General features: G+C 42.6%; 3 protein-coding genes, 1 long non-coding RNA gene and 1 other non-coding gene across 5 annotated transcripts; 3 read left to right on the top strand and 2 right to left on the bottom strand.

The window, feature by feature from the left end:
• Nucleotides 1-2,289: 2,289 nt before the first annotated feature.
• Nucleotides 2,290-4,063, top strand: LOC110508284 (uncharacterized). Its single transcript, XR_005040227.2, has 2 exons — nucleotides 2,290-2,379; nucleotides 2,623-4,063. It is a non-coding gene; the product is annotated as an uncharacterized LOC110508284 (transcript).
• Nucleotides 4,064-18,565: 14,502 nt separating this feature from the next.
• Nucleotides 18,566-21,902, top strand: LOC118944842 (uncharacterized). Its single transcript, XR_005040213.2, has 3 exons — nucleotides 18,566-18,613; nucleotides 19,762-19,853; nucleotides 20,590-21,902. It is a non-coding gene; the product is annotated as an uncharacterized LOC118944842 (long non-coding RNA).
• Nucleotides 21,903-36,710: 14,808 nt separating this feature from the next.
• On the bottom strand, nucleotides 36,711-45,721 carry LOC110508870 (T-cell acute lymphocytic leukemia protein 1). Its single transcript, XM_021589740.3, has 4 exons — nucleotides 45,619-45,721; nucleotides 43,559-44,095; nucleotides 42,773-42,861; nucleotides 36,711-38,874 (listed from the first exon to the last, which is right to left on the bottom strand). Exons 2-4 carry the CDS (start codon nucleotides 44,032-44,034, stop codon nucleotides 38,381-38,383), a joined length of 1,059 nt encoding a protein of 352 aa, XP_021445415.2. The 5' UTR covers nucleotides 44,035-44,095; nucleotides 45,619-45,721; the 3' UTR covers nucleotides 36,711-38,380.
• A 1,715-nt stretch (nucleotides 45,722-47,436) lies between these two features.
• Nucleotides 47,437-67,739, bottom strand: si:ch211-13f8.1 (uncharacterized). The gene is made up of 9 exons (XM_021589738.3): nucleotides 65,578-67,739; nucleotides 62,563-62,641; nucleotides 58,144-58,296; nucleotides 56,245-57,434; nucleotides 55,974-56,145; nucleotides 53,710-53,938; nucleotides 52,876-52,988; nucleotides 52,171-52,352; nucleotides 47,437-49,734 (listed from the first exon to the last, which is right to left on the bottom strand). The coding sequence occupies exons 1-9, from the start codon at nucleotides 66,779-66,781 to the stop codon at nucleotides 49,541-49,543; spliced, it is 3,516 nt and encodes a 1,171-aa protein (XP_021445413.3). The 5' UTR covers nucleotides 66,782-67,739; the 3' UTR covers nucleotides 47,437-49,540.
• Nucleotides 67,740-68,441: 702 nt separating this feature from the next.
• LOC110508868 (roquin-1) lies at nucleotides 68,442-96,701 on the top strand. Its single transcript, XM_021589737.3, has 20 exons — nucleotides 68,442-68,711; nucleotides 70,419-70,780; nucleotides 76,334-76,454; nucleotides 76,547-76,786; nucleotides 77,139-77,314; nucleotides 77,651-77,851; nucleotides 78,936-79,068; nucleotides 81,570-81,688; nucleotides 81,914-82,026; nucleotides 85,286-85,528; nucleotides 85,631-85,842; nucleotides 86,082-86,461; nucleotides 86,945-87,103; nucleotides 88,758-88,913; nucleotides 89,368-89,581; nucleotides 89,759-89,852; nucleotides 90,984-91,080; nucleotides 91,264-91,446; nucleotides 91,878-91,978; nucleotides 92,270-96,701. The coding sequence occupies exons 2-20, from the start codon at nucleotides 70,550-70,552 to the stop codon at nucleotides 92,427-92,429; spliced, it is 3,333 nt and encodes a 1,110-aa protein (XP_021445412.3). The 5' UTR covers nucleotides 68,442-68,711; nucleotides 70,419-70,549; the 3' UTR covers nucleotides 92,430-96,701.
• Nucleotides 96,702-107,617: the final 10,916 nt, after the last annotated feature.

Below are 107,617 nucleotides of genomic sequence, written 5' to 3'. Positions count from 1 at the left end.
AACATATCCCAATGCCCCAGGGCAGTGACCCAGAAATACCTTATTTACATAAGTATTCAGACCCTTTGCTATGAGACTCGAAATTGAGTTCATGTGCATCCTGTTTCCATTGATCATCTTTGAGATGTTTCTACAACTTCATTGGAGTCCACTTGTGGTAAATCCAATTGATTGGACATGATTTAGAAAGGCACACACCTGTCTATGTAAGGTCCCACAGTTGACAATGCATGTCACAGCAAAAACCAAGCTATGAGGTCGAAGGAATTGTTCGTAGAGCTCCGAGACAGGATTGTGTCAAGGCACAGATCTGGGGAAGGGTACAAAAACATTTCTGCAGCATTGACGGTCCCCGAGGACACAGTGTCCTCAATCATTCTTAAATGGAAGAAGTTTGGAACCACCAATACTCTTCCTAGAGCAATTTGGGGAGAAGGGCCTTTGTCAAAGAGGTGACCAAGAATCCAATGGTCACTCTGACAGACCTCCAGAGTTCCTCTGTGGAGACGGGAGAACCTTCCAGAAGGGCAACCATCTCTGCAGCACTCCACCAATCAGGCCTTTATGGTAGAGTGGCCAGATGGAAGCCACTCCTCAGTAAAAGGTACATGACAGCTTGCTTGGAGCTTGCCAAAAGGCACCTAAAAGACTCTCAGACCATGAGAAACAAGATTCTCTGGTCTGATGAAACCAAGATTTAAATACTTTGGCCTAAATGCCAAGCGTCACGCCTGGAGGACACCTGTCACCATCCATATGGTGATGCATGGTAGTGTGTAGCATCATGCAGTGGGGATGTTTTTCAGCAGCAGGGACTGGGAGACTAGTCAGGATCAAGGGAAAAATGATCAGAGCAAAGTACAGAGAGATCCTTGGTGAAAACCTGCTCCAGAGCGCTCAGGACCTCAGACTGGGATGAAGGTTCACCTTCCAACAGGAATACGACCCTAAGCACACAGCCAAGACAATGCAGGAGTGGTTTCAGGACAAGTCTCTCAATGTCCTTGAATGGCTCAGCCAGAGCCTGGATCTGCAGAGAAGAATGGGAGAAACTCCCCAAATACACGTGTGCCAAACTTGTACAGCAAGAAGACTTGAGGCTGTAATCGCTGCCAAAGGTGCTTCAACAAAGTAAAGGGTCAGAAAAGCTCATGGAAATGTGATATTTAAAAAACATATATTTTTTTATACATTTGCAAATAATTCTAAAAACCTGATTTTGCTTTGTCATTGTGGGGTATTGTGTGTAGATTGACGAGGAATAAAAACAATTTAAATCAATTTTAGAATAAGGCTGTAATGTAACAAAATGTGGAAAAAGTCAAGGGGTCTGAATACTTCATATATATGGTATATCTCTATGTGTAGGACCCTGTCATGAGGCACCTACACAGCCTCAGAGGGGTGTGTTGTGTACCTATTGAGGAGGTGGTGTTGGGTTCACTGACCAGGCCACAACGCAGCACACTAGGGGGCTCAATTGTTCAACTTCAAGCCACACCCAACCAGTGTCAAGATAGAAGGTGGACATCCTACCCATAATGCCCTCTGAGAGGAGTTGTAAAAGTCAGCAGTACTGGAGCTAGACAGCCCGTCGTGCCACTTTGTGGACAACGACTCCCACTGCTAGGGCGGTGAGACATGTATCTTGGCAGTATATCCATAATCTTTGGTTTCCTAAAGGTTGGTAGGATGTTGCATCAAGGTGCTCACTGGTCATGGAGGCTCGTTTGAGACATTCATCCCTCCCTCTGGGGTTGTGTTTTGGACCCTTCCACTTTGAGGTGCTGCCAGCGTGGTGTGGTCATTGTGACGCCTGAGCGTACAGGTCCTGCCTCCATCTCAGGTCCAGCCAGACACACCTGCTGGCCCAAGCCTCAGAATACCAAGAAGTGCCGTCGCGGAGGTGGCACTGGAGGAGGAGGAGGTGGTGGAGTGGGAGGAGGTGGTTCACTGCCATCCCGTCTGGGCTTCAGGCAGAACACCACCACAGAGTTCCAACCAGATGCCATGTTGTCCCCCGGGAAGGGCCACAGGGGAGAGGGGACCCCCAGGGCCGAGAGGAGAGAGGGGACTTCCAGGTAGACTAAATAATATACATTGTGTTTATTTCAGTATAGGTTGACTAAAAGTATACATAGTACTGTAGTGGCTTGTGACCATTACTGTAGGTTGTGTGTGGTGTGCTTGCAGTTATATTGTCTTCATGGTGTGTACTCCTAAATATCTCCTCATATCCCCATCCCTCATACCTTTGCTCTTCCCCTCCTTCCCCCTGTTTTCTTTCAGGTGTACCTGGAGTGACAGGGGATGTTGGACTCATGAGACCTCCTGGACTGGATGGAATGGCTGGAGCTACTGGACTGGAAGGAGATAAAGGTAAGCTTGTCAATTCTCATGTACAACTTTTAAAGGAGGTAATCTGGGTTTATACATTTACAGTCCGAAGTGTGAGCTGCTATGCTATCTGTTATCTCATTCCTGAATACGTCGTTATCTGGTGCTGTTTTTAATCAAATCGCAAATTTTGATCTAAAATAGAATATTCATGCTTGAGACTGATATCTATCCTCATATGTTGACATGTTTCAGATACCAATCCTTCTCTCTTTCTTATGATAGGTGAGAAAGGAGATCAAGGAAACATGGGTCTGCCTGGTGCTCCGGGGCAACTTGGGAGACAAGGATAGAAAGGTCTACTCCAGAAGCGAGAACGACAGCATCTTCACCGTCTTCCTGCTCTATGCCGAACCCAAGGCCTGACCTACGACTTCGTCTGTGAACCCGGCTTGACCTCTGCATGAGCTTTATCTGACAACTTATGCTGACTGGATCGCCTCCAAACTCTTTTCACTACTCTGATAAATCATCTCTTTCAATATAGCTACTGCTGCTAACTTTGTTCCTGCTTATTGCTATCAAAATAATCTGACCAAATGCTTGCTGTATTTTGATGGTAAAGGCTGTAACACTGTATCCAGTGGTTCCCAAACAGTGGAAAAACTTTTCAGTGTAAACTTAAATGACTAAAACCAAATATAATGTATGTATAAAAGATAATGGACCTATATTTTTTTCAATAATAGCCTATAATTTTTGAGAATTTACAATCAAGAAAATAGCGCTAGACAATCAGGCCCCCATTGATTTAGTTAAAATGCTTGAGCATAAGAACACCAGCCATGTCAACGTTTGGAAATTAGCTTAAAAACAGAAAACAAAATATCTCAGCTCCGTGGCAAAACGCATAGAATTGCAGGGAATTGACTTTAAAATTGCAAAATGTTCTTTCAGCTCCATGGCAGGATGTGTGGAATTGCAGGAGATTAGCTTTGAAACTGCTTCATTTTCTTATCTAGATGCCAAGATAATATTTGTTACTTATTCTTTGGTCTGTGTCTGTTTTTTCTTTTTTAACAGCTCGACCCTTATGTTGGGTCACGACTCAAAAGACACCTCAATCGGTGGGTCAGTTTGGGAACCCCTGCTTTATACAACGCTTACAGTTGCTATCAATGCAATAAAACACTGCTAATGCTTGAAGTTAAAATTGCTTGAATTCTGTGAGTTTAGGTCTGAACCTATCTAGACTTTACTACGACTGATTTTAGATTTGTCAACTGCCCAATCCCAGCTCTGCTTAGGGACAATCTCACCCATTACTACTTTAATGTGATCCTAAGAGTAAAAAGCTGTCATCATTGTTGTGCCATAGAAATATAGCTCCAAGGTCTGTGGGTGATGGTGAGTGATGTATGAATGCATTATTTTTTATAGCCTACTGATGTACTAGTCCACGGTCACCACCAAAATATATCTGAATGAAACGTGCATGTTATTTCCCCCACTAGAGGGCACTGGGACATCACAGTTTGAAGAGGAGGGCTGAATGAGGATTGTATTAATTCTACAGTCTCATGTAAAATTATTTTTTAAATACACTAAAATAATGTTGATATTCAAGCAAATGTAGAGGGGGAAAACACACACATGCTATAATTATTTATGTTACACCACCCACATACATTTAAATCAAAATAAAGCAGGTTTGTACTAGCACAATTCCCCCCTGGCGGTGACTGTCATGCTTCATCCCTGTGACCTGTGATGTTGCCTCCCACCACTCAAGCCATTGTTTGATGCTACCAAGACAAACAGCTTCAGCTCCATCCCTGACTTCCTGATTTACTGTTTTTGTTTCATTGTTTAATGACTTGTATGTGTTGTATACGTAATTCAGGATTTAGCTGCCATGTACCACGGCCTACATGTAAATGTATCAAAACTACTACAAAGTATGTGATATTGATAGAAAACTAAGAGGAGGCCTTCTACAGTTAGAAAATGTGAAGTCACAAAGCAGCACTGTGATGTCACTGGCCCTCTTTTAGAAGAGTAAATCTCCATGGAAACTACAAGTTCTACAACATTCTAGAATACCATAGCAATCACAGTGGCAGACAGAAACATTTGATTTCTATCAGTTCTCTACTGTGAGACCTTTGAGAAGTAACATAATGTTTTTATAAAGATTGTCTAATCTTCACTTCATATAGATAGATGGTAAGGACAGAAGGATGGGGAGAATCCTGCCCCTGAAGAGTCCCAAGAGGGGAGCAGGATCATGACAAGCATCCTATAAGAGACCACCATGAAGATGTCAGTGAATCACCATCTCCTCCAATAACATCTTGCCAAGACGATCAGCTGGACAACTAATATGACATCCAGTCAGTCAGCCTGCAACTTGTTCAAGTAGACTTCCAAAAAGGTGACATGTCAAGTCACCAACAAGGCATGCACGTTATGAATGATCCAAAGCAAGTTGAAATACAGAATGATCATTTTTTTTTTTTTTTTTTTTACCTTTATTTAACCAGGCAAGTCAGTTAAGAACAAATTCTTATTTTCAATGACGGCCTGGGAACAGTGGGTTAACTGCCTGTTCAGGGGCAGAACGACAGAAACCTTGTCAGCTCAGGGGTTTGAACTCGCAACCTTCCGGTTACTAATCCAACGCTCTAACCACTAGGCTACCCTGCCGCCTCATTAAGACATGCAACAAGACCAAAAGCAAGATTTAAGCCCTTCCCTTCCAATTATGATGGCTTTGTCACAGCATGGCTTAGAAGTCTGTAGACATCCTTCACTCCCTTACAGACACCATCCTCACGGGATGAACTAGAAGACTCAAGTGATTCCTCACCTCATACTCTGGTTCCCATCTTCAGGGATCACTATGTAGAACTAAGTGATTCATCCAGTGTCAACGACTCATCTTGGTCAGAGAGTAAGGGGGAATATAGCGGCTCATACTCTTCCACATCAGAAAGAGGGGAGCATGTCAGCTATTCTGCCCCACTGATGCCAAAGAGTGAGGATGGTACAATTGATTTGGCCCCACTTCTACAAAATAGCTAGGGTGGTGTTAGTGAAGACTCCACAACCAATTCTGCTTCCATAATGCCTAAGAGCAAAAGAGATCTCAGCAATTTGGACTTCTCGACATCTGAGAGTGAGGTGGACATGATCGAAGCTGCCACCCAAACAGTCAGCTGAGATGCTTTTCCACTGGCTTCTGATGGCTTAACCAGGGACCAAGATCCCCCCTGGAAGTGGTGTTGTTCACCCTCTCTTCTGGAGACCTTAGCCCCAGCCTGGAGGAGTCCCAGCCTGGCTGTGAGGCTGTGGAGGACAGTGGCGGTGTCTATCGCCTCTGTGGGAACACCAAGACCCTCAATCTGGATCCCAGTCTGTCTGTGGATGATGCCCCACCAGTGGCCCCAAACACTGCTGCTGACTCACCCCAGGATGGGACTGCTCTACCTGGGCAAGCAGGAAGCAGTAGTAGCCCCCGGCGTGGTGTAAGGGCAGGTAAACACACCATCAGATGCTGCCAAAGCTCTTCGAATTGCTTCAAGAGGAAGGCCGACATCCAGCAAGAGACAAAGCCAGAAGAGACCCTCTCAGAACTCTGAGCCGAGCACAGAGCAGGGAGGAGAAGCGAGCTCCGAGCAGGGGAACGGACAGAGCTCTGAGGAGACACTCTTCCCCAAAACAAGAGGAGGAAGTTGTCATCAGATGGAAAAAAGAAAAGGAGACAGTTATCAGGAGTGGCCAATGACCTTCCAAGACCTCCATGATGTCATCTCCTTGGAGTTGGATTGAGGGAGAGCAGGATATTATTAGATTAACTATTTAAAAAGGTATGGAAAAAAGCCAAACATCGATGTGTGGAATAAAAACTCAGCACCATGATTATTTTTTATTTTTAAGGGGTGGATCAGCATAATATTGTGTAAAGAATGTTGCTTCCATCAATGTAATTGTCTGCATCATTTCCAATCCCCCACATATTTTTGGGGTAAATATATATATATCCATATACATACACGCATACATACATATACACATAAATACATACACATACCTATATTGACATACATACCTTTTTTTTAGAATATACCTTTATTATTCCCTCCCAAACCCTACCAACCTTCCCTCAGTTGGAGTAAACCAACAAACACTTAGGCTTCTACCTTCAGTTTATATATCTTATACACATTTTACAGACACAATCTATTTTACAATAGTTACATTTGGTTTGTTTTTATTCCTTCCTCTATTTCTGATGTCCGTCCAGTTTGATTTCTATTTGTAACTGTGCTATTTCACAAAAGTTCTGAACCTATGATAATAGTGATAATAGTGTTGTGTTATCTCATTCAGAATAACTCGCCAACAGCCAATGAAAGTGCAGGGCGCCAAATACAAATCAACAGAAATCTCATAAATCAAATTTCTCAAACATACAAGTATTAGGCAAGTACAAGTATTTTAAAGATACAATTCTCGTTAATCCAGCCACAGTGTCTGATTCCAAAAATACTTTACAGCGAAAGCTCCACAAACAATTATGTTAGGTCACCACCAAGTTACAGAAAAACCCAGTCATTTTTCCAGCCAAAGAGAGGAGTCACAAAAAGCACAAATAGAGATAAAAATGAATCACTAACCTCTGATGATCTTCATCAGATGATACTCATAGGACTTCACATTACACAATACATGTATGTTATGTTCGATAAAGTGCATATTTATATCCAAAAATCTCATTTTACATTGGCGTGTTATGTTCAGTAGTTCCAAAACATGCGGTGATTTTGCAGCGAGCCATATCAATTCACAGAAATGCTCATTATAAATGTTGATGAAAATACAAGTATCATGCATGGAACTTTAGATACACTTCTCCTCAATGCAACCGCTTTGTCAGATTTAGAAAAAACCTTACGGAAAAAGCATACCATGCAATAATCTGAGTACGGAGCTCAGAGCCCAAACCAGCCAAAAGAAATATCCGCCATGATGCGCAGTCAACATTAGTCAGAAATAGCATTATAAAAATGCACTTTCCTTTGAGGATCTTCATCAGAATGCACTCCCAGGCATCCCAGTTCCACAATAAATGTTTGATTTGTTCAATAAAGTTCATCATTTATGTCCATATACCTGTTAGGGCGTTTGGTAAACAAATCGAAACGCGAGTGCAACTTCCAGCGGAAAGGTCGGACGAAAATTCCAAAAAGTTATATTACTGGTCATGGAAGCATATCAAACGATGTATAGAATTCATCTTTAGGATGTTTTTATCATAAATGTTCAATAATGTTCCAACCGGAGAATTCCATTGTCTGTAGAAAAGCAATGGAATGAGAACTAATTCTCTCATGACCGCACGTCACGAGCCGTGGCTCTCTGCCAGACACCTGACTCAATCCCCTCTCATTCAGACCCCCTTCATAGTAGAAGCATCAAACAACGTTCTAAAGAGTGTTGACATCTAGTGGAAGCCTTAGGAAGTGCAAGATGACCAATATCCCACTGTATCTTCAATAGGGGCTGAGTTGAAAAACTACAAACCTCAGATTTCCCACATCCTGTTTGGATTTTTTTCTCAGGTTTTTGCCTGCCATACGAGTTATGTTATACGCACAGACATCATTCAAACAGTTTTAGAAACTTCAGAGTGTTTTCTATCCAATAATACTAATAATATGCATATATTAGCTTCTGGGACTGAGTAGGAGGCAGTTTACTCTGGGCACGCTTTTCATCCAAAAGTGAAAATGCTGCCCCCTATCCCAATGAAGTTTTATTGTCAGTTAAGTGTTCTGAATATTTAAGGTGATGTATGATATTATTTTTTGTTACACTCTTTTACAATGGTGGACTCAAATGCATGTATATAAATGATACATTGGGACGATGGAGTATGGAGAGCGTTAACACATTGGCAAGACGTCTTGGCACCGGCAGTGATGGCTGCCTCGCTTCGCGTTCCTAGGAAACTATGCAGTATTTTGTTTTTTATGTGTTATTTCTTACATTGGTACCCCATGTAATCTTAGGTTTCATTACATACAGTCGGGAGGAACTACTGAATATAAGAGCAACGTCAACTCACCATCATTACGACCAGGAATACGAATTTCCAGAAGCGGATCCTGTGTTCTGCCTTCCACCCAGGACAATGGATCAGATCCCAGCCGGCGACCCAAAACAACGACGTTGTAAAAGGGGCAAACGAAGCGGTCTTCTGGTCAGGAGACGGGCACATCGCGCACCACTCCCTAGCATACTACTCGCCAATGTCCAGTCTCTTGACAACAAGGTAGATGAAATCCGAGCAAGGGTAGCATTCCAGAGAGACATCAGAGACTGTAACGTTCTTTGCTTCATGGAAACATGGCTCACTCGAGAGACTCTATCGGAGTTGGGGCAGCCAGCTGGTTTCTTCACGCATCGCGCTGACAGAAACAAGCATCTTTCTGGTAAGAAGAGGGACAAGGGGTTGATGCCTTATGATTAACGAGACGTGGTGTGATCATAAGTCCTTCTGTTCACCGGACTTAGAATTCCTCACAATCAAATGCCGACCGCATTATCTACCAAGGGAATTCTCTTCGATTATAATCACAGCCATATATATCCCCCCCCCCCAAGCAGACACATCGATGGCCATGAACAAACTTCATTTGACTCTATGTAAACTGGAAACCACACATCCTGAGGCTGCATTCATTGTAGCTGGGGATTTTAACAAGGCTAATCTGAAAACAAGACTCACAAAATTCTATCAGCATATCGATTGCGCAACCAGGGCTGGTAAAACTCTGGATCATTGTTATTCTAACTTCCGTGAAGCATATAAGGCCCACCCCCGCCCTCCTTTCGGAAAAGCTGACCACTGACTCCAATTTGTTGCTTCCAGCCTACAGACAGAGACTAAAACAAGAAGCTCCCGCGCTCAGGTCTGTTCAACGCTGGTCCGACCAATCTGATTCCACGCTTCAAGACTGCTTCGATCACGTGGATTGGGATATGTTCCACATTGCGTCAAACAACAACATTGACGAATACGCTGATTCGGTGAGCGAGTTCATTAGAAAGTGCATTGACAATGTTATACCCACAGCAACAATTAAAACATTCCCAAACCAGAAACCGTGGATTGATGGCAGTATTCGCCCGAAACTGAAAGCGCGAACCACTGCTTTTAACCAGGGCAAGGTGACCGGAAACATGACCGAATACAAACAGTGTAGCTATTCCCTCCGCAAGGCAATCAAACAAGCTAAGCGTCAGTATAGAGACAAAGTAGAGTCGCAATTCAACAGCTCAGACACAAGAGGTATGTGGCAGGGTCTAAAGTCAATCACGGATTACAAAAAGAAAACCAGCCCCGTCGCAGACCAGGATGTCTTGCTCCCAGACAGACTAAATAACTTTTTTGCTCGCTTTGAGGACAATACAGTGCCACTGACACGCCCGCTACCAAAACCTGCGGACTCTCCTTCACTGCAGCCGACGTGAGTAAAACATTTAAACGTGTTAACCCTCGCAAGGCTGCAGGCTCAGATGGCATCATCAGCCGCGTCCTCAGAGCATGCGCAGACCAGCTGGCTGGTGTGTTTACGGACATATTCAATCAATCCTTATCCCAGTCTGCTGTTCCCACATGCTTCAAGAGGGCCACCATTGTTCCTGTTCCCAAGAAAGCTAAGGTAACTGAGCTAAACACTTCCGTCATCATGAAGTGCTTAGAGAGACTAGTCAAGGACCATATCACCTCCACCCTACCTGACACCCTAGACCCACTCCAATTTGCTTACCGCCCCAATAGGTCCACAGACGATGCAATCCCAATCACACTGCACACTGCCCTAACCCATCGGGACAAGAGGAATACCTATGTGAGAATGCTGTTCATCAACTACAGCTCAGCATTTAACACCATAGTACCCTCCTAACTCGTCATCAAGCTCGAGACCCTGCATCTCGACCCCGCCCTGTGCAAATGTATACTGGGCCCCACAAGGGTGTGTTCTGAGCCCTCTCCTGTACTCCCTGTTCACCCACGACTGCGTGGCCATGCACACCTCCAACTCAATCATCAAGTTTGCGGACGACACCACAGTGGTAGGCTTGATTACCAACAACGACGAGACGGCCTACAGGGAGGAGGTGAGGGCCCTCGGAGTGTGGTGTCAGGAAAATAACCTCACACTCAACGTCAACAAAACAAAGGAGATGATTGTGGACTTCAGAAAACAGCAGAGGGAGCACCCCCCTATCCACATCGACGGGACAGTAGTGGAGAGGGTAGTAAGTTTTAAGTTCCTTGGCGTACACATCACGGACAAACTGAATTGGTCCACCCACACAGACAGCGTTGTGAAGAAGGCGCAGCAGCGCCTCTTCAACCTCAGGAGGCTGAAGAAATTTGGCTTGTCACCAAAAGCACTCACAAACTTCTACAGATGCACAATCGAGAGCATTCTGTCGGGCTGTATCACCGCCTGGTACGGCAACTGCTCCGCCCACAACCGTAAGGCTCTCCAGAGGGTAGTGAGGTCTGCACAACGCATCACCGGGGGCAAACTACTTACTTCCGTACTTCCGGCGCCGACAGAGATGGCCGCCTCGCTTCGCGTTCCTAGGAAACTATGCAGTTTTTTGTTTTTTTACGTGTTATTTCTTACATTAGTACCCCAGGTCATCTTAGGTTTCATTACATACAGTCGAAAAGAACTACTGAATATAAGATCAGCATCAACTCACCATCAGTACGACCAAGAATATGTTTTTCGCGACGCGGATCCTGTGTTCTGCCTTACAAACAGGACAACGGAGTGGATCCTATGCAGCGACCCAAAAAAACGACTCCGAAAGAGAGGGAAACGAGGCGGTCTTCTGGTCAGACTCCGGAGACGGGCACAGCGCGCACCACTCCCTAGCATTCTTCTTGCCAATGTCCAGTCTCTTGACAACAAGGTTGATGAAATCCGAGCAAGGGTAGCATTCCAGAGGGACATCAGAGACTGTAACGTCCTTTGCTTCACTGAAACATGGCTCACTGGAGAGACGCTATCCGAAGCGGTGCAGCCAACGGGTTTCTCCACACATCGCGCTGACAGAAACAAACATCTTTCTGGGAAGAAGAGGGGCGGGGGCGTATGCCTCATGGCCAACGTGACATGGTGTGATGAAAGAAACATACAGGAACTCAAATCCTTCTGTTCACCTGATTTAGAATTCCTCACAATCAAATGTAGACCGCATTATCTACCAAGAGAATTCTCTTCGATTATAATCACAGCCGTATATATCCCCCCCCAAGCAGACACATCGATGGCTCTGAACGAACTTTATTTAACTCTTTGCAAACTGGAAACAATTTATCCGGAGGCTGCATTCATTGTAGCTGGGGATTTTAACAAGGCTAATCTGAAAACAAGACTCCCCAAATTTTATCAGCATATCGATTGCGCAACCAGGGGAGGAAAGACCTTGGATCATTGTTACTCTAACTTCCGCGACGCATATAAGGCCCTGCCCCGCCCCCCTTTCGGAAAAGCTGACCACGACTCCATTTTGTTGATCCCTGCCTACAGACAGAAACTAAAACAAGAGGCTCCCACGCTGAGGTCTGTCCAACGCTGGTCCGACCAAGCTGACTCCACACTCCAAGACTGCTTCCATCACGTGGACTGGGAGATGTTTCGTATTGCGTCAGATAACAACATTGACGAATACGCAGATTCGGTGTGCGAGTTCATTAGAACTTGCGTTGAAGATGTCGTTCCCATAGCAACGATTAAAACATTCCCTAACCAGAAACCGTGGATTGATGGCAGCATTCGTGTGAAACTGAAAGCGCGAACCACTGCTTTTAATCAGGGCAAGGTGTCTGGTAACATGACCGAATACAAACAGTGCAGCTATTCCCTCCGCAAGGCTATCAAACAAGCTAAGCGCCAGTACAGAGACAAAGTAGAATCTCAATTCAACGGATCAGACACAAGAGGCATGTGGCAGGGTCTACAGTCAATCACGGACTACAGGAAGAAATCCAGCCCAGTCACGGACCAGGATGTCTTGCTCCCAGGCAGACTAAATAACTTTTTTGCCCGCTTTGAGGACAATACAGTGCCACTGACACGGCCTGCAACGAAAACATGCGGTCTCTCCTTCACTGCAGCCGAGGTGAGTAAGACATTTAAACGTGTTAACCCTCGCAAGGCTGCAGGCCCAGACGGCATCCCCAGCCGTGCCCTCAGAGCATGCGCAGACCAGCTGGCCGGTGTGTTTACGGACATATTCAATCAATCCCTATACCAGTCTGCTGTTCCCACATGCTTCAAGAGGGCCACCATTGTTCCTGTTCCCAAGAAAGCTAAGGTAACTGAGCTAAACGACTACCGCCCCGTAGCACTCACATCCGTCATCATGAAGTGCTTTGAGAGACTAGTCAAGGACCATATCACCTCCACCCTACCTGACACCCTAGACCCACTCCAATTTGCTTACCGCCCAAATAGGTCCACAGACGATGCAATCTCAACCACACTGCACACTGCCCTAACCCATCTGGACAAGAGGAATACCTATGTGAGAATGCTGTTCATCGACTACAGCTCGGCATTCAACACCATAGTACCCTCCAAGCTCGTCATCAAGCTCGAGACCCTGGGTCTCGACCCCGCCCTGTGCAACTGGGTACTGGACTTCCTGACGGGCCGCCCCCAGGTGGTGAGGGTAGGCAACAACATCTCCTCCCCGCTGATCCTCAACACTGGGGCCCCACAAGGGTGCGTTCTGAGCCCTCTCCTGTACTCCCTGTTCACCCACGACTGCGTGGCCACGCACGCCTCCAACTCAATCATCAAGTTTGCGGACGACACAACAGTGGTAGGCTTGATTACCAACAACGATGAGACGGCCTACAGGGAGGAGGTGAGGGCCCTCGGAGTGTGGTGTCAGGAAAATAACCTCACACTCAACGTCAACAAAACTAAGGAGATGATTGTGGACTTCAGGAAACAGCAGAGGGAACACCCCCCTATCCACATCGATGGAACAGTAGTGGAGAGGGTAGCAAGTTTTAAGTTCCTCGGCATACACATCACGGACAAACTGAATTGGTCCACTCACACAGACAGCATCGTGAAGAAGGCGCAGCAGCGCCTCTTCAACCTCAGGAGGCTGAAGAAATTCGGCTTGTCACCAAAAGCACTCACAAACTTCTACAGATGCACAATCGAGAGCATCCTGGCGGGCTGTATCACCGCCTGGTATGGCAACTGCACCGCCCTCAACCGTAAGGCTCTCCAGAGGGTAGTGAGGTCTGCACAACGCATCACCGGGGGCAAACTACCTGCCCTCCAGGACACCTACACCACCCGATGTCACAGGAAGGCCATAAAGATCATCAAGGACATCAACCACCCGAGCCACTGCCTGTTCACCCCGCTATCATCCAGAAGGCGAGGTCAGTACAGGTGCATCAAAGCTGGGACCGAGAGACTGAAAAACAGCTTCTATCTCAAGGCCATCAGACTGTTAAACAGCCACCACTAACACTGACACTGACTCAACTCCAGCCACTTTAATAATGGGAATTGATGGGAAAGGACGTAAATATATCACTAGCCACTTTAAACAATGCTACCTTATATAAATGTTACTTACCCTACATTATTCATCTCATATGCATACGTATATACTGTACTCTATATCATCGACGGTATCCTTATGTAATACATGTATCACTAGCCACTTTATACTATACTATGCCACTTTGTTTACATACTCATCTCATTTGTACATACTGTACTCGATACCATCTACTGTATCTTGCCTATGCTGCTCTGTACCATCACTCATTCATATATCCTTATGTACATATTCTTTATCCCCTTACACTGTGTACAAGACAGTAGTTTTGGAATTGTTAGTTAGATTACTTGTTATTACTGCATTGTCGGAACTAGAAGCACAAGCATTTCGCTACACTCGCACTAACATCTGCTAACCATGTGTATGTGACAAATAAAATTTGATTTGATTTGATTTGATTTGATTTGAAACTACCTGCCCTCCAGGACACCTACACCACCCGATGTCACAGGAAGGCCATAAAGATCATCAAGGACAACAACCACCCGAGCCACTGCCTGTTCACCCCGCTATCATCCAGAAGGCGAGGTCAGAACAGATGCATCAAAGCAGGGACCGAGAGACTGAAAAACAGCTTCTATCTCAAGGCCATCAGATTGTTAAACAGCCACCACCAACATTGAGTGGCTGCTGCCAACATACTGTCTCAACTCCAGCCACTTTAATAATGGAAATTGATGTAAAAATGTATCACTAGCCACTTTAAACAATGCCACTTAATATATTGTTTACATACCCTACGTTACTCATCTCATATGTATACGTATATACTGTACTCTATATCATCTACTGCATCTTTATGTAATACATGTATCACTAGCCCCTTTAAACTATGCCACTTTGTTTACATACCCTACATTACTCATCTCATATGTATATACTGTACTCAATACCATCTACTGCATCTTGCCTATGCCGTTCTGTACCATCACTCATTCATATATCTTTATGTACATATTCTTTATCCCTTTACACTTGTGTGTATAAGGTAGTAGTTGTGGAATTGTTAGGTTAGATTACTCGTTGGTTATTACTGCATTGTCGGAACTAGAAGCACAAGTATTTCGCTACACTTGCATTAACATCTGCTAACCATGTGTATGTGACAAATAAAATTGGATTCGATTTGATTTGCAGATGTATATAGAATGTCTACATTCTAAATTCTACAGTTCTACATCGTTTATACGTCGGCCAGACATCAACATTCTATTCTGATGTTTCTGTGACATCTTACCAATGTGCAAACTACATATTCCCTACACATTTTGATTTGTCGGCCGAAGGTGTGCGTTCTGACTGGGTAAGAGTTATCAGGGACTGTACTGCTCATCATTAACTTATCAACTCATTGCATCATCTTGTCTAGACCGTCAGATTTGGATTTGACAGAAAAGTCCAATTATGACTTGGAGTCACTTGTCCCGTCAAAATCATGACGTTATTTGCTCGTCAGAACGACTTCAATAAGGGAGAACATTGAGTGTGTCTGCTGGAGGTCTAGGTGCATATTCCTAAAGTGTCTCAGAGTAGGAGTGCTGATCTGGGATCAGTATTGCCTTTTAGATCATAATGAATATAACTCAGGTCACTCAGGGGGATGATGTGCCAGCACAGCCCAGCTGACACTCACCCTACCCTGGCACATACCAACCACCGCCCTGGACTCTGGACCACTATGTTCCAGTCAACCAGTCTGGTTCAAATCAAATTGCCTTTATTTACTTTATTTCCCTTTATTATCTTTGATAGCAGTGGCCAATCATGAAGCAAACATAAAGTCAGGACCTGTCAGGGACCAATCACAAACACACATGTACAGTCATGACAACTGGTAAACAGAGATGTTTCAGTCACTTCACCACTTTTTTCAGCAAAATCAGGACGCACTTCCAATATCCAGGTAATTTGTTATTTATTTTACTATATTGAATGCATGTTTGGCGGCAGGTAGCCTGTAACCGTAAGGTTGCATTATTGAATCCCAGAGCCGACAAGGTAACAACACAGCATTACATACATATTTTAAATTACACACCACAACATGGAATTAAAATGCATGTAAATACAAAGCAAGGATTTAGTTATACTATATTGTTGTCGATGCACATGTTGATGATTGAGCAGCAACTTCAGTGCTTGATGTATATCTGTGAAAATGGGAATATATCAAATATATTAAGTGCTTACTAATGTTTCATAGTTATTAATTTGTTGAAAAATTATTATTTTAAAGAATAGTTTTTGTTGTTGTGGTTATTGTAATAATTATCATAAGTAGCTGTAGCAATAGAACCAGCAGAGCAGAGTAAAGGTAGCTAATATAGAAAAGTTATAAACATACATATGTAACGCCCGGGGTGTAGCGGAGGAAGAAGTCAGGCACAGCAAGCAGAGAGTTATGGGTAGCGATACTTTTAATACACCACACCGGTGAAAACAACGCCAACCCAAACAAATGCCCCAAACACGGGGAACTAAACAGCACAGCAAAAACCACACACACGGACAACCTTGACTTACAGGCGTGTACAAATGTACACTGAAAACAATCCCGCACAACCAGCAGGCGGGCCGGCTGGTAAATAAAGCCCAACCAATTAACCTAACTAAACACAGGTGCAACTAATAAACAGACAAAAAGGAAAAAGGATCAGTGGCAGCTAGTAGGCCGGTGACGACGACCGCCGAGCGCCACCCGAACGGGAAGGGGAGCCACCTTCGGTAGGAGTCGTGACATGAGAGAATTATCACATTTCCCACTTAGAAAAAACAGGGTGAATCTATGATGTTTACACATACTTTTAACCCCAAACAATCAATGTGATGACGTTAAATAAACGTGGAAAACTTATTTGGATTTGCAAAAAGTCATCAACCTATGGACACAAATTTTAACTTGATTGATAATTGTTGTTGATTTCATGTTAAATTCATGGTTAGTTGACAACTCAACCAAATGCAAATCAAAACTAGACATTGAACTGAAGTCTGTGCCCAGTGGATAATCTCCTGTCAGTGACATTTAGTCTACTAACACAATGACAACATTACTCCTCTGGAGAACTGATCCTCGGTCACCCCATGGGTAATATTACACGTATTCCTCGACTGTAACAGTCCCTGACTGCAGTCTTTTCTCATTTAACAACACACAGTGAACAACACGCAGGATATACAGTGAATTCTGAAACTATTCAGACCCCTTCCCTTTTTCCACATTTTGATACTTTAAAGCCTTTTTCTAAAATTGATTAAATGAAGAAAAAAAAATCCTCATCAATCTACACACAATACCCCATATTGACAAAACTCGTTTTATATTGGAGTCCACCTGGGGTAAATTAAATTGTTTGGACATGACTTGGAAATACACACAGCTGTCTATATAAGATCCCACAGTTGACAGTGCATGTCAGAGCAAAAACCAAGACATAAGGTCAAAGGAATTGTCGGTAGAGCTCAGAGATAGGACCGTGTCGAGGCACAGATCTGGGGAAGGGTACCAAAAAATTCCTGCAGCATTGAAAGTCCTCAAGAACACAGTGGCCTCAATCATTCCTAAACGGACAGAAGGGAAGGACCTTGGTCATGGATGTGACCAAAAACCAAATGGTCACTCTGACAGAGCTCCAGAGTTCCTCTGTGCCTCGACACAATCCTGTCTCGGAGCTCTACGGACAATTCCTTCGACCTCATGGCTTGGTTTTTGCTCTGACATGCACTGTCAACTGTGGGACCTTATATATACAGGTATGTGCCTTTCCAAATCATGTCTAGTCAATTGACTTTACCACAGGTGGACTACAATCAAGTTGAAGAAACATCTCAAGGATGATCAATGGAAACAGAATGCATCTGAGCTCAATTTCCAGTCTCATAGCGAAGGATCCGAATTTGATGGGATATTGTGTGTAGATTAATGAGGTAAAAAAATAAAAATAAATCTGTTTTAGAACAGGGCTGTAACATAAGAAAATGTGGAAAAGGTCAAGGGGTCTGAGTACTTTCTGAATGCACTATAAATGCATAGTACTTATTTCATATAATGTTTTGATACATTGGTCGACTCCCATGCATTTGCAGCTCCAGTTAATTATGTCTTCAGTACTGCTAACTTGATTACCAACTATGGGGAAAAAAGGCCTTGATTCATATGAATGCAAACATTGGTGAAATTCTGAGACGATATATTAGCCACTAGAGTAATAGACATTCAAACAGCTAACATTGCAACTGGGATATTTCCTGGAGATTTGCGTCCCTATGCAATCAGAAATCATTCAATAGTGCTTGCAGCATTGAACAACCACAGAGAAAAAGTCACTTTCTTTTGGTTTCATTTCATAGAACACAGTAAATCTTTCTTTTTTTTGACATAGGAAATTGTGGCAACGTTTTTTTTTATACCAAAATCAGGGAAGTCCCAGTCAGGCCAATCATGAACACACACGTACAGTCAGGTTCTTTCAGAGACCAATCATGAACACAGGCCTACAGCCAGGAAACAGGTTTCTTGTTCAACATTCAAACAATTTTACATTCAAAGAGCACTAGCCCAAAGCTAGTCCTGTGATTTGACCACCTTCAGGTAAATTATTAATTTCATTATATCAAGACTGCATTTTATTACACTGCATAATATATATTTTCTTATTGCATTGTTTATATCACACTAACAACGTATGTGTGACATAGGCCTAAATATGGCTAATGGGGTGAAACTCGAAGCAGAACCCTTTTCTGACTCTGAGCAGGTGACAAAGATTAATTACAAACGCAAATGTTGCTCTGCAAGTGAGAACACCGAGTACATACCAAGTATATACCAGGTATACATGATGCAGATTATAAAGCATCAAGAGTGAAAAAACTGTTGTGCAGCAACTCACTGCTTTCCTGAATACAAATAATGTATACAAAATGCTCTAGTAATGCTCCATTAAGAGTAAAAAACAATGACTTCTCTGCACTGTCCTATCAGCGTAATGAACACAAGGGGAGACAGAGAGCTGGTTTCAAACGCAGGGCGCAGCAGGTGTTTATTGAAAAGGACCACAGGAGGAGGCAGATAGCTGGGTCCAGGGACAGGCAGAAGGTCATACACATGGGTCCAAAGGCAGGGAAAAGGCTAGTAACGTAATCCGGGAGATCAGGCAAAAAGGTAGATAACAGGAAAAAGTACAGGTAGGGAATAGGCAAAAAGGCGTCGTTAGTGAGGCAGGCAAAAATGATCATACATGGGAGGAGTAAATCAGAGGAAAGACAGAGCTCTGAAAGACGTATGTCACAAAACAAACAATATCTCACAGTGATGGGGGGCAAAGAACTGAACTAAATAGGGTGTGATAATGATATACAGTTGTGTGAACAGGTGATCAGAATTCAGGTGATTGGGATCTGGAGAGTGAGCTGCGTTCAGGGGATCTAGGGGTTTGAGAGTGTGAGCTGAAAAGTGGGCTGGAAAGTGAGCTGTGTTCAGGGGATCTACGTGTTTGAGTGTGTGAGTCGGAAGCAGACCTTACAATCAGATTCTGATATTTTGGAGACTCAAACGTTCGAATAGATAAAAAATTCCACCACGTTTTTGAGTGAAGCTGTGACATGTATACTAGAAAATATATATGCTTTAAGTATACTTTGGAGATACAACAAATCTAATAAAGTCTTCATGATGCCTTCATACTTTCATGCAGTCTTACATAGCTGGTTCAATCATTATTATTTCCCTTTCAACAGCATATCATGAGACCTACTCCTATCGGCAACATGTATTAAAACACAATGAAAACAATACATTTCTGGACGTGTGGTCCTCGGCCTCCCAATGGGTAAATATATACATGTTTCTCTACTTTAACTGTCAATGAACGCTGTCTGGTCTCTTTTGTCAGGAAGACTATCAATAATGTTATTAATTTTTCAAGGCTTCATTCTGTTGCAAACAGTGCATTCAGGCTGTAACACAAAAACATGTGGAAAAGTCAAGGGCTGTTTTCATACCCCATTACTTTTTCCCACATTTTGTTGTGTTACAGGCTGAATTTAAAATAGATTTGATTTTATGTCAAAGTGGAATTCAAATTGTTTTCAAATTAATACACAACGAAAAGGAGTTGCTTACTAAGACGACATTGAATGTTCCTCAGTGGCCTAGTTAGTTTTGACTTAAGTAGTCTTAAAAATCTATGGCAAGACTAGAAAATGCCTGTCGAGCAATGATCAACAACCAACTTGACAGCTTGTACAATCCAGTTGTGCAAAGCTTCACAAATCATTTGAGATTTACCCAGAAAGACTCACAGCGGTATTCGCTGACATGGGTGCTTCTACAAAGTATTAAGCTGTAACACAACAAAATGTGGAATAAGTCAAGGGGTATGAATGCTTTCTGAAGACACTATTGTCAAGATTGTTATGTCAATCCTTATCATTACCTTTATATTCATTATCGTTATCATCAGCAAATTCATCATTTATAAATACCAAATACCATGCAAATCTAATTATTGATTGCTTAAGAGAGTAAACATATTTTTGATCTGAGAACCTTTCTTCACATTGCAGGGCTGGGGCCAGGGCTAAAGCAGGGGCCAAGATAGTGGATGGAGAACACACGGACCCCCTGAGGACTTATGTGCCATCGCTGCCCTCCTGTTACCGCTGCTGGAGGCTCCCGGACGGATAACGCCAACCACTCCGCTTTCTCCCTCCCTCTGTCCCTATCTCTCTGTTTCTCTCTCTCTTTCTTTCATCATCCTGGAATTAAAGTGTGACTATGTTAATAACCTGTCAGGTCAGTTAAAAAAGATTGCTACTGGTGACACTGAAACCCAGTACTACCTGTGTCAGACTATTTGAGATATATATGGTTAAATTCAAAAAGATTTGTAATATTGATTTTGCGCGTGACTTAAAAATGTCCTTTGGAGTGGAACTTGAGGCAGAAGATTTTTCTGACTCTGGGCAGCCGACAATGATTCTGTTCAAACGCAAACGTCGGAGAAACATAACGGAGCCTTTACATTTTAGCTCTGCAACTGAGATCTTCATAAGTACAGAGGGTGCAGATCAGACATTGAGTGTGAAAAACAACATCATAGACTCTTCTCAGCGTTCCATCATATCAGATTCTGATATTTTAGACAGACGCAAACGTAGGAATAGCTTAGATATTCCACCAGATTTTGTAACATGCACACTGGAAAATATTCAGTATGTATACTTTGAAGTTTTATGTTTTATGTATACTTTGAAGCTACATAGTCACACTTTAAACCACATATATCTATTAAAGCCTTCATGACACCATCATAATGCCTTCATAATGTCCTACACTACATACATAGAAGCTTCACATATCATTTGTAAGCAAATGTCATGCTGGAAAAAGGAGGTGTGCAGATGCGGAAGCAGAGATGTGCCGACAGAAGCGAACTTTCGATGCATAATTCTGTTTAAACTAACCTAACGGACGGCGCAGAAGCTGCAAAATTAGGCTTTAGAGAGGTGGAAGGTTGCTGATTCAATCCACGGACAGGGTATAAAAACAGAACTGTGGGAACTGTTGGTCTATGATTCCAGGTACTCCCTCCTGCCGTTGTGCCCTTGAGCATGGGACTTAAACCCCAAAACTGCTCTCCATCCAGGGGTGCTGCTCTGTAGCTTATCAACTTAGCTTATCAATGATTTGTGCAGCGCCTATGAAATGTGATGAAGCAGATAATGAGGCTAAACTACTAACAATATTCAGTTAAGTAATGTACATTTAGAAGGTTATAATAGGGTCATACTCACATTGCTCCTATAACTATATTTAGCATTTCATTATCTTATATTCTGGCTTAGCTTTTTAATGCAATAAAAACTGTGACAAACTATTCAGTGATGCTTTATTTGTCCTAATGCAATCCTCATTTTAAACTATGTATTTCAACTATGGTCAAATTGTTCCCTCTTACCAAGTCAGAGCTTTGGAACAAAATGTCTTGCATCATCAGCCCAGCATTGTTAATGCTGTTTTTTTCATCCTCTTGAAAATGCACTCAGTAAATGTACTGGAATGGTCATGTCTTAAAGTAAGGTTGCCACTAAGGAACAAAGTTCAATGGGATTAACACCTAAACCTTAATGGGTGACTGACTGGAAAAACCACTGTCACTGGAGGATGAGAATGAGAGATGAATACTGTAAATTAGACCAGTGTTAACAATCTGCCTGTTTAAAAACATTCCAGAACATGTAAACAGTTCCATGATACAAGCGTGCTAATCAGAGGACAAGAGAGCATCTCATTACAAACAAAACAGAACATAGTACTTATTAATGCAGTCAATGAACACTTGATATTTATCGGTGTCAATTCTCTATGTTAAACAGCTGTAAGTATCTGAGAAAATCATTTGCGGTGCTTTCTCTGGCAATTGTTCAAAAGATTCAGCAATTGTACAATGGCAATGATGCATTATTACCAACTGGGCACAGATGTCCTTTCAATGTCTAGTTTTGATTTACATTTGGTTGAGTTGTCAACTAACAGTGAATTCAACGTGAAATCAACAACAAATGTCACCATGTCATTGGATTTAGAGTAAAAGTTGGGTGAAAAAAAAGACGAAATGCACTGATGTTGATGACTTTTACAAATCCAGTCAGTTTTCCACGTTGATTGAAAGTCATCACATGTCCCTGCATATTTATGTGGTAAAGTTCGACACTCAACACAAATACAGAAGTTAGACATGGGGATTTACAAGAAGTCACGTGATTTTCAGGAAATTTTAGGCAGAAAAGAGAAACTGATACGATGCCAAATAAATGGTAACTGGGACAGTTTTTACTTCACTGTGCTTGTTGAGACAAAGACTTTCACATGGTACCTACTTTTCCACTTAGGTATTATTTGACCCAGTTAGATTCCTCTCATTGTATTATTGGTTCATGTTGCATTTAGAATGAGAGCACACGATGACCCAAATGGGAGTAAACAAACCCCAAGCTCACTTTCCTAACCATTTGTATTTTGAGTAAATTATCTCTTCAAGGTGTTGTCTTTAATTAACTACACTGCACTCTGTTTCCTCTCAAGGTTTCTTCTCTTGCCAGTGTTGCCCGGTTTTTGAGGAGTATCTAAACTTAATTTGTGTAAAAATACAACATCAGCATAAAGACAGAGAGTGTGCAAGAAAAGATAGATGGGACTTTGTGACTTAAGTAACAAACCGGTTATATTAGTCATCACATCTACTCATCCATCTCATGTCAGGTTTAGACTCAACTGTTTCTGGCTACTGACCAACTGATTATGTTGATTTATATTTGTGCACCATCACTGCCTGTGCTGTTGACCTTTTCCACTTTCACTGTAGAAAAAAACACATACAGGAAATACTTGTTAGTGTGTGTGTGGCTCCCGTCCACAGTACACTTTTCCAAGGAGGTGTGTGGATGTTAGTGTGTGTGTGGCTCCCGTCCGCAGTACACTTTTCCAAGGAGGTGTGTGGATGTTAGTGTGTGTGTGGCACCCGTCCACAGTACACTTTTCCAAGGAGGTGTGTGGATGTTAGTGTGTGTGTGGCTCCCGTCCACAGTACACTTTTCCAAGGAGGTGTGTGGATGTTAGTGTGTGTGTGGCTCCCGTCCGCAGAACACTTTTCCAAGGAGGTGTGTGTGGATGTTAGTGTGTGTGTGGCTCCCGTTTCAAAGTTGAAACTCATTTACTGCATTTCTATACAATTAAAACATGTTAAAATTCTATTTGAAGAAGAGCAAAGACATGCAAAAATTACCCCAGCAGTTATCCCCTTGGTTGCTTTAGATTCATTAACCGCAGTCGATCTGCAAACACATAACCTATTAGCTATACAATTGTAATGTTATACCCCAGAAAGGGGTGAAATATCAGAAATGATTCACTCTGAGAAAATATTTGTGCTGACACGTCAGTGACTAAACCAAAACGGATGACATTTTTAGAACTGTATTGTTTGCATTGTAATGTATGCCGAGGCCTATAAGGAAGATAGGCCATGTGGAGATGTTCATTTTAAAACATATCTTATTTTTTAAAGTTCCTAACTTGTTTGATAAGATTAGTACAGATTTTCTCAGGGGACCACATGTGCCCCGGCCCCAAGTTTGGGAACCACTGTACTAAGCTCTCGCTTGCTTCCTCTCTATGTTTCCTCTGCTTCCTCCTGCATGCATTGCAGCTTGCCAGCCTCACCACTGAGCGCCACATCACTGTCTGTCTCAGTAGCCTACTCTCTGAAGCTAAGTTAACTTAGCAGCTTATTTTTTGCTCCTGCTGAGGTATGCAACGTTTAACGTTAGATTCTTACTTCATCCTTCTAGCTGGCAAAGCAGCCTAATACTAGCCAGAGGCAGAGCCCTTCAAAGTTACTGCAATAGAAGTTTCTGCCGGCAGCTATCCACTCACTGACTGACATATCTACACTGAACAAAACGCAACATTGGTCCCATGAGCTGTTTCATGAGCTGAAATAAAATAACCCAGAAATGTCCATTTGCACAAAAAGTGTATTTCTCTCAAATTTTGTGCACAAACTTGTTTACATCCATCTTAGTGAGCATTTCTCCATTGCCAAGATAATCCATCCACCTGACAGGTGTGGCATATGAAGAAGCTGATTAAACAGCATGGTCATTACACAGGTGCACCTTGTGCTGGGGACAATAAAAGGCCACTCTAAAATGTGCAGTTTCATCACACAACAAATTGTGAGGGAGCTTGGAATTGACATGCTGACTGTAGGAATGTCCACCAGAGTTGTTGCCAAAGAACTGAATGTTAATTTCTCTACCATAAGCCGCCTGCATCGTCGTTTTTAGAGAATTTGGCACTACGTACAACCGTTTGCTTATGTCAACGTTGTGAACAAAGTGCCCCATGGTGGCAGTGGGGTTATGGTTGGGCATGCATAAGCTACGGACAACCATCATAATTGCATTTTATCGACAGCAATTTGAATGCACAGAGTTACCATGACGAGATCCTGAGGCCCATTGTCGTGCCATTCATCGACGTGCATGACAGCGTGTTTACAGTTCCCGCCAACATCCAGCAACTTTGCATAGCCATTGAAGAGGAGTGGGACAACATTCCACAGGCCACAATCAACAGCCTGATCAATTCTATGCTAATCCATGAGGCAAATGGTGGTCACACCAGATACTGACTGGTTTTCTGATCCACGCCTCTACCTTTTTTTTAAGGTATCTGTGACCAACAGATGAATGTCTGTATTCCCAGTCATGTGAAATCCATAGATTAGGGCTTAATGAATTTATTACGTTTTCGTTATATGAACTGTAACTCTTAAATTGTTGCATGTTGCATATATATTTTTGTTCAATATATAAGCAACTATTTACCAGTTGCACTCATTCTCCAAGAGTCGTTTTTTGTTTGTTTGGAGGATATCTGTAGACACGGCAGGAGTCAAAGGGCGGTTTTAAAATGACCTTTTGTCTGACATCTCGCAAACACAATGTAAGCAGAGCCGAGCTGTGGTATTTCATTTTATGTCTCAGGCCCTCGTCTGTGCCACGAGAGGGCGGGGTTAGCCTTTTGAGAGAGTGGTGAATGTGCTACTAAAAAGGCAAATCATGTGGAGCAGGCGAACATAATGAACAAACCACTGTTCATGATTCCACTTGTTCGCGAATAGGCAGGTGCAAATAGAACAGTCTTATCTAAACTATAATCTTTATGAGCTATGATCAACGCTGGAAGCAAATTTTAGATGTTGACACGTAATTTATTTTCTTTCTTGTGTACAAAATATATTTTTTTAGTATTATTATTTTATTTCTAATTAGAAAAAAATGTCAGAGGCCCGGACCTCGGTGTACTCATATGTAGTTTCGGCCATGTGCAGAATGAAAGCCCACAAACACCCAAATGGATGTAAACAAACCACAATCTCGCTTTCTCGACCCTCTAGGTCATAGACTTCCTTCCAGTGGTTGGAACCAAAATTACTTTCCAATCGTTTATTTCTGAACAGAACCACAATTTTTTATTTCGGTTCCACTGTTCCAATCAACAAAATACACTTCTGAACCAGTTCGAACCCCAAGAAAGTATCGTTTTTCATTGTTCCTTTTTAAACCTGTGATAAACTGTTTTTTACGTTTAGCTCATTACATTACTTCACCAATCAGTGTGGATAGAGCAGGCAAGATAGTTGCTTTATATGCATGATGGACAGACAAGTGTAGCTTATGACAGAAATGTTGCTGGTAGGGAGAGAGAGAGAGAGGGTTGAGGAGCAGACTTGAAGTGCTGGGCATCTTGTTATGAAATAATTAACTGAATTAGGTCCAGAGAATTATACCTTGAAGGAGCAGCTTCTATTGAGGAACTTTGAATGTCCTTTAAGCTAGCAAGCTAACAAGCTTGTGTGAGCAGAGGACACCAGAATTAAAAACATGTCTTACCCTTTTGTAGTTAATAAATCCAACGTGAAACGTGATAACTAGGCCTATATTATCCTTAACTGGCATTGAAAAATGTTTGGATTCAACTGTTTCTGTCTGCTGACCACCTGAATATTTTGCCTCATATTTGTACACTTTCACTGTTCATGAGATATTACGTCCATTCTCAAGAGAAGCAAGTTTTATCAAAACTGTGTGTGTGAGAGAGAGAGAGAGAGAGAGTTGGTCATAATAAACCTGATCTGCTAAATTATTACCATAACTTCGATATAAAGTAGTGTACAAGACTGGCTTCCTGTTGACAGTCTTGAACTCATACATCCAATACAAACCATAAAAGGAGTGACATCGCCACCTGTGGGTAGAGAATGAGAAAAAGCGTCTGTCCACCATTTCTATTTGTGTGTGTGTGTGGTGTTTCTGAGTGCATAAATGCTTAATTTGGTTGGGGGGCCCCCCACCTCGCAGGAAAGTTAATTTCCTGCAATGTTACAGATTTTGTCATAGGGCGTAGAGAAAATGTTGCAGTTTTAAAGCAAGTTTCCTGCAATTCAATACATTTTGCCATGGAGCAGAAAGAAAAAATGTGCAGTTTTACAGAAGGTTTGCTGCAGTTCTACTCATTTTATCATGGGGTGTAGTGAAAATGTTACTGTTTTAAAGGCCCAGTGCATGCAAAAATGTGATTTTTCTGTGTTTTAGGTGGAATACTACTGTAAAATTGTGAAGTTTTCCCTTCCCTAGTCAGACCACTCTCAGACAGTCTTATCAAAATACTTGCTTGAGAAATTGCTCTTTGCTAAGAAAAAGCAATTTATTTATTATTATTTTTTATTTCTTTATGTAAATTTTTATTGAAAACAATCTCAGTAAGGTACTTACAGTTGAAGTCGGAAGTTTACATACACCTCAGCCAAATACATTTAAACTCTGTTTTTCACAATTCCTGACATTTAATCATAGTAAAAATTCCCTGTTTTAGGTCAGTTAGGATCACCATTTTATTTTAAGAATGTGAAATGTCAGAATTATAGTAGAGAGAATGATTTATTTCAGCTTTTATTTCTTTCATCACATTCCCAGTGGGTCAGAAGTTTACATACACTCAATTAGTATTTGGTAGCATTGCCTTTAAATTGTTTAACTTGGGTCTAACGTTTCAGGTAGCCTTCCACAAGCTTCCCAAAATAAGTTGGGTGAATTTTGGCCCATTCCTCCTGACAGAGCTGGTGTAACTGAGTCAGGTTTGTATCCCTCCTTGCTCGCACACGCTTTTTCAGTTCTGGCCACAAATTTTCTATGGGATTGAGGTCAGGGCTTTGTGATAGCCACTCCAATACCTTGACTTTGTTGTCCTTAAGCCATTTTGCCAGAACTTTGGAAGTATGCTTGGGGTCATTGTCCATTTGGAAGACCCATTTGCGACCAATCTTTAACTTCCTGACTGATGTCTTGAGATGTTGCTTCAATATATCCACATAATTTTCTTTCCTCATGATGCCATCTATATTGTGAAGTGCACCAGTCTCTCCTGCAGCAAAGCAACATGATGCTGCCACCCCCGTGCTTCACGGTTGGGATGGTGTTCTTCGGCTTGCAAGCCTCCCCATTTTTCCTCCAAACATAATGATGGTCATTATGGCCAAACAGTTCTATTGTTGTTTCATCAGACCAGAGGATATTTGGTACCAAAAAGTACCATCTTTGTCCCCATGTGCAGTTGCAAACCATAGTCTGTTTTTTTAATGGCAGTTTTGGAGCAATGGCGTCTTCCTTGCTGAGCGGCCTTTCAGGTTATGTCGATATAGGACTCGTTTTACTGTGGATACAGATAATTTTGTACCTGTTTCCTCCAACATCTTCACAAGGTCCTTTGCTGTTGTTCTGGGATTGATTTTAACTTTTCGCACCAAAGTGCATTCATCTCTAGGAGACAGAACGCATCTCCTTCCTGAGCGGTATAACGGCTGCGTGGTCCCACGGTGTTTATACTTGCGTACTATTGTTTGTACAGATGAACGTGGTACCTTCAGGCGTTTGAAACTTGCTCCCAAGGATGAACCAGACTTGTGGAGGTCTACAATTTGTTTTCTGAGGTCTTGGCTGATTTCTTTTGATTTACCCATGATGTCAAGCAAAGAGGCACTGAGTTTGAAGGTTGGCCTTGAAATACATCCACAGATACACCTCCAATTGACTCAAATGATGTTAAATAACCTATCAGAAGCTTCTAAAGCCATGACATCATTTTCTAGAATTTTCCAAGCTGTTTTAAGGTACAGTCAACTTAGTGTATGTAAACTTCTGACCACTGGAATTGTGATAAAGTGAATTAGAAGTGAAATAATCTGTCTGTAAACAATTGTTGGAAATATTACTTGTGTCATGCACAAAGTAGATGTTCTCCCTGACTTGCCCAAACTATAGGTTTTTAACAAGAAATTAGTGGAGTGGTTGACAAACTCCAACCTAAGTGTATATAAACCTCCGACTTCAACTGTAATTGTTACCCAGAAATTATAGTTAGATAAAAAGAGCTGCATTGGACCTCTAAAGCAAGTTTTCTGCAATTCTACTAATTATGCCATGGGGCAAAAAAATAAATAAAAGCTAATTTACAGCAATGACCTATTTTGCCTTGGGGTGGAGAGAAATGTTTACAGTTTTAAAGCTAATTTCCTGCAATTCTACACATGTTGTAATTACTTATGCCTTGTTAATATGATATCTGAGTGAGAATGACTAACAAAATCAATAGGGGACCTGGAGGTCAAACAGCAAAGAGTCTCCTCTCTCCTGTGTGACATGAAAAGCAATAAGTGATCGAGGAGAGTGTCAATTCGTTAGTAGGCGAACAAAGGAGTTTGCGCCCATCATCGATGACCTACTTTAACAGAGGATGCACAAGAGTATCCTGGCAGCGGTAAGTGTGTAAGTGTTTTAATATCTGCCACACCCGCTTTGAATCAGCTGTTGTTTTCTCAAAGGAGAAAGCATGCACACATTTAAAAAACATTACACTACTTATCCTTTCATCTATAAAATGTCTTGCACAAGTATTTTCATTTTTTCTTTAATCACTTTACACATTTATTTTGGGATCTACCCCCTTAAACGTAATACGCCTGAGTGGAAAAGGAGTCTCATTTCATATGAGTTAATTTCCCTCGTTTCCTCTCCTCATCTCCACTTCTGGATTATCTTTGACCTTTTTCAAAAGCAGGCGAGGAGAGGACGTTGGAGAGAGGCGATAGGAGTCGAGCAAATTCAACTGAGATTCTCCCCATGAACTCCCCATTACTCCATTATGTTACCTGCTTAGAGTTGGATGGAGTGAGAGAAGACCATTTTTTATGAGATGTACTACTGAAAAAGGCATGAAAAAAGTAAAGCATAATTCCACCAGACAAATTCAATATTGAACTTTAACAGCCTGTTATATTCAATAAAGTGGCCTTTAATATAGACCATATGGAGAATGTTCCTCGGTGCACCCTCTGTGACTTCTAGGAAGATTTGAATCGACTTGACCGCAAAATGTCTCCAAGATTTCCCATCATTGTGAAGCCCTAGTTATACTCTTGGTTTGTCAAAATAATTTCAGAAGATTGTTATTTATGTCATGTGATTAGTGATTCATTTATGTCTGTCCCTCATTTTAAGGTCAACCCTGTTACGTGAACTGAACTCTTGTTTTAATATGGTGAAAATATTCCTTTCAAAAAAAATAAAAAAAATAATCTAATATTCAAATCACAGTGTGAAAGCAGGTGAGCTGGTGGTACATTGGGCTGGATGTGTCAATGTGGAGTTCATACATGCATAATCTATGTGTATAAAGTAGTTGTTGTGGAATTGTTAGGTTAGATTACTCATTGGTTATTACAGCATTGTCGGAACTAGAAGCACAAGCATTTCGCTACACTCTCATTAACATCTGCTAACCATGTGTATATGACAAATAAAATTGTATTTTATTTTATTTGATCTATGAGCAGAGTTACTGTTTTACCTCAATTAGCCACGTAATCCCTAGTTTGAAAGCCACTGTTTTCTGCTAGCTCTGCTGTGGCATTTTCCCTACATTTCCCCCCACGTGGGCCAGCCCCCTAGCAATTTAAGTTCCAGCCAATGACATCCAGCTCCCCACCAACTAGCAAGAATAAAACAACGCAGAGAGAGAGAGAGCAATGACATGGTGCATATATCTGAACATATGTGACTTGCTCTCTCATAATCAGTCACATTGACCCCAAAACACATTTAGATTTGTATACACTGCTGGAAAGAGGAGATGCTTAGCTTCAAAACAATGTATAGCTAGTTTCAATGGAGGTCTGTCACCCTTATGAGCTGTTCAGAGAAAATCACCCCAGAAGTTTGTTGTTGGTTTTTAGCATGGCGCCAATTGCATTCTGCATGTCTCACTGTATGAGACAGTGTATAAGACTTGTTATTTGGCATCACTTGTAGCTGGCTTGCTACTCATTAACAGTTGACAAGATAATGTGCTAGCTAGCTGGTGTTTGTGCTTGTGCTAGCCAGCTAAACAGCTAGTTAGCTAGCTTGTCAGATGACTTGTCAAATTAACTTGAACTCCAATTACCATTTTACTCTTGTCAGTGTTGTTTTTAATCAACTCCCTTGTCATTTTACACTTTTCTGTCTTGTTTTAAATAAACAATCAACTACAGAAGAGTACATTTCGCTTTCAGTTGACCTCCTTTGAGTTATAAGGGTGTAAAGCCTTATTTGAATATTTCTTAATGTGTCACATTATCGTGGTTTACAATGTGAAATCAATTCCCTGTTGGAAGCCTATTTGCAGGAAGATATACAGCACTTTTACATCACTCACACCTTCCATTAAGAATACTTGTCAGAGTAGGGAAGAAAATACAGTACATGAAGACTACCTACACCATGTAAACTGGAACAACTATCTCACCTACGGTTGCTATAAATCCAACCACTTACAGATTGGATTAGTTTTTTTTTTAAATAGACCTTCCCTTTTGTCCTCAGAACAGCCTCAATTCGTCGGGGCATGGACTCTACAAGGTGTCGAAAGTGTTCCACAGGGATGCTGGCCCATGTTGACTCCAACGCTTCACACAGTTTTGTCAAGTTGGCAGTATGTCCTTTGGGGTGGTGGGCCTTTTTTGATACACACAGGAAACTGTTTGGCATGAAAAACCCAGCAGCCTTGCAGTTTTTGACACAAACCGGTGCCCCTGGCCTAGCACCTACTATCATACCCTGTTCAAAGGCAGGTAGTCTAGCAGTTAAGAGCATTGGGTCAGTAACCGTGAAAGGTTGCTGGTTTGAATCCCTGAGCTGCCTAGGTAAAAAAAACATGTTGATATTCCTTTGAGCAAGGCACTTAACCCTAATTGCTCTGGATAAGAGCATCTGCTAAAATGCACTTAAATATTTTGTGTTGCCCATTAACCTTCTGAATGGCACACACTCACAATCCATTTCTCAAGGCTTACAAATCCTTCTTTAACCTGTCTCCTCCCCATCTACACTGATTGAAGTGGATTTAATAAGTGACATCAATAAGGGAACATAGCTTTCACCTGGATTCACTTGGTCAGTCTGTGTCATGGAAAGAGCATAATGTTTTATAGACTCAGTGTATACACATACACATATTCCTCTTCTGTAACGGTCACTGAATGGTGTCTTGTCTCATTTAGCATTCAGCAGGATATACTGTAATCCTGGATAAATAAGTGTTGTGTTGGGATGTGTTGTGACATGAATATCATTAATGCAATGACTGTTATCTTAGCAACTTAGTTAACTATGTTGAATTGATTATGTGATTAAATGAATCGTGTAACAATTAACTCGGTAACTTGGGGCACCACAGGAAAACTTATTGAACAAGTAACTAACTCCCGAATTAAACTCTTATAAGATGTACAGTATTTTACCTCATATCAGTCTCATTCTGAATGTCGTAATATTCTATAAATCTGCACGAACCCCAGTCTACATGATGACAGCGATACACAAATTGGCTAAATGATTTATTTACGAACTAACTAAATAATCACACAGAATGACATAAGCACACACAGGATATATTAGACGCTTATTTGTTTGAAACCTATCACTCGTTTGTGTCACACTGCTTTTCTTTATCTTGGCCAGGTCGCAGTTGTAAATGAGAACTTGTTCTCAACTAGCCTACCTGGTTAAAAAAAGGTGAAAGAAATAAAATCAAAAACTAGATGGTTTCATTTCAAAGAGACAAACAATTACATTTAGTTGCAAGACGAGATACCTCCGCCTCACTCGCAGAGAAAAAAGTAGCAATGCAAGTTTTTCACAGTCAAATTTTAACAAAATAACTGTACAAGTTCTACATTTGTGACATCAATATTTAAAAAAAGATATACTGTATAATAAAAAAAATTGCAATTCGGTAAAATGAGATCTGGGCTCTGGTCAAATGTAGCGCACTGTATAGGGAATATGGTGCCATTTGGGATGATGCCTAACTCTAACCTAACACTATAGCATGACGCTAGATTGATGACGTGATGAATTGATATTTTAAACAAGATGCAAACTTTCCATTTTAACTAAATAATGGATATAGCATTTTCGCACCAAACCAATTGTAAAATCTCAAATCTATGAATTAATCATCTGAGGACAGTAATATTTTACACACACATTTCTTTTACCAGGTAAGTTGACTGAGAACACATTCTCATTTACTGCAACTACCTGGGGAATAGTTACAAGGGAGAGGAGGAATGAATGAGCCAATTGGAAGCTGGGGATGATTTGGTGACCGTGATGGTACGAGAGCCAGATTGGGAATTTAGGATTTTTTTTTTTTGCCCGTTTAACGTCCCAGGCAAAAGACAGCACCCTACACAGGGCAATGTCCCCAATCAGACCAAAGGAAAGAGTGCCCCCTACTGGCCCCACAACACCACTTTCAGCAGGATCTGGTCTCCCATCTAGGAACCAACCAGAACCAACCCTGCTCAGCTTCAAAAGCAAGCCAGCAGTGGGATGCAGAGTGGTATGCTGCTGGAAAATAAAAAGGTATCCTGAGTGGCACAGCAGTCTAAGGCACTGCATCTCAGTGCTAGAGGCATCACTACAGACCCTGGTTCGATTCCAGGCTGTATCACAACCAGCCGTGATTGGGAGTCCCATAGGGCAGTGCACAATTGGCCCAGCATTGGCAGGGTTTGGCAGGGGTAGGCTGTCATTGTAAATAAGAAGTTGTTCTTAACTGACTTGCCTAATTAAATCAAGGTAACATTTTAAAAAAGGTACCATAAGCATTCATTTCTGATGAAAAATTGAATTAGAAAGCATTTTGGGAATAAACTCTTCAGTTGATGCTTCATTCACTTCACCCTCACCTCTGTTGTATGGTATTCCTAAAATTATACTTTGTTCGGGGGATTTACATGTTGCATTGCATATTCAGCATTCAACACAAATACAGAAGTTGGTGACTATGAATTTCATAGAATGAAATATAAAAAAGAAAACAGTGTTACTCTCTGACACGGTCTTGTCTCCTGCATACAGTACTGTCCCCTGTTCTGTTTCACCTAATGACATTGGAATTTACAAGAAGTCACAAGATTTTCCTGTGGATATAGGTTAGTCAATATATCCACAGGAAAGTTAAATTAAATAAAATGTTCAAAGTACTGGTAATACATTCAGATTTCTATCACCTGAAGCATGCACAGAGCAATGTAAACAAGTGCACGAGCTAGGCAAGTATGCATGCATCTCGTGCATGTATTTTTTATATTGTATGCATGCTTCAGGTGATAGAAATTTGAATGCATTACCAGTACTTTGAAAAGTTGATGTAATTATACTTTACTGTGGATATATTGTCTCACATCCCTACCGCCAAAAGGACCAACCGCACAGACAACCAGTAAGGTAAGTTAAAATATAATTTTATTCAACATTCTGGCTTGTAGTAGTTGTGAGGAAACTTTCTTGATTCAAACGCTAATTTCTGCAGGACGTAGAATTCAATGTAATTAAACATTGAGTTTCCAGGCAGTACATGACCCTAAGCATGATGGGATGTTTCTTGCTTAATTAATTCAGGAACCGCACCTATGTGGTAGCACCTGCTTTCAATACACGTTGTATCCCTCATTAACTCAACTGTTTCCTTTATGTTGGCAGTTACCTGCACATCCAATACAAGCCATAAAAGAAGAGACATCGCCACCTGTGGGTAGAGAATGAGAAAAGCGTCTTTCCACCATGAGTTTTGAACCATCCTATTTTTCCAGGTAAATTAAAAGAGATAAACCATTTATTTGTGTGTGTGTGTGTGTGTGTGTGTGCGTGTGTGTGTGTGTGTGTGTGTGTGTGTGTGTGTGTGTGTGTGTGTGTGTGTGTGTGTGTGTGTGTGTGTGTGTGTGTGTGTGTGTGTGTGTGTGTGTGTGTGTGTTGCTATACTGTATACTGTGTGTGAAAATATAAATAACTGCCATGGTGGTGTAGGCAGTGTAATCTGTACCCAGCAGGCTGGATCCCCACTGTGTGAGAGTCAGTGTATTGTTCCTGCAGCGCGTCAGATAACAACTCATCAACATACAGAATAATTTGGCTGCAAGAGACACTCTACCATCCATCTGCTCTGAGATGATAAATACACACACACATGCGTGCACACACACACACACTTACCCTGTCTTTTTGTCACTCTTTCTCTCTCTCTCGCTCTCTCTCTCTCATACACTCTTTTTAGATGGACAGTATGACTATAGTCTCCAGTTTGCAGGTAAATGTATGTTAGGCAGTCCAGTCACAGAGCTAGTTATGGAGGTCACAGTCCAGTCACAGAGCTAGTTATGGAGGTCACAGTCCAGTCACATAGATAGTTATGGAGGTCACAGTCCAGTCACAGAGATAGTTATGGAGGTCACAGTCCAGTCACAGAGCTAGTTATGGAGGTCACAGTCCAGTCACAGAGATAGTTATAGAGGTCACAGTCCAGTCACAGAGATAGTTATGGAGGTCACAGTCCAGTCACATAGATAGTTATGGAGGTCACAGTCCAGTCACAGAGCTAGTTATGGAGGTCACAGTCCAGTCACAGAGATAGTTATAGAGGTCACAGTCCAGTCACAGAGATAGTTATGGAGGTCACAGTCCAGTCACATAAATAGTTATGGAGGTCACAGTCCAGTCACAGAGATAGTTATGGAGGTCACAGTCCAGTCACAGAGATAGTTATGGAGGTCACAGTCCAGTCACAGAGATAGTTATGGAGGTCACAGTCCAGTCACATAAATAGTTATGGAGGTCACAGTCCAGTCACAGAGATAGTTATGGAGGTCACAGTCCAGTCACATAAATAGTTATGGAGGTCACAGTCCAGTCACAGAGATAGTTATGGAGGTCACAGTCCAGTCACAGAGATAGTTATGGAGGTCACAGTCCAGTCATAGCCGCGGAATACTGGAGAGGTCCTAAAACACCTGGTTGTCTCCCCTTTCCTAGAAACACTGCACTTTGTTTTTGTGACGTGTGCAAGTGGAGCAAATATCACAATAATTCATACAAAAACAGAAACATATTTTTACTGCAATATTATCGTTAAGTAAAATGATTGATACAGCGATTATGCATTATATGTAGCGTTTATGCATTATTACTTTGTCTGTGGTTTACTTTTTGGTTTTGTGTCGCATCATCAATGAATAACTCTCCATGTTGGTTGTGATTGTTTGGTAATGCCTCAGACAGTCTGCGAGTGTGGAGAATCTAAATACTGTGAACCACTTTCACAATGGCAGGATATCCTGAAGGTCACTGAGCCATGCTGACCTTTGCAGGAAGTTGTCACTTGCTTAGAGGAAGTGAGGATTCCAGACTGGAGTGGGAGTGTTTTTCATGCCTTGTGGGGGGTTATGGATTTACTTCACATTGCTAGGCAGTAGGATGTGTTACAGGGAGAGATTGGTCCATTTGAGATTAATTCAGCTTTAAAATGTAAGAACAAGTTGTTGTCAAATAGTCCTAACATATTAGTTCCATAGTCTTAATTCTATATGGGTAATGATTCCTGCGAAATAAGTGAATAAAGAAAAATGCATAACAAAAATGTACAAATCTGTGTTATAAATATGATTGAAAAAATGGTCTAGTTTATAACCCACAATTGTCATGGTTTACAAAACACATAAGGAGTATTTTGTATGGCAGTATTTTGCGTTTTTGTGTGTTCATTTTATTCAGCATTTGATATAAAAGTCATTGCATATAGTCATAGATATATTTATCATACAACAAACATGCTTTTTTACTAAAAACAACAATGTCCCTTTGCTTTACTGTAGTTCATAAAATAGTAACCAAAGGTACCAAGATAGGCTACTAAATGTCTGCTGAAAAAGCAGCAATCAAATAACCAAACAACAGGGATGTACGCCTCACTGTTTACTGACATAAAACCGCTGATGTCGTTGCTAATCCCAACAGAGAAAAGGAGGGCATATTAAGAAGGTGATATACTAAGTGTACCATACCAAATCACAACTGCATTACATTGAAAACAAGATTGAAATAGAAATGTATAATATACAAAATGATTGGGTGAGTCATCATACGATTTCATTGGACCTCAGTTACGGAAATACTATTTGTACCTCTTGACAGGAGAAATTGTCATTTATTATCCACTGGTATCTGTAGTTGCTAGTTACCTTGCTGCACATAAGTCCATCATCTACATGCTATGGCAGTGTGTCTCAGAAATCAGATTGTACTTGATATGTGTGTGTGTGTGTTTGTGTGTGTGCAAACGGTTCACGGTCAGTTGCCATGTTACTCAGGGGTGTTTTACTTAATGCTAATCAGTAATGTTTGACAAAAAAATATACAAATAAGGTACCACATTTATATCATTATATGTGTTTGTCATACATGTTCTAGAGAACATGTTGTTTGTCCACTGTTGAATGAATGTAATCAGGAGCACTGAGCAGAATCTAAAAAAATGTTTTTAATTCCTGAAAACCCAGTTAAAATATATAAAACTGCCTAATCACATCACTTGACATGAACCACTGTAAAAATATTTTGGTAGGTAATGATATATGTGCATGTTTGACAATGTGTTGTGAGTGCTAAAACCTTAAGATAACACATTCTCAAGCAAATAATTGTCTTTAATGCTTGTTTAAGTGTGTATTTTATTGTGAGGATTTGACATCAAGCCATTGCTATCAGTGAAACAGCTATGCTGTTGTCATGTTGTTGTCGTAAACTTGACTGTTCAGAAGAGTTAGAATGCCCTCATTGACAACTGGCAAAGTTGGATCCTAACCCAAGGTGAGAACATCCCATTGCCATTTCCTGGTGTAACCTCCATTGCGTCGCCTCATGGTACCATGGCATGAGTGACTTCTATGATGATGACATAGGATGTATACTTCTCATGACATGATAATGTAACAGAAGCACACTGTATTTGAACATTCACAACTCAGGAAATATGAGGTGTTCCTCAATCCAGGTCATAGACAGCATTAAAAGCATGCAGAATTTACAAGTCTTTCGTTTTGTCAACCAATTGACCAAATAAGGACCATACCAAGCAAGCTGCCATTGGATTCAGAATGAGCTGATTAGAATCCTGACGAAGTGAAATTCTGTCATCAGCATGCTTCCAGAACCTAAAGCACTGCTCTTTTGATGAATCTCAGAGATGCTAGGACCCTTGTCATCCATATTTAAGTCATCCCTCTTTCAGGGAAAAAAGTCAATCCATGTGTTTTCCTGTGGTCCACCATCAACTCCGTCATCATCAACTCCATCATCGTCAACTCCGTCACCAACATTGTTATAACTGTCACCACCAATATTATCATCACCATCATCGCTGACTGCCACTGTCTTGTGGACGCACGTTGCGTCGCAGTTCCCTACCGCGCGGGGCGGGCACAGTCCTCTGGCCTGTGGGTGAGTCCCGGTCCTCGGTGAAGCTCTCGGGGCTGCCGTCCCCATCTGGCAGACTCCCGCAGCTGGACCCAGGCGACAACGTGCCCTGGAGGAGCAGGTCGTCCTCCGTGGCCAGTCCCACCACATCCTGACGGGGCCCCTGGGGTTGACCCTCACGGCCCCCCACCAGAAGCCCTGTCTCGTCGCCCACGGCCACTGTGCCCCCTCCGTCCTGGTCATCCAGCAGGTTGGACAGGAAGCTGATATACTTCATGGCCAGACGCAGTATCTCATTCTTGCTCAGCTTCTTGTCCGGTGGGTGGGTGGGGATGAGCTTCCGAAGCTCTGAGAATGCTCCGTTGACGTTCTGCTGCCGCCAGCGCTCCCGGCTGTTGGTGAAGATCCGCCGTACAATCTTTGGCTGGCCAGCTGGCAGAGGAGAGGAGGAGGAGAGGAGGATGGGGGAGGAGGAGAGGAGAAGGGGAGGAATGGGAGGAGGAATAGGAGGAGAAGGGGAGTGGAGAAGGAGGAGGAGGAGAGGTGAAGGAGGAGGAGGAGAAGGATTAGGAGGAGGAGGAGGAGAAAGGAGGAGGAGAAAGGAGGAGGAGAAGAGAAGGGGAGGAGAAGGTGATCAGGAGTAACGGGAGAGATACAGGATGTAGGAAGGGAGATGCACAAATGAAAAGTAAGACTCAGTCAGTCCAAATGTTTTATCATGTCAATTTCATTGTTAAAGTCAGGCTTGCTTATTCTCTTAACTCCTCCACAGAAGTGGACACTTCAGATGTAAGTTTTCCTCCTCACGAGGTAAATTAAAAACGATAAGTGATGAGAATGTGTTAAAACCTCTCTGGGATCGCCAACAGCCAGTGAAAGTGCAGGGCGCCAAATTCAAAACAACAAAAATCTCATAATTACAATTCCTCAAGCATACAAGTATTTTACACCATTTTAAAGATACAATTCTCGTTAATCCAGCCACAGTGTCTGATTTAAAAAATGCATAACAGCGAAAGCACCACAAACGATTATGTTAGGTCACCACCAACTCACAGAAAAACACAGCCATTTTTCCAGCCAAAGAGAGGAGTCACAAAAATCACAACTAGAGATAAAATGAATCACTAACCTTTGATGATCTTCATCAGATAACACTAATGGGACTTCAAACCAAACACGCTAACAAAAGGAGGTATTTGGACATGAATGATGAACTTTATCGAATAAATCAAACATTTATTGTGTAACTGGGATTCCTGGGAGTGCATTCTGATGAAGATCATCAAAGGTAAGTTAATATTTATAATGCTATTTCTGACTTCTGTTGACTACACAACATGGAGGATATAGGTTTGTTTTGGTCTCTGAGCGCTGTACTCTGATTATTGCATGGTTAGCTTTTTCGGTACAGCTTTTTTCAAATCTGACACACTGGTTGCATTAAGGAGAAGTTTACCTAAAGTTCCATGTATAACACTTGTATTTTCATCAACATTTATGATGAGTAGTTCTGTAAATTGATGTGGCTCTCTGCAAAATCAGCGGATGTTTTCAGAACTACTGAACATAACGCGCCAATGTATACTGAGATTTTTTGATATAAATATGAATTTTATTGAACAAAACATACATGTATTGTGTAACATGAAGTCCTATGAGTGTCATCTGATGAAGATCATCAAAGGTTAGTGATTAATTTATCTCTATTTCTGCTTTTTGTGACTCCTCTCTGTGGATGGAAAAATGGCTGTGTTTTTCTGTCAATAGGCACTCACCTAACATAATCGTTTGTGGTGCTTTTGCCGTAAAGCCTATTTGAAATTGGACACTGTGGTGGGATTAACAACAAGTGTATCTTTAAAATGGTGTGAAATACATGTATGTTTGAGGAATTTCATTTATGAGATTTCTGTTGTTTGAATTTGGCGCCCTGCACTTTCACTGGCTGTTGTCATATCGATCCCGTTAGCGGGATCTCAGCCATCTGGAATCATGTAGTAACCAAAAGTGTTAAACAAATCTAAATATATTTTATATTTGAGATTCTTCAAAGTAGCCAACCTTTGCCTTGATGACATATTTGCACATTATTGTCTTTCTCTCAACCAGCTTCATGAGGTAGTCACCTGGAATGCATTTCAATTAACAGGTGTGCCTTGTTGAAAGGTCATTTGTGGAATTTATATCCTTCTTAATGCATTCGAGACAATCAGTTGTGTTGTGACAAGGTAGGGGTGGTATACAGAAGATAGCCCTATTTGGTAAAAGACCAAGTCCATATTATGGCAAGTACAGCTCAAATAAACAAAGAGAAATGACACTCCATCATTACTTTAATGAAGGTCAGTAAATCTGGAAAATGTCAAGAACTTTAAAAGTTCCTTCAAGTGCAGTCGCAAAACCCATCAAGCGCTATGATGAAACTGGCTCTCATGAGGAACTTCACAGGAAAAGAAGACCCAGAGTTACCTCATCTTCAGATGATAGGTTCATTAGAGTTACCAGCCTCACAGCCTAAATTGCAGCCAAAAATAAATGCTTCACAGAATTCAAGTAACAGACACGTCTCAACATCAACTTGATAGGAGAGACTGCGCGAATCAGGCCTTCATGGTCGATTGCTGCAAAGATACTGCTACTAAAGGACACCAATAAGAAGAAGGGACTTGCTTGGGCCAAGAAACACGAGCAATGGACATTAGACCGGTGAAAATCTGTCCTTTGGTCTGATGAGTCCATATTTGAGATTTTTGGTTCCAACCGCTGTGTTTTTGTGAGACACAGGGTAGGTGAATGGATCCCTCATGTGTGGCTCCTACCGTGAAGCATGGAGGAGGAGGTGTGATGGTGTAGTAGAGCTTTTCTGGTGACACTATCAGTGATTTATTCAGAATTCAAGGCACACTTAACCAGCTTGGCTACCACAGCATTCTGCAGTGATACGTCATCCCATCTGGTTTGCTCTTACTGGGACACACTTTGAGATGGTTTGGGATGAGTTGGACTGCAGAGTGAAGGAAAAGCAGCCAACAAGTGCTCAGCAAATGTGGGAACTCCTTCAAGACTGTTGGAAAAGCATTCCAGATGAAGCTGGTTGAGAGAATGCCAAAAGTGTGCGAAGTTGTCATCAAGGCAAAGGGAGCTACTTTGAATAATCTCAAATATGACATATATTTTGAACAGCCACACACAAGCCTAAGATCACCGGAGCAGTGGAAACGCGTTCTCTGGAGGGATGTATGACGCTTCCACCATCTGGCAGTCCGAAGGACAAATCTGGGTTTGTCCATACACAAAATGGTTTGTTGAGATCGGTGTGAAAGAACTTGACTGGCCTGCACAGAGCCCTGACCTCAACCCCACCTTTGGAATGAATTAGAACGCCGACTGCGAGCCAGGTCTAATCACCCAACATCAGTGCCCGACCTCACTAATGCTCTTGTGGCTGAAAGCAAGTCCCGGCAGCAATGTTCCAACATCTAGCGCAGGGCTGCCCAACCCTCTTCTTGGAGATCTCCTGTCCTGTAGGTTTTCAGTCCAACCCTAATTAAGCATATCTGATTCAGCTAGTTAAAGTCTTGTTGAGCAGCTAATTAGAAGATTCAGATGTGTTCATTTAGGTTTGGACTGAAAACCCACAGGACGGTAGATCTCCAGGAAAAGGGTTGGGCAGCCCTGATCTAGTGGAAAGCCTTCCCAGAAGAGTGGAGGCTGTTATAGCAGCAAAGGGGGGACCATCTCCATATTAATGCCCATGATTTTGGATTGAGATGTTCGATGAACATTATTTTTGTCATGTAGTGTATTTTCCAAAGTTGTTTTTTAGATATTGGTACATGAAGCCGATTAACAATATCGGCAGCTCACGCCAGAAACTGTGGGATGCATTTGAGAAATAGAATATCCCATTGGTGCATGCCATTCTCTTGGAACACACCCAGCCTCCCTTAATCCTCCAGTTTACTATGCAGCAAAGCCTTGGCATGGCAGCACCTAACTCCCTCCACCCTCCCTTTATTCTACAACTGCATTTGACTGTGAGTGGGGGATAGAGAAAATGAGATGCAGTATATTATGTTTCTAAGAAGCTAAAACCATAGACATCAGATGTATATTTGACCATTTCAGAAGATTAGGTTTAGTTAGGAGTTCTCTAGAGAAGTTGGTGGTCAGTAGACTATTTTATTAAATACCTGCCCCTGTTACAGCCATGCCAGGGGATAAATGGAATGGGATGACGTTGGGATGAGGAGAAGACTGCAAGCAGCAGGAGGACACAGCAGAGTTGCGTCTTACCATACTTAGAAAGATCTAAAAATGCGCCTACCCTCGTCAAACTCAACCTCGTAAGGCGCTGGGCGGTGCTTTACCCTGTTGCTGGGGTACATGCAGTATTGTTCCGACTCTCCTCCAAGGCTAGTGACAGAGAAAATATATGAGGCACAGGTGACCATAGACACACACTATTGACACACAGGCACATATAGGCTATAACAGCTCACCAATATGAGGTATGAAGCAATACCTAACTATTTCATTAAATTGATAGCCTAATTATAGCCTCTATAATATATGCCATTGAGCAGAGGATTTTAGAAAAACGACTTTAAGTCATGCATGCATACATTTTCAGGATGGATGGTCACGGAAATCAAACCCACTATTCTGCCATAGCAAGCACCATGCTCTACCAACTGAGCTACAGAGGACCACAGATGGTCTCAGTGTCCCTACTCACAACCAAAACACATCATCTATGTGTGAGTATAGGCAGTAGACTAACCTGAAATCCTCCACATTCAAATGAGTTGAGGAAAAGACTGCAATTAATCAACACAGGTAACTTAGAAGTAAAGGCACTGACAGATACCCTTGTGAAGGTAGATTAAGCCAATAGCCTAGATAACAAGTTTCTCATTTATTTTTATTTTTAGGTAGACTATAAACACGTGTTGATGTATGCCTATCGGTAGGCCTAATACTGTAGGCTACATATGACGGTGAATAACATAGGCTTATAGACTATATTCTTTAGGGTGAAATAAATCTATCAGGAAAACATAACATTTGTTTCAAATGCATAAAGGCTATTTGATGTTTTATTATATTTTACCTGTTGATTGCGGAGAGAGGTGGCGCCAGGTTGTAGAGCATTGCTCGCGCTGGGAGAGGGAACGCGTTTGGGCTCAGCTGAACCATTCGGGCGTCGTTCAGTGCGTCTCGGTGCGGCAGAGGCAACGGCACGGGTGGTCTGCGAAGCTCCGTGATCGGTACCGTGAGACTGTCCGTTCTCTGCTGTCCCGCCTTTATATCGTCTCTCCTCGAAAGCTCGATTACGGGTACTTCCCCTTTCAGGTCAAGAGCGTCGTACGCGGTTTCCTTGGCAACGCCGTTGAGGATGATGGTCCGGTTGCGCGGGTCCCGCAGAGGCGCGTCATCTGTTTTAACCCCCTCCCCTGGGAAGTTCTCCTCCTTCGAGTCCTCCGGGTCTTTGCATCCATTCCCCCTGATGATGGAATCCTGCTTCAGTGGGCTGCACGATTTGGCACCGGGACTTCCAGGACAAAGCTCCGGCTTAATTTTTTCCATAATTTCATCACGTTGTAGTTATGCCCTGCCTTTCCATTAATCAGCTGTCGAAAACACCACACTATGGGGCAGAAAAATATTTCGTAAATAGATGCATGCGATAACCTAAAATAAGACTGATCTATAAAAAAACGTGTTTGATTCTTCAAGTCAGATTCAGATTCTAGACTTTCCCCCGTCATTTCATCACTCCATGACTCCATCATTATAAATCTGTTATTATGCTGTGAAGGGTCGTGTGTATAAAGCCCCACATTTTAAAGAGAGAATATGTTGATTTCGTTTAGTCTAGAAATAAGCAAGAAAATAACCCCTAAAATGCAGGCATCTGCACATCAAATTGTTACTTGTTTTTGATTCAAAACGGGTGGTGCATCTCGTCATCAATGTCCCAAATAATCATCACCAACACGTTTCCATGTCATTTTGTAGGATATGGTCGAGATACTTATTTTCCACATTTTGGATTAGCCCCTAAATAAATCCTAGAAGGCTCACCGAAGGGTTGTCTATTATGAAAAAATAGGCTAGTTCTACTTCTTGAAATTCTCCGAATAGCTATGGACATCTTTGAGTGCACCACATTGAATATGTTTGAAAGAAGAAGAAATACATTCAACGCGAATAACGAACAGGCCTACAAAGAATATGAACAGCACATTATGAGAGGTCAGTCAAAAATAGTATTGAATTAACTGCTTTTGATGGTCATTCGTTCGTGTTGTTCTTTGAAGTCCTTTCCCCCTCAAACAACTGTGCTTTTACTCGTACATTACAACCTGACCAAGGCCTATGGGGCAAGCATTCAATGTGGCATTTGAAATTGAAATTGGTGTTGACGTTTTCAAACATTACTTTTTATTCAAATCCTCTAACGTTTTTATTTTGTTGTTGCAAGAAAGGCCACTTGAAATGATATATTATTATAGGCCTATCTAATTTAATGTATTAATTAATGTATTATTAACAAGAGAATAAGTGAATAGGATTCTTAAAAATCCCTAATCCAAATGCCTTTATAACGACCCTATAATGTTTTTTTTTCCTCTCTCCCACAGTTTAAGCAATAGCCTAAGATCCAGTACAGACATTTGGAACAAAGGTTGGCATAACTGAGCTTTTGTAAGAATTTTGGATGTATTTTTCGTTCCCTTTCTTGTTTTACGGTATAGGCCTAGACGCTGTAGTATTGAAGTGTGTAGCCTACCATAACTCAGAACAACGAAGAAACCACAAGGCAATCTTTTTTAACTGTAGGCTAATAATACAACCTACCAATGTCAATGAGACAATGACAATAAATATGTATATCCATACAGATTAAAATAGGCCAAAACAATCCGTTTTAACCAATAGCCACATAATTATTTAGGCCTAGGCTAATGAGCCTATAATTGTGGGGAGGGGGGGGTTAAATCTGAGAAAAAATAATAGGCCCTATAGCGTTTCTAATGCTTTCCAAAGTGTCCAAGGAACGAACAATAACGAAAAAGCTCCTCAAACACACTCCTAATTGGAATTCAAAATAATTCGCGTGCAAAGCAGGCATGGAAAATGAAACATAGATGAATTGTATGCGCTTACCGTTCCCGACGTGTTGTTGATGTCAGTGTGAAAGTGGAGCCATTTTGTGAGTGGGTCATCCATGTCTGAGTTTTTTTTGTGCTGGTGAAGTGCAGTGTGGAACTGGAAGTGAGGTTTGAGTTATTCCTCATTGCGTCCAGGACGCCCGCTCAGTTTGTGCAGCGGAACACGACCGCAATGTGGCCAGGCGAGATAAGCGCACGGCAGCGGCCTCTTCGTTCCCGATAAGACCCTAAACCCATTATTTATGAAATGATTCATTATTATTTGGCTGTCGTAGGCTATATAGGCTTGTGGAGGGCAAAGCATAAAAAGATATGGATGCAACTCCAGTAACTACAACGATGCGAGGAATAGGCTAAAGGTTAATCGAGGTGATTACATGTTTCTGATCCAATTTTTTTTCCCTGGAAAACAAACAAATATGTATTTAAGGTATAATATGTTTATCTTTGTCGTGCATACGGCTTAAGGGCATATCAACATTAGGCAAAATAACCCTATAATTTATAGAGTAAGCCTGATAATAATAGCCATATAATAATTATAGCCTAATAATCATAATGATAATTATACATTTCAGTTGAATTTAGGTCTAATCTCTATTATATTCGTTAATAAACAACAATACTTTGCTACATTTTTGAATGTACAAATGGATCCAATATCAAAAGACTTCTGATAGGCTACATAAAAACAATGACACTATGCCTATGTATGGAGTGGCCAGACCTGGGATTCATGGCAAATTTAGCGGGTCTCCCCCGGGGGAGACACGGGTGAGAGAGATAAACCCATATCAGCTCCATTCCTCGGATTAGTGAACGGAGAAATCAGCAGTAAAGCGCCATCACCGTCACTGGATGACATATAAGGGGTTTCTCGTTTGGACAAAAGTTCGGCCTATGTCCTCTCTCCTCCAATACCAGGAAACCGATAAGTGGTCGAGGAGTGTGTCAATTCATTAGGCAAACGAAAGACAGCCCTCCCCTCTTCGATAGCCTCTTTGGCAAGGAAGCACAAGCATATACTAATGTGGAAGAGTTTCGATACTGTATAGTGTTCGGGCAAAAAACAAAATATGCACCCCTTGAGGTCCCGAGGACCGAGTTTGTAAAACGCTGGCTTAAGGGCTTCCGTAGAATAGAGGTGGATAGAGGCTTATTGCTTAACTAGGCCTAAGTTAAAACACTTGGCCAATAATATATGTGTATTCTACAAAGACGTGTTGAGAGACATTTAATATTCAGAAACCTTTATAAGTTTCAAACTGCGGAGAGAACCTAATCAGGTAAAGTTAAACAGAACACCTGGAGACACCTGAGCCACTTGCACTGATAATTCCTTCCTCTGTTTTAGCGACTTGTGAAGTTGACTGTCACGGCCGAAATAATATCACGTGCTTTTAGATCACTGGTCACAAGCATCATAGTGGTGAAGCAGACTGAGAACGCTGTTGCTGCAAAAAGAGAAAAACAAACAGCCTATTTCCCAACGAATTTCATTCAAGTCAATAACGTGATCGCAGAATGAGACACTGCCACACAAAACAAATAAGAATAACATAAAATACCTAAATGTTGAATAACTTTTGAGAATCGATTTTTACCACATTGGTAGTAGACCTACTATGAATGAGCTTTTTCGACAAAGTTTGCAATTTGATTCCTTCATGTTATGACAAGGTAGGCTTTGTGGTGGGAAAAGGTAGACTAGTGGGTTGCACAGAAATGGGGTAAATTACCAAATATAAGGCCCTAATGTGCATAGAGTAAGTGCAAGTTAAGGCAACTGGCAATTCATAATAAACAGATGTCATTTTCACCTTTGACACAATAGGCTATTTATTGTGAAACGCACAATAATCATTATACAGTCTTTATTTACAGTGCCTTCAGAAAGAATTCACACCCCAGAAAGAAATTACACCCCTTTTTCACATTTTGTTGTGTTACAGCCTTAATTTAAAATTTGTTAAATTGAGATTTGGTGTCACTGGCCTACACACAATACCCCATAATGTGAAAGTGGAATTATGTTTGTAGACATTTTTACAAATTCTCAAAAAATGTAAAGCTGAAATGTCTTGAGTCAATAAGTATTCAATCCCTTTGTTATGGCAAGCCTATATAAGCTCAGGGGTAAAATGTGCTTAATTAACAGCACAAGTCACATAATAAGTAGCATGGACTCACCCTGTGTGCAATAGCATTTAACATTATTGTTGAATGACTACCTCATCTCTGTGCCACACACGTACAATTATCTGTTAGGTCCCTCAGTCGAGCAATGCATTTCAAACACAAATTCAACCACAAATTCCAAGTAGGTTTTCAAATGCCTTGCAAAGAAGGGCACCTAATGGTAGATGGGTAAAAAAAAAAGCAGACATTGAACATCCCTTTGAGCATGTTGAAGTTATTAATTACACTTTGGATGGTGTGTCAATACACACAGTCAATACACCCAGTCACTACACCCAGCCACTCCAAATATACAGGCGTCCTTTCTTACTCAGATGCCGGAGAGGAATGAAACCACTCAGGGATTTCAACATGAGGCCAAGGGTGACTTTAAAACAGTTACAGAGTTTAATGGCTGTGATAGGAGAAAACTGAGGATGGATAAACAACATTGTAGTTACTCCACAATACTAACCTAATTGAGAGTGAAAAGAAGGAAGCCTGTACAGAATAAACATATTCCAAAACATGCATCATTTTTGCATTAAGGCACTAATGTAAAACTACCCCAAAATGTTGCAAAGAAATTAACTTTATGTCCGGAATACAAAGTGTTATGTTTGGGGCAAATCCAATACGACACATCACTTTATATTTTTAGGATAGTGGTGGCTGCATCATGTTAAGGGTATGCTTGTCATAGGCAGGGTATCCTAGTGGTTAGAGCGTTGGACTAGTAACCGGAAGGTTGCAAGTTCAAATCCCCGAGCTGACTAGGTACAAATCTGTCATTAACCCACTGTTCCTAGGCCGTCATTGAAAATAAGAACTTTTTCTTAACTGACTTGCCTAGTTAAATAAAGGTAAAATAAATAGACAAGGACTAGGGAGTTTTCTTTAAATAAAAATAAATGGAATAGAGCTAAGCTCAGGCAAAATCCTAGAGGAAACCTGCTTTCCAACAGACACTGGGAGACAAATTCCCCTTTCAGCAGGACAATAACCTAAACCACAAGGCCAACAATGCACTTACCAAGTTGCTTACCAAGGCAACAGTGAATGTTCCTGGGTGGCCTAGTTACAGTTTTGACTTAAATCTACTTGAAAATCTATGACAAAACTTGAAAATGTCAAGCAACCAACTTCACAGAGCTTGAATATTTGTTTAAAGAATAATGTGCAAATATTGTACAATGCAGGTGTGCAAAGCTCTTAGAGACAGCTCTAATCAATGCCAAAGGTGATTCTAACATATATTGACTCAGGGTTGTGAATACTTACGTAAATAAGATATTTCTGTATTTCCATTTCAATAAATTAGCAACATTTTCTAAAAACATGATTTCACTTTGTCCTTATGGGGTATTGTGTGTAGATGGGTGAGAAAATAAAATCAATATAATCCATTTGGAATGTAGGCTGCAGCAACAACATGTGGAATAAGTCAAGAGGTATGAATACTTTCTGAAGGCATTGTAGATCATCTCACTTGCATCTTCAGTGCAACATTTTCTTTATACTTTGTTTTATCTGTTTTGATTCACAAACATTTGCCTGAATCTTCAAAGATTAGGCCTAATAATAGAAAAGGAGATGTATTATGTCCTTCCTTTTGTTCTCCCTGAGTTAAAAATATCTCTTTATGCCTATTTCCATTCTCAAGTTTTGGTCATGACATTATCAGGACGCAGTATCCAGTGTGTTTTTCCATTTAAATGGATAATGGAATATTCCATTGCTCAGCGATGGTTCCGACGGTGTGGCAGGACACGGATAGAGGCAGTGCTGTCACGGGTCATGAGGCGTGTCACCAGATCCAGGGTCAGTCCAGCCACTGTCTCCCCATTCACCTCCAGAATCTCATCCCCAACACCCAGGAGCCCAGAGTACAGGCCCTCCTCAGTACCGTCCCCTACCTGCTCCACGTACACACCTGAGACAAGAGAGAGGTGTGGGGGAAGGGCCGAGAGAGAGATGGGGAGGGAGGGCACAATAGGTAATGGTGCAAACACTAAGAATATGTCAATTTAAAATCCTTAAATAGTATGTCATTACACACTCGGGTAAAATGCCCTCTAAAACACACACCTAAAATCCCTGCCATTAGGTGTTTAATGAATATACAGTGCATTCGGAAAGTATTCAGACCCATTGACTTTTTCCACACATTGTTATGTTACAGCCTTATAGTAAAATGGATCAAATCGTTTTTTCCCCTCATCAATCTACACACATTGCCCCATAATGACAAAGCAAAAACAGGTTTTTAGAAATTTTTGCTAATTAATATACAGTACCAGTCAAAAGTTGGGACACACCTACACACCCAAGAGTTTCTTTATTTGAACTATTTTCTACATTGTAGAATTAATAGTAAAGACATTAAAACTATGAAATAACACATATGGACTCAATCATGTAGTAACCTAAAAAGTGTTAAACAAATCAAAATATATTTTATATTTGAGATTCTTCAAAGTAGCCAACCTTTGCCTTGATGACTGCTTTGCACACGCTTGGCATTGTCTCAACCAGCTTCATGAGGTAGTCACCTGGAACTGTCTCTCATGAGGATCGCCACAGGAAAAGAAGACCCAGAGTTACCTCTGCTGCAGAGGATAAGTTCATTAGAGTTACCAGCCTCAGAAATTGCAGCTCAAATAAATGCTTCACAGAGTTCAAGTAACAAACACATCTCAACATCAACTGTTCAGAGGAGACTGTGTGAATCAGGCATTCATGGTCGAAATGCTGCAAAGAAACCACTACCAAAGGACACCAATATGAAGAAGATACTTTCTTGGGCCAAAAAACATGAGCAATGGACATTAGAAATCTGTCCTTTGGTCTGATGAGTCCAAATTTGAGATTTTTGGTTCCAATCGCCGTGTCTTTGTGAGACGCAGAGTAGGTGAATGGATGATCTCCGTATGTGTGGTTCCCACCATGAAACATGGAGGAGAAGGTGTGATGGTGTGGGGGTGCTTTGCTGGTGACACTGTCAGTGATTTATTTAGAATTCAAGGCACACTTAACCAGCATGGCTACCACAGCATTCTGCAGCAATACGCCAACCTCAGGTTGGACAGGGAGCATCGCGGCACAGCTATTTTCAGGTCTCTCCAGAGATGTTAGATCGGATTAAAGTCCAGGCTCTGGCATTCAGACACTTGTCCTGAAGCCACTTCTGCATTGTCTTGGCTGTGTGCTAGGATCGTTGTCCTGTTGGAAGGTGAACCGTCGCCCCAGACTGAGGTCCTGAGTGCTCTGGTGCAGGTTTTTATCAAGGACCTCTCAGTACTTTGCGCCGGTCATCTTTCCCTCAATCCTGACTAGTCTCTCAGTCCCTGCCACTGAAAAACATTCCCACAGCATGATGCTGCCCCCAGCATGGTTCACCGTAGGGATGGTGCCAGGTTTCCTTCAGATGTGATGCTTGGCATTTAAGGCCAAAGAGTTCAATCTTGGTTTCATCAGACCAGAAAATCTTGTTTCTCATGGCCTGAGAGTCCTTTAAGGTGCCTTTTGGCAAACTGCAAGTGGGCTGTCATGTGCCTTTTACTGAGGAGTGGCTTCCATCTGGCCACTCTACCATAAAGGCCTGAGAGTAGAGTTCTGCAGAGATGGTTGTCCTTCTGGAAGTTTCTCCCATCTCCACAGAGTAACTCTGGAGCTCTGTCAGAGTGACCATTGGGTTCTTGGTCACTTCCCTGACAAAGGCCCTTCTCCACCGATTGCTCAGTTTGGCCGGGCGGCCAGCTCTAGGAAGAGTCTTGTTGGTTCCAAACTTCTTCCATTTAAAAATGATGGAGGCCTCTGTGTTCTTGGGGACCTTCAATGCTGCAGACGTTTTTTGGTACCCTTCCCCAGATCTGTGCCTCGACACAATTCTGTCTTGGAGCTCTACATACATTTCCTTGGTTTTTGCTCTGACATGCACTGTCAACTGTGGGACATTACATTAGAACGGTGTGTGCCTTTCCAAATCATGTCCAATCAATTGAATTAACCACAGGTGAACTCCAATCAAGTTATAGAAACATCTCGAGGATGATCGATGGAAACAGGATGCACCTGAACTCAATTTTAAGTCTCATAGCAAAGGGTCTGAATACTTATGTAAATGAGGTATTTCTGTTATTCATTTTTTAATACATTTACAAAAATGTGGTATTGTGTGTAGATTGATAAGGAACATTGTAGTATGTATGTAATTCATTTTAGAATAAGGTTGTAATGTAACAAAATGTGGAAAAAGTGAAGGGGTCTGAATACTTCCAAATGCACTGTACACCCTCACATCCACAACACTAAAATGTAGGCTACAACTAATGGAACCCAGTTATACAGTAATAGTGCTTTAATATACCTGTGACCGGTCGACCTTTGCCTCGTGAGATGACGAACCCAAAAGGGCCGTTAGGGGGTCTGGTGAGCTCCAACCAGAGGGTCCCATCAGGGAAGGCCTGGACGACCCTACCCATTGGACCCATGGGACGCACCACCCGAGGGGCTAACACATCTTCCACGCTCAGGGCTCTCTGGATCATCCTGTAGAGATAGTATATAGAGACTTTTCAGTGAAATATAGTGGGGGTAATTTACCTTCATGAGAAATGAGTGGCAGTTTGTCAGTTTCCTATTGATAATGGGATCTTACAATAATGTAGCTATATTGTTTTTATATACGTAAGGCATTTTGCCAAGTCAAACATTGCTTAGTGTAAATATGGTCTAGATGACATCACTTCAAGAGCTTTTGGAAAGATGCCTGGATTTGTAGTGTTGTGTCAATAAGGATTACATTATTCTCGGTCCTAGTATTTATGTTCCTTATTGTATCCTGAAATTTGTTGATTGGAATGACATTTATGTTCCATGACAAAAAAAAATTACTGCTTGAACAATCGGAAAGTACAGAGTACTATTGGCAGTGCTGGTTGATTTAGAGCCTAGACACAATGAGAAATCTATTTTTCCCTTCTCTCTCTGTGTGCACGCACGCACGCACGCACGCACAAACGCACACACAAACGCACACACAAACGCACACACAAACGCACACACGCAGTACCTGGGTGCCAGGCTGTTAGGCACAGACACCTCTCCCAGAATGGTAGAACGCTCCACTCTCCTCTCCAGACTCTGCACAGAGGAGGCTTTCCGAAGCTGGGCCAGTGGGGACACCTGGTGACAGAGAAGGACATTTGTATTTATTAGGGACATTGCAACAGGGGTCATCATCCGTGCAGGTGATGTTGTCTCCTGAATCCTGACATTCACAGACAGAGGTGGTGTCTGAATACCTAACTTTCCTTTCTAAACAGTAAGAATTTTGTGAGTTTCAAAACTAGAAAATTCAATATGCTTTAAATGCCAGGATGTCATACTCATTTTGGATCTTCATCTAGTAGAATTTGCTGCACACGGTTGAGGAAGAGAATCGTCTTTCAAGACCCACGTGTGTCTGACAACAGCTGATAATCAGAGAAGGTGAGGCTCTGTACCAAAATGAACGACTGTGCAATTGTGCAATAAAGGATGCATTCCCAGTAAGACGCTGATATTCATTGCTTACTGCATTCGTTTTTACTAAACAGTACGCGTTCTAATTTGTATGTAGTTAGATTAGTAGACATTATGCAGTAGTAGTAGGCAAGACAGATTTCAGGCACGGCCAGAGTCTCTTGTATTTTGAATGTTAGCCAAGAAAATTGCATCTCAATATGAAAATGTTAAAGAATAGTGTAAAAGTAAAGTGGCATATGCATTTCTGTTCCTTGACAAATAAGTTAGTGGAAACATTTAACAGAACTGAATTGAACTGAACATAAATAAATGTAACTGAACTGAAATTAACTAGATTGAATATAACTCAACTGAGCTGAACTGAATAGCTGGTGCTTACTGTGTGCAGGGCCTGTAGTGAGGGGGTCCTCTGCAGGCGGGTGTTGGTGTGAGGGCTGTGGGTGGGGCTGGGTGAGGTGGAGCTGGCCCGCGGCGCTGAGATGCTGAGCTGTTCCATGCTGCTGGAGCGCCCTCCCTTCACCAGCCTGCCCACACTGTGCAGCCCGATGGAGGAGAAGAACCGTCGCAGAGATAGCTTGGGTCTGCCGTCTCGCTCTGCCATAGACCTCCTACACAAGTCACCAACACATACAGACAGAGCAAAACATGTCAGTTGTATGTAAAAAAAAAAAAAAAGCAGGCTGTAAGCGTGAACAGTGATTTATGTTCGATTGAATCTGTCACTTAGGGATTACAACGCACAGTTCAATTCTTGCAAGATATATTACAGAGAAACTGTATGGTGCCAAATGTACTAAAGCAATCTATCACAGAGTAGCTAACAGTGTTGCACTTATCCACCCATCAGAGAGTTCTTGAAGCTCCCTCTGACAGAACAAACTGTGGAGCTTGAAGTTACAGTATACTTCAGTACCAGGAGGAGGCAGTCTTGCCTCCCTGTCAGATTAAGAATCAGACACAATTTAAAGGAACCAGAGCCACATTAAACATATACAGTGGGGAGAACAAGTATTTGATACACTGCCGATTTTGCAGCTTTTCCCACTTACAAAGCATGTAGAGGTCTGTAATTTGTATCATAGGTACACTTCAACTGTGAGACGGAATCTAAAACAAAAATCCAGAAAATAACATTGTATGATTTTTTAGTAATTCATTTGCATTTTATTGCATGACATAAGTATTTGATACATCAGCAAAGCAGAACTTGATATTTGGTACACAAACCTTTGTTTGCAATTACAGAGATCATACGTTTCCTGTAGTACTTGACCAGGTTTGCACACACTGCAGCAGGGATTTTGGCCCACTCCTCCATACAGACCTTCTCCAGATCCTTCAGGTTTCGGGGCTGTCGCTGGGCAATACGGACGTTCAGCTCCCTCCAAAGATTTTCCATTGGGTTCAGGTCTGGAGACTGGCTAGGTCACTACAGGACCTTGAGATGCTTCTTACGGAGCCACTCCTTACTTGCCCTGGCTGTGTGTTTCGGGTCGTTGTCATGCTGGAAGACCCAGCCACGACCCATCTACAATGCTCTTACTGAAGGAAGGAGGTTGTTGGCAAAGATCTTGCGATACATGGCCCCATCCATCCTCCCCTCAATACGGTGCAGTCGTCCTGTCCCCTTTGCAGAAAAGCATCCTCAAAGAATGGATGTTTCCACCTCCATGCTTCACGGTTGGGATGGTGTTCTTGGGGTTGTACTTATCCTTCTTCTTCCTCCAAACACGGCGAGTGGAGTTTAGAACAAAAAGCTCTATTTTTGTCTCATCAGACCACATGACCTTCTCCCATTTCTCATCTGGATCAGACGGGCCTGGACATGCACTGGCTTGAGCAGGGGGACCTTGGGTGCGTTGCAGGATTTTTATCCATGACGGTGTAGTGTGTTACTAATGGTTTTCTTTGAGACTGTGGTCCCAGCTCTCTTCAGGTCATTGACCAGGTCCTGCCGTGTAGTTCTGGGCTGATCCTTCACCTTCCTCATGATCATTGATGCCCCACGTGGTGAGATCTTGCATGGAGCCCCAGACCGAGGGTGATTGACCGTCATCTTGAACTTCTTCCATTTTCTAATAATTGCGCCAACAGTTGTTGCCTTCTCACCAAGCTGCTTGCATATTGTCCTGTAGCCCATCCCAGCCTTGTGCAGGTCTACAATTCTAGCCCTGATGTCCTTACTCAGCTCTCTGGTCTTGGCCATTGTGGAGAGGTTGGAGTCTGTTTGATTGAGTGTGTGGACAGGTGTCTTTTATACTGGTAACGAGTTCAAACAGGTGCAGTTAATACAGGTAATGAGCGGAGAACAGGAGGGCTTCTTAAAGAAAAACTAACAGGTCTGTGAGAGCCGGAATTCTTACTGGTTGGTAGGTGATCAAATACTTATGTCATGCAATAAAATGCAAATTAATTACTTAAAAATCATACAATGTGATTTTTTTTAGATTCCGTCTCTCACAGTTGAAGTGTACCTATGATAAAAATTACAGACCTCTACATGCTTTGTAAGTAGGAAAACCTGCAAAATCGGCAGTGTATCAAATACTTGTTCTCCCCACTGTATATGGGTCTGACTTGTCTGACTATTTGGTGTTAGTGGTGGTCTGACTATTTGGTGTTAGTGGTGGGATCCATACTGACCGAGCCCCCTCTTGGCCATCCTCCCACTGAGCCTCTGCCTTCAGGTGCTCCGCTCTCAATAACTCTGCCCTCAGGTCCTCTGCTCGGGACACGCCCAAGCAGCGCAGCGCAGGGCGGCACTCTGGAAGAGTCACCAGCAGATCTCGACACACGTCTCCGCTCAGCGCCAGACCTGGAAGACATTTTATGTGTGTAACTGAAATAAGCATTCAGTGAGCACATCACATCAAGTCTACAGTTCCTTCCAACACAATACATTCTATCTACTCACCAGCTCCATCTGCAGCAGTTTCCCAGAGTTCCGCAGGGGGGAGGTCAGGGGTGATCCTTGCAGGGGAGTACCTGAGGGACGATGGTCGGATGCAGGGGACTAAGGCGGCGTTAGGGGGAGACCCTGAGGGGGCAGAGATAGGACCCTCCCCATGATGCTCTGTGGTGATGAGGTCATGCTGTGGGCTTTCCCCTGCCCCCTCATCCAGGTTGATGAGGTGATACTGAACCGAGGGCAGGAGCTTTACCACACGCTGCCCACTCGCCCTGCTCTTGCAGCCTGACTTCAGAGCTGACTTAATGGGCAGTGGCGGGGTGGGGGCGTCACTATCCTTGGGGTTGCTGTTTCCGGAGGCTCCCACCAGAGGGCGGTCCAGAGCTACAGGACTGCCTAGAGCAAAGGTGACGGCTCGCCTGCACACGTTGACCCTGTTTCTGGGGTTGGAGTTTCGACGGTGGGCCCACGAGGCACCATAGGGGCCATGTCCCGAGCCAACCCGTTTCAGCCGGCTCTCTCCCTTCCTGCTGCGCCTCCTCAACTTCCCAAAACCGGAGGACCTCTCCCCCACTCCACCCCCGGCCCCGCCCTCTTTATCCTCTCCCAGAATCAGGACCTCACCGAATGTGACCCCAGCCGCTTTGGGGTGGATGCTGCTGGGCTGATCTGGTTGGGGGATCCCGTCTGATTGGGCTGGGGGGCCATAGCGAGAGACCTTCCTGCCTTGATTCTCCTCCGCATTGCCGGACTGAGTCTCTGGTTCGGGCACTGGAGGATCCCTAAGAATGGATCCACAAGCCTCACATTTCCTCAACACCACCACTACCTCTGTTACCTGGGTAGATGCAGCGTTCGTGAAACCAACATCCTCCAGTCCTGGAGTAAGGCCTGTAATGCTTATGCTAGACTCCGCCTTCTTTTCCAGAGTGCCCTTGGATTTCTGTCCCGTGGCCCGCCCACGCTCCCTCACCCGATCCAGGTAGCGAGACTCTGCCTCCTTCTCTGATTCATCCTCAAACCGCACCCTTGTGGGTGAGTTACCATACCGACGATTGTGCCCCCCAGGGGAGAGGTCTCTGCTTTGTGGGACCAGGAGTGGACCTGATGAGGGAGGGGCTGTCAGCTCTTCCTTGGGTTTAACAGCCACAGCCTTTTGGACCAGTGCTGAATCAATCCCAGACTGCTGCCTCTTGCTGGATAGAACAGGGAAACACACTAAACACTGTATAAAATAATAATAATAACTTCATATTCTTACTCACAGCCTGTACATATTTTCATAGTCACAAATACAAGTACTTCTGCTGACACAAATGCATGAAAGCACATGAGTAATCCGTGTATGTGTGTGTTTGAGTGTGTGTGTTTGAGTGTGTGTGTTCTCTCATGAGTGCCAGTATTCCTAATACCCTTTGCTGTGAATGCATCCCACTGATATAAGAGGGGATTTCTGGAACAAAATACCCTTTACAGAAACTGAAACATCATGGTGTGTGTCATCAACATGGTTACATAAGTCATACTATATAACACTCCCTGCATCTTTGTGGAACATCCAATCAGAAACCAGAGTTATGATTCTGAAACGATCAGTCATTGGAAGTTACATAATGTCAGCTTTTTCAATCACACAGAAAGAAAAAGACAGAGAGAGAAATTAAGAACTGAAAGGAGAGAGAGATGTAGGAAGGGGTGGACACACTTATACAGAATGGAATATAAAGACAGACAGACAGACAAACAGACAGACAGACAGACAGACAGACAGACAGACAGACAGACAGATTAATGTACAGACAGACAGACAGACAGACAGACAGACAGACAGACAGACAGACGATCAGGTAGTCAGACTAATAGGGGGGATAGAGATCAACAGAGTTGCAGATACAGCTGACTTACGGGTTGTATCTCTGGGCAGAATGGGAGCGGCGGGTTTGAGGGCGTTCCCCTTTGGCGTGATTGAAGCGGGCTTTTAACCGAGCCCTCTCCAGCAGGAGCATGGCCTGCTCATGTCTGGGGCTCAGAGGAAGTTCCTCAGTGTTGAAGTGTGAGCTGTCAATCACACAGAGACAGAGGGTGAATTGGAGAGGGAGACATAGAAATAGGGAAGGTGATAGAAATGTCGTACCAATTCTCGACAGGAGAGGACGTAATCACCCTGCGGGATCGTTTGTTGGGAGGATTTGGGATCAGGGTGGTCTTTGAGCTAGCGATTGAAGTGGTTACATGTTTGTTTATTTATTGTAGATATGGAAAAATAGCACACCTTTTAACTTTGTAAGGTGCGTCTTCTGTGACAGCCCCCAATGGTGCTGTCCATCTCCATTTTAAAATACTCAATGTGTTATTCTTATACTTCTAGGAGTGTATTAGCAGTTCATAAATAAACTAAAAAGGTGCATACCACCACCTACTGTGGTGGAGTGTGTATTGTCTGAACAGGTATAAAGCTGCTGACCTAGATGGAATTCTGTGATTCTTTGTTAACCCATAGCAAGCCCCACCCAGTTGACTACTTCAAATGGTGAAAGCCCTCAATGGTGCTGCCCTTGCTGGGTGCTGCCCATGCTAAAGCAGGCTTTGGGTCAAGTGCACCCTCTATCTACCTCTATGATATTGATCCTTCACCATTGAAGAAAGAAGTTGTCCTACCCTTTCCTAAATCCTGGCCGTATACAATTGGTGGTAGCAGTGGGATCCGAACCCAAACGATTGAAATGACTGGAGGGGGGAAAAAGATGGGTGGGTTGAGGTTGGGGGCAACCAGACAGTAGTCCAATATTGCTGTACTATCCATGGCTTGCTGAATTAAACGTCTCTTAGCATATCGCTGATGTGATTAACGAGGTTCCTAATAATTTTTCAGGTCTACAGATAAGGTCAAAGTCGCCCTGAAATAATTTGAAATCTATTTTGTCTTGAATCATTTCCCTGCACCACACATCTAGCCTCATAATTACCAGACCAATTGCCCCTGCGCTATTTCCCTTGTAGCGAATATCCATGTAAACTTGCAAGATCAGGTGGTTTGCGAAGCTACCACACATCTGGTGCCTTCATTTGTACCGAGCTGATCCTGCACAGTTACATATCCAGAGAACATTATATGCCCTACGGATCGAGTTAAAGAGAATGGAGCTCTGAATGTCAGTCTTCTACGCTAAGCCTTCTTATGTAATAGCCGATTGGACTGGGGCGTGGTGGCGAGTTTAGCCTCCGTAATGTACTTCATCCCCTGTCTTCCAGTTGATCCTATGTTCTATGTGCTTTAGTAGCCAAAAGAGTATGATATGCCTGTGGATGATCCCTGTCGACAACACACTCATCCATTCCTGTATGTACGGAGAATGGAGGAAGATTTTGTGTACGCATCCAGCTTAGTTTTGTAACGCTCGTATTTATTATTTATAAAGAACTTCACTTTATTGGTCAATTGCACACAAGGTCCAATTGAAATTTGACTTCCACTTTTAACCCAACTCCTCCAAAAGACAAACATATTTACAGTTGAAGTCGGAAGTTTACATACACTTAGGTTGGAGTCATTAAAACTTGTTTTCAACCAAATTTTTTTGTGAACAAACTATAGTTTTGGTAAGTCGGTTAGGACATCTACTTTGTGCCTGATAGAACACATTTTTCGAACAATTGTTTACAGACAGATTATTTAACATAGTTCACTGTATCACAATTCCAGTGGGTCACACTAAATTGACTGTGTCTTTAAACAACTTGGAAAATTCCAGAAAATGATGTCATGGCATTAGAAGCTTCTGATAGGCTAATTGACATAATTTGAGTCAATTGGAGGTGTACCTGCGGATGTATTTCAAGGCCTACCTTCTAACGCAGTGCATCTTTGCCTGACATCTTGGGAAAATCAAAAGAAATCAGCCAAGACCTCAGAAAAAAATTGATGACCTCCACAAGTCTCAAATCAAATCAAAGTTTATTTGTCACGTGCGCCGAATACAACAGGTGTAGATCTTACAGTGAAATGCTTACTTACAGGCACTAACCAATAGTGCAAAAAAGGTATTTGGTTGAACAATAGGTAGGTAGGTAAAGAAATAAAAACAACAGTAAAATAGACAGGTCTACATTAGCGAGGCTATAAAAGTAGCGAGGCTACATACAGACACCAATTAGTCAGGCTGATTGAGGTAGTATGTACATGTAGATATGGTTAAAGTGACTATGCATATATGATGAACAGAGAGTAGCAGGAGCGTAAAAGAGGGGTTGGCGGATGGTGGGTGCGACACAATGCAGATAGCCCAGTTAGCCAATGTGCGGGAGCAGTGGTTGGTCAGCCCAATTGAGGTAGTATGTACATGAGTGTATAGTTATAGTGACTATGCATATATGATAAATAGAGAGTAGCAGCAGCGTAAAAAAGGGGGGTTGAGGGGGGGGGGCTCACAATGCAAATAGTCTGGGTAGCCATTTGATTACCTGTTCAGGAGTCTTATGGCTTTGGGGTAAAAAGGTCCTGGATGGCAGGAAGGGTGTAGAGGTCCTGGATGGCAGGAAGCTTGGCCCCAGTGATGTACTGGACCGTACACACTACCCTCTGTAGTGCCTTGCGGTCAGAGGCCGAGCAATTGCCGTACCAGGCAGTGATGCACTCGATGTTGCAGCTGTAGAACCTTTTGAGGATCTGAGGACCCATGCCAAATCTTTTTTTGTTTCTTGAGGGGGAAAAGGCTTTGTCGTGCCCTCTTCACGACTGTATTGGTGTGTTTGGACCATTCTAGTTTGTTGTTGATGTGGACACCAAGGAACTTGAAGCTCTCAACCTGCTCCACTACAGCCCTGTCGATGAGAATGGGGGCGTGCTCGGTACTCCTTTTCCGGTAGTCTTGGCTACGTTGAGGGATAGGTTGTTAATCTGGCACCACCCGGCCAGGTCTCTGACCTCCTCCCTGTCTCATCGTTGTCGGTGATCAGGCCTACCACTGTTGTGTCGTCTGCAAACTTAATGATGGTTTTGGAGTCGTGCCTGGCCAGTATAAACACCATGGGACCACACAGCCGTCACACGGCTCAGGAAGGAGAAACATTCTGTCTCCTAGAGATGAACGTACTTTGGTGCAAAAAGTGCAAATCAATCCCAGAACAACAGCAAAGGACCTTGTAAAGATGCTGGAGGAAACAGGTACAAAAATATCTCTATCCACAGTAAAACGAGTCCTATATTGACATAACCTGAAAGGCTGCTCAGCAAGGAAGAAGCCACTTCTCCAAATCCACCATAAAAAGCCAGACTACGGTTTGCAACCGCACATGGGGACAAAGATGGTAGTTTTTGGAGAAATGTCCTCTGGTCTGATGAAACAAAATAAAAATTGTTTGGCCATAATGACCATCATTATGTTTGGAGGAAAAAGGGGGAGGCTTGCAAGTCGAAGAACACCATCCCAACCATGAAGCACACCATCCCAACCATGAAGCACGGGGGTGGCAGCATCATGTTGTGGGGGTGCTTTGCTGCAGGAGGGACTGGTGCACTTCATAAAATAGATGGTATCATGAGGCAGGACAATTATGTGGATATATTGAATAAACATCTCAAGACATCAGTCAGTCAGTTAAAGCTTGGTCACAAATTGGTCTTCCCAATGTACAATGACCCCAAGCATACTTCCAAAGTTGTGGCAAAAATGGCTTAAGGACAACAAAGTCAAGGTATTGGAGTGGCCATCACAAAGGACTGACCTCAATCCCATAGAAGATTTGTGGGCAGAACTGAAAAAGCGACAGGGAATTTTTACTAGGATTAAATGTCAGGAATTGTGAAAAACTGAGTTTAAATGTATTACGCTAAGGTGTATGTAAACTTCCGACTTCAACTGTACATATACAGGTTTTGGATAGGTGCGGGGGGCTTTCACACTGGACGCCCGGGGAGCTGTTGTTGTAGGGGGTTAAGTGCCTTGTTCAAGGGCACAATGGCAGGCAATGGCATCTAGGATTTGATTTGTTGCCAGCTCACTTCCTGACAGATTTTTCCAGTAAGGAGCCGGATGCCAGATTTGAAATGGCAACCCTCTGGTTGATGGCCCGCCTCGCCAACCACTAGGCTACCTAACCTCTACTTCCAGTTTCATGGGAGAGGTGTGATCTGATGTTATATGCTATATTAGCATCTTTACATAGCTTATGTTTCAATCTGCAAAACAAATTGGACAGGATAGTTGACTGCTTTACATTCAAATAATATTTAGGGGGCAAAAACTATCCCTAAAAAAGATGGTTCCTCACCTCAGACACTTACCACTTTTCTATGTAGACAGACAATAGTGTGATATTCCTTACCCGGGAAGTTCAAGCAGCTCCTGTTGTGGAATGGTTAAATCCCACTCATTGTTCCAGGAGGCAGATGCATCTGGAGACACTGAAAACAGACCTTTACCCATTAAAATAAAGCTTTCCAAACCTAGTTCCATGCAATGCACATGGACCCTCACGCATCTGTAATGCAAATAAATATTGTTAAAGCGTGTATGCAGGTACAAACTGCCAAGGGCTTTACTCAACCATAAAGGTTTCCATAAGCCCCACATCAAACCCATGGACTGTCCCCAAGTTCATCTCTGATCCTCCTAATGCCTGTCAGATTCATGGGCCTTACATAAACGCCATAACGGCAGGAACAGAGAGGTATTAAAACATTATCATCTGATCATGCCTTGCACTCAGTGCACTGCACTGTAAAACAAAAAATACTGTGGATCAACCTATTTTTTTTACTTCAACTGGTTACAAGTAAATGAGTTAGGCTTTCTCAATTGAAAAATACTACATTTGTTGAAACCAAATATATGATTCAATGCCAACTGTTTTATTTGATTATTACCTAACATATATTTCAAGTTGCAACCTATTTATTCCAACACTTAACTTACTTTTCCCCTTTGGTTAAACCTAATAAATAACAAATACAAACTCATATTTAATGTAAATTCAACCCATGTTTTCACCTTGTTCCAAGTTCACTTTTTAATTTGGAATTACCCAAAGGTAATTGGGTTACAACCATCAAACAGGCAAAGAGTTAATACGGGACTAAGATCGAATCCTATTACACAGGTCTGACGCTCTTCAGATGTGACAGGGCTTTTAAAACTATCACGTATTACAAAGGGAAATCCAGCCGAGATCTGCCCATTGAAACAAGCCTACCAGACAAGCTAAATGCCTTCTAAGCTCGCTTCGAGGGCAAGCAACACTGAACCATGCATGTGAGCAAGACAAGCAACATTAAACCTCAATGTGAGAAAGACAAAGGAGCTGATCATGGACTACACAAAAAGGCGGGCCAAACAGGTCCCCATTAACATGGACGGGGCTGTAGTGGAACGGGTCGAGAGTTTCAAGTTCCTCTGTGTCCACATCACCAACGAACTATCATGGTCCAAACACACCAAGACCGTCGTGAAGAGGGCACGACAAAACCTTTTTCCCCTCCTGAGAATGAAAAGATTTGACATTGGTCCCCAGATCCTCAAAAGGTTCTACAGTTGCACTATCGAGAGCATCCTGAACAATATCATCACCACCTGGTATGGCAACTGCTCGGCATCTGACCGTAAGGCAGTGCGGGTAGTGCGAACGGCCCAGTACATCGCTGGGGTCGAACTCCCTGCCATCCAGGACGTATATACCAGGCAGTGTCAGAGGATGAATTGTCAAATAATTGTCAGACTCCAGCCACCCAAGTCATAGACTGTTCTCTCTGCTACTGCACAGCAAACGGTACCCTTTTTGCACTAACTCTTTTTGACTCGACACACACACACACATACTCACAACGACACTCCAACACATACACACTGCTGCTACTGTCCATTATCTATCCTGTTGCCTAGTCACTTTACCCCTACCTATATGTACATATCTACCTCCATTTCCTCCTACCCCTGCACATCAACTCAGTCCTGGTATCCATGTATATAGCCAAGCTATCATTGCTCATTGTGTATTTATTCTTCGTGTTACTTTAAATTACATTTTTATTATATTTTTTATAGTATTCTACATTGTTGGGAAGGGCCTGTAAGCATTTCACTGTTAGTCTACACCTGTTGTGTACGAAGCATGTGACAATAAAAACTTGATTAGAAGCAATCAAAATCAATTTCTTGTAAATCAAGAAATTAAGTTGGTTCAATAACTTTAAATAATGTTTCCAAACATATTCTTTTCACAAGGCACCCATATTTAGTAGCCTCAATCAAGCATTGTCTACCTTAGCATAGTAACCTTATCTGGCTCTTTAGTATCAGATGTACTTATGCATGTATCACTACAAATGTAGACAAATACACATTTTAGTTTGAATAACAAATACTATAGACCACATTAACTGGAATGACATTCACTCTCATGGGTGGGCAAAAAGAACAAACTGAAAGTCTCGCCCCCAATATGCCATGCCTCCAACCATTCTGATAGGCTACTGCTGCTACACTGCTTCCCACCACTATTCAATGTGAAAGCGCATGAGGTGTCGAAAGCAATTTAGAAGCTTTTATTCAATTCAAAAAAGCACATTGAGCTGTCAAATTTGTAATTTAATTTCAGTCAAATTGAATAGAATAGGTTGAACTAGCCAAAGCATAACACACACACACACACACACACACACACACACACAGCGCTAAAAAATAGCTACACAACACCAGCACATCTGTTCCTCTAAGTGCTCCTGATGGTGGGAAGTGCTGACAGAAATAGAATGCATAGCTCTGTATCTGTATCTCAAGGTCAATTTACAGTAATTCATCTGACACATGATCACAGTTGTAAGCACACATTGATATGCTTTATAATTCCTGGATTGAACTAATCAATTATGCCTGGTTTGCTTACAAAACAATTGTTATTTCATTGAAAAGGAGGTGCATGTAAAACGTGCAACTAAGCCCTCCTCCCCAACCAAATTATTTGTGTTCCAAAGAGTGATTTGTTTACCTCCCATACTCTTGATGGACACTTTGTCCCACAGCACATGTTCTATCATGTTCTTAAACCATGAGAGGCCCAGAATGGGATACTTTGGCTGCATTTACACAGGCAGCCCAATTCTGATTTTTTTTCTCACTAATTGGTCTTTTGACCAACAAGATCAGATCTGAAAAACATTCTGATGTGAAAAGATCTGATATGATTTGTCAAAAGACCAATTACTGGAAAAAAATGTTGGTCTGCCTATGTAAATGCAGCCATGGTAAATATGATTTTTTTTTAATTGAATTTACCTCTTGAAGTACCCGGACTGTTTTACAACAAGGTGTACCAAGATGTATTTTCTAAACTGGAACTTCATACCATCTCTCTTGTCTATCTGGTCAACACAGAGGTATGGGATGTCCACGCCGCCTTTCTCCTCTCCTCTCTTGGTGTTCCTTCGTCTGTTCACTGACCGCCCTCTTGCTCTCTGGTTGGCCTCCACTGTATCCCCCAGAGAAAGCGTCCCTTCCTGCGAGCACACACTTTCCCAGCTCTCCGCCCTCCACAGCCCCCCCACGGGATCCATAGGCTCCTTCGCTTCTTTCTTATCACACCTCTCCAGGTAGCAGTCCAGGCTGTCCGAACGCAGCATGTTCCAACACCCTTCACTCTCGTCCCTGTCCTCGTCTACAGAATCCACAGAAGCCAGTCTTGACTTACTCTGGGGCCCTGAGAGGGTGGCATTCGCAGGGGGTTCATCCTTCAAACGTACAAAAGACGAGAGTATGGGCATTGTAGTCTGAGTGCCCACAGTAGACTGAGTGCTCACCCTATTCAGAACCAGAGTCTCTGGGCGTGCTACCCTCCAAAATCCTTTAGGAGGTGCCCAGTGTCTGTGAGAGGAGTTAGAAGAGGTGGAGGAGGATGCAGGAGCGGGCTTTGAAGAAGGAGGGGGGTCCTCCTTGGTTGCGCTGGTGCTGTCTGACTGGATGTTCTCCAAGCTCTCCAAGCTGGCCCCCTCCCCCAAACCGCGAGGCTGCCCCGGCACACTCCCAGCGGGGCCTCCCCTCTCCCCCTTCTCTGCCCCCTTCCCCATGGCACCCCAGCTCTCCTTCTCATTCTGTGGTTCAGTCGGGTCGGTGTGGAGCTGTACCCTGGCCACCACCTCTTCCTCTACCTCGTCTTCACTACTGCTGGACCTCCTCCTCTGGTCAAAGTGCCGGAAGGGCACAGGCGGTGGCACCTCCCCCCTGCTGCGGCCCTTCTGCTTGGGCAGGGCCTGGAATGAGACAGGTCCCTCTACCTGGAGCTCTGAGGCCATATTGTCCTCCCTCACCCTCTCCCTCTTTCTCTCTTTTCCTCCGGTTCTCTGGGAGAGATTATTCACCTTGGACTGCAGGGAATAGACGGCAGAGCCTGGAGGAGGGAGGGGTGGAGGGGAAAGCGAGGGAGAGGAGGGAGAGAGTGTGCTGGGCTTGGGGACAAGACTCAGGATGAGGCCCCAGTCATCAGAGACTCTTGACCGAGGCAGAGAGCTGGCAGGAGCCAATGTTTGTGTGATATGGACCTCTTCCTCCTCCATTGGCTGGCAAGGCAAAGAGGAAAAGTCTGATTGGAACCTAATGAGGAAAAGGGATCATTGTTTGTTGCCTCTGGTAAAATAGTCTCACTAGGCCTAGGATACCTAAAGTAGTGGATTCAATTCACTTTGTACTCTTTATCCAATGATTACTGCGTAGGATAATCCTTTGGAATGGAAATAGGCCATCAGTACATGAGAAGCCTGTGTGTGGCTGGCATGTACTGACAATATAAAAGTGTTGTTGTCATCAAAGACATTTGATGAAGAGGTTAAAGAAAATAAAATAGGGATTTGGCTACATGTAAATGTATTCTAATAGGCCTACCCGAAATCGTTTTCTTTATAATCAGTTGCAGAATGATTAGGCACTGGATTTGTCCAGTTCTTTTACGTGTTAATAAAACTAAGTAAAAGAACAATAATTATCTATTACTAAGCACGCAACTTAGTAATAGGCTATCATCACACATGGATGAATTACCCTTTTGACTTTGAAAAATTCCCCTGACATTTCAATTGAACCAAACAGGATAATAACGCACTATCACAAATTAATTTAAAAGTGACAGAAAATACATGGTATCAATGACAGGACAAAAAAACATCATGACAAGGTCAATCATTTACCTGGAAAGATCTTGGTGATATCTTATTTAGATGCAATTCACCACAGTTGAAGAAACTCACCTTCCGTGCCGATTTAAATTGACCAGGCACAACGACCCACAGCTAAACCTGCTCTATGTGGCACAAGCTTGAGTTTAGTGGACTAAAATCCAGTATCAGAAACTTCCTTCACCATAGAGTGGAGTTTTTATCGGCTAGCTTGAGCGCATCCTCTGACCCGACTGACTAGCTGTCGGAAACATTTGTCATAAAAAGTAAAGTAACTTTCTCCTGTGTTGTTGTTCTCCGTTTTATTCTGTACTGTTATGGTTTGACGGCAGCCAGCCCAGCTTCAGACGGAGTGAGTCCACGAGCGGACGGTGATCTGCTCCCAGTGAGCGAACAGGCGGTCTCTCAATATTCATGATTGGTCCGTTAATCCCTTCAGAAATCAGACGGATTAGACAAACATGGAAATACAAAATGCGTGTTTTCATTTCACCCTGGCTGACTGAAGCTGTCCGTTGCGTAAGTGGATGCAATAGCAGGCTACCCACCGCACACACACCGCGGAGTCTGTGCGCTCAGTTACAATACAAATCTGCGCAGGAGCATCTTTGGTGGAACCTCGCCCAACATGATATTATCATCACATTTTTTTTGTGAGCTACCCAAAGCTTGCGAACAAAATGTAATGTAATTAAAGGCAAAATGCCTAATTTCAAGCTTGAGCCTGTCACTGTTTGGCTAAAGGGAAAAGAAGCTGGGGAGATGTAGCCTACCAGCTACCACCCTAAAATGAACGGAGCTTTGGATGAAAGAACTGACAGGTCCCTGAGATTGTTTAAAAATGTTTTGGTGATGGAGATATGGGGCAACGTGCCATATCCAGCAGATGTCACAACTGGATGTGACAATGCTGCTCTACCTTTTTTTTTTACTGTGCACTGGCATTCTCTAACCAACAGGGGGTGCACTCGCTCCTTGCTCAACTCCAAAGTTAGCTAACCGTTGCAAAAACGTTGTGCAACGGAAACCTTTTACCGTGTCCTCTAGGAACCAAACAGAGCAAACGGTGAGGGACCTACCTGAATGTGTCCAATTGAAACTCTCGTTATTGTTGCAAAACGTTTAGGAGAAAATGGTTTCCGTTTGCAACGGACAAAACGTTTTGCAACAGAATCAGAGTAATGCACCCCAGTTAACACCCTCGAACTGGTCTCAAACTTCGGCAGCAGCCAAGCTGCACAGTCGACATGGCTACCGATTTAATAACGCAATATTTTCCTAAAGACAGATAAATCTTCCAAGTGTTTTGGAATGAGTGAGTAACTTGTGCATGTAATCGAAAAATGTTATGAACAGTTAACAAAGGCATATTTAATTAACTAGATATTTATTTTGGACGCCTAGTTTCTGAGCCAGCCTAGCGTACTAATGCCAGCTAGCATTAGCGTCCCAGACGGTTCGCTAAGTACGTAGCAGTACGTTAGCTGCAATTGATTTGCCTACATTCTGCAACCTGGTTTAGCGATTTGATTGCCACACCATTAGTAGCTAACGTTAGCTAGTTAAATAATTGATGTTAAGTAGACGTCTAAAAAACGAGCTAAATACCTAAACTAAATAGCTAGTTAGATACATAATATTAGATGTTGCCACATGCAATTCTGGTTGGTTAGCTTGAACGATTCCCTTGCAGCTAGTCATTTGTTGTGCTTGTAACTAATGTAGCTAACTAGCTAGTTATATAATTAACTAGCTTTAAGTACATTCGTAAGTTTGATGCATTTGTTGTTTCCATGTCAGTCATGAAACCATCTAACCCTAACTAGCTAACTGCTAACATAACGTCCCATCGCTAACGTTGTTTACCTAGTAACTTAGCCAGTTGTCTAACGTTAGCCAGCTAAAGTAACGTTAATTGACGCTCGAATTTAACGCCAAATGTGTAGCTAGCTACTTGCCAGGTAACTAGCCGTTATGTGATGATAATGTAACGTTGTGTGTTTAACTAGCTAATTGTTATTTAAATAAAAACCAATATATATTGATGTAGTTATATCCTGCCTGATCAACTTGTTAGCTAAAACTGTTAGCTAGCTATGCTGCGCAGAATGATCTAGCTAACGTTAAGTTACCTCAAGCACAAACAGTAGTAACTAGCTACGCCTCCTCTTTGTCTACTACTTGCCAGGCAGGCCATAGGCTAACAACGCCAGTCGTTGTTTTGTTCGGTTATTTGGCCATGGGTTGCCAGCCATTTATTATTTATCTGAAGACGGAATTTCCTGGCTCTCTGAAAATTATTGAACCATCTAGAACAGATGTAATCAGATAGTTGGTTAAAGCCGACACTGGATGGTGATCATGTGAACTAACGTTATTCAGCTTGCCGGTGGATTGTCTTTTTAGCTAACCGTTTTGAATTTGTAATGGCGTTGAACTCATTCGCCTGGTGCAGCTAACCAGCATATCTTATTTACTATAGACGTACATTTTTAAATTAGCTATCATATTGTGTCTGGTATTATTTTAATAATATTTTTTAAAAAACCTGTGTTTATAATAGGTCAACGTTACTGTCAGTTAACTAATTGGCTATCTAACGAACATAATACTGACTGGCCAAGGGTTTTATCTAAGGTTATTTTATTGTTGTAGCTAAATGTAACATTGCTTGCTTGACCTGTGCCAAGAAGATAAATTAGATCCACTATCAGCTCCTGTAACTTGGGATGTTTTTATTATGTGGCCTGTAGGTATGTCATTTGTTGCCAGCCATAAATGTAAACAATGTTGGTTTGGGGCATCTGGGGAGTAATCATTAGTCCAAAGTTCAAACAGTTAGAGTTTCTATTGGACAAATTCAGGTGGGTCCCTCCCAGTTTGTTTCTGTTTGCTTCCTAGTGAATACACCCCTGATGTATCAAGGTAATTGGCTCAGCTAATGTCATTGTGCATGAGTCGGTGTGTCAATATTATCCACAGGCTATTAACCCACTATGATTGTATTCCTTCTCTCTTTCAGGATTTGTCACGTGACATGATGCGCATCCACGATGTGTGACAACGTTTGAAGAACAATTACGTTCGGAAGAAAAGTCTTGATTCCAGTGGAATCTTCCATATTTTTTTCTTTGTAAAAAAAACTGTCCAGTGATGCCTGTGCAAGCCCCACAATGGACGGAGTTCCTGCTGTGTCCCATCTGCACGCAGACGTTCGAGGAGACGGTGCGGCGGCCCATCTCGCTGGGCTGTGGCCACACCGTCTGCAAGATGTGCCTGAACAAGCTCCACCGCAAGGCCTGCCCCTTCGACCAGACAGCCATCGCCACCGACATCGAGCAGCTGCCGGTAAACACAGCCCTACTGCAGCTTGTGGGGGGACAGGTGAGTCTTGAGACCCGGTGGAGGGGAGTGGCTCAATCCATTTAGAATCTGTTCTTTACCCACCAGTGTTTTGGTTTTAGATAGGGTGTCATGGTCTCTAGGGTTAGGGATACAGGATGGGTGATAACAACAGAGCACAAATGGGATGCTACCCTTCTAGGCAGAGTTGCAAAGAAAAAGCCACATCTCAGACTGGTCAATAAAAAGAAAAGCTTAAGATAGGCAAAAGAACAGACAGGGGACAGAGGAACTCTGCATAAAAGGCAAGCATCCCGGAGTCGCCCCTTCACTGTTGACGTTGAGACTGGTGTTTTGCGGGTACTATTTAATGTCAGTTGCCAGTTGAGGACTTGAGGCAATCTAATGTACTTGTCCTCTTGCTCAGTTGTGCACCAGGGCCTCCAACTCCTCTTTCTATTCTGGTTAGGGACAGTTTGTGCAGTTCTGTGAAGGGAGTAGTACACAGCGTTATACGAGATCTTCAGTTTCTTGGCAATTTCTCGCATGGAATAGCCTTCATTTCTCAGAACAAGAACAGACTGATGAGTTTCAGAAGAAAGTTCTTTGTTTCTGGCCATTTTGAGGCTATAATCGAACCCACAAATGCTGATGCTCCAGATACTCAACTAGTATATAGAAGGCCAGTTTTATTGCTTCTTTAATGAGCACAACCGTTTTCAGCTGTGCTAACATAATTGCAAAAGGGTTTTCTAATGAGCAATTAGCCTTTTAAAATGATAAACTTTGATTAGCTAACACAACGTGCCATCGGAACACAGGAGTGATGGTTGCTGATAATTGGCCTCTGTACACCTATGTACATATTCCATAAAAATCTGCCGTTTCCAGCAACAAGTCATTTGCAACATTAACAATGTCTACACTGTATTTCTGATAAATTTTATGTTATTTTAATGGACAAACACGTTGCTTTTCTTTAAAAAACAAGGACATTTCTAAGTGACACCAAACTTTTGAATGATATTGTGTGTATATATATATATTAGTACCAGTGGGACACACCTACTCATTTCAGGGTTTTTCTTTATTTTTTTTACTATTTTCTACAGTGTAGAAAAATAGTGAAGACTTCAAAACTATGAAATAACGCATGGAATTATGTAGTAACCAAAAAAGTGTTAAACAGTAGCCACCCTTTGCCTCGATGACAGCTTTGCACATTCTGGGCATTCTCTCAACCAGCTTCATGAGGAATACTTTTCCAACTGTCTTGAAGGAGTTCCCACATATGCTGATCACTTGTTGGCTGCTTTTCCTTCACACTGTGGTCTAACTCATCCCCAACCATCTCAATTGGGGTGAGGTCAGGTGATTGTGAAGGCCAGGTCATCTGATGCAGCACTCCACCACTCTCCTTCTTGGTCAAATAGCCCTTACACAGCCTGTAGGTGTGTTGGGTTATTGTCCTGTTGAAAAACAAATGATAGTCCAACTCAGCGCAAACCAGATGGGGTGGCGTATCACTGCAGAATGCTGTGGTAGCCGTGCTGGTGAAGTGTGCCTTGAATTCTAAATAAATCACTGACGGTGTCACCAGAAAAGCACACCCACACCATCACACCTTCTCCTCCATGTTTCACGGTGGGAACCACACATGCAGAGATCATCCGTTCACCTACTCTGTGTCTCACAAAGACACAGCGGTTGGAACCAAAAATCTCAAAATTGGACTCGTCAGTCCAGTCTAATGTCCATTGCTTGTGTTTTTTGGCCCAAGCAAGTCTCTTCTTATTATTGGTGTCCTTTAGTAGTAGTTCCTTTGCAGCAATTCAACTATGAATGCCTGATTCACACATTGATGTTTAGATGTGTCTGTTACTTGAACTCTGAAGCATTTATTTGGGTTGTAATTTCTGAGGCTTTTAACTCGAATTAACTTATCCTCTGCAGCAGAGGTAATTCTGGGTCTTCCTTTCCTGTGGCGTTCTTCATGAAAGCCAGTTTCATCATAGCGCTTGATCGGTCTTGCAACTGCACTTTCAAAGTTCTTGAAATTTCCGGATTGACTGACCTTCATGCCGTTTCTCTTTGCTTTTTTGAGCTGTTCTTGCCACAATATGGACTTGGTCTTTTACCAAATAGGGCTATCTTCTGTATCTCACCCCTACCATGTCACAACACAACTGATTGGCTCAAATGCATTAAGAAGGAAAGAAGATCCACAAATGATGTTATAACAAGTCACACCTGTTAATTGAAATGCATTCCAGGTGACTACCTCATGGAGCTGGTTGAGAGAATGCCAAGAGTGTGCAAAGCTGTCATCAAAGGGTGGCTACTTTGGAGAATCTCAAATATAAAATATATTTTGATTTAACACTTTTTTGGTTACTTCATGATTCCGTATGTGTTATTTCATAGTTTTGATGTCTTCACTATTATATTACAATGTAGATAATAGTTTAAAAAATAAAGAAAAGGCCTTGAATGAGAGGTGTGTACAAACTGTATAGTGTGTGTGTGTATACATATATACATACATACAGTTGAAGTCGGAAGTTTACATACACCTTAGCCAAATACATTTAAACTCAGTTTTTCACAATTCCAGTTCGGATCACCACTTTATTTTAAGAATGTGAAATGTCAGAATAATAGTAGAGTGAATGATTTATATCCGCTTTTATTTCTTTCATCACATTCCCAGTGGGTCAGAAGTTTACATTCACTCAATTAGTATTTTGTAAGTTGGGTGAATTTTGGTCCATTCCTCCTGACAAAGCTGGAGTAACTGAGTCAGGTTTCTAGGCCTCCTTGCTCGCACACGCATATTCAGTTCTGCCCACAGATTTTCTTTAGGCCACTCCAATACCTTGACATTGATGTCCTTAAGCCATTTTGCCACATCTTTGGAAGTATGCTTGGGGTCATTGTCCATTTGGAAGACCCATTTGCGACTAAGCTTTAACTTCCTGACTGATGTCTTGAGATGTTGCTTCAATATATCCACATCATTTTCCTACCTCATGATGCCATCTATTTTGTGAAGTGCACCAGTCCGTCCTGCAGCAAAGCACTCCCACAACATGATGCTGCCACCCCCGTTCTTCACGGTTGGGATGGTGTTCTTCAGCTTGTAAGCCTCCCTCTTTTTCCTCCAAACATAAGGATGCTTATTATGGCCAAACAGTTCTATTTTTGTTTCATCAGATCAGAGGACATTTCTCCAAAAAGTACGATCTTTGTCCCCATGTGCAGTTGCAAACCGTAGTCTGGCTTTTTTATGGCGGTTTTGGAGCAGTGGCTTCTTCCTTGCTGAGCGGCCTTTCAGGTTATGTTGATATAGGACTCGTTTTACTGTGGATATAGATACTTTTGTATCTGTTTCCTCCAGCATCTTCACAAAGTCCTCTGCTGTTGTTCTGGGATTGATTTGCACTTTTTGCACCAAAGTACGTTAATCTCTAGGAGACAGAACCTGTCTCCTTCCTGAGCGGTATGACGGCTGCTTGGTCCCATGGTGTTTATACTTGCGTACTATTGTTTGTACAGATGAACGTGGTACCTTCAGGCATTTGGAAATTGCTCCCAAGTATGAACCAGACTTGTGGAGATCATCATTTTTTTTCTGAGGTCTTGGTTGATTTTCTTTAGATTTTTCCATGATGTCAAGCAAAGAGGCACTGAGTTTGAAGGTAGGCCTTGAAATACATCCACAGGTACACCTCCAATTGACTCAAATGATGTCAATTAGCCAATGAGATGCGTCTAAAGCCGTTACATAATTTTCTGGAATTTTCCAAGCTGTTTAAAGGCACAGTCAACTTAGTGTATATAAACTTCTGACCCACTGGAATTGTGATACAGTGAATTATAAATGAAATAATCTGTCTGTAAACAATAGATGGAAAAAATGATTATGTCAAGAACAAAGTAGATGTCCTAACCGACTTGCCAAAACTAAAGATTGTGAACATGCTATGTCGTCTTTATTGGATGTGTTTTGTTGGCGTCATAATGACACGGTAGTCAAACAGTTATGGGATCGATAACTTTGTGAGAGGACATTACCCAGAAAGATTTGGCGTGGAATTTGAAGTAACGTTCATTTGTGAAGCTGGCAGGCGCTCTGCTAAGACAGTCTACTGACTTTTTCCCTCTTTAAAAAGTGAGAAGCTGTGGTGATGAAATGTGATTAGACTTGACCAGTTTCAACACGTAGCCAGCCAAGCCTGGGCGGTGTATCCCATATACCTTGTGTCTGCGGGGGGATTCTGTGCTACGCCACTGCTTATAACTAAGTTAACTATCTTAAAATGTGCCAAATAAATTGTCAGCTCAGGGCTCCAGCTATGCGTTTGGTTTGCTAACTGGCTAGCTAGGGCGCCAGCTTGCAAGATCAAGCTTCTTGGTTACATCAGAGACATGCAATCCCCTCCTGGATCAAGATCCCTGCTCCCTAAATTTGTTTTGTGTGTAAAACAACTTTTTTTTAAAAATATGTTTGGAATGAAATAGCGCTCCAAGCTGCTGGTAATCCTGTATACCCCAGTATGGTACAGGAACAGTATGAAAATCTGGGTACTACTCAACCCTAGTGTCATAATGGTATTATAGCTGTGAGGTGGGTAAGGTCAATTGTTCTTTGCTCAGTGAGTGTTAGCCTGATGACTCACACTAAGTTATTATTATTCTGCTCCTCTGTCGTTTGCTACATCATTTAGTCTGAGACTGCCATCATTGAAGTCGTTTGTTGTGACGAGGGCTATTGTACAAAGCAATCAGCGATTTGTATTGTCTCTAAGCAGTCTGTATCAAAGCCAATGACATTTTCAAACCACTGCTTTACCCAAGTGTTCTGGCTCTGGCCCAACCCATTGGCTTTCTGGACCAATCAGATAGCCCCGGATGTGTTCACATTTGGTGAAGGGTCAGGGAGGTACTCGGATCCAGACTCATTTTGGAGAAAAGCGGGCGTTGCGTAGCAGTTGGCCGGAGCATGGGGTCTGATTAGCCAGGCAAAATGTCTGTGCCCATTGAATTACAATTATTCAAATTGTGTTGTGTTCCTTATGCACCCAACAAAATAAAATGAACTGAAACAGGAGGGACTACCTGGACTTGCCTACCCCAGACCAGCTTATTCCCATTCAGAGCAATCTATGGGTGGGTGGACTAGTGGCTATATTGGGTGTGCTGTTTGGAATGTTTGTATAATTGATGGTTATCACACCACACCTCAGAATTCTCCACCTTTTTCTAAGTTATACATATGATGCAACACTTGTATAGAGCAACCATACTGTGTGGGTGGCCTGTGACACTCCTGTGGATGTTAGTGCTATGGCCATTTTAATTCCATGTCACTGCAGATGGTTAATTTAGGGACTGCACGCTCAACGCTCCAACACATAACTATTGATTATTAAGTAACCTAATTATATTATAAACTAATAATAAAGTTATTTGTTCAATTATTTGACTGTAAATTAATCCAGTGACACGTTTACCAGCTCATCATGCTATTACAAGTGATGGGTGTTTTAATTTTCTATATTAATATACCATTATGCCTCTGTGTCCTACCTCCAGGTTCCCAAGGTTCAGCCGGTGGCCCTGATCACCAGCCCAGAGGACTCGCAGCACTATGAGGAGGCTAGACAGTGTGTAGATGAGCTGGCCCTCTACCTCAAACCCCTCAGCAACAACAGAGGTAACATACACACCACACAAAAATGAACTAACTCTGACTTTGGACAATGATGACAATGCCACTCTCAATGGTGTGTGTCTGTCTCCCCCCAGGGGTGGGTCTAAGCAACACAGCCCAGAGCATGCTGAGTCGGCCCATGCAGAGGAAGCTGGTGACCCTGGTCCACTGTCAGCTGGTGGAGGAGGAGGGCCGTGTGCGGGCCATGAGGGCAGCCAGGTCTCTGGGGGAGCGCACGGTCACAGAGCTCATCCTACAACACCAGAACCCCCAGCAATTGTCATCCAATTTGTGGGCTGCCGTCCGGGCCCGGGGATGCCAGTTCTTGGGCCCAGGTAAGATGAGAGGAAGTTACACACACGCACCCGCCCTGACTATACCAGCGTTTCTCAAACCTCTCCCGGAGAACCCCAACTGTTCCATTTGATCTATTCCATAGCTATCAGACCTGATTCAACTAGTGATCTAATCCTCAAGCCCTTGACTAGTTGAATCACTGCTAGTTCAGATCTACAACAAAATTGTGAGATGTTTGGGGGTCCACAAGGTGAGTTTCGAGAAATGCTGTCTTATACAATGACATTTACTAGTGTAAGTGTTTGTATATGTTGTCTAACTTGCATAACTGTCTGAATTTATGTGTGTATTTGTGGTCTATTAATCCACCTGCTTCCTTCTCGCTCCCAGCCATGCAGGAGGAGGCTCTGAAGCTGGTGCTGCTGGCTCTGGAGGATGGCTTGGCCCTGTCCAGGAAGGTTCTCGTGCTGTTTGTGGTCCAGAGATTAGAGCCACGCTTCCCCCAGGCCTCCAAGACCAGCATAGGTCACGTGGTGCAGCTCCTCTACAGGGCCTCCTGCTTCAAGGTAGGTCTGACTACCTGCATGACATACAGAAACGCAGGTCTGGGTCGTGTTCACTATGCACCAAACAGGAAACCAGACGGAAACTAGGAGCTACTAACTGAACTTGTCCAACAAGAAATACAAATGTCTGTTTTCCATTGCTCAGCGTTTTTAAATGTTTGCTTCGTTGTGCCCCAGGGAACATGACCCAGCAAAGGCCTTGTGGTTTCCAAACATTTTTGTGCCATGACCTCCCAAAATCTTTCTGGACCAGCTGCAACCAACAACCTGATCCTGACCCACCATTTAGAGAAACGGTACCTTAATGTACCCCTCCCTCTCTCCACGGCTGCATAGGTGACCAAGCGAGACGAGGACTCGTCCCTGATGCAGCTGAAAGAGGAGTTCAGGACATATGAGGCACTGCGGCGCGAACACGATTCCCAGATTGTGCAGATCGCCATGGAGGGTGGCCTCCGCATCGCTCCCGACCAGTGGTCCTCCCTGCTCTATGGGGACCAGTCCCACAAGTCCCACATGCAGTCCATCATTGACAAGGTGTGTGTTACTGGTCCTAGAAGTTGTTGTCATGTACGTCAGGGTTCCCCAATTGGCGTCCCACGGGTCATTTTGCCCCCCAGGTTTTCTGAGCCAAAAAATGAAATATTTTCCTAAGTTTTCCCACACATAATAGAGAGATATTTGTGATCGTATACAAATGTAAGCAATGTTTGAAATTATTATGTTTTAGTCAAATGTTATATCTGTTTGGGCTTCTTGCGGTCAATTTGCAGTCTACAAATTAGTTTTAATTATGTTCCAGCCCCGTGACCATCCGCTCAAGAAATAAATCTGCCCGCCCTGAATCTAGTTGATGATCCCTGATGTACGTCGTATTGTTAATTACACAGGAGGCTGCCGAGGGGAGGACAGCTCATAATAATGGCTGGATCAACGCAAATGGAATGGCATCAAACACCTGGAAACCTTGTGTTTGACGTATTTGATACCATTCCACTGATTCCTCTCCAGTCATTACCACGAGCCTGTTCTCCCCAATTAAGGTGTCACCAACCTCCTGTGTGGTTGGTTGACTGACTGACTGACTGACTGGCCACCCCACATAGCCTGGTTCCTCTCTAGGTTTCTTCCTAGGTTTTGGCCTTTCTAGGGAGTTTTTCCTAGCCACCGTGCTTCTACACCTGCATTGCTTGCTGTTTGGGGTTTTAGGCTGGGTTTCTGTACAGCACTTTGAGATATCAGCTGATGTACGAAGGGCTATATAAATACATTTGATTTGGTTCAGTATCAACAAGGTGTGTGTGTGTGTCCGTCACTTATTTCGACACACATTCACAAAAATCCCACGTTAACTCATGTAAACATCTGCTTATCAGTTTGAATTTGTCTGTATGACACACATGAAACCACATAAGAGACATTGTACTGAGCTTCCACTAAAGGAGCAGCACTCTGATGTCAGGGGGTTAGTCCTTGCTTCACAATAGAAAACATGTTATTTCAAACAATGCTAATAGGATCAAGGAGAACAGGAATGATCATATCCACACAAAGTGATAGAAGATCCAGGTTCAGGCACTCAGGATTTAAGTAAATATTTTCACATCCTGTTTCCCTCCAGTTGCAAACGCCAGCATCGTTTGCCCAGAGCGTTCAGGAGCTGACCATCGCCTTGCAGAGGACGGGCGACCCCGCCAACCTTAATCAGCTCCGACCACATCTGGAACTACTGGCCAACATCGACCCTAGCCCCGGTGAGAGAGACAGACACGCACACTCAACACCTACATTCTTATTCTAACTTCAACAATGAATACAACTGAAAATAGAATTCAGACCAGACATACTGGGGTTGTATTCCATTCCCTCGTGTTGCCACCTCCCTCAACCTCTCTTTTTCTCTTGTCCCCATTATGGAACTGATAGGGCTAAAATGGATGAAAGCAGTACCAGGAACTATTGCTTTCCCCTTTTCAGCCCCATCAGATCAGTGAAGGGCAGGCAACACAGGCAGAGGGAAGAGGGAGCTTTCCCTAACTTTCTGGAATGAAATGCTGCCCAGTACTTTCCACTAGTTAAGTGGTCAAGAATCAATCAATCAGTGTAGAACAGGTTGGGTGTGTTTGTTATAGCTGCGCTCACGTGGATGTGGTCAAGAAGAAGTTAACAGACTGATTCAAATAGGCATGACTCACTGGCCCTTAAGACTCTTCTCACCCTTGGATTTTGGCCTATATGTCGTTACAATCTTTCAGTATTGGACCATTTAATTTAAGCACTTTTGTTTAAAGGTTTAATGCGGCCATTTTCTATCTCAATATCAAATAATTTCTGGGTAACAATTAAGTACCTTACTGTGGTTGTTTTAAATTATAATAGTTTAAAAAAAAATATATTCTTAGCAAAGATACATTTTTCTAGCAAGAATTTTGCTAGCACTGTCTGGGAGTGGTCTACGTGGGGACGGGAATTGAGAATGACATGTTATTGACAGAGAGGTTTTGGAACTCTCTTTCTTATTGGTCTATTAAATAATTTACTGCCTGGTGATGTCACTCGGCAGGCCTAGACACCATGCCACCAAACCACTCTTACACTAAAAGGGCATTATCATAATTTTTCACAGTGTTATTACACACACACACACAGTACCAGTCAAAAGTTTTGACACACCTACTCATTCAAGGATTTTGCTTTATTTTTACTATTTTCTACATTGTATAATAACAGTGAAGACATCAAAACTATGAAATAACACATATGGAATCATGTACTAACCAAAAAAGTGTTAAACAAATCTAAATATATTTTGTATTTGAGATTCTTCAAAGTAGCCACCCTTTGACTTGATGACAACTTTGCACACTCTTGGCATTCTCTCAACCAGCTTCACCTGGAATGTTTTTCCAAAAGTCTTGAAGAAGTTCCCACATATGCTGAGCACTTGTTGGTTGCTTTTCCGTCACTCTGCGGTCCAACTCATCCCAACCATCTCAATTGGGTTGAGGTTGAGTGATTGTGGAGGCCAGGTCATCTGATACAGCACTCCATCACTCTCCTTCATGGTCAAATAGCCCTTATGAAGCCTGGAGGTGTTGGGTCATTGTCCTGTTTAAAAACAAATGATAGTCCCACTAAGCCCAAACCAGATGGGATGGTGTATCGCTGCAGATAGCTGTGGTAGCTATGCTGGTTAAGTGTGCCTTGAATTCTAAATAAATCACAGACAGTGTCACCAGCAAAGCACCTCCTCCTGATTTCCACCGGTCTAATGTCCATTGCTCATGTTTCTTGGCCCAAGCAAGTCTCTTCTTATTGGTGTCCTTTAGTAGTGGTTTCTTTGCAGCAGCTCGACCATGAAGGCCTGATTCACGCAGTCTCCTCTGAACAGTTGATGTTAAGATTTGTCTGTTACTTGAACTATGTAAATAATTTATTTGGGCTCTAATTTCTGAGGCTGATAACTACTGAACTTATCCTCTGCAACAGGGGTAACTCTGGGTCTTCCTTTCCTGTGGCGGTCCTCATGAGAGCCAGTTTCATCATAGCGCTTGATGGTTTTTGAGACGGCACTTTCAAAGTTCTTAACATTTTCCGCATTGACTGACCTTCATGTCTTAAAGTAATGATGGGCTGTTGTTTCTCTTTGCTTATTTGAGTTGTTCTTGCCATAATATGGACTTGGTCTTTTACCAAATAGGGCTATCTTCTGTATACCACCCCTACCTTGTCACAACACAACTGATTGGCTAAAACGTATTGAAAAGGAAAGAAGTTGATTGAGAGAAGCTGGTTGAGAGAATGCCAAGAGTGTGTAAAGCTGTCATCAAAGCAAAGGGTGACTACTTTGAAGAATCTCAAATATAAAATATATTTTGATTTGTTTAATCCTTTTTTGGTTACTACATGATTCTATGTGTTATTTCATAGTTTTGATGTCTTCACTATTATTCTACAATGTAGAAAATAGTAAAATATTAAGAAAAACCTTGAAATGAGTAGGTGTGTCAACTTTTGACAAGTACTGTATATAACAGTACTGTAAATAAAATAAAATCCAGTTTTTGACTGCACTGGGCCTTTAAGAGCCCTTGAAGCAATAGCCTATATATGAAAGAGAGGGCGTGAAGACTTTGTTTGGTTTGGTACTTTGCGTGCCCAGATGTCCAAGTTATCAGCATCACTATTAGAATGTGTTTTATACTCCTTCATGTCAAGTATTTACTCATATCTCCCCTACCCTCTGGCTCTCTAGACGCCCCCCCTCCCACGTGGGAGCAGCTGGAGAAGGGTCTGGTGGCGGTGAAGACGGTGGTCCACGGCCTGGTGGACTTCATCCAGAACCACAGCAAGAAGGGAGCCGACCCACAACAGGTCCGTCTCTCACTCTGGCTCATTGTCACTGATCCAGGCCCATATTCATACTGCGTCCTATCGTCCATGTAACCTTATTAATTATGATCTAAATAAAAGGCTAAACTGTTCCTGGACCAGCACTCCTACTTTGAGACGTTTTATGAATACTGTTCCAGATATTTGGAAAGTTGAACTTAAAAATGACACTATTATTCTATTGGAAATGTTTTTCTGTCTCTCTAGCCTCCCCAGCACAGTAAATACAAGACGTACATGTGTCGGGACATGAAGCAGAAGGGGGGCTGTCCCCGAGGAGCCAGCTGTACCTTCGCCCACTCTCAGGAGGAGCTGGAGAAGTAAGTCCCCCCCTCCATCTTCAGAAATATATATTATATATATATATACACTACCGTTCAAAAGTTTGAGGTCACTTAGAAATGTCCTTGTCTTTGAAAGAAAAGCACATTTTGTCCATTAATCTTAAAGCTCTGGACTTTTTTTTCAACATTTTGTAAAAAATCGCGCAAAATTTCAACGTCCTGCTACTCATGCCAGGAATATAGCACATGCATATGATTAGTATGTGTGGATAGAAAACACTCTGAAGTTTATAGAACTAGTTAATTCATGTCTGTGACTATAACAGAGAGTGAGGAGCAAGCAAAACCCCAAGGAAAACTGTTCACAAAAAAATAAAAAATAATCCTTGCGCCAGTTGCCTGTATTGTCTATGGCAGGGGAAAATAGATAGCGAGGAGGTTGCAATGCCTACAGCTTCCACACGATGTCGCCAGTACTGTCATTTGCTTTGAAGTTAATCCTTGGTCAGATGAGAAATAGGCCCTTCCTGTCATCAAGTACACATCTTGAACTTTTGAGAGAGAGAAAACGGAGCTTCATTTCAAGAACTGCTGCTATTGAATACAGATCGCCCCGTGATCAATTTGATCGATTATTAACGTGTACTAATACCTAAAGTTGGCTTACAAAAGTAGTTTGAAGTGTTTTGTCAAAGTTTATCGGCAACTTTTTTAATTTAAAAAAATGACGTAGCGTTTTGTAAAGCTGCTTTTTCCTGGATCAGACTCGCTTCATAAATGGACATTTTGGGTATACTTTGACGGATTTAATCGAAAAAAAGACCCAATTGTGATGTTTATGGGACATATAGGAGTGCCAACAAAGAAGCTCGTCAAAGGTAATGAATGTTTTATATTTTATTCCTGAGTTTTGTGTAGCGCCGGCTACGCTAATTCCTTTGTTTACGTCTTTTTCCGGTATTGCGGGGGGTGCATGCTATCAGATAATAGCTTCTCATGCTTTCGCCAAAAAGCATTTTAAGAATCTGACATGTTGGCTAGATTCACAACGAGTGCAGCTTTAATTGAGTACCCTGCATGTGTGTTTTAATGAAAGTTTGAGTTTTAGCGAGTACTATTAGCATTTGGCGTTGCGCATTTCCATTTCCTGTAGGCTATGTGAGATGCAGACGTCTCACCTTGCCCTAACAGGTTATTAAAATAACATCAAATGTATCAGAACTACAGTGTAGACATTGTTAATGTTGCAAATGACTATTGTTGCTGGAAATGGCTGATTCTTATGGAATATCTGCATAGGTGTACAGAGGCCCATTATCAGCAACCATCACTCCTGTGTTCCACGTTGTGTTATCATATAAAAAAGCTAATTGATCATTAGAAAACCCTTTTGCAATTATGTTAGTACAGCTGAAAACTGTTCTGCTCATTAAAGAAGCAATCCAACTGGCTCTCTTTAGACTAGTTGAGTATCTGGAGCATCAGCATTTGTGGGTTCGATTACAGGCTCAAAATGTCCAGAAACAAAGAACTTTCTTCTGAAACTCATCAGTCTATTCTTGTTCTGAGAAATGAAGGCTATTCCATGCGAGAAATTGCCAAGAAACTGAAGATCTCTTACAACGCTGTGTACTACTCCCTTCACAGAACTGCGCAAACTGGCTCTAACCAGAATAGAAAGAGAAGTGGGAGGCCCCGGTGAATTTTTTTGCAAAAATGTGTTTACATCCTGGCATTTCTCCTTTGCAAAGATAATCCATCCACCTGACAGGTGTGGAATATCAAGAAGCTGATTAAATGTCATGGTCATTACACAGGTGCAACTTGTGCTGGGGACAATAAAAAGCCACTCTAAAATGTGCATTTCTGTCACACAACATAATGCCACAGATGTCTCAAGTTGATGGAGCCTGCAATTGGCATGCTGACTGGAGGAATGTTCTACAGAGCTGTTGCTAGAGAATTGAATGTTAATTTCTCTACCATAAGCCACCTCCAACATTGTTTTAGAGAATTTGGCAAGACATCCAAACAGACCACGGTGTAACCATACCAACCCAGGACCTCCACATCCTGCTTCTTCACCTGCGGGGTCATCTGAGGAGGTGGAGGGGGGGATGCTGAGGAATATTTCTGTCTATAATAAAGCCCTTTTGTAGGGGAAAACTAATTCTGGTTGGCTGGGCCTAGCTCCCCAGTAGGTGGGCCTATGCCCTCCCAGTCATGGGAAATCCATAGATTAGGGCCTAAGTAATTTATTTCAATGACTGATTTCCTTCTATGAAATGTAACTCTAAAATATTTGAAGTTGTTCAATGTTGCATTTATATTTTTGTTCAGTATAAATTATTTTATTATATAAATATCCACATCTCACAACCAGCACTCTTTGAATTGAAATAAAGTCTCAGTCATGAACACTCTTACTGACACTTGTGGCTGCTTTGTGTGATGTATTGTTGACTCTACCTTCTTGCCCTTTGTACTGTTGTCTGTGCCCAATAATGTTTGTACCATGTTTTGTGCTGGTTCCATGTTGTGTTGCTGCCTTGCTATGTTGCCATCTTAGGTCTCTCTTTGTGTAGTGTTGTCTCTCTTGTTGTCGTGTGTGTTTTGTCCTATTTATATTGTATTTAAAAATAATTTAAAAATAATTTAAAAATAATCCCAGGCCCCCGTTCCCGCAGGGGACCTTTTGCCTTTTGGTAGGCCGTCATTGAAAATAAGAATTTGTTCTTAACTGAATTGCCTAGTTAAGTTAAATAAATAAATAAAAAATGGCACAAACTCTGCTCTCTCTCCCATTTGCATCAATGTACCCAAATTGTATTTTGCTCAGATAACCTCATTCTTAGTATGTCTCTGGAGTTATTACTTAGTAGGCCACTGTTTTAAAACCTATTCCGTTGGTGTAGATTCAACTATTTTTAATCTACAGTAGGATGACTTTTCTGTTTTTATAGCCATTATATAACTACTGTGTTTTATGTTTATAGCAGGCCTCCCAGGTCACAAGGATAACTGTATTTTATGTTTATAGCAGGCCTCCCAGGTCACAAGGATAACTGTATTTTATGTTTATAGCAGGCCTCCCAGGTCACAAGGATAACTGTATTTTATGTTTATAGCAGGCCACCCAGGTCACAAGGATAACTGTATTTTATGTTTATAGCAGGCCACAAGGATAACTGTATTTTATGTTTATAGCAGGCCACCCAGGTCACAAGGATAACTGTATTTTATGTTTATAGCAGGCCACCCAGGTCACAAGGATAACTGTATTTTATGTTCGTAGGTACCGTAAGATGAACAAGCGTTTGGCAGCTCGCCTCCCTGGCTCCTCCGGCCTGCTGTCGGATGACTGTCTCCCTCTGGACATGGGGGTGACCCGGAACACCTCGCCCCTTACCAACGGCTCAGCTGGACACCCCATGCCCCAGCTCATCACCCGCGGCACGGACGCCGTGACCTACGACCTGTTGTGCAAGCCCAAGATAGACGGCGGGAGCAGCAGCTCCCCGGGATCGCCCCCTGACTCGTAAGTGGGTTTGTTTTAGCTATAAAATCTGGCACTTTTCTTTTTACATTGATGCAAAAACTTATTGTAGCATTATTCAGAGCTCTGTTTTTCTTCCCTCAGTCTGGATTCAGGGCCCAAACAAGGGTTCCTTCAGCCTCCCCTTGCCATGGGCCACCCCAGGGGGTCAGGCGACCCCATGCCCAAACAGATGCCCGTAGGTGTGATGCCCCGGGGGCCTCAGATGTACCCCCAGCAGCTGCCTGACATGTACTACTCCGACTCACACCCACTGCCTTCCGCCTCCCAGTACGAGCCTTCGCAGTACCCCCAAGGTGAGGCTGAACGTTGATGAAAAGTTTTATGTTGTTCAAATGGTTGTTTGTTTTCTGTAATGTACTTCATTTATTTTATTTGATGGCAAACATTTTCAGTTTTATTATTTCCCAGCAACTGATTTCAGCTCTGTCAATAGAAAATGTGTTTTAAACCTATGATTTTGCTGAATTACCAATATGAACCTAAAACGTGTAAAGAAAATCAACATGTCCATGTGTCCCCCTCTGTCCTCCAGGATACCCCTACCAGCAGCCCCCCCAGTACTCCACCCAGCGCTACATCCGAAACCTCCCTACCCCCAGCGAGCCCGCTGGACCCCCCTACCAGGACCCCTATCCCGGCTATGGCCCTCCCGAGCGCCCTTACCCAGCTCCCCACTCCGGCACCCCCTACTCCTACCTTCCCCACTATGACACCCGGGGCCGCCACGGCCCTTACCCTGGCCCCCAGCCATACCCCTCGCAGAGGGACGACATGGTCCGGATGAGCCCTGCTCCCCTGGACATGCCCCCTAACCACCACTACCAACAGGAGCAGGCGGCCAGGGGGAGGTACCCCCCAGAGGGGTACTACCCAACTGGGGCCCAGCCTCAATCGATGAGGTCCAACGTCAGGGTGAGTTTGGTTTCTCCACAATCTGTCATATTTCTCTGTGTACGTCCGTGGTCAGCAACCCAGGTATATAGACATTTGGTTCAGGCCAACAGTATAACCCTATTCAACCTGTGTAAAGTCTTGATGAGCAGTTGAATCAGGGTGTGTTAGCACTGGGAAACAGCTAGCGCACCCTGTAACCCTCCAGGGTGGAGGCTGGTGACCGTTGGTGAACATATACACTGACTGACTACTATGTAGTTATTGTCTTGTGAGCTGCAGCTTCCTTGAGATTTACACTTGTCTCTTTAGTTGACCAGAAGTCAGAAATATTTAATCGTTTTAATGATAGTATGCATTTTTATATGCGTGGTACTAATCATAAAGATGCAGGTAGTTTAGTGTCATTATGGAAATACTGAGTATTACACCTCTCAACACCCACTACACCCCATATACCCCTCAACACGTCTGATAAACTGTGTCCTGTGGTGTGTTATTTAGGAGCAGTACAGACGCTCCTCCCAGCCCAGCCTGGACTACCTGCACCATCGCCGCAAGGAGCTGATGGCCCAACTAGAAGAGCGGAAGGTCATCTCCCCGCCACCCTTTGCTGCCTCCCCCACCCTTCCCCATGCCTTTCCTAGTGACTACCCCCCAGAGGTAAGACCAACACACACAACTTAGGTCACTCAGGGTCAACACATTAAAACAGGGGTTCTCAAAGTGGGTTCTCTTTCAGTCGAATCGGTTCGACATCTCACTATGGGACGGTGTGTAAACCAACTAACTCGAGGTAGAACTCACGGCTGGGTTGTCTTCTATGGGGGAATGTTAAAGGGATGGTGCTTCAATGGAGGGTAACACACTGAAGAAACAGCACCGTTGGTGCTAGCCAAACAAACCAAATGGCAGTTTAGCCCAGAGGTTGCTAGCTAAAACATGGTAGGCACTGACAAAAAGCTAGAGACCCTGGGTAGAAGTAGCAAAGATTTGTGGGAACCTGCTATTGTGTGTAGGCCAGGCAACAGGTGTACTGTAGCTAGCCGACGACAAAAGGCGCTGCTAACAAACGGAGGTAACTTCACTCGATAAAGTATAGCTGATGTTAACAGAATTCCTGAAAATACTAAATAAGACTCAATGCTCCATCGTGGGCTGGTAACCCACACAGAGAGGAACAGTTAAGTTGAGAAAGCTGCTTAACGGGCTAGTAACCAGATGGTAACCAAATAGACGTGTGAAGTGGCTTAGAATGAGGAAACCAGAGCAGTGCAGAGTGTTATATAGACACGCAGGGTGTATACCCACGAACCTCTGATTGGCCTGTTGGGAATGATTTGATTAAGGCTTCAACCAATGACCTCACTGTGCGACGCCCTCTTTTGTGGGTATCTTCATTTCCTTCAGAGAACCGGGGTTACATAACTTAATGCGGCAAGATCTGAAAAATATACTATATCACTAACAACATATTAAGTGACATTTGGCCAAGAAATCCGTGGAATGTGTTTAAAGTGTGTAATACAATGTAATATTATGAATCAACAATCTATGTTCTTAACCCTGGGCAACATGGGCCTGGGAGGCTACCAGGGATATTGGTATCCACAGTACTCCACCAATTATCACTTTTTCCATTCTAACCTATTTTACCAAAACTAGTTTACATAAATACACTGTAATTTAAGCTTTAAAGCTGCAACAACAAAAAATATCTAATGAAAACATTTATAGATTTTTTGGAAATGATCTTGAACTGCAACCCAGATCTTGAACCCAAAAAGTTTGAGAACCCCTACATTAAGGAGTCAGAGCTCTGTGTGGTACAGACCAAAAACAAACTGTTACTGTTGACAAGTGTAAGCCTTCCAAACTCCCAACTGGGAGGATTAATGTCATGACATTATCTAATTGGGAAGTGAAACTATAACTTTATAACATTTACAAAACAGGGCTTTTGATGCTGTTTTAGCTATGACATTAATTTATCTAGCGACGACCCTGTTTCACAACTTATATACTATTTTATATTATTCTGCCCTGTATGGCACTTTTCTAAAATGCCTTTTAGCACGTTCAAGTTATGTTTCCAAGTTAGCGTTGCTGTACAGTGTTGTGAGCGTTGCTGTACAGTGTTGTGAGCCTTGCTGTACAGTGTTGTGAGCCTTGCTGTACAGTGTTGTGAGCCTTGCTGTACAGTGTTGTGAGCCTTGCTGTACAGTGTTGTGAGCCTTGCTGTACAGTGTTGTGAGCCTTGCTGTACAGTGTTGTTAGCACGAGTAACTTACTAACACACCTGTGTCTGCCTCCATAGTATGGGGAGGAAAGCTCCAAAGCCTTTGGGAAGTGCAGGGAGCCGGACTACGCCGGCCAGTATTCTCCCTGGTCCTGTGACACTATCGGCTCCTATATTGTCACCAAGGACGCCAAGCCCAAAGACATCATGACGCCCGGCGCCATGGAGATGATGGTGAGTGACAGCTGGAATAGTGGCGGTGCGTCTTAGTGAGTTTCTGAAAGTATTACTGGCTCAGTTATCACAGGAACAATGTTGAAAATGTGCTTGATTAGGAGGATTTTAGCTTTCATTCGGCCCTTCTACCATCCCTTTTTCTTCTCATTCTTTCTCTCTTCCTGTCATCTTTCTTTTTTCCTCCTCCACCTTCTTCCCACCCCCTCTTTCACCCCTATTCGTTTTTCTGATTCACTCTGCGTGAGAGCATCTGTCATTATTGTATTTCACTCTGGATGAATGTCTGCTAAATGTCCCCCCCACAATCTCACCCACACATCCATACCTTTTATTTTTCTCCCCCATCTATCTGTAGAATGACTGTTAAATTATTGTTAAATTGAGGGCCTGCTACTCTTACTGACTAAATTAGAGGCCTGCTAAATGACACTTCTAAATTCTGCCTCTCTAGAATGTGGATGGTAAAGGTCTACGGGGGGAGCCCTCCATGGAGGTCCAGGCCAGGCGGGGGGCGGAGGTCAAAGACGACGACCCCATCATCCCCTTCGGCCCCCAGCCCACCGTGTCGCGCTTCGGGGCCATCTCACGCACCTCCAAGACAGGCTACCAGACGACAGGCCCCGTGCAGGCCATGGCCTCCGCCCAGGGACCCAAGCACATGGCCGGTAGGGAGACCAACCAACTTACTTACAACTTTACTTTGATCAATCTGTCATCTGGGTTGAGCTCATTAGAGGTCGCAACAGAAGACTTTAGTAAATGAGCATATTGGACAAATGAATATGACCAAGTCGAAACCGTGTTTAAGACATACGATTTAACTTGTCGTTGTCCGCCCACAGCGGAGTTCTCCTATGGGCACCACGGAGGCTGGGGCGGCGCCTCCTACCCCTCCCACCAGACTGGCTTCTCCTCTCAGGGACACTTCAGTGAAAAGTACGACCAAACACACTCATCATTGCATCCATCCATCTATTAACTTCTTGCGTCGAGCAATCCCGTATCCGGGAGCGTAATCATAGCCTCAAGCTCATTAGCATAACGCAACGTTAACTATTCATGAAAATCGCAAATGAAATGAAATAAATATATTGGCTCACAAGCTTAGCCTTTTGTTAACAACACTGTCATCTCAGATTTTCAAAATATGCTTTTCAACCATGGCTACACAAGCATTTTATTGATAGCTAGCATAGCATTAAGCCTAGCATTCAGCAGGCAACATTTTCACAAAAACAAGAAAAGCATTCAAATAAAATAATTTACCTTTGAAGAACTTCGGATGTTTTCAATGAGGAGACTCTCAGTTAGATAGCAAATGTTCAGTTTTTCCCAAAATATTATTTGTGTAGGAGAAATCGCTCCGTTTTGTTCATCACGTTTGGCTAAGAAAAAACCCAGAAAATTCAGTCATTACAACGACAAACTTTTTTCCAAATTAACTCCATAATATCGACAGAAACATGGCAAACGTTGTTTAGAATCAATCCTCAAGGTGTTTTTCACATATCTATTCGATGATAAGTCATTCGTGGCAGTTGAGTTTCTCCTCTGAAGCAAATGGAAAAATGCACGCAGCTGGAGATTACGCAATAATTGCAACGGAGGACACCAAGCGAGCACCTGGTAAATGTAGTCTCTTATGGTCAATCTTCCAATGATATGCCTACAAATACGTCACAATGCTGCAGACACCTTGGGGAAACGACAGAAAGTGTAGGCTCATTCCTTGCGCATTCACAGCCATATAAGGAGACATTGGAACACAGCGCATTCAAAATCTGGGGCATTTCCGGTTTTAAATTTCATCTTGGTTTCGCCTGTAGCATCAGTTCTGTGGCACTCACAGATAATATCTTAATAATATCAGTTTTGGAAATGTCAGAGTGTTTTCTTTCCAAAGCTGTCAATTATATGCATAGTCGAGCATCTTTTCGTGACAAAATATCTTGTTTAAAATGGGAACGTTTTTTTATCCAAAAATTAAAAGAGCGCCCCCTATATCGAAGAAGTTAATGCGTTATGTATCAGTAACTGATGGCTTGGGTCTCTTCTCCTCTCTCCCAGGCTGTCTATGCCAGCTCAGGACAGAGAGCATCTGAAGATTGAGCTCCAACAGGTCAACCAGCAGATCACCCAACAGACCCATACCCACGGCATGGAGGTGGGTTTTCTCACACACACACACAGATATGGGACAAACACAACTTTTTGAATTGAAAACAATTAAGGCAAAAAAAAAATTGGTGTGGGGGCAACCAAGCGTGTGACTAATGGTAGAGAAGGGGTTATTCGTTGGGAGAAGACTGACCTGATTAACCCTGAACTTCCTCTTCCCCATCCTCAGAGGGAGGTCAGTGCCCTGGCGGCCCAGCCCTCCCAACCATGTCAGAACCAGGGCCAGCAGGGGAAGTGGCCCGGTCCAGTGGGGGTTTCCAGCAATGCTGCCTTGGTGTCTAGCGAGCAGCTCAGCATGGAGCTGCACCAGGTTGAGAGGGAGATTGGCAAGAGGACCCGCCGGATAGACATGGTGCGGGAGAGATGGAGGGGAGAACTGTAGTTTGTCTGCCTGTTACAAAGGGAATTATTCTGCTCTGCTCACAGCGCCCTATAGCAGTGGTTCTCAATCCTGGTCCTGGGGAGCCCAAAGGGTGCACATTTTGGTTTTTGCCCTAGCACTACTCACCTGACTCAACTCATCATCTGTCTTTGATTTGAATCAGGTGTGTAGTACTGGCGGGCGGACAGGCGAAGGGCGGGCACGGACAAACAGGGGTACGGGCGGGAGGGCACGGACAAACAGGGTTACGGGCGGGAGGGCACGGACAAACAGGCGTACGGGCGGGAGGGCACGGACAAACTGGTGTATGGGCGGGCATGGACAGAAATGGGCGAGCGGACGGGCAGGCACAGACAGGCGTGCCACTGTGAGCTGACAGTGTATTGATATGGTCTCTACAGGACAGTCAGGTGGCTCATGAAGTCCAGTACAAGATGAAGGCTGCACAGAATGGCCAGCAGGACCACAAGACCCAGCTGGAGGAGATTGCTCTGGCCCTCGGGTGAGTGGACACATGCACACACCTCAGCAGGACACCACGTCATTGTACATGGAATGATCTTATGATCGTAACCCCTCTCTCTGTCACACTCTCTCCTCGCTCTCTTTGCTCTCTCCTCGCCCTCTCTCCTCGCTCTCGCCCCCTCTCTCTCCTCGCTCTCGCCCCCTCTCTCTCCTCGCTCTCGCCCCCTCTCTCTCCTCGCCCTCCCTTTCCTCGCTCTCGCCCTCTCTTTCCTCGCTCTCTTTCCTCGCTCTCGCTCTCTCTCCGCTTGCTCTCTCTCGGTGTGTGTAGTGAGGTATCTAATGGCTCCAGCGGTCTAGGTCAGGACGGTGGTGTGGGCGGAGCCATGTTGTCACTGACCAATAAAGCGTCTTCGCTCAGCCTGTGTTCTGAGCCGGGGCCCGGGGTCTCAGAGCTGCAGAAGAATGGTATGGTCCATTCCTGCTCCTAGACCACACACACACAACACCTACTCAGACACTGTGGTGTAAAACATACAGACAGAAGATGAGCAGTATCTGCTGTGATAGGAGTTTTTCTTTCTTTTTTTGTTCTGTGAATGAGCTTCTTCTTTTTACTTTCATTGCCTGGAAACCAGGGCATTTGATAACGTTTATTTTTTTGTTTTCTTTTCTCTAACTGGGACTATAAAACAAGCCTCTCAAAGTAATGGAAAAGCAGATGATGATGATGATGATGATGATAATTGTTCAGAGGCCTATCCCCCTACATAGACATCACATATCAAGACCCATTGTAGATCGATCGGTGGAGTATTTCTCAATTCTCCCCTCTGTATCTTTGTTCCCATTACGAGGCACATTAAGGGTAAGCAGCTTGCAGGGACTTTTAAGACCCCAAATACTAAATCAACTTATGCTCATATGTACTACATAATGGTATCATAAGTCTTGGTGTTCACGACAGTTATGTCAGCGGTCGTACGCATCACATAAGTATCTGTTATAATCCATTATAGCCTGATATGACAGTTGTTGATAGTTTCCGATACCTTTGACAGCTTACGAAGGCAATTATAACCAACATTTAGTCAGTGTAGTAACTGTTCCGTTCACGTTCAGTAATATAAGTGTTGTAACCGCTAGGGTTCAGGAATACACCACCCCCAGAATCGTAAAACGTGGTCGACCAGATGAGGGAGGCCAGGGAAAGGGAGAGTGAAAATGTTCAGCCAACCTTCAGAACCAAACGAGACTAGGCCGCTTCAAGCCACATGAGACCTCATGAGAAGTCTGATTTTATTAGTGCATTTTATGAATACATCATATCTGTTTCATACTTGAAAAGCAGTATATTATTAACCAAAGCATTCTGTTTTAAAGATTGCAAAATGAATCTTTTTGATAATGAGCTTTCCTCATGTTTTCTATAAGGGAACCTACTTTGTGCTTCTCGTGGGATGTGGTGTGACTTGCTGCTGGCCGTGGAAATGTCTGTTGTACTGGGGGGCTGGAATTCAATCAAACCTGCAGTGTGGAAAATGCACTCTCAAGGGAGTGTAATAAGTGTTAAGTTAACACAGTTGTAGATAACATGCATTTTCACATTGTAGGAACATTTTCCTCGGTGCAAGATGAATTGATGTGTGAATGGAATCATATGGGGTGATAGTTTTTATCTTCCTCAGAACTCATCTGGTAATCAGAAGACCTCCCCATTGGGATTATCTTGTCATTGGTTCTCTTTAACTTCTATGAAGTTACTTTCCCTTGTTTTTTTTTCTCTCGCTCACATAAATCGCAGTTAAGGGGCTGTAACCTACCTGAACGCTGGTCCGTTATTGGAGGGGAAGTGAGAAATGGATTAATATGCAAAAAATAACTCATCTTTCTCTTAATACATGTAGAGGGTGGCTGTAGTCTGCCAAACAATAATTTCAATGGTTTGTGCGTCTCAATCATCAATGAAAGAATAGCAAATTGTCTTTAAAAAAAATAATTTTGTTATCTTAAGAGCTTACTTTAAAAAATTCCTTCTATTCCATTTGTTTTTAACCACATACTATTACTTCATTTTAGAACAAGTCAGGATCGAGACCCATATTATTCAGTGTATTAGTGGATTCAAGACCAGAATCTTGGGCCACAACCTGGCGAGGTTTAAAGCAAGCAGCCAGAAAGCCTTGCCCCTCAAAAAGCCTCTGCCCAAAGTCTTCCTAACCTTCAATTTGAAAACTTTTAGTGCAAACTTTCATGATATTCTTCACAATATAGTTTTATAGTATTATTATCATCATTATCATTACGTTATTTTTGCTTTCCCTGTCATGGAAATTGTTGGTGCCTGTTAAGGAGCGCTCTGCCTTTTGTAAACAATCCTCATGATTGGCCATCGAACACTCAAACGGTTAAGGATAGAGGTGACGATCAGGGTTCATAGTTTGGGGGGGGGGGGGTTCAACATTTTGTCTGGGTTTAAGGTGTGTGTGTGGGGGGGGGGGCAATATAAATTAAGGTTGGGGAAAGGGTTTTTGTTTTTCTCCAACCACACTTCAAGCCTCAGGCTGCTCTTTAATACATTGTACTGTTTAGGTTAACAACTCACTTATACATATGAGTATGTATACATACATTAATATACTAAGCACTATTAACGTGCCACCTCTTCTTCTACTCGCTCAGCATTTATATTAAATGATCTCTACTTAGAATCAGCTAAATGTTCTTTTTTCCCCTGTACACTGGTTGCCAACACAGACTTTATCCTTACCCAGTTGAAGGACTTCTGTGTGCATTGATGTGTGTTCACTTAATCTTTTTGTGTTCAAACAAATAAGTTCTATATTGAAATATGCTTCCAAAAGAAGACTCATTTTAATGATAAAAATTGAAGTTTTTTGTTGTGTGTGTGCTAGGTTGTATTGTAGAAAAGGTACACTATGGATTTTTTTCAAAGTGAAGGGTGCTGTACTGGGTGACCGTGTGGAAATATTAGAAATGTGATGTTTTTGTTTTTTTAAGAGGTGAGCCGGCTAAGCCTTTAATTTAGTCAAAGGCTTGCTTCTCAAGGAATACTCCTCGGCCATCCACGCCGACAGTAAGATCATTCGGAAGCACACTAATCAAATGAAAAGAGATTTGAATTGGCATGCATGTTTTTTCTCTTCACCTGTCAGTCACCTTTTGTCATATTTATAACAAAACTTGTTTCTTCTGGCAAAATGTCATTGACTAGTTGGGTTTGAAGTTGTTTTTGTTCCTGTCGTTGCTGAGTGAAAAATCACTGACTTCCAAGTCTTACGGTGATCTACGTATCGCCTCACAAGGCAAAGCATCATGTTGTCCAGGGAAACTGTCAAACGCAGCATCGCTCTCATCCACACACAGTTTGTCTTTGCTTCAGAATAGTCATGAAAATTAGCTTGCCCACATTTGTTATTTAAGCTTAAGGAAATACTATCAAGGTCCCTCCAGCCAAGACCCTTAAAGAGTGAGTTCACTCCAAATTGTGTCCAATGTTTTCAGATCTCAACAGTGGTCTAATGTTGACATGAGGCTAGCCTCTTTTTGAATCCAAGAGTGTAATACTTAAGCACTCGTCTCTAACATGTAGGCTCAGCATGCCCAAACAGTCCCATTACAAGTCAGAATGTTGAACAAACTTTATTTCAACTTACTTGTTGTCTGCTGATTTTGTCCCTATGTTGGACACAATCTGATACAAAATATCCACAGTGAAGTGTTATCAGCCCGACCTTCAGTACACAGGTCTGTATATCGGTTTGTATTACCTACCACCAAAAGGACCAAAAAGGAAAGTAAGTGTAAATACAATTTTCTTCATTCTGGCTTATGGACTATTGCGTCTCTCTTTTAGGGGGACTTGGTCAAACTGAAAATCCATTGAGTAACCATGGTAACAGTTTGACATTTAGGCAAACATGAGCTCACATTCCATGCCATCTGTTGTGTAGATCCAGCCCTAAGCCTCAATCCCAAAACCAATGGCAAAGATGGGCATTCTAATTCAGTGCCTATTGTTTTCTACTCTTTGGGTTTAAGCATATAGCTGAATAAACACTAGATGGGGTGGGATGTAAACTCAAATCAACATTAAACTACTTGAGGTCTAAAATGTGCAACTAACTTTGATTTGAGTGAGCTGTCCCTTTAAATTCCATAGCCGAGGAGAAGTAACAAGGATGTGGTTTCTGGGAAGAGCAATGATCATGTTCATGTCAGTCGCCTGCTTTCATTTGTTTCTGAGCTAAACTGCTGCCTACCCCTTCTTCACACAGCCAACTCTCCCCAGAATCACAATAGTGTTACTGCTGTTTTGGGCTCACATTTTAATTTCTTTTTTTTTTTTTTTGAAAAACACAATGGCTTTTTTTATATGATTACTTCCTTGTAATATATCTCTTAAATTAAGGTACAAGTTTAATTTCAGCAAGAAAAAAACGTTTTTATATGTATATTATACTCCATTAAGGAATGTTTAGAATTATCTTCCTCCAATGTGGATGTAGACATTATTACGCCATTTTATGACTTTGTAAGAGAATTCACTGTGTGAAAATTGGTTTGCATTTTTGTATAATACAATCTGCTTTATTATTTTTGTTTGATATGAGAGTTAGGTCAAACTGGAAGTTTGAAGAGAGAAATTAACCTGTGAAATTGAGAAATAAAAGAAAAAATAACTTATGTACAACAGTGATTCTATGCTGAGGGAGAAGGATTAAATGATATTGCTAACTCTGCTATTTGCGTCTTGTTTTACTTTGCGTGGCAAAATCGGGTGAACATCTTTCAGGGCAAGTATTAACCCGCATAACTCCACATTGTCTCTTTTTGGAAATGCCAGTCAGCCCTGCATCTTTACCCAACCCAAACTGTGGAGGAGAGCTGAACACTGCCCAACACAGCTCAATGGATAACTGAAGCACTAACTCTGACTCAGACTTCTAGACCCAGTCTGCTGTAGGCATTACTATTTTCCCAAAAATCTACCAAATTTCAATACCGGGAATAATTCATATTTACAGAACGTTCATAAATTCCGAGCTTTCTCATGTTCCTCAATTAATTCAGTGATTTTCAGCAGTAGGCCTTTGCTATTTCCACAGAGCACACTCAGGACACAAGTAGGCAGAGATGCTCTGATACCGCAGGATCAGGCTGCCAGAGAGAAACTGGCCGCTTATACAGAAGGCACGACAAGCGGGAAAGAAGGCTGGGTTCAAGGGCCCACGCGTTTATCGAAGGAAGAATGATTACTGGGTAACTCTGTTGACATTAACCAAATTGGAACTGTGAGTACTACCATGAATACAGTTAATGTACTGCCACGAATAGATGTACCGTTCGAACTACAACTGATGAACAAAAACAAGGAAGTAAATCGATGTGTTATTCTGTTAACCACCGCTACCTCAGCTGAGCGTAGTTTTCGTCGGAGTAATCCTCTCAAGGTTCACTGTTTGTTTTATTGTTCACATTAATACTTCTTATCTAATTTGTGTTCTTCCTTTTTTAATGCAGGAGTTCGTTTTCAATTCACTCAATATCGTTAGTCTGAATACTAGGGGTTTGAGAAATCCTACAAAAAGGAAAGCTTTATTTTTATACTGTAAAAGCAGTAACGCAGATTCTGTCCTTCCGGAAACTCATTCGGGTGAAAGTGATTTGAAATTTTAGAAAGCACAATGGGGAGATATGGCCTATTTCAGTCATGGATCAAATCATTCTGCTGGTGTTTTGACAGTTATTCACAAGTTTAAAGGTGACATTCTAGAATCCACATCTTCACAAGACGGCCGATGCGTCATGGTAACTGTTAAACTTGACTGCTATTTTCATCATCTGTAATGTATACGGACATAACACATGCGCCTAATAAGACCCTTTTACCCAATTTACCAAGAAAGTACAGTATTTAAGCAACAAATACTCAGAGGCTTTTCTAATTATTTCAGGGGATTTTAATGAAACACCTGGTGCATCTGCTCCTAGAACGAGTCAAAACCCTCAAAATAGTAACATTATCATTACATTATGCAAGAATCTCTGTGTTGAGGATGCCTGGCGTTATTTCAATCCGGATGCTAAGGGTTATACCTGGACCAACAAAACTATGTCACGTAAATCTAGAATAGATGTATTCCTAATTTACCATTTTTTGTTACAATTTGCTATAAATGTAGATCATCAGTTGGCTCCCTTTTCTGATCATCACTTGATTTCCCTGAATTTACAAGCTACTAAAAAATCTAAAGGTTCTCGAGGATATTGGAAATTAAACAACACACTTCTTGTGTGGAATTCTATAGACAGTTTTGGGAGTTACTAGAAGACCTGATTTTCAATATGTTTCAAGATTGCATTAAAAATGGGGAAATGGTCTCCACTATGAAACGGGGCCTTTTTTCAATGATTCCGAAGCCCGATAAAGACCCTTCTTCTCTCATTGACAATTTGGAGACCAATTACTTTATTAAATGTTGATTACAAATTGATTGCTCTGGTTTATGCCAAAATATTAAAGAAAGGAATAGATACCATAATAAATGAGACTCAAACCGGATTTATGAAGGGCCATCACATAAGCTCTAACATTATTTTAGTTTTGGACCTTGTAAGTTATTCAGAAGCAATTGACTCAGATGCGGTTGTCTTATATAAAGCCTTTGACACAATTTAACATGAATTTCTCTTTAGGTCTCTTAAACTTTTTGGATTTGTTAAACATTTTATTAAAGTAATTCGAATGTTTTACAAAGATATACATAGTTCTGTGCTACTAAACCTTAATACTTCCAAAAGATTCCGTATCAACAGAAGTGTACGACAGGGATGCGCAATTTCGCAATTTTTATTCATTTTGGTTGTGGAACTTCTATCTCTAGATATTCTGAATAATGCACATGTGTATAGCTTAACCATTTTTAACAAAGAAATCAAAATCTCCCAACTGGCTGATGAGTCTACTCTTTTGTTAAGAGACAAGACCAGGTCGCCCATGCCCTTAATACTATAACTGCATTTTCTATTGCAACAGGATTAATGTTGAATGTTTCTAAATGTGAAATCTTATGTTTATTTGACTCTGATGATAAAGAAATAGAAAATATTTCTGTTATGGACTGTGTTAAATATTTAGGAATATATCTGTCAAAAAACCACTTACTCAGACAATATTTGAATTTCTCTCCTAAAATTAAGAGAACTAAAAATATATTTAATAATTGGCTACAAAGAGATCTTTCTATACTTGGGAGAGTACTTCTGTCCAAGGCAGAGGGACTGTATCGTTTTGTGTACCCCTCATTATCGTTGTGTGTAAATCCAGCTACTTGTAAAGAGATCAATAAGACTTTTCTTGACTTCATCTGGAAAAATAAGTCTCACAAACTAAATAAAACTGTCCTTTCTAACAAAAGAGCTGAAGGCGGTCTAGAAGTGTTGGATTTTGTTGACATAAATAACACTTTCAAGATAAACTGGTTGAATTTTTTTTTGATCAATACTGATTCAATATGGTATTTCATTCCAAATAATGTGTTTAATAAATTTGGAGGTCTTCAATTTTTACTTGTTGATATTTTTGACAAGTGTAATATTCTCATATATGAACAATTTATTACATTGAAAGAGTTTCCAATACCTTTCAGAGAGTTTATTTCTGTGATCAAAGCCGTTCCCAGTGGTCTAACTACACTTACGGAAACTCATTTTAATTTTGGGAATGAAAACTAAGTTTATCCAGAACTCGCGTGGGCTTACTTGAGAGATCTTGTTGTAATAAATATATAAGACAAATTCTTCATTCACAAAACCAACTTACACTGAGAGGAAAGTTTTTCTGGAACATGCTTATTCCTGATATTGTCTGGAAAAATGCATGGTTAAGGCCTTACAAATACTGTATACCAAACAAAGTTAAGGAAGTGCACTTCAACATTTTACATAAGATATATCCATGTAATTCTATGATATCCAAATTTGTGGCTATTGATGATATCTGCGTTTTCTGTGAAGAAGGTGAGAATCTGTCTCACTTGTTCTTTGAATGTAAATTTGTGTCAGAATTTTGAGATAACCTTGCAAAATACTTACCATTATGAACACTGCCTATGTTTGTGACATGAAATATATAATATGTTACTGTTGCAATGATAACAAGACCACTGAAATGATTGTTATTATTTTTATTCTGATTGCCAAATACTTCATACACAAACAAAAATTCAAAAATTCTATACCAAAATTTAAAAAAATTCTGATTGAATTTAATTATCTTATTAAAAAATTAACCCTAGTGAATAACAACAAGAATAACATATTTCTGAATCATTATAATAAGATTTTTTCAGAGTGAATGCAATTGCACTAAAATTGTTTATTTTTTGTATTATTTTATTTTTTATTTTTTGTATGTTTCAGTATTTTCTTGTTAATACCTGTGTTTTGTTTTGTTAGCCATGTTTGATGTAGCAATGTAAGTTGCTGTTTGTATTATGAATTAAAAATGTTAAAATGTAATTTAAAAACTGAGTAGGCTATGGCGTTGTCAATCATACAAACTTTGTAATGGCAGTCAAACAAAAAAGTAAAATGACCAATGTTGGTAAATTTGCTGAATAACCTCCAACTAATGACAAATTGTAATATTCAGTTAAATCGAATTGATTATAACTTTAGCAGATCCGAGAATAAATAGTTTAAGTATCAAGGTACTGTATCCAGTGGCGACCCGTCATTCAGGGCAGGTGTGGCAGAGCCCCACATTTTTGGGGGAGGCTTGCCTGTTTTATGTTATTTTTTGCATTAACACGTGTCACATATCAGTTTGCAAACAGTGTCCAGTCCCCATCCTCCCACGAGTACTCTGGAGCACAGCCTCCCTCAGTGCTTTTGGGACTGCCACCTCTCCTCTCCCGTAGGTGACTCCTTCTATGCCCGCTGTAGCACGCCATCAGCCAGCCGCAGTCTCTCAAACTTTGAACACAACCCTTTGTTCGCGAGTGAGAGTGCTGTCACCTCTTCCCATGGTGGCCTCACCTGCGCCTCTACCCACTGTAGCACTGGCTGTAGGTCTGTGTCCCGTCCCTGCTGCTGCCCACGTCGACAGTCTGCAGCTCGTTGGAGTTAAACCTAGGCATTAAGTAAGGATGATATTGAGTAAGAGATATTGTCTCTAGAGACGTTTAAACCAGGTGATGTCACCACATGTGTGGAAGGTGGAACTAAATGGTAGGTTAAGGCATAGTGAGCAGGGCTAGAGGCTCACAGTGAAATAAGACAATCACAAACCAGGACAGTAATGGACCAGGCATATTGATATTAGGGAGAGGCATGCGTAGCCGGGTGATCAATAGGTGTCCAGTGAGTGTTTGGGCTGGTTGGAGACACAGCGATTCAGACAGCTAGCAGGCCGGGGCTAGCACGCTAGCAGAAGGGCCTTAGAGGGACGTCTCGACAGAGGTGGTCTAAGGCACTGCATCGCAAATTGTAGTTTAGAGTCCAGGCTCTGTCAATACCGGCCGCGACCGGGAGACCCATGGGGTGGTGCACAATTGGCCAAGCATCGCCTTGGTTAGGGGAGGGTTTGGCCGGCAGGGATGTCCTTGTCCCATCTCGCACTAGCGACCGGGCCGGTGCACGGTGTTTCCTCCGACACATTGGTGCAGCTGGCTTCCTGGTTAAGTGGGCATTGTGTCAAGAAGCAGCGCGGCTTGGTTGGGTTGTGTTTCGGAGGACGCGCAGCTCTTGACCTTCGCCTCTCCCGAGTCCGTACAGGAGTTGCAGCGATGAGACAAGACTAACTACCAATTGGATAGCACGAAATTGTGGAGAAAAAGGGGTAAAAGAAAAAATGTTTAAAAAATAAATAAATATGAGGCAGAGACATATGTAAACTAACACATGCGCAGAAAGTGATACGACTGTTTACTTCTGGGGAAGAGGCGTCCTGGGGGTTGGAACCTTTAAAAAAAGTGAAAACAACCATACTGCAAAGAATTCCAGTACGGTAAAACTGATATTTCTGGTTCCTCCCCATTGTTAAAGTGAAAGACAGACAATGTATTGCATTAATGGCAGTCAGGTAAGTTGGCTCTGAGAATTATTTAACTGATAACGACCAAAATACAAAGAATTCCTGTACTGATCTTTTTGATTCCTCCCCTGTGTGTGTGAAAAGCAGTTAAAATATGGCACTTCTGCGTATAAATAGCTCATTTACATCTTTGGGCAGCCCAAAAAAAAAACGTAAATCCCTGTACACTCCTTTACTAATAATTTAGGGAGACTATTTCTGGGAATTCGAGTTGCTATAAAGTGATATATTGTTTAACTATTATTCTCATGACCTACCAGGTTGTTACTGTAAAATATTATTAATTTATTCTTACACCATACCCCTTATTATCAGTTAGCGTAATTGTGAAGTTTAAACAAAACATTAGGTCACATTCTCTCTCATTTAGAAAAAAAAGATTTCAAGGCAGAAAATGTATCTACAGATGTAGAATCTTAATTTGGCCTATATTGTCACAGCAAATTAATCCTGCAGCAAAAGGATTTGAACATTTAGAACGTAATATTGCTTGATCAGTTGTTAGGCTATTAGCTGGCCAAAAGTAGCTACATGGAATGAAAGGAAAGAGTGGGGACTAAGACTAACGTGGAGCAAAGTAGTTATAATCATTATAAACTGGAAGAACTAGAACAAAAGCGCGTAAAACTGAGCTGACGTAACTAATGTATGTAATCGTCACATTTTTTAGTAAAGGATTGGTTAAGTATTTCATCCTTGGCGATCGTTCCTCATTAGAAATAATAGTAGACCCTGCACAAACACAGGACAAAACTATAATCTCAAATTTCACTCTCTCTAATCCAACATTTTGCCCAGTCTTTTAGGGCCACATCCTGGATTGAGAAACACTCACACAACTCAAAACTTCTACACAAATCACTCACAAAACAATGCATTACTTATGCAAAACTTTGAACTACACGTGTTGAATGACTTCGATCAGTAACACAGACACACACATGCGGATGACACAGAGCTGTACATTTCGGTCAGTAACACAGACACACACATGTGGAAGCCTTGTTTAAGACATAAAGAAGTGGATGGCTGAAAACGTTCTACTTTTAAACTTGGACAAAACAGAGATCCTCGTTCTAGGTCCCAAGAAACAAAGAGATCTTCTGTTGAATCTGACAATTAATCTTGATGGTTGTACAATCGTCTCAAATAAAACTGTGAAGGACCTCGGCGTTACTCTGGACCCTGATCTTTCTTTTGAGGAACATATCAAGACTGTTTCAAGGACAGCTTTTTTCCATCTACTTAACATTGAAAAATCGGAAACTTTCTGTCCAAAAATGATGCAGAAAAATTTATCCATGCTTTTGTTACTTCTAGGTTAGACTACTGCAATGCTTCAGTTAGTGCTAAATACAGCTGCCAGAATCCTGACTAGAACCAAAAAATGTGGTCATATTACTCCAGTGCTAGTCTCTCTACACTGGCTTTGTGGTAAGGCAAGGGCTGATTTCAAGGTTTTACTGCTAACCTACAAAGCATTACATGGGCTTGCTCCTACCTATCTTTCCGATTTGGTCCTGCCGTACATACCTACACGTACGCTGCGGTCACAAGACGCAGGCCTCCTAATTGTCCCTTGAGTTTCTAAGCAAACAGCTGCAGGCAGGGCTTTCTCCTATAGAGCTCCATTTTTATGGAACGGTCTGCCTACCCATGTGAGAGACACAGACTCGGTCTCAACCCCTAAGTCTTTACTGAAGACTCATCTCTTCAGTAGGTCATATGATTGAGTGTGAAGGTGAACGGAAAGGCTCTGGAGCAACGAACCGCCCTTGTTGTCTCTGCCTGGCCGGTTCTCCTCTCTCCACTGGGATTCTCTGCCTCTAACCCTATCACAGGGGCTGAGTCACTGGCTTACTGGTACTCTTCTATGCCGTCCCTAGGAGGGGTGCGTCACTTGAGTGGGTTGAGTCACTGGCGTGATCTTCCTGTCCGGGTTGGCGCCCCCCCTTGGGTTGTGCCGTGGCGGAGATCTTTGTGGGCTATACTCGGCCTTGTCTCAGGATGGTAAGTTGGTGGTTGAAGATATCCCTCTAGTGGTGTGGGCGCTGTGATTTGGCAAAGTGGGTGGGGTTATATCCTACCTGTTTGGCCCTGTCCGGGGTTATCATCGGATGGGGCCACAGTGTCTCCTGACCCCTCCTGTTTCAGCCTCCAGTATTTATGCTGCAGTAGTTTATGTGTCGTGGGGCTAGGGTCAATCTGTTATATCTGGAGTACTTCTCCTATCTTATTCGGTGTCCTGTGTGAATTTAAGTGTGCTCTCTCTAATTCTCTCTTTCCCTCTTTCTTTCTCTCTCTCGGAGGACCTGAGCCCTAGAACCATGCCTCAGGACTACCTGGCATGATGACTCCTTGCTGTCCCCAGTCCACCTGGCCGTGCTGCTGCTCCAGTTTCAACTGTTCTGCCTGCGGCTATGGAACCCTGACCTGTTCACCGGACATGCTATCTGTCCCAGACCTGCTGTTTTCAACTCTCTAGAGACAGCAGGAGCGGTAGAGATACTCTTAATGATCGGCTATGAAAAGCCAACTGACATTTACTCCTGAGGTGCTGACTTGTTGCACCCTTGACAACTACAGTGATTATTATTATTTGACCATGCTGGTCATTTATGAACATTTTAACATCTTGGCCATGTTCTATTATAATCTCCACCCGGCACAGCCAGAAGAGGACTGGCCACCCCTCATAGCCTGGTTCCTCTCTAGGTTTCTTCCTAGGTTTTGGCCTTTCTAGGGAGTTTTTCCTAGCCACCGTGCTTCTACACCTGCATTGCTTGCTGTTTGGGGGTTTAGGCTCGGTTTCTGTACAGCACGTTGAGATATCAGCTGATGTAAGAAGGGCTATATAAATAAATTTGATTCGATTTTGATTTGATTTGACATTACTTCATCTCCCCCACAGTGTGAGGAAGCGTTATGCTGAAGGATATCTGCTGGCGATGGAGTCGTCGTTCATGTGTTTGATTCTCTGCTCCAGCCAGGTCTTCTGGCTGTCCAGCTTCTTCTCTTGCTCCTTCAGCTCACACAGCTAGGCCTTCAGCACCTCTACCTGCTCCACCACCTCCGCTGTCTGGCAGCCCAAGTTCTCCCCTCTGGGACAGGATGGAAGGGGTTTGAATGGGAGTGTGTGTGCATAGGGCGTTCGGATGTGTTGCATGGAAATGAACACCATCCAGGGACTTCATTAAGCCTGACGACAACAGGCAGCCACTTGACTCACCTCCACTGAATGATGTTCTTGGTTTTCTTCTCGATGAGCCCCATTCCCTTCAGCACGTTGGTGATGTCATAGATCCTCCCCTTCTGTCTCACTGCCAATCTGTCTGCAGCCTGTCAATGGACACGACAGACTAGACGATACTGACAGACACCTGAAGCGACCTTTTAATGGACTTTACTGAGAAAACTAATCTAGATAAACTGAACAGTCGCAATACATTAGGGGGAAAAAAATAAAAACCATGTAAACACAATGAAGCTGTTTTGCCTGCAGAGGTTCCCCCTCCCCTCTGTCTCTACCCTGTCCCCCAGCCCTTTGACACACCACATCTCTGACCACAGGATGGCGCCACTGCAGAGGCACAGTGAGGATCTTACACCCTCCTCCACCCCACCAGACATACACATGGGTAAGGACTACCAGGCCATTCACTCAGAGTTCACGGTCATTTGTAATAATGACTGTGATATTCTACAAGTGAATGGTGGTGGTATCTTAGCGTGTAGTAATCTAAGGAATGAAGGGACTTTTTTGAAAGAGGGTTAAGTTGATCGTTGTTATCGTATCTCAAATCAACGAGAGTGGTTGACAGAATTGGAACAATGTCAAGTCTGCAGCATTTCTCTATGCTCATAGTTGTCAGGCTACTGTTAACTCCTTTTGTCCCTCTTCCACTGCGACACAGCAGTTGTTAGTCGGCATTGCAACGGGCGTCCAGCACTAGCAAGGGGTTCTGGGAGGACACTCAGGCCAGGAGCTCCAGTCCATGCTTGAAATGGAGATTAAGGAGGAGAGAGAGGGTGAGGGAGGGAGGTTAAAGGGGAGGTGAAGTTCTGAAGCTCAATACAGGAGACCAGCTGAAGGAGGAGAGAGAATGTGAAGGAGGGATTAGGGTTTGAGGGGGAGAAGAGGAAGTTGGCTGCCTGCTGAAGCTCAATACAGGAGACCAGCTGAAGGAGGAGAGAGAGGGTTCAATGGGGGAGGGGAAGTGGGCAGCCTGCTGAAATGAACCGACACCTGAGACCAAATGAAGGAGGCGGTGGAGGGTTGGAGGATGAGGATGGGCATCTGGAACTTGGAGGGAGGCCAACTCTTGGTTTTGGGAGGGAGCTGAGGGCTGTCCATGTAGTAAAACAGCGTTACTCCCTGTGTGGTGTTCTTACAGAGAGATGTTTTCTGTGTCCTTTAGGTGTGGCTGATGTCACATGATGGTACGCATTAGAGCTGAGAGTCTAAAGATAAGTAAGCATGCCCTATCCCACTGGACAAGAGCAATACCTATGTAAGAAGTCTGTTTATTGACTACAGCTCAGCACTCAACACCATACTATCCTCCAAGCTCATCATTAAGCTTGATGCCCTGGGTCTCAACCCCGACCTGTACAATTGGGTCCTGGACTTCCTGAAGGGCCGCCCCCAGGTGGTAAAGGTAGGAAACAACATCTCCACTTCGCTGATCCTCAACACTGGGGCCCCAAAAGGGTGTGTGCTCAGCCTCCTCCTGTACTCCCTGTTCACCCATGACTACGTGGCCATGCACGCCTCCAACTCGATCATCAAGTTTGCAGACGACACAACAGTAGTAGGCTTGATCACCAACAACAACAAGACAGCCTATAGGGAGGAGTTGAGGGCACTCGGAGTGTGGTGTCAGGAAAATAATCTCTCACTCAACATCAACAAAGCAAAGGAGATGATCGTGGCCTCCAGAGGGAGCAGCAGAGGGAGCACCCAACTATCCACATCAATGGGACAGCAATGGAGAAGGTGGAACGCTTTAAGTTCCTCGGCGTACACATCACGGACAAACTGAAATGGTCCACCCACACAGAAAGTGTGGTGAAGAAGGCGCAACAGCTCATCTTCAACCTCAGGAGGCTGAAGAAATTTGGCTTGTCACCTAAAACCCTCACAAACTTTTACAGATGCACAATTGATAGCATCCTATCGGGCTGTATCACCGCCTGGTACGGCAACTGCACCGCCCACAACCACAGGGCCCTCCAGAGAGTGGTGCGGTCTGTACAACACATCGCCGGGGGAAAACTACCTGCCCTCCAGGACACCTACACCACCCGATGTCACAGGAAGGCCAAAAAGATCATCAAGGACAACAACCACCTGAGCCACTGCCTGTTCACCTCGCTACCATCCAGAAGGTGAGGTCAGTACAAGTCTATCAAAGCTGGGACCGAGAGACAGAAGCTATTTTTCAGTCTCAAGGCCATCAGACTGTTAAACATCACTAACACAGAGAGGCTGCTGCCTACATACATACTTGAAATCGTTGGCCACTTTAATAAATGGAACACTAGTCACTTTATTAATGC

Source organism: Oncorhynchus mykiss, chromosome 28 (assembly GCF_057628025.1).
Source record: "Oncorhynchus mykiss isolate SJ-2025 chromosome 28, ASM5762802v1, whole genome shotgun sequence".
Taxonomy (NCBI): domain Eukaryota; kingdom Metazoa; phylum Chordata; class Actinopteri; order Salmoniformes; family Salmonidae; genus Oncorhynchus; species Oncorhynchus mykiss.
Note: the sequence above shows the minus strand (reverse complement) of the source record. Positions and strands in the feature narration are given on the sequence as shown.

Bases quoted from the DNA above. Each gene is read 5' to 3' on its own strand.
- LOC110508870 (XM_021589740.3), bottom strand. From the start codon at position 44,034: ATGGAAAAAATTAAGCCGGAGCTTTGTCCTGGAAGTCCCGGTGCCAAA. The intron at 42,862-43,558 runs GTAAAATATAAT...CTCTGTCACTAG, and splicing joins CCTCTCTCCGCAATCAACAG to CCTTGGAGGAGAGTCGGAAC. The intron at 38,875-42,772 runs GTAGGCGCATTT...CTCCTCTGCCAG, and splicing joins CGAGGTTGAGTTTGACGAGG to CTGGCCAGCCAAAGATTGTA.
- si:ch211-13f8.1 (XM_021589738.3), bottom strand. From the start codon at position 66,781: ATGGAGGAGGAAGAGGTCCATATCACACAAACATTGGCTCCTGCCAGC. The intron at 57,435-58,143 runs GTAAGTCAGCTG...TGTTCTATCCAG, and splicing joins TCTGCCCAGAGATACAACCC to CAAGAGGCAGCAGTCTGGGA. The intron at 52,353-52,875 runs GTACTGCGTGTG...CTATCTCTACAG, and splicing joins CCTAACAGCCTGGCACCCAG to GATGATCCAGAGAGCCCTGA.
- LOC110508868 (XM_021589737.3), top strand. From the start codon at position 70,550: ATGCCTGTGCAAGCCCCACAATGGACGGAGTTCCTGCTGTGTCCCATC. The intron at 77,315-77,650 runs GTAGGTCTGACT...ACGGCTGCATAG, and splicing joins ACAGGGCCTCCTGCTTCAAG to GTGACCAAGCGAGACGAGGA. The intron at 91,447-91,877 runs GTGCGGGAGAGA...TGGTCTCTACAG, and splicing joins GGACCCGCCGGATAGACATG to GACAGTCAGGTGGCTCATGA.